This window comes from Gymnoscopelus microlampas (genome assembly GCF_963454915.1).
Source record: "Gymnoscopelus microlampas genome assembly, chromosome: 2".
Classification (NCBI taxonomy): Eukaryota; Metazoa; Chordata; class Actinopteri; order Myctophiformes; family Myctophidae; genus Gymnoscopelus; species Gymnoscopelus microlampas.
In genome coordinates this window covers 61321325-61465503 of record NC_139939.1, presented here as the reverse complement: position 1 = coordinate 61465503, position 144179 = coordinate 61321325, and the positions used below count along the sequence as shown (strand labels likewise).

At 40.0% G+C, this 144179-nt stretch overlaps 10 protein-coding genes and 4 long non-coding RNA genes across 14 annotated transcripts in view; 10 read left to right on the top strand and 4 right to left on the bottom strand.

Annotated features, from left to right (window-relative positions):
• Positions 1 to 1699, top strand: part of LOC311035598 (calpain-1 catalytic subunit-like) — a 67912-nt gene extending 66213 nt beyond the window's left edge. The window contains exon 23 of the mRNA XM_084043893.1: positions 776 to 1699. Within this exon, the coding sequence (XP_083900019.1) occupies positions 776 to 802 (27 nt within the window). The 3' untranslated portion in view covers positions 803 to 1699. The remainder of the gene's footprint in view (positions 1 to 775) is intronic.
• A 42411-nt stretch (positions 1700 to 44110) lies between these two features.
• LOC311035669 lies at positions 44111 to 45283 on the top strand. The gene is made up of 3 exons (XR_014599760.1): positions 44111 to 44149; positions 44295 to 44530; positions 45208 to 45283. It is a non-coding gene; the product is annotated as an uncharacterized lncRNA (long non-coding RNA).
• A 78-nt stretch (positions 45284 to 45361) lies between these two features.
• On the top strand, positions 45362 to 53008 carry LOC311056209 (uncharacterized protein; the record flags this gene model as incomplete). The annotated part of the gene is made up of 16 exons (XM_084072667.1): positions 45362 to 45388; positions 45459 to 45661; positions 46107 to 46216; positions 46381 to 46499; positions 46776 to 46957; positions 47184 to 47281; positions 47443 to 47465; positions 47568 to 47589; positions 47691 to 47718; positions 47831 to 47915; positions 48318 to 48464; positions 48783 to 48994; positions 49238 to 49338; positions 49518 to 49645; positions 49777 to 49941; positions 52993 to 53008. 15 exons carry the CDS (start codon positions 45362 to 45364, stop codon positions 49804 to 49806), a joined length of 1515 nt encoding a protein of 504 aa, XP_083928793.1. The 3' UTR covers positions 49807 to 49941; positions 52993 to 53008.
• LOC311056203 (uncharacterized protein) lies at positions 50143 to 64021 on the top strand (the record flags this gene model as incomplete). The annotated part of the gene is made up of 8 exons (XM_084072652.1): positions 50143 to 50234; positions 50369 to 50391; positions 50490 to 50511; positions 50609 to 50636; positions 50764 to 50848; positions 63006 to 63152; positions 63492 to 63701; positions 64007 to 64021. The coding sequence occupies exons 1-8, from the start codon at positions 50159 to 50161 to the stop codon at positions 64019 to 64021; spliced, it is 606 nt and encodes a 201-aa protein (XP_083928778.1). The 5' UTR covers positions 50143 to 50158.
• LOC311033777 (uncharacterized protein) lies at positions 51588 to 59512 on the top strand (the record flags this gene model as incomplete). The annotated part of the gene is made up of 8 exons (XM_084041427.1): positions 51588 to 51793; positions 52228 to 52328; positions 52479 to 52591; positions 52736 to 52906; positions 56730 to 56761; positions 56885 to 56982; positions 57113 to 57135; positions 59423 to 59512. The coding sequence occupies exons 1-8, from the start codon at positions 51591 to 51593 to the stop codon at positions 59510 to 59512; spliced, it is 831 nt and encodes a 276-aa protein (XP_083897553.1). The 5' UTR covers positions 51588 to 51590.
• Positions 53915 to 54267, top strand: LOC311035685. Its single transcript, XR_014599763.1, has 3 exons — positions 53915 to 53938; positions 54035 to 54062; positions 54181 to 54267. It is a non-coding gene; the product is annotated as an uncharacterized lncRNA (long non-coding RNA).
• On the top strand, positions 55890 to 56659 carry LOC311033785 (uncharacterized protein; the record flags this gene model as incomplete). The annotated part of the gene is made up of 3 exons (XM_084041439.1): positions 55890 to 55980; positions 56164 to 56276; positions 56477 to 56659. Exons 1-3 carry the CDS (start codon positions 55911 to 55913, stop codon positions 56657 to 56659), a joined length of 366 nt encoding a protein of 121 aa, XP_083897565.1. The 5' UTR covers positions 55890 to 55910.
• Positions 57192 to 60953, top strand: LOC311033759 (uncharacterized protein; the record flags this gene model as incomplete). The annotated part of the gene is made up of 4 exons (XM_084041404.1): positions 57192 to 57250; positions 57350 to 57377; positions 57499 to 57583; positions 60777 to 60953. Exons 1-4 carry the CDS (start codon positions 57202 to 57204, stop codon positions 60951 to 60953), a joined length of 339 nt encoding a protein of 112 aa, XP_083897530.1. The 5' UTR covers positions 57192 to 57201.
• LOC311033768 (uncharacterized protein) lies at positions 58214 to 59547 on the top strand (the record flags this gene model as incomplete). The annotated part of the gene is made up of 3 exons (XM_084041415.1): positions 58214 to 58416; positions 59177 to 59277; positions 59423 to 59547. 3 exons carry the CDS (start codon positions 58214 to 58216, stop codon positions 59545 to 59547), a joined length of 429 nt encoding a protein of 142 aa, XP_083897541.1.
• Positions 64022 to 64827: 806 nt separating the features above from the next.
• On the top strand, positions 64828 to 65724 carry LOC311035680. The gene is made up of 4 exons (XR_014599762.1): positions 64828 to 64925; positions 65068 to 65090; positions 65189 to 65210; positions 65697 to 65724. It is a non-coding gene; the product is annotated as an uncharacterized lncRNA (long non-coding RNA).
• A 10439-nt stretch (positions 65725 to 76163) lies between these two features.
• LOC311056194 (uncharacterized protein) lies at positions 76164 to 85163 on the bottom strand (the record flags this gene model as incomplete). Its single annotated transcript, XM_084072643.1, has 10 exons — positions 76164 to 76266; positions 81876 to 82003; positions 82521 to 82648; positions 82780 to 82868; positions 83072 to 83262; positions 83583 to 83708; positions 84192 to 84328; positions 84427 to 84512; positions 84793 to 85007; positions 85074 to 85163. The coding sequence occupies 10 exons, from the start codon at positions 85161 to 85163 to the stop codon at positions 76164 to 76166; spliced, it is 1293 nt and encodes a 430-aa protein (XP_083928769.1).
• On the bottom strand, positions 85078 to 94491 carry LOC311056187 (uncharacterized protein; the record flags this gene model as incomplete). Its single annotated transcript, XM_084072628.1, has 5 exons — positions 85078 to 85163; positions 85410 to 85524; positions 85671 to 85774; positions 86152 to 86363; positions 94351 to 94491. 4 exons carry the CDS (start codon positions 94489 to 94491, stop codon positions 85436 to 85438), a joined length of 546 nt encoding a protein of 181 aa, XP_083928754.1. The 3' UTR covers positions 85078 to 85163; positions 85410 to 85435.
• A 34266-nt stretch (positions 94492 to 128757) lies between these two features.
• On the bottom strand, positions 128758 to 129400 carry LOC311035675. The gene is made up of 3 exons (XR_014599761.1): positions 129263 to 129400; positions 129030 to 129163; positions 128758 to 128887 (listed from the first exon to the last, which is right to left on the bottom strand). It is a non-coding gene; the product is annotated as an uncharacterized lncRNA (long non-coding RNA).
• Positions 129401 to 140051: 10651 nt separating this feature from the next.
• LOC311035657 (H-2 class II histocompatibility antigen, E-S beta chain-like) overlaps positions 140052 to 144179 on the bottom strand; it is a 10088-nt gene continuing 5960 nt past the window's right edge. The window contains exons 6-7 of the mRNA XM_084043993.1: positions 141682 to 141760; positions 140052 to 140854 (exon numbers count right to left, since the gene is read on the bottom strand). Of these exons, the coding sequence (XP_083900119.1) occupies positions 141720 to 141760 (41 nt within the window). The 3' untranslated portion in view covers positions 140052 to 140854; positions 141682 to 141719. The remainder of the gene's footprint in view (positions 140855 to 141681; positions 141761 to 144179) is intronic.

Sequence of the window (144179 nt, the reverse complement as noted above, 5' to 3'; positions counted from 1 at the left end):
GTGTATTTGTGCATTATTGCTCAATATCAGCCCTATATAACTACTTTATTGCGCAATTCTTATTGCACAATACTTATTAGTGCTCCTACGCGATATGCCTTACATCATTGGTTCTCAAAGTGGGGTCCGGGGACCCCCAGGGGTACTTGAGGGAGTTCCAGGGGGTCCCCAGCTAAATGATGGATAGGAACCAAATGGACCCTTATGGGTCTGTAACTCTGAGAGTGTACAAATGGACCCTTATGGGTCTGTAACTCTGAGAGTGTACAAATGGAACCAAATGGACCCTAACGGGTCCATTTGGTTCCATTTGTACACTCTCAGAGTTATTAACATTGAATTTACAATAGAAATGGGGGTCCCAGAGATAGAAATGCCATTCAATGGGACTCCTTAGCCTAATGCATGTCAAACTGGGGGGTCCTTGAAATTAAAATGGTTGAGATTCATAATGCTAGAGCCGTAAAAATCTTCTTTTATGGGGTCATATCTGGCATATCTTTTCAAATGGGGGTCCGCGGGCTAATAAGTGTCAATTTGGGGGTCCTTGACATGAAAAAGTTTGAGAACCACTGCCTTACATAGACAGAAATGGAGCCATATTATAATGAGCATTTAATGAGGACCAATTATATGAAGATAAGATATAATATTCTAATGAGCATTAGTGAGGACCAATTATATGAAGATAACGTTGAAAATGTGTGAAGTGCTCCTTTAAATAAAGTACTTGAGTAAATGTTCTTACTTAGTTACTTTTTCTTTGTGTCTACAGTGGCTCTACATGACCATGTGTGGCTGACGGAGCTCAGTGATTGGCTGGACCTCTACGAGTCAACAGGAAACAGGAAGTAGATGACGACCACTGGGGGGCGCTCTTTCTCTCTCTCTGTGCCTCTGATGCAGCGCTGCATCACCACACCTGACCTCTAGATGGAGCTGCAGTACTACTAGCAACAGTTAGCATGAGGATCCACATAATCCATACCGTCTCCATAGAGAGATTAATTTACATGATTATAATTATTATACGGTTATGCTCCACTAATTAAACTATCAGTCCACTAATAATCAGCAATTTATCAATTATTTGATTGTTGTAAAAGAGTACCTTCACCGACAAAAATAATCGTTTTATTCTTTTTATTAAAATCACAGAAATTACTACATCAGTTACATATTCCTACCAAAGAAAACCACTAAGTAGCTACTTGAACATCATACAGGAAAAGGGTCTTCAACAGGGGGTCCGGGACCCCTAGGGGTCCTCACATTTACTACTATTGAATAAATTGTTAGTATATTTAGTCATATAGTTTTATTCATCATAGCTTAGTTTTTATTTAGTTTTCATCAGTGATTAAAAACTAGTCGACCAACGTTTATCGTCTTGGTTTTAGTCGACAAAATGAACACGGTGTCTTTGACCTTTGACCTGCTGCTATGACCCATGTTGCATGATGGGAGAATTATATGAAATGCCAACGACACTCTAAAAGGAGAGACATAAGAATATCATATAAGTATCTGAGTAAGAGTGAGAGTATATTTAACGGTTTGGACAGAAGTGGTATTTATTTATTTATGTATTTATTAATTGATTGAATGATTCAATAATGTATTTCATGTGAGTGAAGGGTTAACTAACATTCTGCCTCGATCACACTAATAATCCATAATATAACCCTTATTACACCAAACCTCCTTTTTATTTAACTTACAACATATCATACAACACACAGAACTGATTTAAAAGCTACAGACTGGAATCACATGATGATGATGATGATCATTATAAAAATGTGATCATTAAAATAAACTCATCCTGTGTACAACTGTTTGAAGATGAATTAAAGGATACAAAATAAAGGTTTACTGGCTGCTGTCTTGTCTGTCTGTCTGTCTGTCTGTCTGTCTGTCTGTCTGTCTGTCTGTCTGTGTCTATATGTGTCTGTCTGTCGGTCTGTCTGTGTCTATATGTGTCTGTCTGTCTGTCTGTCTGTGTCTATATGTGTCTGTCTGTCTGTCTGTCTGTCTGTCTGTCTGTGTCTATATGTGTCTGTCTGTCTGTCTGTCTGTCTGTCTGTCTGTCTGTCTGTGTCTATATGTGTGTGTCTGTCTGTCTGTCTGTCTGTCTGTCTGTGTCTATATGTGTCTGTCTGTCTTTCTGTCTGTCTGTCTTAAAGGAAAAAAAAAGATTAAAGGTAGAGTTTTATTGAATTGATTATTTAGTCATTACATGTTCATGTCATGCACTCTCCTGGCACAATCATAACCACAGTGCTCTGTGGATTTTTAGACAAATATAGATATAAGATATATAAGAATATAGATAGAGGGCCCTTTTGATCTGAAAACCCATGCGGAAAAAAGTGTGTCTATGCCACTGGTAAGTTGATATGATAGTTTAAGCTTTAATAAATAATGTAGTCACTTATCAAACATAATTTAATAACACATGTCTCTTTTGAAAATAGTATTATTTATTCTCTTAACGGTTATTTAAGCAATATAAATGTTGACCTCATGGCCTCAAAACACATTAATAGAGTTTTAAAACCTATTTATGTGATAATAGAGTTATTAAACACATTAATATAGTTATACAACACATTAATAGAGTTATAAAATATATTAAGAGTTATAAAACATTGATATACAAAACAAACTGACTTGTCATGGACAGACTGGAAAACTGCTGTCTAGACGCCATCTAGCGACCATTAGCAGACACTACATGTGTCTGTAGATTATGGATCTATAAATCAGTGTTTTTCTCAAACCATTTCATGTCAAGGACCCCCACATTAATGGATGCATTTGGCCACGGACCCCCATCTGAACATTCGTTGTGCCAGGGACCCCTTGGGACCCCCAGAAGAGAAGAGGTCTGTTAAGAAATTCAACATTATTCAAAATGTTCCAAACATTTTTTAAAACGTTTAAAAAATATCAGATCTACAAGCTCGCTGCACGCCACAAAGTGACGCTCTGTGAGCTTGTAGATCTGATATTTTTGAATAGCCATAGTATGAAATGTGGATAAAGTGGTTAAAATGATTGTGATGCTTTATTTTTTTAATTTATTTTTTAAACATACTGGTTTTAAATAGACAATTTATTCAAAAATGTAAATGATCTCATTAAATATACACGATTTTCATATGCAAAGTACAGAAGTATTCGCATTAAAATATACTTAAGCACTGAAAGTACTCATTTTGCAGAATGTTCCATTTCACAAGTTTCAAAATGTCAAAAAATGCTTAGAAAATAGCAGATCTACAAGCTCACAAGGCGTTGCTTTGCGATGCATTGTGAGCTTGTAGATTTCAAATAGAAAATATATCAAGTATGCATATAGGGCTGAAGTGGTTAATGTATGTTTTGTAATAATAATCCAAATCTACAAAGTAACTAATAACTAAAGTTTTCAAGATATTGTTGTGGAGAAAATAAAGTACATATTTGCCTCTGAGATGTAGAAGTAGAAGTAAAAGTATTGGAAATTGGAAATACTCAAGTAAAGTACAAATATCTCAAAAGTGTACTTAAGTACAGCACTTGAGTACATGTACTTAGTTACTTTACGCCGACGCTCCACACACAGGTGAAGATGATTTAGTGTTGATGAGTGAAAAGCTGTCTCTGAGGATCTATTCACTCTGTAGGATGAACATCCGGTCAGAAAACGGAAGTGGTAACGTCCGAGTGAACGTGTTCAACGCACCGGATCCAGTAGGCGGGGCTTTAGACCGGATGTGAAGACGGATTTAAGTTGGACACAGGCGCACGACGCCTGGTTTGAAACAGTTTGGCTTGAAAGGCGCCACGCTGCTCTGCTGAAGGTAATTACTGATGTTTGATTTATATCTGAAGTTTAGATCTAACCCCGCCATACATTACGTTCATGTGTTTATAAATATACTTTAGCCTTGGATCAAGACGGTCAGGATTTGTTATTATTTATGTTGATCCAGTCTGATGTGTGTTGGTAGGTTTAAACGGCTCATAAATCCCAATAAATGATCCCAATCCAACACATAAAGTGTTTAAACACAAAGACATGGATGTAACTCGTCCATACGGGTCTGTTGTGTTCCGTAATATTACGTAAAATTGAATAAAGTCGTGTTTTAATCCCGTTTGTCTGAACGGCGTTCTATGTCCACATTTACATGGGGTGTAGTACCGTTCTATGTCCACGTTTATATGGGGTGTAGTACCTGCGTTCTCCAAATAGTTTGTAGTTCTGTGTTTAAGGCTCGTGCGTCTATATTTATGTATGCATTGTAAATATAAAGTGATTATCTTAAAGCCTCAGATGTTATCCGTACATACGGGGTGTTAGTGTTCAGTTAATGTTCAGTATAGTTTAATAAAGATGTTACTGCTGGCATCAGGTCATTGTTTTATTTTTGTGTATTTGTCCTTCTAGTGGCATGTCTCTTGGGGGTGCTCTTGTGTTGTAAGTTTTCCAATTAGGTGTCACTTGTTACAGCTGTGTTTTTGGTAATCAAGTATGTTGGTGACACCTGTTATGCTGGAGAAGAGGGAGCAGCATTCATTCCACTGTGAGAGAGCAGGAGGAGAGAAGGAGAGTTTAACAGAAAGAAATAAATTAAAGTAAATTAGAAGAAAGTGAAATAAAAGAATGTAAAGAAGAGAAAAGCAAAGGTTTTGGAGAAAGACTGAAGTATCCAAGTCGACCCCACCCCCATTCGTGTGCAAGCAGGCAAAGTGGTCAGTAATTGTTGTGAGTCTGTGAAAGTCATGTATATTATTGTGAATGTCAGAATGCCCAAGTTGATGTTTTGTTTTTTGTCTTTCTGTATGTATTGTCAGTTCTACGTTGTTTTGAAGTGAATAAACACCAGTACAAGGAACCTGAGTCTTACATGCGTCGGATGGGAGTCATAGTAGAACACTACACTGCGTTGGTGAAGGCTCCAAGATGTGGACAGAACGGCTGGCAGAAGAAGATACCGCACGGTGCACGTTGTGAATGAGGAGGTACCGTTTGGACTGGTTGCGTGTAGTAGCTACAAGGAGCAAGTGGACAATGCTAAACAAGCAAGCACGTTGAAGAAAACGTATTGAAAGTAGCACAAAAGGTTCACTGCCATTTTACGTTTCTATCGCACCAAGTGATCTGTGTTTCTCCTTAAAGCAACAGTGGACATTTTCTTCTTGCCAATTAAGACAAAAAGGACAATGAATAGAGTTTGAATGAAGAGACTCAAGTGAAAAGACTATTCTGAAGTTGACTAAAGGTCGAAGATTTTTCAAGTTTATTTTTTATTATTTTCAAGTTCAAGCTGGGTTTTGCATATGTAGACTGTGTTAAGATAATTACAGTTTTATTATTTTACATTTCTATAATTCATTGATATTGTAAGTGATTGATACAACAGTGTTTTTTGATGTGCATTTTATGCAAGGTTTAAGTTTAAAATAATTCTAAAAGGTGTACATTTATATTTCATATTTACACTTGTATTTGAATACATTTTATTTACTACATAAGCACCTAACATGTCACACACAAAGGAAAGTGCTGTAATGCCAGCCGAAGAATTCAGTCTTGCAGAAGATGGTAAAGCAGAGCAGATTACTCTACTAAAGCAAACTGACACTGGTGAGCAAGATAAAGCGACAGCACAAGACACACCTCAGTCTGGTGCAGATGGCACGCAACAGCTATCAGACAGAAGGCAAAGCCAGCGTGCAAGAACCCTCACTGAAAAGGGAAAGGCTCTACTAAATGACAAATTGAATAATCTGGACTTGAATTTTGTGAAGTTGTATAGAAGATGGAAGTACCACGTCAGTGGCTTGAAACGTTCCATTAAGACAAATGAGCCTACTGAGCTGATTGAAGAAGTGATGAATACAATCAATGCCATTCAAGCTGATGTTGACAGTATTTATCTCGAGATGATGGCCATCTCAACTCCTGAACCTGAAATCCGGAGAATGAATGACACATGCCATGCACTCACTAAGACTGCAAATGAGAACGCTCAACACTACAGTGTAAATAATGATGAAGCCATACACTGGCCTGACCATGAGTCTATTTTTGATTCAACAGAGTCCAGTGTTACCTCAGCTAACCCCTGTAAGTCTAGAACCTCTTCTAAGAGGTCTAACCTATCTTCCCATCAACAACAAGCAGCAGCTGAAGTTGCAGCTTCACAAGAGGTACTCAAAATAATGAAGACACAACACCAACAAGAAATAGAAATCCAAAGACTCGAGGCAGAAGATGAAAAGTTGAAGGCTGAAATGGAAGCAGAGAACGCTAGAAAAAGAGTTCAGTTTGTTTCAGAAAGTGCTGCTATAAAAATGAAGCTGGAAGAGAAAAAGAAAGAAGTGGAACGGTTGGAGGAACTAAAAAAGCTCAATGCAGCACAAGCAAGACTGCAAGTTTATTCAGACAGCGACCACAGTGATGAAGAAGAGCACATGTCAGCTTTTCCCCCTCAACGAGGCCAAGGCCAACCAATAGCCCCAGTTCCCCATCTACCACCCACACTTAACCCTTTAAGTCAACCCCCTCATCCCCCTCAACAAGTACAGCGGTCCAAACACTCTGCTCAACAAGCATCAGCCACTCAAGTCCATCACCCACATCAAGCTGTAGTCACCACAATCTCTCCCCCAGGTCCTTCCATTTTCACCTCAGTTTCCACCCCACTAGTCACAGTTAGTCAAGTTCCTGTAAGTCTTCAAGCTAACCCCATTCAACCTTCTCCCATACCACAATCCCCCTTTAACCAAGTTCCTACCACTCAATCAGCCACAACCACTACCTCTCATGAAGCTTCCAATGACTTTGTGAGAACGCTTGCTGAAGCTATCGCAGCCAATCGGATTCCAATACCAGAACCGGCTGTTTTCACAGGAGATCCTCTCAAATATAATGATTGGAAGCTTTCTTTCTCAATATTGATTGATCGTAAGAATCTGCCAACTCAAGAAAAACTCTTCTTTCTGCACAAGTATGTTGGTGGCCCAGCCAAGAGAGCTATAGAAGGGCATTTCCTAGCAGGAACAGAAGCTGCTTACTGTGCTGCATGGAATACACTTGAAGACAGATTTGGAAATCCATTTATAATCGGCAAATCATACCGTGACAAGATCCATTCATGGCACAAAATTGACACCAAAGACAGTGAAGACCTTCGTGAGTTTGTGGACTTCCTGAGCAGCGTTGAATCAGCCATGCCCTATGTTCAAGGTTTACAAGCACTCAACGACTGCGTGGAGAACCAAAGGATAGCTGCCAAATTACCTGATTGGTTGAGCTCACGTTGGAATAGAACAGTCACAATGTTTCAAGATGAACACCAAATGTTCCCTGATTTCAGAAACTTCACACGGTTTCTCAACCTTGAGGCTCGAATTGCATGCAACCCGATTACGTCATTACAAGCAATAAGGCCAACAGAACAAGGAAGATCAAAGCCAACAGAGAGAGAATATAAGTCTCAACAGAATCGCAACCATAGTGCCAACACTTTTACCACTAACTCAAGTGAGAAGACAAGCATCATGTGTATGTTTTGTAAGAAGCAGGGCCACACTCTGGATAAATGTCGCAAGATAATGGAAAGGCCTATCGAAGAAAGAGTGAAGTTTGTACAACTGGAGAAGTTATGTTTTGGCTGCCTTAAGACTGGCCATTACTCCAAAGAATGTACATCCAGGAGTGTGTGCGCCTCATGTGAAAAATCACATCCAACATGCTTACATCAAGATCGTGAGTAAAGAAAGGTCCAAGAAGAGAGAGAGAGAGACGCGCACGCGCACACACGCACACACACCCAAACAGTTTGAGTAAAAGGAAAAATGTTGATGTAACTAAGTTTTGTTTACTGCAATGTGCCAAGTTTGAGAGTCACAAAGTATGACTGGTGGGAGTGTTACTGCTGGCATCAGGTCATTGTTTTATTTTTGTGTATTTGTCCTTCTAGTGGCATGTCTCTTGGGGGTGCTCTTGTGTTGTAAGTTTTCCAATTAGGTGTCACTTGTTACAGCTGTGTTTTTGGTAATCAAGTATGTTGGTGACACCTGTTATGCTGGAGAAGAGGGAGCAGCACTCATTCCACTGTGAGAGAGCAGGAGGAGAGAAGGAGAGTTTAACAGAAAGAAATAAATTAAAGTAAATTAGAAGAAAGTGAAATAAAAGAATGTAAAGAAGAGAAAAGCAAAGGTTTTGGAGAAAGACTGAAGTATCCAAGTCGACCCCACCCCCATTCGTGTGCAAGCAGGCAAAGTGGTCAGTAATTGTTGTGAGTCTGTGAAAGTCATGTATATTATTGTGAATGTCAGAATGCCCAAGTTGATGTTTTGTTTTTTGTCTTTCTGTATGTATTGTCAGTTCTACGTTGTTTTGAAGTGAATAAACACCAGTACAAGGAACCTGAGTCTTACATGCGTCGGATGGGAGTCACAAAAGAAGCGTTTTAATTCCGTTTGTGGATGAACGTCATTGTATTTCCTGGATTACTTGGGGTGTAATACCGGTGTTCACCTGCAGCGCCACTTACACCCATTGAATGATATTCAGAGTTCCGACACAGACCATATTGAAACATTTATTAATTGAATAATACGGAATATTACTGAACATAAAGGGTCTGTATGGTGAGATAACATCTGTAGCTTTGGGATAAACACGTTATATTTAGAATGTGTACATTTATGCACATGTTTGAGACTTTAACATGGGCAAACACATTTTTTGGAAAGGGTTCAAGAATGTCATAGATAGGATCATAATTATAATGACAATAATAATAATAATAATAATAATAATGAAACTATTTGTACAGCACTTTTCACATTTCATACTTTTCATAAAATATCTAAGTAAAGTAAATATCGATATCAAAATCGATAACAAGAAATCTGAGTCTTGATCCAATGCTAAGATGAAACTATATTGTCTCGTTCATGATTCAAAAATGGCAAAAGTAGCAGATCTACCAGCTCAAAACGTGTTGCTGATGAATCTAACATGTTATAAATGGAGTTTGAAGTTATAATGGGTTTGTATAGGAAGGGGATGTGTCTGATAAAATGAATATTAAATATCTAAATACTGAATCAAGCAACTTATAAACTGTGTGGGGGCGGGGCTCACAAAGGCCTGAGTAGACGATAAAAAGACCCAACGTTTTTTTGGAAGTGAAATAACCCAATAAAAAAATAGAAAAAAAATAATTCAGGATTCTGATTACAAAATAACAAAAATAGCAGATCTACAAGCTCAAAACGCGCCGCGATGCTACGGGTTTTGAGCTTGTAGATCTGCTATTCTTTTCTACTATTGTGTGACATACTAGGAATGGCGAATTTAATTTACAAAAAAAAGTAAAATTATGGATATAAGAGGTGTCTGCCCCAATGTGGCCCCCTGGAGTGAGTGTGGAAATACTCAAAATACTCAATGCATTTTTCCCATTGACTTTTCCAAAAATATTTATATCAATTAATTTAAGCCTAGAATCAAGCTATCCAGGATCCTGGTGAATCATGACCATAAAACCTTTGATTCTGTGAAGAAAACAAAGGGTATTTATTAAATATAGTATATAATATAATTAAATATAAAATAAAATAAATCACAGAATCAAACTTTTTATGGTCATGATTCACCAGGATCCTGGATAGCTTGATTCTAGGCTTAAATTAATTGATACAAATATTTTTGGAAAAGTCAATGGGAAAAATGCATTGACTATTTTGCAGTGGAACCCGGAAGTGGCCGCAACTGCGATGCCCCTATAGCCTAATTCAAAACTTGCTTTTCTATTATTATTCTACAATATATTAAATGTAATGTTGGTGTATATCTGTGTCTTGCAGGTTAATCATGTGGTGACCTTCTGCAGAGTGGACTAAATCTACTTCATACAGTGAGTTAAAAACGCTGAGTCATGGCTCCTAGCTATGACTCAGCGTTTGACTCGCTGTATGAGTTCTACAGTGAAGGTCCTGGATGGATGGATGGATGGATGGAGTCATCAGGAGATAGCTGGTAATAGAGTGTCTGTAACTCAGGACAAGGGGCTTGAAGATGGAACCTCGATGGAGTCGACGCAGCAACGAGCCCTGAGAGCTGAAACGTATAACGGTGCCAACGAACGCTCTCCGTCGAGATACAAGGCGTACGGTGCTCGGGACGTGGTGCCATACAACCTACGCGGCTCTATTAATACCAGCTATCTTCAACCACGCGGCGGGAGACCCCACACGGTACGTACCTGGATCACACCTGAACACTATAAACTATAGGGCTGTGTCACCATTAAGACCGGGAACGCATCTGTGTCAAATGGCAGATATACAAGCTCATAGTGCCGCGCTATGAGCTTGTAGATCTGCTATTTTTGGGGAAAATCTTGAATTTGTGCAAATCATTGAATTTATATATATTTTTAACTAACATTCTTAACTAAAATCTTTGCTTCTGGAACAAAATATTTTGAGATGGGGGTCTGCGGGGGTCTGAGGATTTCTACATTTGTAGAATCCCCCCAGAAGCAAAGATTTGAGTTACAAATGTTTGCTTAAAAAAATATGTATATATATTCAAAGATTTGCACACATTTTCACGATTTCTTTCGAAAAAAAATTGCAGATCTACAAGCTCATAGCGCGGCACTCGGTGCCGCGCTATGAGCTTGTAGATCTGCATTTTTTTTATAGCCTATTAAGAAATCTAAAAATGACACGGATACGTTCCCGGTCTTAAAGGGTTAAAGGAGAATTCCGGTCATTTTAGATGTTTGCTTTGATGCGTCGCTAATCACTCACCAACATACAAAGGGCCGTTGAATTTTTCCAGAGAAGCCCCTGTTGTCCATGGTTGAGACCCCTTCCCCCTGGCTTAATGGAGTAATGTGTATTAACGAAAATCGCCGATTTTAGCAGCTCCAAATTTCGTTTTTTTTCCACTAATCCATTTTGCAGTGTACTGACACTCAAACATGCACTGAATGTCCCTTATGAGCTGCCGTTCATGCAGAACGACGTGAAGCTTGTCCTCGGTGTTGCCAGATTCTGTGTGAGAAACAAGCAACCAGCTTGTTTGATAAGGGAGCTGTGTCAAGGGCGCGTGTCTGATAAAATGAATATCAAATGTCTAAATACTGAATCAAGCAACTTAAAAACGGTCTGGGGGCGGGGCTCACAAAAGCCTGAGTAGACGATAAAATGACCCAAAGTTTTTTTTGAAAATGAAATATCCCTTTAACTCCAAGTGTACAAATGGAAACAAATTACGGGTCCATTTGGTTCCATCTGTACACTCTTAATTAGTATCATTTGTAACACCTGTGAAGGAAAGTACGGAAGAGGCCCAATCCTTGGTCAAATGCATTTTCATTTGGGGTCCTTGATATGAAAACCTTTGAGAGCCACTGTTTAGTTGTTTCTAAAACTGGATTAAATGCTAAGCATTGTGTATTTACTTGAAAATGGTGTTTGATACAGGAATAGTGGGCTCGTCTTTGTTAAATTGGCTATTTTTGTTTCTCAAATGTTAAACAAATGAAGAATTTGCTAAATGGTCTTCAGTGATGTGAAGTATACATGATGTGAACATGTGTACTGTACATCATTATCAGACCTAAACGTACCCTTCAACGTATTGTTTTATGCCCACAGTGGCTGTATTAGGCCTTATTCACATCGGGTCACGTGACGTCTATTTACTTCCTGGTTTCCATTAGGAGGGGATCAGTCTATTTTCTCCATTGACTTACATGCATTCTGCTCATCAGACACAAGCCAATGTCAAGACAAATTATTTGAGGTAATTGCAATTATTTTGCATAAAATCGTCATAGTTTCCAGTTCATAAAATGGAGGAAATGGCCGATCTACAAGCTCACACCGTGCCGTGATCGCGACACGTTGTATCGCTTTTTTTTTTACATTAGAAAGTCAAGTCAGGTAATATGGCATTCATTTAAGTTATTTGTCATATCTGCCCTGTTTACGAAGTTTAAAAGCCAGCCAAAAATATATTATTTATGTTCAATGCCAAACAAACACAATGGAATCATTAATTGCAATTATTTGTGACAATTAATGAAGTAAAATGTCATAATGGTGACACAGCCTGTCAGTGACTAGGTTATGACATGTCACTATGGCTTCCAAAATGTCACCCTGTAGGGCCGGCACAACTCAACCTTTTGTTTTCTTTTTCTTGTGTCTTTACAGAACATGAAGTTGACAAGAAGAAGACGTCTGTAGATGGCAGGAAGGTAGGAACCTTTTGATTTCTGCTGCTGCTTGTTAAGGGGGCTACATGCTACATGCTACCATACCATGTATGTCGTCATTCGCGTCGTCTATCATATAGTTTCACGTCATTTGCGTTGCCACAAATGACAAATGTCTGTCCAAATCACATTTATGTGATTTATTTATCGTTTCACGTAATTGTTCGGCTAAAGCTTTGGTCACGTCGGTCCACATCACATACGACCATATGTGGTCGTAACTTCTCCTCTTTTCCTCTATTCTTTGCTTTAATAAAGCAATAACAAAATGATTTGTTTTTATTCACTCTTGTGTCTGAGTTATTTGATCGATTTTTTATTTTTGTCTTTCTTTCTTTTCACAAACACATTTCTTTCTTCTTGCCTGTCTATTGCACTAGTTCTTCACTAGTGGTTTGTGTGTACAAATGTATGTGATGTGGAGCTATGTGATTTATGTCTGGTATCATTATGGTAGCATGTAGCCCCATTAACACTGTGTTTACATCCATCTGTGCTGTAGGTCTGTGCAAACTAATAGAGAAAGCAAATGATGTGCGACGTGTCATTTGCTTCCTTTCTTAGTGTTTTTTTTTTCATTTGCTGCTGTTTGAGTCGTGGCTGCTGTTGAAGGTAAGTGCTAGTAGTGACACGATCTATCATTGGTTGTCGGGCAGAAACCTTGTATCTCCATATTTAAACATTATTTTTTGTAAATACATTTCTTTACTTGGTCATACTGCAGTGTCACACACTAAAGCAGTACAAACAGCTGATCTACAAGCTCACAAAGCAAAGATCATGATAATTACATTGGCTCCATTGGAACACAGTTTATTTTTTGTGCCCATTAAGACCTGGAACTGTGTCATTTTTAGATTTGAGCCAAAAAGCATTATTTTACACTTTGGGCTATTCAAAAATCGTTAAAATGTGTGAAAATCTTTGAATATATATATATATTTTTTAAAGCTAACATTTTTAACTCAAATCTTTGCTTCTGGGGGGTTCCTGGAACGAAATATTTTGATGGGGGGTCCGCGGCCAAATACATATAATTTTGGGGGTCCTTGACATGAAAAAGATTGAGCACCACTGATATAGAAACATACGTTTTTCAGAAAACTGTTGAGATTTAGGAGACATGTAGAATCGGCTTCAGGTCTCAATGGGTTAAAAAGTAACAGTTTTGGACACAAAAGGTTTCTACCTGACCTCCATACTTTAACTTTCCCTCTTTTCTCTTTATTATTTGCTTTAATAAAGTTATTACTTTTTTTCCCCCTAGTGTGTCTTTGTGTGGTTTTTGTGTGTACAAATGGAACCAAATGGACCAGTCATTGGTCCATTTGGTTCCATTTGTAGTACTGACAGCATACGTATACTAGGCTGTTTATGTAATGACAGGGTACAGTATATGTATACTAGGTTGTATAATATAGTGACAGGGTATAGTATATGTGGCTCTTGGTCACATAGCAAACTCACATAGTTAAACCTATTTGTGCTTTATCTATTTTTGATAAAGTTAAAAATATAGCTTTTTTTGCCCTGTCATAGTATCAACTAAACATTTTTTTAGCTTTAACCGTAAAATATGCACTATCAGTGTCGTTCGCGTAGCGCCGCTTGCGTTGCGTCATTTAACGGGTGGCGGGCCAGCGGTTTGCGTCGTTTGCGTTCAATGCCCGTCATTCGTGAAGAATAAGTAAGAAGGGACTGGACCAGTGTTTTTTATTATTGGGTCCCGGCCAGCGTTTGTGTGATTTATGTCTCGTAGCATTTTGCGTTTTGATTTGATTTGCGTCGCGTCTCAGGATTTCACGTCACCGTGCAGGTAAGTCTTCATCACGTCAGCCCACATCACATAAGTCCATGGTGTAGTGTAGTGTAGTATGTGATGTGGATTGATGTGATGTATGTGTTGTCATTTCACAACACATTCGGTAAAAATTACATTTGATTTCACGTCGCTTTCGTCATATGCAGGTAAGTCTTCATCACGTCAGCCCACATCACATATGACCGTACAGGGGGGCCGTATGTGATGTGCATTGATGTGATGTATGTGTTGTGTTGTGTCATTTCACAACATATGCGAGTAAAACATCATCACGTTAGTCCACGTCACATATGAACATATGTGGAGGTATGTGATGCATGTCGTCCTTTACGTCGTGTGTCGTTTCGCGTAATTTAATTGGCGTTGTACCGTTTCAGGCTATTTGCGAGTAAAGCTTCATCACGTCAATCCACATCACATAATAATAATAATAATAATAATAATAACAATAATAATAATAAGGGTAATAATAATAATCACATTACTGGTCGTATGTGAATTACTGGTCGTATGTGATGTGGATTTATGTGATTTGTGATTATTTCACAACATTTGCGGATAGCTCGTCATTCACATCGGTCGGCAATTTTTTCTTTTAGACGAGGTACACGCCGTTGTTTACAGTAGGTCAGAACAGGGAGAGATGTAGGGCCATCATTCATATCATATGCATTTAATAACTTTGGTTGTTCCTGTTGCTTGTGTTGTATGATACAACACAAGCAACAAGAATAACCAGTTGTATGTTGTGTATTAATGTTATTCATAGTGTTGTATGTTGTTTACTAATGTCATTCATAGTGTTGTATGTTGTGTACTAATGTCACTCATGCTGTTGCTGTATTGCTGACAAATATTGGCACAATTGATTTTGCGTTGCGTCATTTGCGTTAAAGCTTAATCACGCCAATCCACATCACATATGACCAGTATGTGATGTGAAGGTGTGTGTGACGGATGTCGGCATGTGCATCACGTATAGTTGCTCGTTATTTGTGCCGTCATTTGCGAGTAAAGCTTCATCACGTCAATCCACATCACATAATAATAATAATAATAATAATAATAATAATAATATAAACGATACATATGACCAGTATGTGATGTGGACTTCGTTTCACGTTGTTTGCGTACAATGCTCGTCATTTGGCAGGAGAATAATGAAGAAAATGGACTGATGCTGGACTGAGACTGATGCAGAGAACATGAAGCAAAGAATGCTGCTGCCATTGCGTCATATGCGCCTCGTATAATTTATGTCAATCGCCCACAAATGATGTAAATTATACGAGTCTCTCTATCTCTCTCTCTGTCTCTCTATCCCTCTCATCTCTCTATCTCTCCCCCTGCTAAGTATGTTGGTGAATGTAATGCACATTACAAAGTGCTTTGGTTAAAGGTACTATAGATAAATGCACCATTTAAATTGTAAACTTTGAATTGAACTCATAGGCATCAGCTAGCAGCCACTGTGACACTGTGTAAGAGGCAGTTCAGTCACTGTAGACTGTATTACTCCTGGAAAATAAAATAAACATTAGTCATAACTGATTGCATTCTAAACAGTACAGTAATAACTGATGTCATTCAAAATGTGTAAGCTCTATATTTAACAGCTACCAGGCATTGTGCCACTGCAGAGGTTCCCAAACCTTTTAGCTCAGGACACAAACTAGTGAAGATAATAGATTTGCAAGCTCACAACGAGCATGTAAATCTATTTTCACAACCTCTTTTTTTTCTTTATAATTTATTGCTTAGATTTGTTGTTTTCACAAAATAGCACATGTTCTATTTTGCTTGCTTCTTATATGTGCTTTTAATTCATTTCAGTTTTACTATTTGACCCCAGAAAAAATAGTCACTGTTTGAATCTGGATCTGAAATTATCAATAAACAAGCAATGGCAAAAACACACTGGGATGTAAACATTCCAGTGTAAAGATTTTCATAACGTTTTAGCTCGAGACCCAAAAGAGAAATATGATGTCTCCCTGGGACCTAGTGAGAATAGCAGATCTACAAGCTTGGCTTGTAGATCTGCTATTTTCATTACTCTTTTTTTTTTTTATATTTTAAATGGAATTTCTTTGATTTTTGATTTTAAATGTATCGGGTTCTTTTGAAACATAAGAACGTTTTACTACTCTAAATATTTTATTTTATTCATGTAAAACAAATGTAGGATACTAAAAGGAAAGAGGAATATTTACTGACTGATCTCAAAAACAAATGAAAACTGGCAGAAATAAAGACTCACTCCATAAAAACCTTAAGGAAAACTCCTTAGACAGAGACTAAGAACATATATTTTTATTTTATTTTTTCTATGTTCATCAAGTGCTCCAAGTGCTCTAAGTGTAAAGTGCAGCAACACACATTTAGGTCGTAGGACCATCGTCAGTGCTATATCATCAGATCTAATCATTTGTGGTTAAAGCTTCATCACGTCAGTCCACATCACATAAGACCATAGTGTGTAATGTAGTGTAGTATGTGATGTGGATTTATGTGTTGTCATTTGTGGGTAAAGCTTCATTATTCATGCCGGTCAATAGGCGAGGCACTGACGATGGTCCTTTGACCCAAACGTTTGCTGCTGCACTTTTCACTTTTAGCACTTGGAGCTATTTATGAGCATGAACAAATAAAACACTAATATATTTTTTTAGTCTCTGTCTAAGGTGTTTTTCTTGAGGTTTTTGTGGAGTGACTCTTTTCTTCAACCGGTTTAACTTTTGTATAAAGATGTTAACATGGCTTCACATTTATGGTCTGTAAATGATTAAATTATTACAAATTTCTAAATGTTTTTGTTTGGAAGAGTCAAGATTGTATTTCACACTTGTAAGTTCTGTGGATATTTTTGCTTTTTTTTTTTTTTTATAAAAATATGATGTATTGTTTACCCGATGATTAAATGCATTATCAGGTTGTCATTTAAAAAAAAAGTAAAACAAAAAATCCAGAGCTTTAAAAAGTGTTGAATAAACCAGGGTCCATTTGTTGCCTTAAATCTATGAGGTTCTTTTGAAATATGAGAACTTTTTATTTCTGTAAATGTTTTATTTTAAAAATTGTAGGAAACTAAAAGGAAAAAAGGAAGATTTATAGACAGAGATTAAGAAAATCTATTTTTGTTTTATTTGTTTCATGATCATAAAGTGATCCAAGTGCTCAAAGTGAAAAGTGCAGCAACACACATTTAGGTCATAGGACCATCATCAGTGCTATATCATCAGATCTAATCATTTGCGGTTAAAGCTTCATTACGTCAGTCCACATCACATATGACCATAGTGTATGTCTGGTGTAGTGTAGTGTAGTATGTGATGTGGATTTATGTCTTGTATAATTGTGCGTAATTTGATTTGCGTCTCGTCTTATCATTTCCCGTCACTTATAATTCATTTGCAGGTAAGTCTTCATCACGTCAGTCCACATCACATATGACCATAGACGCTGTATGTGATGTGGATTTATGTGTTGTCATTTGCGGGTAAAGCTTCATTATTCACAGCGGTCAGTAGGCGATGCACTGACGATGGTCCTTTGACCCAAACGTTTGCTGCTGCACTTTTCACTTTTAGCACTTGGAGCTCTTTATGAGCATGAAAAATTAAAACACTAATATATTTACTTAGTCTTTGTCTAAGGAGTCTTCCATAAGGTTTTTGTGGAGTGAGTCTTTTCTTCAACCGGTTTATATTTTTTATAAAGATGTTAACATGGCTACCCATTTATGGTCTGTAAATGATTACATTATTACAATTTTCAAAAATATAAAATTGGTTGGAGGAGTCAAGATTTTATTTCACACTTGTAAGTTTTGTGGACATTTTTTTTTATAACAAATATGATCTATATGTCGTTTACCCGATTAAAAGCATTATCAGGTTTTTATTAAAAGAATGTCCACAGAGCTTTAAAAAAGTGTTAAATAAAATAAAGTTCCTCTAAAAAATGTCAATCTTAATTGTGAAACTTAATTACATGTTGCTCATGTACTTAATCCATAGGGTTAGGTTTTCATCTGCCGTAGTTGTAGATCTTTAATTAAATGTTCATTTCTGCTGTAGTTGTAGATCTTTGAAATGTGTAAATCAGTGGTTTTCAACCTTATTCTGGATCTGACCACTTAACATGGCAGCCGTGTTAAGTGGACAGATGGGTGGGCCTTTTCAGAGCATGCTTTAAAGACCAATCAATCCATTGGCACTAACTTAGTATAAATTATTTATTTAGTATAACTTTTTGTATATTAAATCTTAATGTTTTTGCCAAATATTTAGGAGGAGAACCACTGGTTTAAATTTCAACTAAATGTAAGTTGTATGTTAAACAAATGATTCCCCTACTTTACGGAAATTGCTTTTCTTTTTTTTATTTACTTTATGAAATTAGTTTGAGCTTGTAGATCTTCACTCTTGTAGATTTCATTATTTTCTTTTCTTTATGGAATTTCTTATTTAGCATTTTATTAAATTACATTATTTTGAATGTTTTTCTTTATTTTGTGACATTGATCTTGTAGATCGGCTATTTTCACTTTTTATAATGTTTTTTGGACATCAACAATATTCCAATATGTCATATCTGCTCCATTCAGAACAAACCAATGTAATTTTCAAATGTATTTAATACATTACAATGTTCAATGAACCGTAATCCACAGGCCAATCACCTGCTGGAAGCTTTGATTGAATACTTAATTAACAGGTTGGGGGGGGTTATTTACTCATGACCCAAGAAAATGTGTCCACGACCCATTATTGAGTCCCGACCCATAACTTGGGAAACAGTGGACAAGGGTCCATTTGGTTCCATGTGTTTCCTTAAATATATGAGGTTCCTTTGAAAAAATAACGTTTTATTTCTGTACATTTCTTTCTTTTTTTTTATTGTAGGAAACTAAAAGGAAAAAGAGGAATATTTACTGACTGTAGCTGGTCTCAAAAACAAAGCAAAACTGGCAGACAAAAAGACTCCCTCCACAAACTCCTTAGACGGAGACAAAGAAAAGCTATTTTTATTTTATTCGTTTCATGATCATAAAGTGCTCCAAGAGATCAAAGTGAAAAGTGCAGCAACACACATTTAGGTCATAGGACCATCGTCAGTGCTATATCATCAGATCTAATCATTTGCGGTTAAAGCTTCATTACGTCAGTCCACATCACATATGACCATAGTGTATGTCTGGTGTAGTGTAGTGTAGTGTAGTGTAGTATGTGATGTGGACTTATGTCTTGTTTCATTGTGCGTAATTTGATTTGCGTCTCGTCTTATCATTTCACGTCACTTCAGTCATGTGCAGGTAAGTCTTCATCACGTCAGTCCACATCACATATGACCATAGGCGATGTATGTGATGTGGATTTATGTGTTGTCATTTGCGGGTAAAGCTTCATTATTCACGGCGGTCAGTAGGCGAGGCACTGACGATGGTCCTTTGACCCAAAAGTTTGCTGCTGCACTTTTCACTTAGCTCTTGGAGCACTTTATGAGCATGAACAAATAAAATGCAAATATATTTTCTTAATCTCTGTCTCTGTGACGGGATAGATGAGGGAGGTCAGCAAGAGTTTTTTTTTGTGCAAATATTAATTTGAATATCTGTTAGTTTATTGTATCTTATCTGTATTTTGTTTTAGTTTTTCTCCTTTTTTATTGTTGTAATGTTAATTATTGACATGTATTTTGGGTTATTGTTTTCCTGTTTTCTTCTTGGTCGTCATGACTTTATGGCTTGTCAAAATGACGTAATAGCATTAGTCTTTGATGGATAATATCATTGGAAATTATGTAATATTTGCACAAAAAATATTTCAGTTGTAATGTATGTTTTGTTTTAACTTCCATTTACTGTATTTGAATGTGATGTTTTTTTTAAAAATTGTATTTATTTGTTTGTTTATTTATTGCTTTCTTCTTTTTTTTATTTTATATAAAGGCGCTATATCACTAAACATTACCGTATCTGATCTCAATAGGCTCATTATCTGTAACTGTACAGCTGTGCTGCTTCAGGAATTCTGTGACCAACAGCTTAGCTCATCATTGTTGTAATGTGAAGAGACTCATCTTCAGACTCCACCTCATCCTGTAGCACTTAGATGCATTTTGAGCTTGTAGATCTGCTATTTTCAAATGGCCAAAGTTTAAATAGGGTTAATGTTTGTATGTTTTGTAGTAATAATCAAAATCTACAAAGTAACTAAAGGTTTCAAATAATTGTAGTAAAGTAAAAGTACAATATTTGCCTCTGAGGTGTGGTGGAGTATAAGTAAATGTACTGAAAATTGGAAATACTCCAGTAAAGTAAAAAAAATACCTCAGATGCTGGGTTCATTTGTTCATTTGTCTGGCATCTTATAGTTTCTATGTACAGATTATTAATTTATTATACCGTTTAGACTGATGCTAGGTTCTTGGTTTACCTGTGATCCTAGTTTACTGAGACACTGCACTGTCTCTGCATTCTATGTATGTGTTTACCTTGTTTATTGTGAGTCACTCTGGACAAAGAGTATAGATGAATATCTACATTGAAAATTGTGAAGTGACTTTACTGTTGAAATGTAAATGAGTGAATGTTACCATGTGATTTGTAAATAACAACATAAAAACAAAGGCTCTGGTGTGGTTCTCCTGGTTTACTGGGATGGGGTTCAATTCCCTGCAGTGCCCTACTCATAGTGTTGTATTTACCATTTTATATGGTCTGTTTTATTTATGTTCATAGTGTTGTATTTACCCTTTATCGTTTTTTTATTTTTATTTATGTTCATTGTGTTGTTACCCTTACATGGTTTGTTTAATTCTTTGTTCATAGTGTTGTATTTCCCCTTATGTTGTTTATTTTATCTTTATGTTCATAATGTTGTATTTACCCTTACATGGTTTGTTTTATTTCATTTCATGGATGAGGGCGTTGTGCAAAGACAGGCTGGGCACCTGCCTGTGCCTGGAGTGGGCCCATGCGCTGGACGACCCTGCCCTGGAAGATGACAGTGGGGGAGTAGTGAGTGAATCTGCGCTCATGTACTGCTAGGCTGGCGAGGCAGACAGCGTTAAGAAGACACGACTGTGTGTGCGAAAGAGTTTGGCCTCAGGGGTGTCTGCAAACCACAGATCATTGATGGGCTGTGGGGGCGTTGGGAAGGCTGGAAGGCGTACCTTGCCCTGTAAGCAGCAGAGACTGCTCGTCTCCTTCTTGAATTTATAGGCGCCACATTTGACGCACTTGATGCTGATTGTGCCAATAGTGTCAGCTGTGCGTGTGAGTTCAGGGATTTGTAGGTTGCCATTGAGAATGTGCAAAGTCTTAGTTGCAGGTTTGAGATGAGGCCGGGGTGGTTGTCTTTGTGGCTGTTTGCGGGTAGTTGAGTTGCGTGGTCGGTGTGGCCTTTGTTGGCTGTGTTGTGCTTCCATGTCAGTGGCCTGGGCCGGTGTCTGGCGTTTGTGTTCCTGGTGTGCAGCTCAGAAGGAAAGACAGTGGAGTTAGATTAATAAGTGGAATGTGAAATGAAGGCATGAAGGGGCCAGGTGTTGTATGGAGGAGAATGAGAGTGGTGTTTTTTTAGTGGTGAGGTTGTGAATTGGCATGTCAGTGTAGTGGATGCATACTGTTTGACGATGAATGTGAATGCATGCATAACTCACCAGTGGCCGCAGCTTGTCGCAATGAGCGTCTACGTCTCTGTGCCTGGCTTTGCTGTTCCCGCCTGTGTGTCTTCTTTGCGAGGAGTCGAGCTGAGAAGTACAGATAGTTGGATGTGAGGAGGGAAAAAAACGCAGTACGGCTATATGCATGTGAGGTGTGGTCATGAACGGTAATGCTGTCTTTGGGAGAGATGTGAGAAATAATGTGCAGTGTGTTTGGGAGGGATGGGAGAAATGATGTGCTGTGGTGTTGGTGGTATGTGCAGCTGGGCAGGCAAATGTAGATAGGGGTGTGGGTGGAGAGAGTAGTACATGCAGGCGTTGCATGTTGGTGTGTATGTAGTGTGGTGTGCTGTTTGTGGAGGGGGAAGCAGTGTATTAGTTATAGGGCATGTGTGAAATTACTCTGCCGTCATGTGGAATGTGAAGTGCATGGAAGTGCAGAGGAGGGGCAACTGAGGAGCAGAGATAAGGGCAAAGAGGGCTGTGTGTTGCAGACAGAACATGCACACACACACACACACACACACACACACACACACACACACACACACACACACACACACACACACACACACACACACACACGCAATGCACAGGGAGACACATACCCAGACTGTGTGCATGTATGTGGTGTGTGAGTATAGGGTGTATGACAGTGCAGTGGAGAGAATGTGTGCAAGAGTGGAGAAGAGCATAAGTCATTACCTTGTTTGGGAGACAGCTGCAAGGAAGGTGCTGTGGCTGCAGCCTGGCGCAAAAGTCTCAAGGAGCGTCTCGGTGTGTTGGGCTGCGGTTGGTGCTGCTGGCAGCGTGTGTTCTTTGCGAGGAGTTGAGCTGAGAAGTGAAGACAGTTGGCTATGAAGTATTGTGAGGAGCCATTATGCAGTGTGGATGAGAGGTGCGTGAATTGGCAGTAAGGCAGTCTGTGTGATGTCAGTGATAGATATTGGGGGCTGGTGTAGTAGGTAGCTAGTGTTCAGTGTGAAGATGTACGTAGGAATGTGGGGTGGAGACTGAAAGAATTGCACACACATGTATGTTGCGGTGTATATAGTGTGTGGTGCTGTTTGTGGAGGTGAAGCAATGTGAAGGTGAAAGGCAATGAGGGCAAAGAGTGTGGCGAGGGGTGTGATGTGAAGGCCAATGCAACAGCAGAGGACGTCCACCTGAGGACAACAGATGTGCGCAAGGACGTCTGTGTCGTGCAGACAATAGAGTGAAACACAGACACACTCTGTGTGACAGAGAGACACAGGCACACAGACACACACACACACACACACACACACACACACACACACACAGACACTGCCACACAGACAGACACACACACACACACACACACACACACACACACACACACAGACAGACACACACACACACGCGCACACACACAGACACACACACACACACACACACACACACACACACACACACACACACACACACACACACACACACACACACACACACACACAGGCTGTAGTTGTGTGTGCATGGTGGTGATGTGAAAGAGTAGGTAGTACATGGATGACAGTGGACTGCATGAGTGGAAGTAATGAGAATTGCATTAGGCAGTACGTTTCTTGTGAGGCAGCTGCAAGGAAGGGCCTGCTGTGTGTGCAGCGTGCTCCGGTGTGTGGTGACTGTGTTGATGGTGTTGTTGTTCTGTGCCAGTAGGCAGGTGTGTGCTGAGGCGATTGGGTTGGTGGTCTGCACCTAATAATGGAAGACAGTTGAGGTGGATATATTTGTTGCATTGGAAAGGCAAGTAAAGGCATCAATGAGCAATGTGTTTTTGACACGGTAGTACTGTGAGTAAGAGAAGTAGGTGAGGGTGATGTGGTGAGGATGTGAAATAAAGATGTCCTTGAAGTGAAGAGAATGTGTTGGAGGTCAATGTAATAGCATGAGTCATCACCTGTGGCATGGGGCTGGGTGAATGTGCGTGTCCGTGTGTCTGGCGGCTGTTGCTGGTCGTGCGTGTGTGTGTCCTTTGCGAGGAGTTGAGCTGGGAAGTGAAGATAGTTAGAGATGAGGTAGTGGAATGAGCAGTAATGGCATGTGGATGTGATTATTGCAAGGACGGCTGCGTGTTGCAGACGATAAAGGGCCACGCACATAGACAGACACACAGACTGGCAGTGTTCCTCTGTGTGCATGTTGGTGATGTGAGGGAAAAGGTTGACATATGCTTTTGCGAAGAGAATGGCTGGAAGTTTGGGAATGCAGTAAAGTCTACCTTGGCTGTCAGGCAGCTGCAATGAAGGGGTGTGAAGCTGGCGTCATCATGACCGGCATCTGAGAAGTGATGTGGCATGTACAGTATATGAGGTACACATTGGATGAAAAGGATTAAGTGCAGGTGGGAGACGTGGCGTGCTTTGGGTGGACATAGAATGTGCGAGAAGGTGCGTGTAGTCATGATGGGAAAGTGTGCGCCAGTAATGAGCAGTAATGCGATATATGTGAATCAGTGAGACAAAAGAAGTGGTGGTGTGTTGTTGTGCTGGGCAGAGCATATGTTGGTGATGAGAGATTATAGGTGGGAAATAGTGTAGAGTGGAAAGACTGCATGGAAGGGATGAGGACAACAGAAGTCATTACCTTGGCTGTCAGGCTGCTGCGGTGAAGGTGTGGGAGGTAGGGCTGGTGGAGTGATGTTGTGCTTGTCAGCTGAGAAGTGAGGTATGCATGTTAATAGGTGTTGAATAGGATAGACTGCATGTGTGGTGACACACACACATATGTATGCATAGTGGCTGTGGCATGATGTGTAATGCTATGCGCAAGGGAAGAGCTAAGGACATGCAATGGAGGGGACTGCATAGTGAAAGAGACGTACAGAGAATGTGGTGAAATGGAAGTACTGCATTACCTGATGTGACACAAGCGTGGCCGCTTGCGTCGTCTAGCCAATGCAGGCCTTTCCTTTTCATGACTGCCAGACAATGTGACGGTCCCAAGCAGGAGTGGGGTGGTTGTAGGTAAACTGTGAAGTAGGGAACATTGTGAGGCAGTGTAAGTGTGGTGTGACACCTTGTGAGGGCAAATGAAAATGTAATAACGGTGTGTACAATACAGCTGCGTTCCTCATAGACATGCTGTGCAAAGTGCTGTGGCCAGCGAGAAGCAGCAAAAGGCACAATAGGATTGACAACGTAAAAGAGGGCCGAAGAAAACAATGTCTTGAAAGTAATGGGTCCAAGACAACATAACAGGCAGTGAGGCAAAGAGTGAAGAGATGAATTAGAACATAGAGAGTGGGAAGAGAGGAATGGAACTGAGTGCTAGAGTGAAGGAAGAAGTGTCGGCGTGTGCTTAGAAACACACGTGCAGTAAGTGGGGCCACAGACAGCGTGTGAGGTGATGGGTGTTTTTGGCGTTGTTGTGATTCAGTTAGATGGAGACATGGTGGCAGTTGTGGTGCGCAACGGCTCCTTAGTATAGTTTTGTGTGTGAAGAAGTTGTATTGAATGATGTACTGCCTTGGCATGAGATGACATTACATTGTTGGTATGTGAAGGCATGTGAAACATTTGTAGTGGCAGTGTGTTAAAGAGCAGTGTGCTGAGGTGGTTTGTAAACATGTTATGGCATTAATGTTAGCAGTCATGAAATACAGGGGGGAAAAGCAGCGTCCGAAAACAATCATACATGTGCATAGAAAGAGTGTGAATTAGCATGGAGAAAATGCGAGGTTGTGAAAAGCATGGAGATAAGATGGGAAGATGAAAGAAAGAGGTGAAAACATGAGTGTTAAAAAGGCATTACACATTACATTGTTGATGAGTTTCAGATGGTTAATTTACAGTGGCCTGGAAGTGTACACATTTCAAAAAGAACAAATGAGCAAATCATTTGCATCAAAAAACATGAAAAGGAATTTCAAAAAATGTAAACAAGGACAAATTCACCCTATAAGTGGTAAAAATGACAAGTCTGCTATGTTGTCCAAAAAGTTATGAGATGTAATCAAAAAAATGAAGAATTAACAACTAATACTATATTACAGAGAGTGGGCTCAACTGGGGAGATCTTGAAAGAACCGCTAAGAACCGAGTGAAATGGAGGACACTTAAGTCAAGTAAGTCAAGACTATATTATGTTGTAAAAGAAAGTATATGCTGTCATACTACGTTGGATGTTTCCATAGTGTAAAAGCAACACCACATGAAGCCACAACCTCCCCAGTTTGATTACAGAAAGAGAACATCAGTCAAAACAGTCAAAATATCATCGCCGCCGCTAGCATCACTCAACGCCATTGTCGGGAGTTTACATCTAGAATTATTTAGCGGAGTGACGAATCTGCCGATCCACACAAACCATCTTTTGACCTCCCCCTTCAACCTCAAATATGGCCTTAAACATCTCATCGATGTGAAAGGCCTGGCTGCACAAGAGAAGGTGGAGATGCTTCACAAATCTGATGATTGGGGGTTTGAACACTTGTTCAGACCTACAGTCTGTTCTGTGTTCAGAATGTTCAGGTTTTTTTTACATGCAATGATGGGGTCCTTTCCACATGCAGTAATGTTATGCTAGTAACACTAGGTTAGAGGGGAGTGCCGACGCGACGCGTTGTGAGCTTTTAGATCTGCTATTTTCAAACATTTTAGTACTTTAACTTTTGGTACTTTAAGCACATTTTGATACCAATACTTTTGCATTTTTACTCAAGTAAACTTCTACATTGCAGTATTGACTTAAGTCAAACATTTGAGTACCTTTTCCACCAGTGAAATTCATTTTATTTAAATGGATTTATGCCTGATTCAAACTTACTTTATACATAGTAACTAAGTTAACTAAGGCTTCTAGGTGTAAACATTTACTTTCTACTACATCAATATGTTTGTGTTTTAATGTACTGTATAGTTCAAAACCATCTGCAACAGTGCATCTAAAGTCCCTTTGCCCACACCTTCTCAGAGGAAATGACACTCAGACATATTAATGGGGTGGGACTTGAACCTGTGACTTTCTGTTTACCGGATAGTCTCTCTACCCATTCAGCTATGGCTGTCTCTTTTGTCAGATTGGTTCTCTAACATGTTCATGACAAGGACCCACAAATTGATATGTATATGGCCGTGGACGCCCATGTCAAAAGATGTAGTGCGAGGACCCCCCATAAGAAAGATTTATGTTTTTTTTTATTTTTTATCCCGCGATTTTTGTAACCCATTTTATTTCACCCGGTGCCAATTTCCTAAGTGATCCTGGGCGCTACACCAGCCCTACACCAGTGCTACACTAGTCCCCCACAGCCAGGGAGGCCAGGGCCGAGCTCATGCTTCCTTCAATGCATGAGAGCCAACTGACCTTCTTGTCACCTGACAGGGGGGAGTTTCCCCGGTAGGACGTAGCGCGTGGAAGGAACACGTTATTCCAACCAGTTCAGAAAGATTTATGTTTATAACTTGGAGGGAAAAAAAAGAGTGTTCCAAATTTGGCAAGACTTTGTGTACAGCTTGGTACATTGTCAGAACATGGACTTGAACTTGCAACCTCCCGTACCATAGGCAGGCACCATTACTCAGTGAGCCACTGGCTCTATCTGAACAGATTGTGCTGGGGTGGCAATAATAACGATTTGTTTAAAACGTCAAGATTCTTCTGATATTTGTGGGACTTGAACCCAGGACCTTTTGGACATGCAGAAAGAGTCTTTTCACAGTGAGCTATTGTGGTGACTGCTAGAACAGCCAAATAGAATACATTGATCACAAAAAAGACAGAGGATTTTTTCCATAAACATTGAAACATCTAAGCTAAACTAAATCATTTTAGCTGCATATTTTGATGTGTCTTTATTTTCACACAATGTCAGGATTAAGAATCAAACTCGCAACCTTCTGTTTCTCAAGCAGGCTTTTAATCCAGTGGGCCACTGTGCCATGCCTAAATTCGAAGGCCAAATAAATAATGACAGAAAAGCCAAAGGCTTGTTTCCATTGGGGTTCATTAACATTGAAACATCTAGACAAGTAACAGCACAGCAAACCATAGACAAAGTAATATGCTGTAAAGTTCTTTTTTTAAAGTACTGTTGTGTGTTGTTCTACAAAAAGGAATGAAGACCTTTCATAGCAAGGCAGCTGGTAGCACAGTGGGTAAAGTCAATGCCAATGCTGCCAACATGTTCCAGAGATTGTGGGTTCAAACCCCACTCGCTCTTTTCCCCGAAAAACTTCCTTTAAACTTTTTTTTTGTCCCTAACATTCATCGAGCTCTGGACTTAGTAAATTTGTTTTTTCACCATTTACCGAAACGAAGGTTGGTCACTACCGAAACGAAAGTTAAATCCGAAAAAATCACTAAGTGTGGAGGCCAAAATCGTCCCCCCAAAAACCTGTTAGGAGTACGTTTCAGGCAATTTAGAGTTGATTGGTACTGTAGTACTTTGTAGTGACTTTTTTTGGTCACAAGCGCTCCTTTCTAGTTTCTAATGAGGCTATATATTTATTCACATGATTCAGACAGGTTCTTTCTTACTTCAAATCAAGACAAATGGTTCAATTATGAACATGGAATGTTATCCCTCATTTCCAGATCGCCAACATCCTCGACAGCCATGCTGATACTCTGAACAGGAAGTCAGAGAGAGAGAGAGAGAGGTCTTCTTCATGAACACTCAGAGCATTGTGCAGTTCAGAAGTGAGTATATCCTAGGATATACTAGCGCTCTTTCTGCCCGTCATCCTCCACCCTTCACATATCATCGTTTTGAAGCTTAGGCTACTTAGGCGACTAACCAAGGGGCAATTTGAAGACCTGTTGAGTGTTGTTCAAGTGTTCAAGTGTGTATTTGCACTTCGCGAAGAAAAAAAAGCTGACATGGCCAACGTGCTCAACTACATATTCTCCCACGCCCAAGTTCCCAAAGATAATCTCCTGGTCACTAGTTAGTGTACAAAATGAATGAACACTGGGGATTTGACTGTGTACGTTGTCCTCTTGCGTGTCTAGGACCAGCTGTGTGGGCGAGATCCCACCCTCGTCGATGACCATCCTGACCGAGCTCACCCAGCTCAGCAAGACGACCAACGCCATTCAGCTGAATGAAAATGGTATGTGGCTACAGCACACATACAAAGATGCCCCATGTGAAACCGTTAAGTAACCACTTAATTATTAAGGGGTGACTTAGCAGGATGCATTAAGGTTTAATGCATCCTGCAGCAGCTATATTAATTCATGACCAACTGAAAATAATTGATGCCCAAATTATTTTACACTCCCCCAGGTGCTGATAGCCTCCCACCTGCCCTCCTATGAGCTCAGGCACAACCAGGTGGCCTACACTTGACGGACAGCACTTCAAACTCATATAGGGTGATGAGTTAAACAAAGGGGCTTTGAGGAATGTTCAGGATGATCTTATACAAGACCATAGATGTAATATAGTTGGATGATTACATTATATGATAAGATGGCGGACAAGTTTCAAATAACTTGATCATTGAGAGACAAATCCTTTAAGGTGTGCATCTTTTTTGGAAGCATATATTCATTCTGTAGATTTATTATTCACTGTAACACCTAATACAAGGGCACAGAAATGTGGCAGTCATAGGGGTCTTAAACGTTTTCAGGCCAGGGACCCCCGTTGGGGGGTGGTACAGCATATATTGTATAATGCAGGGGTCTTCAACGTTTTCAGGCCAAGGACCCCCTAGCTGAGAGAGAGAGATGAAGCAGGGACCCCCTCTATATTGTATAGAATGGTGTTTCAGATATACTTTTGCTGCTCTTTTCTCCCTCTACACCTATAACTCTTTGCCAAAAATAGCTGATCTACAAGCTCACAACGCCTCGCACTGCGAGGCGTTGTGAGCTTGTAGATCTGCTATTTTTGGCTAAAGTTCTCCTCAGAAAAGGGATGCTAGGGTTCAAGTGGTTAATATAAAAAAAGAAAAATCATATCACACAAAGATTTGGCGGACCCCTGTAGTAACTCTGAGGACCCCCTAGGGGTCCCGGTCCCCCTGTTGAAGATCCCTGGTATAATGTATAACATTGTGTTTCATATGTATAGACATACGTACCATGTTGTGCATTCAAGCTATTCAAATAATAGATTAATATATTCATTCATATCCACTGCCATTAGTAAACATATTTACTAACTGAGAAGAATGTAATACTATCAACAATCTACCACACTTTAAGTATATTTTGATGCCGATACTTTTGTACTTTTACTCAAGTACATTTTCATTACCAGACTTGTACTTGTAACAGAGTGTTTCTACAATTGCAGTATTGATATAATTGATTCATTGATATTCATTGTTAAATAAATATTACAATGTATGTCTATTATTATTATTATTATTATTATTATTATTATTATTATTATTGCTGTTAAATATTTCGCTAACTTCTTCTCTTTAACTTTTAAATGAGTGAAATGACGTTTGCATTGAAAACAAATATCTATTTTTGGTTCGTGCGCATGTGCGTGCTTGTAATAGTGTGTGTGTGTGTGTGTGTGTGTGTGTGTGTGTGTGTGTGTGTGTGTGTGTGTGTGTGTGTGTGTGTGTGTGTGTGTGTGTGTGTGTGTGTGTGTGTGGGGGGGAAGGGGAAGGGGAAGGGGGCGGGGCTTGTGTCGTGTTCGTGTCGTGTTTGTGTGTGCACGTCATAGAGTTGTTTGTGTGCGTGCGCATGTGCGTGCGTGTAACAGCGTGTGTGTGTGTGTGTGTGTGTGTGTGTGTGTGTGTGTGTGTGTGTGTGTGGGCGGGGGGGGGGAGCTGTGCTTGCGTACACGCAAGAGGGCATTCCCGGGGATGCCCTCTTGCATGTACGCATGTCTGCTTGTCAGACCAATCACAGCCCTTGTTGTTTTGTCCCTCTCCTTAACTACGCCGCTCTTGCAGAGCTCGGCTCAGTTCTCAAGGTTTACAGCGGATGCTAGGTCGCTCGATACTAGGTCTCTACGGTCGATGATAGATTACTATTGGAAACTGTTCTACTTGATTTCGGTTCATATATCACTGATCTACTTTCATTTCGTCGTCTGTTGTCTGAGGTGAGTAATATTACTTGATATATACTTTTTTCCCGCCTTTATTACTTTATTTTTATTTTTCCCCGCCTTTTTTGGACTACATGAACGTTCAAATTTTAAATATAAAGTTTTTATACCATGGCCACGGATGTTATAATTATGTACGGGCCCTCAGAAATAGCCGTATCTTCCGTATTGTTCAATAAAAACGCATCTTAATCCGATCGGTGGCCATTTGCTCATAGCTGGCACACTCTATCAGAGTGCAGTACACCTACCAACCGATGGGTAATGCAGTTGAAAGCATACGGCGGACATGCTGAGAAAATGGCCACCGATCGGATTAAAATGCTTTTTATTGAACAATACTGAAGATACGGTTACTTCTGAGGGCTCGAACAGAATTGTCACATCCGTGGCCATGAGGTAAGAACTTTATATTTGAAATTTGAACGTTTATGTACATGTACGGGCCTTAAATGAATTAAGTGCAAACGCCAGGTTACGTTTGTTTCAGGCCCCAGGACTCTGTTGGTTTGTTTTCATGAACTCATGTCACAATCGACCTGTCCATAACAATTCATTATACAACGCAGAATGCAGCTTTTAATCAACATTGCATTTGTTATATCTTGTCTGTTAAAATTGAGCTTGTAGATCTGCTAAAACTAACTTTAAGCAGCCTCTGAAACTGGGTTAAAAACAACCTAGGCTAACCAGTGCTAACGGCTATAAACGTATGCCTACAACTTCCGCATGGCAGTGACGTTTTAAATGATTACATTATCAACAGTATTGCTATCATGTTTATGTATTTACCAGGGACACAGTGCACATTAATCAATATGTTGGTTTTCACATCCGTGTAATGAACCAGAGTTAGCCAGAAGCTAGCTTTCATCTGTAGTCCCTGAGCAGGCTGTTAAAAGTGCTGATATAACTCATTGGTTCTCAAAATGGGGTCCGGGGACCCCCATGGGCACTTGAGGGGGTTCCAGGGGGTCCCCAGCTAAATGATGGATAGGAACCAAATGGACCCTTATGGGTCTGTAACTCTGAGAGTGTCCAAATGGAACCCTCCATTTGGACACTCTCAGAGTTAAATTAACATTGATTTTACAATATAAATTGGGGTCCCAGAGATATAAATGCCATTAAATGGGGGTCAATAGCCTAATGGATGTCAAACTGGGGGTCCTTTGAAGTTAAAATGGCTGAGAATCACTGCTAGAGAGCCGTAAAAACCTTCTCTTATTGGGGTCCCTGGCTTATCTTTTCAAATGGGGGTCTGTGGGGTAATAAGCGTCTATTTGGGGGTCCTTGACATGAAAGCGTTTGAGAACCACTGGTATAGAGTAACATGAGTTTAACTCTAGAAGGAGATGCTGTTGTAATTTGACTGTTTTACTAGCAGTAAATAGACATTCATTTGACGCACTGTTTGGTTCAACAAGTGTTTATCTGCACCGAGCAGCATTGTAACTGGGTTGACTGATGTTAGAGGACGCCGCGGTTTTGCGGTTGTTTGCATTAACCTGGTTGCTTGTTTCTCTGAACCTGGCAACTGCCATGTCCGCTTATTGTAAGCGGATGGTCGCGCTTCTTTTGGGGCTTGTTTTGGGGTTGAAAAGGACCGTATGAGAGTAGACGGTACACGGTCGGTCGTACCGTGTCGGTCGCGCATGCGCGCCACTCTCAATTGTATATTAGGATCATCATATTTATGATTATGTCCACGTTTGCCTCTAAATTGTGGAGAAACTGTCGATGCGGAACCAAACTGTCAAGCAATTGTTTCCGCCCAGACACGTTTCACTGTCGCACATGTCGAAAATAGCAGATCTACAAGCTCACAACGCGTCGCGCTGCGCCGCGTTGTGAGCTTGTAGATCGGCTATTTTCAAATAGACTATGTATACAATAAGGCTAAAGTGGTTAAGGTATGTTTTATAGTGTAATAATTTATATCTTAAAAGTAACTAGTAACTAAAGTTTTCAAATAATTGTAGTGGAGTAAAAGTACAATATTTGCCTCTGAGATGTAGTGGAGTAGAAGTAAAAGTATTGGAAATTGGAAATACTCAAGTAAAGTAGAAATACCTCAAAATTGTAGGCAAATAGGTTCTATAAAATGTTCATGAATAGGAATTAATATTCACATTTGTATTCATGAATAACTTTGGTTAACTAGAACACTGACCTGACTTACTTGCAAATCTATGCCCACATCAAGACTTTATTTTTGTCTAAATATTTGTCCCTTCCTGCTCCAACTTAGAAGGACAGAATTGTGTAAAGTGGGCAGGGATCACGATGTAATCTATTGGTTGCTTCATGCCAGTGTTAGACTTGATTTAAGAAGTAGTGCTTTTCCAGTCAGAAGACAGATTGAAAGAAGCTGTCTGATTCAGTACACACTGTGCTTTTTATATCGTCACATATTGCCTTCTGGTGTCCAGATGCTTCAGTTATCACAAAGCAGCTGAATGCCGTAAATAAATCCCCTCTTCTTTATTCTTTGCTTTTTCATTTAGCAAGGATTTTAAGGATGCACGATTTTGGCCGATATCCAATTACCGATTATTTATTTCTTGGTCAAATGAATCAATACTGCTATTTCTCTTTTCGTCTATTACTATTATAGCCTACCCTGATTTGTTTTTCCCTGCATCAGGCTTATTACAGTTATTCATTTAATATTATGTCGCAGATTGAAGGGAAGATGGAAATATTCTTTCCTAAGGGCGATCTTAAACACTAAGTGTTTACACCAGTGGTTCTCAAACTTTTTCATGTCAAGGACCCCCAAAATTATATGTATTTGGCCGCGGACCCCCATCCAAAAACATTTTGTTACAGGGACCCCCAGAAGCAAAGATTTGAGTTACAAATGTTCGCTTAAAAAATATATATTCAAAGATTTGCACAAATTTTCAACATTTTTCAAAAATAGCAGATCTACAAGCTCATAGCGCGGCACTCGGTGCCGCGCTATGAGCTTGTAGATCTGCTATTTTTGAATAGCCAAAGTATAAAAGGTCATAATTATTCTGATGCTATATTTACACATTTTGCTGGGTACCCCCTGGAACACCCTCAAGTACCCCTGGGGGTCCCCGGACCCCACTTTGAGAACCAATGGTTTACACAACATGACCGGCACTTTGGCTACCATAGTCTGTTGGACACCTGTAAGGGGGAGGAGGAGAGTTTGCTTGTTTGGACAGCAGCATAATTCCCCATGTTCATCAGCGGTGACCATGTATCACACAGACTATGAAATCATGTCCGTTAGAGCAGTGGTTCCCAAACCTTTTAGCTCCAGACCCAAAATAAATCTTATGTCTCGCCGTGACCCAAACTAGTGAAAATAGCCGATCTACAAGCTCACAAGATGCGACATGTTGCGAGCTTGTAGATCTGCTATTTTCACAAATTCTTAAAAGTACTTTTCCCCCTCTAATTAATGCATTTTTAAATGTATTTGTATGCTTTCGAAAAAACGTTTTTTGTTGGGAATGTTTTGATAATCTTTTGAAATAATAAAAAAATGAGGAAGTTAGGAAACAAAATAAACATATTTACTCGCGTGACCCATACAAATTTGTATGTGTATATTTGGCACAGATGTATGCATATATGACCACTACGCAAGTTCTATGCTTGGTTCAGGTGTTTGGAAGGACAAAAAAAAACAGAACATATTTGCATATCTGGTTTAATAAAGACATAAGCCAATCCTTTTACAGCTTCATAAGTCATAAGGGGAACTTTAGCTTTGACGTGTTTTGGCAATTAAAGCAAAGATGTCAACATGTGTGTTCCCAAATATGAGATTTATGATATGAGAGCATTGGCCGTACTGACGCACGCTGGAATGATTACCAACGTTTGTCTGTGACTGTGTGGTGGTATTAAATCATGCTGCAGTGTTTTTAGATCTTACCACAATACTGATATTCAGCACGATGTACAATTTATTTTTTTAAATTTCAATTGAAAAGAAAAGGGGCAATCCTTCTTGAAGGTAAAGCCTTAATTGAATAGCTATAATTTCATTTTAGAAAAAAAAACATGTGTCCACCTACAGAACTCGGCCTTTATGAATTGAATACGCAGGACCACAATGGAAACAAGCCCTCAGGGATTTTTGTGTTATCCTTTTAGCATTATTGTGTAGGCCTTACTGTGCCTCTGTACTTTTTGCAAACCGCTGATAAAGAATTCAATCAATCAATGCCACACAGCAATTTGCATGATGCTCAAGCAATGGCTGAACATGGCTTTGCTATCATGCTGCCTAGGATGGCAAATAAACAGTGATATGTTGGATGGATGGATAGGCTTTTAGTTTAGTGGTGTTAGTTAACAAAATTCAGTGTCGTAAACATACATGTCGTTACAATACACAATGTCATTTAGAACATTGGTTCTCAAAGTGGGGTCCGGGGACCCCCAGGGGTCCTTGAGGGAGTTCCAGGGGGTCCCCAGCTAAATGATAGATTAGGCACCAAATGGACCCTTATGGGTCTGTAACTCTGAGAGTGTACAAATTGAACCAAATGGACCCTAACGGGTCCATTTGGTTCCATTTGTACACTCTCAGAGTTACATTGACATAGATTTTACAATATAAATTGCGGTCCAAGTGATAGAACTGCCATTAAATGGGGGTCCGTAGCCCTAATGCATGTCAAATTGGGGGTCCTTGAAATTAAAATGGTTGAGAATCACTGCTAGAGCCGTAAAAAATCTTCTCTTATGGGGGTCCCTGGTATATCTTTTGAAATGGGGGTCCGCGGGCTAATACATGTCAATTTGGGGGTCCTTGACATGAAAAAGTTTGAGAACCACTGATTTAGAAAAGGGTTTGAACAGCTGCTTTTTACAACAAACCCTCAAACGTGTTGCTCTGCTCCGTTCCCCAGGTGGTGAATCTTCACACCAAGCTGGGGAAACCCATCCCTTCACCCAGACCTCCTCCTCCACCACGGCCGCCCCCAGTAAGACCCCCTCCTCTGGCCTGGGCAGCTCCAGCACCACCTCTTCGTCCCTGTCCATGGGCACCTCCTCCTCCTCCAATGCTTCTGCCTCCCACCCACAACTCCTCCTACCTGAAGCCGGTCAACATAGTGAGCGATGGCGGGGGGGCGCTCGGCAACAGTCTGTCGTCTGCCAACTCCACCGCCCCCGTCAAGAAGGCCTCCGCCCCCAAGATGAACTCTGTCGGTCAGTATTGTCGGTATTTGACAATGACTTAATTCTTCACCTTGTTGCCATTATGCTCTGTACTGTGTTTTTGCTGTATTCCTGTTTGATTAGTATAGCTCTGCATTTAACCAGTTCAACCACATGAATCCTAGCGTCCCTATTCGGGGCTTGTCGTAATAGGCAAACATTCAGTGAAAACAAAAATCGTCTCACTACACGTCACGAGGCATTGTGTGAGCTTGTAGATCGGCAGAGATTGATGAGTGATAGAAAAGGGCGGGGCCAATTACAGACCCCTTGCACACCCATCTAAGTATATAGGGTTTAAGTCATTGAACCCCTATGTACTTATCACACAATGAATAAAGAAAACGACTTCCATTTTCACTTTAAAAATGATAAAACATTTTTTTTGACAATTTGCACCTATAATGACGTGCCCAAAATAGGGACACCAGGTTGAAAGTGGTTCAAACACTCATCACTAATAAAGAGTGAAGCTGGTTTCACAGAGCGTGCTTTGCACTCAAAGGCTACATGCCAATGTCTGGATAAGTCTCTGCCAACTTGTGTAGTGATGGACGGCGACCAGGCGTGCGTTTCCAAACCTAACATTTCTTGAAGTTCTGTGCCTTGTAGAATAACAAGTGTATAACCTAGTTTAACCATGCAGTCAAATGGCCAATAGTTCACTCCTGGCCCTTGCAAATGGAAACGGTCATTGTTTTCCTTTTTTTTTAAATTATTATTGTGATTTATTGCATTTGTATGCTGTCCATTAGTCAAAGCATCTGTGGACTAGTGACTCCTCAGTAAAATGTAAAATGGAATGTCACAGTTTTAAGAAAACCAATACTAAGAATCTTTGAATGGGATTGTGTGTTAACCCATTAAGACCTGGAACTGTGTCATTTTTAGATTTGAGCTAAAAAGCATTATTTTACACTTTGGGCTATTCAAAAATAGCAGATATACAAGCTCATAGCGCGGCACCGAGTGCCGCGCTACAAGCTTGTAGATCTGCTATTTTTGAAAAATCGTGAAAATGTGTGCAAATCTTTGAATATAAATATTTTTAAAGCGAACATTTTTAACTCAAATCTTTGCTTCTGGGGGTCCCTGGAACAAAATATTTTGATGGGGGTCTTTGGCCAAATACATATAATTTTGGGGGTCCTTGACATGAAAAAGATTGAGCACCACTGATATAGAAACATACGTTTTTCAGAATACTGTTGGGATTTAGGAGACATGTACTTTAGAATCGGCTTCAGGTCTCAATGGGTTAATAGTGATGTTTTGTTTGTTTTTGCATGATCAAAATTTTGATTTGCAAATTCTTATCGGTTAAACAATTCATTTTTTGTGTGTATTTACGATTAGAGGTTGGGTGTTAACTAATGTCTATGGTAAGTTTACTGTAACTTTGGATTGAAAAATAAGGCCCTGCTACAAATAATAATTTCTCTAGCTGTGGTCTTTTGGAGCAGTAAGGATGAAGTCATTAGTAGACACAATTTCGGGTTTTATCGTATTTGTTGGCTGTTCGCTTCATCCAATGCCATCTGCAAACTCACAACACCTTGCATCGCCTATTTTCCCCACTAAATAGGCAATTTATGAAATATTGGAAGAGGGTTTGTGCCCAATAGCAATGGTCTGAGACTAAAGAACCCTACCTCCCCCTTTGCCCCTTGCAGGAGGAAACAAACTGCAGACCACGGCGAAAGCGGATGAGATGAAGGCGGCGGAGATATCCAAGCCAACGCCACCCTCCATGGCTGCCCCAGAGACCAAGAATGATATCTCTGATTGGCTGTCTGCGGCGGCGCTAGCTGCACTGCAGAACGACGTGCAGCCTGTTGGACACGACTACGTTGAAGAGGTATTCTGACAGTTTACTTGGGTGTTGCTTGCCAAAAATAACTGATCTACATGCTAACAAGTCGCATCACGACACATTGTTAGAAACTCGTTGCAGAACTATGTCTTTGTCATTAAAAAGTAATTGGTTACAGCAGTGTAACCAGGAGTATAGGTGACCACAGGCCTGTGGTCATCCATGACTCGACCATCTCACAGGTCTCCTCATATAAATACTTGGGCATTAGCATTGACAACTCGCTAACGTGGAATACATATGTGGACAGTCTCTGTAGTAAAGTTCAGCAAAGACTGCATTTCCTCCGCCGTCTCAGGGTTCATGGTGTTGACCAAAAGTTTATGTTAGTGTTCTACCGAGCGGTCTTGGAAAGTCTGGTCAGATTTGGCATCACAGTTTGGTTTGGCAACCTCTCAGTGCAACTGAGGTCCAAATTGCTCCGATTGGTGCAGACTGCAGGGAAAATCATAGGAGTAAGACAACTCCCCTCTCTGCAGTCTATTTACGAGTAGGCCACGCTAAGACAGGCTCAGAAAATAGTCAGTGATGCCACCCATGTTCTACATGGACAGTTTGTAATGCTGCCCTCTGGGAGAAGGTATAGCGAACCTAAATAAATTATGTACGATTCAAAAAATCGTTTGTTCCTGTGGCAACTAAAATGCTAAATGAGGCCCTGCATTGACCATTAAGAGCAGACCGATCACTATCTGTGCACTTGTGTAATGTTGTCCCCCTCCCCCCCCCTGTTATGTATTTTGTATTTTGTATTTTGTATTGTCATTGTTTTACGCGTGGCTGCAGCTGGGGTTAAAGCCCAAAACAAATTTCCTTCGGGACGATAAAAGTTTACCTTACCTTACCTTACCTTAGTGGTTCTCAATCTTTTTCATGTCAAGGACCCCCAAATTGACACTTATTAGCCCGTGGACCCCCATTTGAAAAGATAAGCCAGGGACCCCCATAAGAGAAGATTTTTACGGCTCTAGCAGTGTTTCTCAACCATTTTAATTTTAAGGACCCCCAGTTTGACATGCATTAGGCTACGGACCCCCATTTAATGGCATCTCTATCTCTGGGACCTTAATTCATATTGTAAAATCAATGTTAATTTAACTCTGAGAGTGTACAAATGGAACCAAATGGACCCGTTAGGGTCCATTTGGTTCCATTTGTACACTCTCAGAGTTACAGACCCATAAGGGTCCATTTGGTTCCATTTGTACACTCTCAGAGTTACAGACCCATAAGGGTCCATTTGGTTCCTATCCATCATTTAGCTGGGGACCCCCTGGAACCCCCTCAAGTACCCCTGGGGGTCCCCGGACCCCACTTTGAGAACCAATGGGTTACAGAATTGCCTACTGAGAATAGTAACTCTTTGGAATACTCTTACATGAACTAAATTGAAACCTCATTGCGATTCCTTTCTTGTCCTGTGAATGAATAGTTTTCTTTCCACCATTTCTCTTTTAGCCGCCTCGTCGCCCCGACCCTTCAGACGATCGGTACGTAATGACCAAGCATGCAGCCATTTATCCCTCAGAGGATGAACTCCAAGCTATCCAGAAGATTGTGTCCATCACAGAACGTGCCCTCAGACTGGTGTCGGACATCATCACTGACCAGGACAAAGACAAGGGCAAGGAAGAGGACAAGGAGAAGGAGAAGAAAGAAATCGCTAAAGACAGGTGAGGCATCTGAGAGAGCTCAACATCTCTTTGTCTCCTCGTGTTTCTGTGTTTAAACTTCAATTATCTCTAGCAAAGAAGAGATTACCTATTTGGGTTGTATTCTCGACAAATACCTGTCAGGTGAAAGTATGGGGACAAAGGTGGTCAAAATAGTAAACCAGAGAACCAGATTTATGGGCAGAGTTTCCTCTTTTGTCAACTCACAGGCCCTCAGGACCCTCTCAGGGGCCCTGATTCAACCACATTTTGACTATGCTAGCACCTCCTGGTACTCCAACACCTCAGTGTCACTGAAGACTAAGCTTCAAACCTCCCAAAGCAAACTGATTCGGCTACTCCTCGGATTGGGGCCCATGACCCACCTTTCTCCCACCCATTTTGCCAGCCTAGGCTGGCTCAGGGTGGAAGACAGGGTTAAACAACAAAAAATGGGAATGGCCTTCAAAATTGTAAATGAAAATTTGCCCGATATGCCCCCTATTCCCGCATATCTGAGTAAATACCTCCAAAAGGTTAGTGACACCCACAGTCACAATACCAGAGGGAGCGTTAACAACAATTTGGTACCACCCACCCATAAAACAAACGGGGGCAAATTCTCCTTCTACAGCACAGCCACCCAGGATTGGAATGGTCTAACCCCATCCCTCAAAAAATGCAGTTCGCTAGGCTCATTTAAAAGAGCCTTAAAAAAACAGGGTCCCCACGGTCATGAAATTTCTGGAAATATTTTGAAATTAGAAAAAACTTTTTCCAGTCCTGGAAAAGGCTTGGAATTTATCTAGGGTCCTGGAATTTATCATGGGTCCTGGAAAATATTTGCTTATGCATTGTTTTTGGCTGTTGATTTTGTTGATAAAAAAATGGTATTAAAAAAATGTATATCATTGCACAAAATATGCAACATAAGTAGTTTTTCGCCGAACAGGCTGTGTAATTGCAGCGTAATGTATACCGCTAGAGCCCGACCAATACATCAGTCTCACCGATGTATCGGTCATTTTGGAACCCGATGCCAACATCGGACATCGGTCTTTATTTCACCGATGTCTCTGCTTTATTTTTTCTACACTGGTCTTTGGGAATTGTACATAGGAGTATTATTATTATTGCGCTGAATGATTGTTATATAGGCATGGGAATTGGGTTAAATATTCTGGAAAAGTTTTGGAAAAGTTTTGGAAATTCATTGGTAAAAATGTGTGGGGACCCTGAAAAAATCACCTTTCAGGAGGCCAAAAGAGGAGGTAGTACCATTTTCCTGTTAGACAGCCGACCCCCCCCCCCCCCCCCGTTCTTGTACATATCTTTCCCCCCTTTTTTATTTCTTTTGTTGTACGTAGTGTTTTATTATTTTTAATTATTTTTTGCTGTTTTATTTTTATTTTCTTTGTGTAATGATATTGAACTGTGGTGCCACTATATATGTCTATGAATTGAATACCAAGGCCCTCATTGGAAACAAGTCCGCAAGGACTTTTATGAACGGACCTTTTAGACAAAGTATTTTAAATGTAAATGTGGCGTTTTACATTTTTTGCCTAATAAAATATTCAATCAAATATTCAAAAGCATCAATAATATATCTGTCAATAATAAACTGTTTACAGGCATTGTAATAGTTACCATAATATATAATTGTATAATTATCACTAATAACTATAATTAACCTATATATAGAATCATAAAATATAACCATACTGTTATTACATATATAATCATAATAACAACAACTATAATAACAATAATTGATAGGACATTATACCAAATATATTGATGGTGTTGCTTACAGTAAAGGTACCAATAATACAATTGTGTTAATAAATACTTTAAACTATATCTGCTCTGCTTTGTCTCTACTTATTATTCTTTTTACCATGTGTTTGAAAAGTGAATCTATATGTTTGGTAATGTATTTACATTTAGTCACATGTATTTAACATTTACAATGAATACAGATGTGTGTTTTGTTTTTTGGAATTACTATTCACGATCAGAAGGGTTCTTCACTACTAAAGCTGAACAAAAAGTGAAACTTTGGAATGTAACCTCTCATTAATGCCTAAGCCCATACACATATGAACATAATACACAAAAGTTGTTTGTTTAACTGACAATCATTTTTGCCTTCTACAATCTGGTGTTTTAATTTATTTGACCAACTTATACACTTAACGGTTTGATCCATGCAAGAGTCAAAGCTTGTAATTGAAATTGTTGTCAGACTATAATCTCTGCCTGCTGGACAAAATGGACTTCAATCCCTCTACTGTGTGTAAAATTGTGAAGCAATCTACATAGACATTAGAGCTTAACCAAAACTCCTGCCTGGTGATGACAAGTCTGTCACAATGTAGGCTAAACAATAGTTTTTCATTGTGGTATTGACGTCATTCAGTAACATTGATGTGCCTGATATGCTGGGGTATCTATTTTACAATATACAAAATGGTATGGCTTCAACCCAGCTACTAGCCAGGTCAACAAGTATCGTAATGGTTCCACATGTATTATATGGTGAGACATTCCCAAGTACATTACAAGGTATTTAATATCTATTATCAGGCTGGGGGAAAATAGGTGCTGAATCTTATACTCACAAAACATGACATCATAATATAAGGAAAACGTGAAATGTCTTCTGAGTATTTACAACTTGTTTGCAAATGGCAGATATGCCATTTACTCTATATACACAGGGTATTGTCTCCTCTCAATATCTCAGATCAGAACAATAAGGTAAAAAAAAGGCAAGTTTGCTTTAACAATAATTTATTTTGAAATCTTCAACACCACCGGGGACTGGACTGTGAACTATATGTGACGATGGATTCCTTGGACCCCCATGGCCGCAACCCAGAACTCTGCGTCGGCGCAACCACACTTTGCAATTGCCCTGAATTGTGAAAATTCTAGTTCAGTCTTATGCTAGATGTGCTCCTGTTTCTGCTCAACATTGTAACAGGGCCTTTTATTTATATGGTATATATTTTTAGCCTGGGTGCCAGCCTGCTTCGCTACGTTCGGCAGATTTTTTTTTCTCTCTGCGCTTATCAGTCTGGAATGCCCCCGATTGACTCGTCTTGTAGAACTACACTGGAACTACATATGTTACGTTAGGCAACGTCGTTGCTGATTGGATGTTGTTCAAACGAATGACGAATCAAAACGATCACACCGTTTTTTTTGTCCCGCCCCGCACCACAGACCAATCAGAAGCCACGGTAGGTTTCGAACCTTGGCTGCTGTGTCCCGCCTCCTGGAGATAGGAAGCATTCCAGACTGAGAAGCGCAGAGAGAAAAAAAAATCCGCCGAACGTAGCGAAGCAGACTGGCACCCAGGCTAATATATTTGACCACGAATGTTTAGCAAAATGTCATGATTCCCAAATCATACCCCATCAACCAAGACAGTTAATAATGGAAAATTATATTATTGAGCATTGGAACACACGTTTAATTTAATGTTTAATATGTCCATAATGATTGATGAAGAGCATAGAGTTAAAAAAAAATAAGGGACAGCACCCTCTATGTCTTGTCCGTCAGACTGCAGATGGACCCTTCAGATATCTTCCCAAATCTCGCGAGAGTGTGTTGCTGGGATAGAGAAAAGTCAATAACAAAGTTGATTTCCTCCTCATTTGTGTCTCTAAAAAAAGCCATTTTCCTATGAAAATCTTGTACATATTGTGTGTCTTGTGACGATTGGGTCCAATATTTAGTTCAGTAACCATGGAGCTAAGGAATGGTTCAGAAGCTGTGTTCACGTTCACAAAATAAATATTGGAATTGGTCTATTTGTTCTATTTGATGCCTCTTTGTTATGCATCCTTTGGGAGGCCAAATACAGGCTTATATTTTTGTAACTGTCATTATTCGACTGTTCTCTTGGGATAAAAAAACTAAAACAAAACAAAACAATTAAACGTCAACGGTATAGTTTGAATTACCGGCTTGCTCCTCCGGACGCGAAACGTAACGTCTGGGGGGTGACAGATACATTTTTACACCCACCCTTTGTTATTGTGGTCCAAGTGAAGACGATGATTACTTTTAATTGAAAGCCATGTGTAATAATTAAAAGTAACTTCTCCTACACTGTCTATGAATTGACCTTCCTTCACTCTGTGTCTTCTGGGTTGCAGTTGAAGGTTCTTCACCTGCTGTCTCCAGAACAGAAGGCCGAGCTGCTACTGAGGCCTGAGGTTGCAGGCCTGGACAACGGGACCCTCAGCCTGGTCTTCCACAGCTTGATGACCGGTGGTCCTGGGCCCACCCCCACCTCCACCCCCGGATACACATACACCTCACATAGCCCCTACTCACCACCATCACCACCACAGAATAGCTTCAGAGAGGTTGCATAGCTTTAAATATTATACATTTCTTTCATCCAATTAAACTTTTACCAGATTGTTGATGGTAATCTTCATAACCTTAAACAATATTATTTTGTTCTTTTTGAAACACTTGCAGGTGGTGAATGGGTTGATGGGAGCTTTCAGACCTGATGGGAGCCTCGTCAGTGAGTTTGTGTCTCTCACACGTGAGGTACATACAGCGTACATACATATACTATATGCATATATGAGAAGCCAATTACTTGTTTTTATATGACAAGTTTATTATGATTATGCATATTACATCTGCTAACCTGACATGACCCTGACATTCCTATCTATCTGTTGCTCTCCAGAGAAATGTATCCGAGATCGGAAGCATGACTCTGACCCAGACCCTGCTGAACTGGACCCTAGCTGAGCTGGCTGGCATGTACACGCCACATAATACGTCCATAGCCCAACCAATGGAAGAGTTTGATGTGACAAATGTGGAGGATTGGTTCAACCATGTTGTAACGCCACTATTACAGAGATTCTTACCCCATGGGCAACTCCCTGACCAAATCAAGTATGCCTTCCACCAAGTGTTGTAAGTACAATTAATATTCTTTCATACAGTGAGTAGATGCATGTACAGTCCAGCGTCCATGTCTTTCCAATTATGTTGTGCAGGCTAGTCTTGACCAAAGTCACAGATTTTCCTGGATGAGCCGAACTAGTTTAATTAAGAGTGCCGGTGGTGTTAGTGGACTTCTGTTTCCTTTCACATTCAACACAACACAACACAACACAAAATAATGGAAATCAACAAAAGGGCAACGTTTATTTATGGATTAACTCAAAACGTTTCTTTGAATATTACATGAGAGATAGCAAATATTGAGTGAGTAATAACTGGAATTGTTGATTGTAACCTTAAACAAGTGACCCAAGCAAGGCAGGACACAACGATTACAAAAGGAAAGACAAACACAAGCCCTTTACTAAGATGTGAACACAGGGTAGGGGGCTGAACAAAGTACAAATTATTAAAGGGAACTTAAATACAAACCGACACAAGGAATTTGTCACTTTGTGATAGTGAACCTAACAAGACAAAGGTCAACCATGTCCTGCTTTTGCAGTGATAACAAAGGTCAGCCTCTGGGCACCCTCTGGTGGCCATCCAGAAATATTGCAGGTTATGTCCTTTGTAAGTCCCTTGTTTAGTCCACTGTCCATTATCTATGAATATGATGCTGATTATTGTGCTTGCTTGTTGAACAGCTATTTGGACATGGGCAATGACACCACTGAGGTCCAGGACACTTGCAGCATCACCCTTGAAGAAAGATCATGTGGCGTGAGAAGGCTTTATTAATTGTTTCTGAATTTCTTTAATTTAAATGTATTACACAAAGGATTCCAGATTCTATTCTAGATGTCGTCAGATAGGAAAGTCATGCCTGTACATCCATTATCCTTCTCCCCATCTCTTATCTATAATATTTTACAACTCCTTTCCCCCCTCGTTTTAGAACTTCAGTGAGCTTGCGTCCCACTTCAGAGAAGTGTTTGCTCAGGTGGGGTCTCCATCCCTGACCCAGGAGAACCTGGAGGACCCAGACTTCATCAGGATGTGGTTCCAGATCAAACTGCTGCCTCTGCTGCCTACAGTTCCCATAAGCCTCCTCGACTGCCTCAGCTTTAAGAACTTCACCTGTCCTGTTTACCAAGCCCTGTGAGTTGTCCCGTTTATAAAGGGAATGCTATATTCTCTAGAACATAACTGTTTCCCAAACATTTTCAGCTTGAGACCTGAAAGATACATTTGGTGACTTCCTGGGACCTAAACTTTTAAGAAAAGTCATTATGAATTATAAAGTATGCATATTTAAAAAATGTATTTCTTAAAATCTTCTGAAAATCTTTTGTATTCCTTTTCCTTTTCTTTAATTTCTGAAAATCTGTTGATTTAAAAAAAAAAAGATTGTGGGACTTTGTTTATTTTTGAAAAAACAAAAAACAAGCAGGATATTTACTTTACCTTACTTTAATTCATAAAACCTGGTCTGTGACCCAAAAATGGGTCAAGAGTAAGACCCTACGTTTGGAAAACACTTATAGTCGAAATACACAAAATAGTCCCGGAATAATGATACATTTCTTTGCATTGCTGGGTCCAGAGTAAAAGACCTGAGTCATCAAATGCGTCTCATGGATCCTGATCACAACCACAGCCCAGTGATGTACGAACACTTCATCCATTCCTTCTTGCTACATCACGACACGTCCGGTAAGTGAACCAAGTAGCCATAGCTAGAGACAAGCTCAGAGGACCATTTGTCTGCAGATGTACAGGAATTTCTGTTGCTTTCAGAGTACATTTTTGAGTAAAACATTACTCTATTCTAATGCTATACTATTATAGCCTACACTGACTTGTGTATTTATCTTCAGATCCTCAGTGTGTCTCCTCATCCAGCCATAGTGCAGAATGGCTGGAGGAGAACTTTGGATTCTTCTCCATGTTCGCCCCCATCACAGACTTCTATGACCTAAACCGTGACTTCTCTGGAGTGAGTGTGGATAATCTGAACATTTTTACTGAAAACATTGATTTGATTGTTTGTACTTGACACTACAATTTCAGTAACTTAATAACCTTTCAACCTGGCGTATATTTTGGGCATGTCATCACAGGATTGCAAGATTTTCAAAAACGTAATAGCTGATTTGCGAGTGTGACATTATAATTCGATTACGTATAAAATAGGGCTTCAGTGGTTAAATCTCCTATCCTGCCCTCTCCTATTATGTCCTGTCTGTCTCTCTCTTGTCTTAAACGTGTCCAGATGGAGGTTCTACACCTCCTGACTCCGAAGCAGACTGCAGAGATGCTGCTGGTGCCTACTCCTCCAGAGAAAGACGTCATCATCCATGCAGTGTTTGACCATCTGACACAGTCTCAAGGAGACTTTCCTGAGTTCCTGCACCACCTGGTTCTGCTCGCCAGAGAGGTAACCTCATCTGTAGAGCAAAATAATAATAATAATACTAATTATAATTATCATTATTTTAATGGATATTTTATTTCTTAGGTTAAGCCACCCTGTGATGATAAATTAAATCCATAGTTTTAAATGTGGATTTTAAATCCACATTTTAAACCCATAGTTTTTGGAACAGTTTCCAATGTTGATGTGTATTCTGTGGTAATAGTTGTTGTTTTTAAATATTACTTAATATGTTTATTGTGCCAGTGTGGAAAGTCTGTACGAGGCCATACCATATGTACTACCAGAGATAGAACCAGCCGTCTGGGCCAGCATAGATGACCTGAGACATTCTGCACCAGAGGGTTAGCTATACTCATACACTCGCACGCACGCATATGCACAAATGCCTCCCATCATGTACACAAGAGCCAGGACATTTAACTTTGTTTACTCTAGTCTACTACTCAAGAGAAGACTTAATTCATTGCCGTTTTCTAAACTTTTTCTGTGTTGATTTGGACAGGTTGTTTGACAGCCAATTTCACGGTGAGATTTCATTTATACTCCTACTGCTATTGCTAATATAGCTCTCATTTTAAATCCTTTGATTTGATGATCTTTATAAATTGTCCAACCTGTCATCCACAGTGCCCAGTGACTCACTTCAATGGTAAGAGCACTTACATAAATAATATAACTCATAAATGAGCTACTTTTCCCTTAATTCATAATGGAGCCTTATTTGCTTTCATCTTGCCTTTAATTTAACAGGTAGTATGATCTGCAGTGGAGTTGACATGTAAGTCATTCTCCTGTATTGAGCATTTTCTATAATATATCAGTGTTGACCCTGTTGAAATATTTACTGGTTTATTAATTAATTTGTATTTATTTTCTACATCTATTTACAGCAATGAGTTGCAGAATTACTTGGACACATCTGGTCCCATGGATTTACCCTGCAATTTTACCCTTGAGCAATATGCATGTGCAGAGGTAATTATTTTGTTATTTATTTATTCAGATCAAAATCGGATTCAATTAGCAAGGACATATGGACATATTCCTCAATCAGAGTAGATTTAAGCACTACCTTTCTTATCTGGCTGAATAACCATTATGTCTCACAATACAAAATCAGGAGGTAAGACATGCATATGAAGTGTTACATGTGCTTGCTTTATTAATTTACTTTTCCTCCTTTCTCTCTCTCTCTCTCTCTCTCTCTCTCTCTCTCTCTCTCTCTCTCTCTCTCTCTCTCTCTCTCACACACACACACACACACACACACACACACACACACACACACACACACACACACACACACACACACACACACACACACACACACACACACACACACTCACTCACTCACTCACTCACTCACACATACTGTAGTTAAAGAACTTTACAGCGAATCAGCTGGTGTCTCTTCTGCAATGTCATCTGCCTGGTATGAGCGGAGCGTCTAAAGTCACATGGAAGATGCTGCTCAGCAAGCTGTCCTTTGTCTTGGACCCAGCTTTGGATATAATTGCTAATAAGGTTTGTGGATAGACGTGTTTCAAAGTGCATCAACGGTGCAACATCTGAACACTTTTTTTCAGTTGAAAATCATCATCTTTTCAAGTTCCAAGTCTCATGTTTTTATGTGGTGAATGTGGATAGAAACAACTCAATGTCAAATGATCAATTCATCAATTAATGAATAATAAATATCCTTTTGGACAGAGCCTGTTGTGTTTCTGAGTGGCCACCAGAGGGCACCCAGAGGATGAACTTTGTTATCTCTTCATCAGTTTTAGGGAGAAACGTTAAGAATAACTCTCAATAATCAGCTGTTCAATTGCATCTTTCTCTTAGTCCCTGACCTTTACTGGTCCATCAGCCTCTGTGGTTCTGGATGTGATTGGAGAGATGAGAGTGTCAAAAATGACTGATGAACAGTTGAGGGACAGTGAGGTCATCAAGACGTGGTTCTCTGGACGTTTGAGAGGGTTCCTGTCATCTTCATCAGGAATGTTTCTATACTGCCTCAGCAACAGGAACCTCAGCTGTCACACATACCAGCAAATGTAAGCACAGAGCTGGATAATCCTTTAACATTATATTACCCTGTCACAAATTCGTCACATCTGCTGTAACTCTATCACATCTATGTATTTTGTGTGTGTATTTTGGTCACTGTAACATAAAGTTACTCTCACAATCTTTATATTAAACATTTGTTTCTCTAGTCTAGACGGATAAATCATCCATTGTGAAGTTGAATATAAAGCAAGTATTTCTCATTCTGTGTGCTGTTGTTTGACCCACAGATTGCAGGAGTTTTGCCATCAGTTTGACAACATGACCTCAAAGCAGCAGCATTTGGTCCTGAATGAACTAATCCTCCCTTTCCTGTCCAAGCCACAGTCAGGTACTGACTACAATATCTCAATAACAGACTGTTTGGCTCTCATTTCCAAATTTGTTTGAGTGGAATCGGTCTAATGTAAAACCCATTAACCCTTGAAATAGTATCCTAAAGTATTTAGTGTTTCCAGACCTCTTCATATTTGAATGCCTTAATGTTTCGTTCTGATCTGTCCCCTCCAGACCAAGCCTGTGTGTCCAACACACAGCGTGCGTCCAGCAGTGTTTACTGGTTGCAGAAAAACTTTGGCCGATTCTCAGTCCTTGTGTCTGTCAGAGAAATCCTGAATCTCAACCCGAGCTTCTCCCCTGTAAGACTTTAGAGCTGCTACTTTACAAAACATTGATTCATTATTAGAGATATAAGAGATAATTACCTTGTTACTATCAAATAAAATCCAGTTGTGGTGATAATGCTTTCCTTTGTGTTATTTCTGTCCAGCTGGAGGCTGTAAAGCTCCTGTCTCCATAGCAGAGAGCAGAAATTGTGGTGTTGCCTCTTCTTGCTGAGAAAGAAGTTGTCATCAACTCAGTGTTTGACTCCCTGACTGCATCTCCAACTGAGTTGGCTGAGTTTGTGTCCCACCTTGTTATGTTCTCTGTAAAGGTAAAAACTATAAAGTAATAATAATAGAAACAGTAACTATGCACATTTGGTTTTTAATGACAACCTCTTTTTCGTAATTTCTCAGGGACTCGTCATTCCAAATAATGTGAGTTCAAAGTTATCTATATCCTGGATATTGAAGACGTGGTTAATATTTCATTAAAGTGGTATTAACTTCAACTTGTTGGGTTTCAGTTTCACCAGACTGGACCAGGCCATGCCTACTGTTCCTTCAAGTGTAGCATCATTGATCTCATACAACAAGCTGGCTTTACTTCAGCAAGTTCCACCAGGTGAGATTGTCTATCTACATAACTTACAGTGATGTTTCACTTTGCTGTTGTTCATATTTACGTGTAATTAGCAGTGGATGTTTTCTAATCGTGTTTGTTATTAACAAAGACTATGTGCAATTGTATTCTCCTAGGCTGCATCACATACAGTGGAGCCGTAAGTACCTGGAATTGTATTCAGAGTTTAAAGTCTAACCAGAATATTGACTGAATGTCTGCAAATTCACAACCATTTCACTCTTTTTCTTTCCCAAGTGCAACATTACTCAAGCAAATGGTAAGTGTATTGTGTTCTTGATTTCTTTTTTTTATCAAACATTTATTCATTCTTTTGATTAATTATCATTATTTCATTTTATCTCATGTTTTCACAGAAACTGACATTTGTGTTGGAGTTAACACGTGAGTTTCCTGAATCAAAAACCCATTATCATAATCTCACCTTTCTTTTTTTCCCTTTTCTTTATAAAGTAGTATTGTGTTGCAATGTAAGAAATGTTTGATCTTCTTTTCCATTCCTCTACCCTAGCACTGCACTACAGCTCCTCCTCAACAGTGGACAGATGAATGGACGTTTTTGCGACTATGGCATTGAAGAATACGCTTGTGCTTCAGTAAGCCACTAAAGTCTTTCAGATTTAACTCAACAGCACCTTTTCTAATCTTGACTTCTTTAAACGTTTCCTGAATTTCGTTCTGTTCTGCTCTGTCCATGATCTCCACCCAGGTGTCCATGTTGACAGCACAGGATCTGGCAGCAGTGATGAAGTGTAACCAGTCCCCCAGCTCCACTGGTTCCAGACCAGTCTGGAAGCTGTTCCTAGGTCCAAGGCCTCTGGGGTGTTGGATGCAGCTCTGGATCTTCTTGCCAACACGGTACATAAAATGAGTTTTAACCAGACACTTAAATAAACTCAAATTTAACTTCTAAGTATTATGGTGAAGATACAGTACAGTATGACCAATCACAGAAAGGAATGAAAATGGCAGATGAAGTTAGATAACAAAAATACTTCATAAAGCATACCGTGCAGATTTACAAACAGTTACATGTACAGTTTATTGGTCTAATTAATCTTTATTTAAATGCACCAATACAAACAAAATATATATATTTTTAAATCAAGCAATTCGGTGAAAGATTTTCAAGATTTCTGTAAACTATGTGGCTGACTATGTTGACAATGGACAATGACGTAGTAACATTGGCATGGTCCTTCAAGATTTGAAATAAATCGCTCTAATATTATAGAGCGAGAATGCTTATTATTCCATTCTCCAAATGACCTCTCATATAGTAATTCATATTTAAATGGAATATTGATCCATTCCTTGTCTTTCCCCTAGTCCATGACCATGACTGGTCCATCAGCGTCTGTTGTTCTGGATGTGATTGGAGAGATGAGAGTGTCGATGCTGACTGATAAACAGTTGAGGGACAGTGATGTCATCAGGACGTGGTTCTCTGGACGTTTGAGAGGGTTCCTGTCATCTGCATCAGGAGGGTTTCTACAATGCCTCAGCAGCAGGAACCTCAGCTGTCACACATACCAGCAAATGTAAGTGTTGAGCTGGAGACTCTCTACATACTTATTACCCTTTCACAGAATTATCACACCTTCTGTAATTTTATCAAATCTATATGTGTTTCACATTTAATAATTCATATTGGGGCGCGTCGCTGACTCACCTGGTAAAGAGGCATACCAAGCTGGCCCGGGTTTCAATCCGGCCGAGGTCCTTTTCTGCATGTTCCTCCCCATGTCTCGCTCCTGCCAGTTTCACTACACTATAGCTATCAAATAAATAATATTTCTTATTGGTGTGTTTGTTTCAAGAGGTTAAGTCCCCAAACCTTTAAGTCACTTCCAGAATGATTTAAATGTTTTTTTCTCTCTCTAGAAGAGTGGGGTAATAAGTCATCTACTGTATAGTAAAGTTGAATTTAAAATAATTATTTCTCACTGTGTTTGTTTTTGTATTTGATTCACAGATTGCAGGAGTTTAGCCATCAGTTTGACAACATGACCTCACAGCAGCAGCATTTGGTCCTGAAGGAACTAATCCTTCCTATCCTGTCCCGACCACAGTCAGGTACTGACTAACTACACTGTTTAGTTCTCATTTCCAAATCTATTTTACATTCAATTAGAATGGAATCTTTTTTATTCGAAAATGTATTGACTTTCCAGACATCTTTCTTTTTGAAAGCCTTATTGTTTCATTCTAATCTGTCCCCTCCAGACCAAGGCTGTGTGTCCAACAACAGTGTTTACTGGTTGCAGAACAACTTTGGGCCATTTTCAGTCCTTGTATCTGTCAGAGATTTCCTGCATCTCAACCCGGGCTTCTCCCCTGTAAGCTACAACATATCAATCACTGATGAATTATTAGATCTTAGACCCTTTTACTTTCTTTTCTTTTGCTTTTCATATTTTTTTACCATCAAATAAACATCAGATGGTGGTGATAATGTTTTTCTTCATGTAATTTCTGTCCAGCTGGAGGCTGTAAGGCTCCTGTCTCCAAAGCAGAGTGCAGAACTTGTGGTGTTGCCTCTTCCTGAGAAAGACGTTGTCATCAACGCAGTGTTTGACTCCCTGACTTTTGAGTCTCCAAAGGAGGGGGGATTGGCTGAGTTTGTGTCACACCTTGTTATTTTCGCCAGGGAGGTAAACACTATGAATTAATATAAATAGAAACAGTAACTGTAAATCTTTGGTTTGAAATGACAACTTCTTCTTTTTATTTTTTTAAGGGAAACATTTCCTGCTCATCGTTCAACATAATGTAAGTTTATATTCATCTATATTATGGTTTGACCCATTTAATAATAAACTGTATTTGTATAGCACCTTTCATGACATGAAATGCAGCTCAAAGTGCTTTACAGAGCAAGAATACAATTACAGAAAAGGTACAACTAAATCAGGCAAAACAGTGAGGACATCACTAAAAACAACTAAAAGCAAGAGTGAAGAAATAGGTCTTGAGCTGTGCTTTAAAGCTATCCACAGAGGCTGTGTGTAGCATTTAGACCGGGAAAGCATCTGTGTCATTTTAGATTGCTTTGTAAAAAAAATAGCATATATGCAAGCTCATAGCACGGCACCGAGTGCCGTGCTATGAGCTTGTAGATCTGCTATTCTTTTTTAAATCGTGTTTTTTTTGTGCAAATCATTGAATGTATTTTTCATTTAAAAAATAAATAAATATATTATTTTTAAAAATTGAAGACATTTGTAGAATCGGCCTCAGGTCGTTAAAATCAGGTAGAAATAATTTCATTCATTATTATTGGCTGATGCTAACCCTGACTTGTTGGGTTTCAGTTTCACCAGACTGGACCAGGCCTTGCCTACTCTTCCTCAGAGTGTAGCATCATCCATCACGAACAACAAGCTGGCTTTACAGCAACAAGTTCCACCAGGTGAGACTTTCTATCTACATGACTTAAAGTGATGTTTCACTGTTATTGTTGATGTTTTTTACAGGTTATTATTAGCAATGGTTGTTTTGTTTTCCCATTGTGTGTTTAAATACATATAAAACTTGTCTTTTCTTAGGCTGCACCATATACAGTGGAAAAGTAAGTACTTGACATTATATTTAGGCTTTAAACTCTAACCAGAGTATTGACTGTCAGCTAATTCACAACCATTTTCCTCTTTTCTTTCCCTAGTGCAACGTTACTCAAGCAAATGGTAAGTTTAAAGTGTTTTTAATGTATTTTTTAATCAAACCTTTATTGTGTTTTTTTTATCATCCTCATTAATTCATTTACTCTCATGTTTTCACAGAAAAAGACATTTGTATTGGAGTTAACAGGTGAATTTCCTGAATCAAAGATTCCGATATCTCACCATTATTATTATGCTTTTCATAAAGAATACTTTTGTTGTAATGTAAGAAATGTTTCATCTTCTTTTCCATTCCTCTACCCTAGCACTGCACTACAGCTCCTCCTCAATAATGGGCAGATGAGTGGACGTTTTTGTGACTTTGCCATCGAAGAATACGCTTGTGCTTCAGTAAGCCACTAAAGTCTTTCATATTTAAAACAGCAAAAACTTTTCTCATTTTGACTTCTTTAAACATTTCCTGTATTTCTTTCTGTTCTGCTCTGTCCATTTGTCTCCACCTAGGTGTCCATGTTGACAGCACAGGATCTGGCAGCAATGATGAAGTGTAACCAGTCCCCCAGCTCCACTGGTTCCAGACCAGTCTGGAAGCTGTTCCTTTCCAAGGCCTCTGGGGTGTTGGATGTAGCTCTGGATCTTCTTGCCAACACGGTACCAAAACTTCTAACCAGACACTTTAATAAACTGAAATTTAACTGCTAAGTCTTATCCAAGTTCAAGTGTATTATGTTCCAAACTGGGCAATTTATGTTTCAGCAGATAATAATAAGAAACTCCAAAACACAGTAAACATACATACATAAGACATAAATATAGACATAGACATGATCACAAGCTCCAGATAATAATGGCTATCTCCTCCTGCTTCCATTATTGATGGCACAAATGGAAGGATTGTTGTTTTTAGTTGCAGGGGTCTTTAACCCCTGGCCGGAAGGCAAGAATTCAAATTCAGGATTTAGGCGATGAGATCTGTCCGCTCTAATAGATGACACTTTCTTAAGCACCTGCTGGTCATATATATGACTCAGACAGCTGAATTGTACCCCCACAATCTCGCTAGCCCCCCTCACAACCCCGTTAAGGGCATTTTTCTGTCTAACGCCAAGGTCTCCATACCAACAAATGGCAGCAAAGGAAATAACAGACTCTATGAAAGCTCTGTAGAACAAAATAATCAGTGACTTATCCACCTGAAATGGCGAAGATAGAATGACCAATCACTGAAACTAAGTAAAGTAAAAGGCAGATAAAGATAGATAACAGAAATGCCTCAATTAGCACACCTCAGACCTACAAATAATTTGTTTATGGTTCTAGTTAGTAATTAGAAAATTCACCAATGCAAAAAATAAATAATAATAATAATAATAATTGTAATTACTCAGTAACTAGAAGCTATGTCCACATAAAGTGAAACAGTCCATCACGATTTCAAATAAAAGTTCTCTATAATAGAGCCAGAACATGTGCTCACATGTAATGCATGTTTAAATGAAATATTTACCTGTGTAATCTTTCTCCAAGTCCATGACCGGTCCATCAGCGTCTGCTGTTCTGGATGTGATTGGAGAGATGAGAGTGTCAATTCTGACCGATGAACAGTTGAGGGACCCTAATGTCATCAGGAAGTGGTTCTCTGGACGTTTGAGAGGGTTCCTGTCATCTTCATCAGGAGGGTTTCTATACTGCCTCAGCAGTAGGAACCTCAGCTGTCACACATACCAGCAAATGTAAGTACTGACCTGGAGAGTTTTTACATCCTTATTTCACCCTTTCACTGAACTTTTACAACTATTGTAATTCTATCAACACTACAGTATATGCATGTATTTCACATTTAATATCCCTTAACGGCGTTGTTGAAAAGCTTAGGTACCCATAAAGTTAGGTCAAACTCACAATTATTTGAAAGGCTGTTTTTTCTCGACAGTAATAAGTCATCTATAGTGAAGTTGAATTGAAAGCAAGTATTTCTCATCCTGTTTTGTATTTGATTCACCGATTGCAGGAGTTTAGCCATCAGTTTGACAACATGACCTCACAGCAGCAGCATTTGGTCCTGATGGAACTAATCCTCCCTTTCCTGTCCCGACCACAGTCAGGTACTGACTACAATATCTCAATAACAATTGTGGATCCATTTTACAGTCTGTTTCAGATTATATTTGAATGTAGTACTTTTACTGGAAATTCCATTGACACCTAGAATTTACAGTAGTATTTGATATTTCCAGACATCTTACTTTTGAATGCCTTAATGTTTCATCCTAACCTGTCCCCTCCAGACCGAGGCTGTGTGTCCAACAGCAGTGCTTACTGGTTGCAGAACAACTTTGGGCCATTCTCAGTTCTTGTGTCTGTCAGAGAATTCCTGAACCTCAACCCAGGCTTCTCCCCTGTAAGCTACCACTGATTGATTATTATTGGCAAGAAAAATACACTATGTAGTATACTGTATACACATGCACGCAAGCATGCATACACGCACAGACAGATATAATGTAGATAGATATACATATAGATATATGTATACATATACCATAAAATAAATTCCAGGTGGTGATAATAATGATAATTCTTTATGTTATTTCTGTCCAGGTGGAAGCTGTAAGGCTCCTGTCTCCAAAGCAGAGTGCAGAACTTGTGGTGTTGCCTCTTGCTGAGAAAGACGTTGTCATCAACGCAGTGTTTGACTATCTGACTACTGAGTCTCCAAAGGAGTTGGCGGAGTTTGTGTCTCACCTTGTCATGTTCTCTGGAATGGTAAAAACTATAAAGTAAAGATAATTGACACTGTAACTGCACATATGGTTTGAAATTACAACCTCTGTTTTTCTTTTCTTTTTTCCAGGGAAACATTTCCTGTTCATCATTCAACATAATGTAAGTTTGTATTTAATTATACTGTATTATTGTTTTTGAAGACAATGTACAGTAGAAAGAATTTCATTTATTGTTATTCACTGATTTATTCACTGATGTTAACCCCAACTTGTTGGGTTTCAGTTTCACCAGACTGGACCAGGCCATGCCTACTCTTCCTCTGAGTGTAGCATCATCCATCACATACAACAAGCTGGCTTTATTTCATCACGTTCCACCAGGTGAGATCTTCTATAAACATGACCTAAAGTGATGCTTCACTATGCTATTATTGATGTTTACATGCAATTAGCAATGGTCTTTATGTTGTTTGGTGTTTTTAATTACGTAAAAAAATGTGTCTTTTCTTAGGCTGCATCATATACAGTGGAAAGGTAAGTACTTGGAATTATATTTAGGCTTTAAACTCTAACCAGAGTATTGACTGTCAGCAAATTAACATGCATTTTACCCTTTTCTTTCCCAAGTGCCCTGTTACTCGAGCAAATGGTAAGCATATATAAAATTAAATAAATGTTTATCAGATATTTATTTAAAAAATAATAATCATCATCGTTAATTAATTGATCTACTCTCATGTTTTTACAGAAACAGACATTTGTATTGGAGTTAACAGGTGAGTTTCCTGAATCAAAGATTCCAACAACTGAACTTTATTATTATTATTATTTTTTGAATAGAATAATATTTTTGTAATATAAGAAATATTTGATTTCTTTTCCTTTCCTTTACCAAAGCACTGCACTACAGCTCCTCCTCAACAGTGGACAGATGAGTGGAAATTTCTGCGACTACGGCATTAAAGAATACGCTTGTGCTTCAGTAAGCCACTAGTCTTTCAGATTGAACTCAACAGCACCTTTTATAATCTTTACTTCTTTTAGAAATATCCTATATTTCTTTCTCTTCCAATACCTGTAATACCTGTCCATTATCTCCACACAGGTGTCCATGTTGACAGCACAGGATCTGGCAGCAGTGATGAAGTGTAACCAGTCCCCCAATTCCACTAGTTCCATACCAGTCTCCAAGGCCTCTGGGGTGTTGGATGCAGCTCTGGACCTTCTTGCCAACACGGTACAAAAACTAGATCTAACCAGACAGACAAATAAACTGAAACTAAACTGCTAAGTGTTATGGCAAAGATAGAATGACCAATCACTGAAACTAATTAAAATGAACAATGATGACTCAGTTAGTACATCTCAGACCTACACATAAGTACAGTCTATGTTTATAATTAGTAATTATAAAATGCACCAATGCAAAATAAAAATAAAAAATCAATTATTTCTGCCCAGAAGCTGTTATTTGTCCACATACAGTCCACCCAGGTTTGGAATGAAAGTTCTCTATTGTAGAGCGAAAAGCCCTGTCCACTATTCTTTACACCAAATGAGCTCACACGTAATGAAATATTGACCCATGTAATCCTTCCCCTAGTCCATGACGATGACTGGTCCATCGGCGTCTGCGGTTCTGGATGTGATTGGAGAGCTGAGAGTGTCGATTCTGACTGATGAACAGTTGAGGGACAGTGATGTCATTGGGAAGTGGTTCTCTGGACGTTTGAGAGGGTTCCTGTCATCTGCATCAGGAGAGTTTCTATACTGCCTCAGCAGCAGGAACCTCAGCTGTAACACATACCAGCAAGTGTAAGTATTGAGCTGGAGACTTCTTATATCTGTATACCCTTTGACTGAATTTTCCCACCTACTGTAATTCTATCATCTTTATATATGGATGTATTTCACATTTAATCTCCCATAATGGGGTGTTTGGATGAAAAGCATAGTGAAGTCATACTCACAATGTTTTGAATTTCTTTTCTTTTTTCTCGTGAGTAAGAAGTCATATAGTGAAGTTGAATTGAGTCCAAAGTAATGGGTAGTGTGGGAGAGAGGTGAAGAAGAGATAGGTAGGGTGGAACTGATGGAGTCAGGGGTGATTTGTGAGAGAAGGGTTCCAGCTAGAGTGAGAGGGAAGATGTGTACGGCTTGGAAATGGTGGCACTGATGAAAAGACAGGAGGCGGAACTAGAGGTGGCAAAATTGAGGATGCCAATGATTACATTGGAGGATTACCCCAGGTTAGAAGGTTTGGGGATAAAGCAAGAGAGGCGAGATTTGGATGTTTGTTTGGATATATACGGAGGAGGGATGAGAGGTATAGTGGGAGAAGGATGCTGAAGATGGAGCTGCCAGGTTAGAGGAGAAGAGGAAGGCCAAAGAGGAGGTTTATGGATGCGGAGAGAGACGGCATGCAGGTGGCTAGAGTGACCAAGGAAGATGCCGAAAACAGAAGCAGATGGAAACAGATGATGTGGCGCACCCTGATGGGAATTGGCCGAAAAACAAACAACTGAAGTTGATTTGAAAACAAGTATTTTTCATTGTATTTTGATTTGATTCACAGATTGCTGGAGTTTAGCCATCAGTTCGACAACATGACCTCACATCAGCAGCAAGTGGTCCTGACGGAACTAATCATCCCTTTCCTGTCCCGACCACAGTCAGGTACTGACAAACTGCAATATCTCAATAACAGACGGTTTAATTTACAATCAATTAAAATATTATTTTTTTTACTGGAGAATGTATTGACTGTATTTCCAGACACCTTTCAATGCCTTAATGTTTCATTCTGATCTGTCTCCTTCAGACCAAGGCTGTGTGTCCAACAGCAGTGTTTACTGGTTGGAGAACAACTTTGGTCCATTCTCAGGCCTTGTGCCTGTCAGTGAATTCCTGAATCTTAACCCAGGCTTCTCCCCTGTAAGACTTTAAAGTTGTTACATTACATAACAATTATGAATTATTAGCTCCAAGAGATAATTACTTTCTAAATATAAAATAAAGTCCAGTGGTGGTGATCAAGTTTTTCTTGACTTTCTTTCCATCTAGCTGGAGGCTGTAAGGCTCCTATCTCCAAAGCAGAGTGCAGAACTTGTGGTGTTGCCTCTTCTTCCTGAGAAAGACGTTGTCATCCACGCAGTGTTTGACTATCTGACCGAATCTCCAAAGGAGAGAGGATTGGCTGAGTTTGTGTCCCACCTTGTTATGTTCTCTGGAAAGGTAAAAACTATGAAGTAATAATAGTAATATAAACTGTAACTATGCACATTTGGTTTAAAATCACAAACTCTTTTTGTAAATTTTCAGGGTGAAATTTCCTGCTCGTCGTACAAAATAATGCAAGTTATCTATCAGTATATTTAGTTTTTTGAAGACCAAGTAGAAATAATTTAAATCATTATTTTTGGCCTATGTTAATCCCAACTTGTTGGGTCTCAGTTTCACCAGACTGGACCTGGCCATGTTTACTCTTCCACCGAGTGTAGCATCATCCATCACATACAACAAGCTGACTTTGCTTCATCAAATTCCACCAGGTGAGATCTTCTACTGTATCTACCTGAGTTAAAAGTGATGTATCACTATGCTGTTATGTTCACATGTTATTAGCAGTGGATGTTTTTCACATTGTATTTCTGAAATCATTTTTTTTTTCTGTGCTTGTTTATTCTTAGGCTGCATCATATACAGTGGAGAGGTAGGTACCTGAAACACTCTTTCTTTCTTTCCCAAGTTGTTACTTCAGCAAATGGTAAGTGTATTATTATAGTGGTTTTGATTCATTTTTATGAATTTTATTGTGATTTATTTTCATCATTAATGTTTTCACAGAAACAGACATTTGTGTTGGAATTAACAGGTGAGTGTTCTGAGGCAAAGCCTCCAACATCTCAAATATATTTAATGAACACACTTTTTGTTTTGCAACTCAAGAAACATTTGATCTTTTTTTCCACCCAAAGCACTGCACTACAGCTCCTCCTCAACAACGGACAGATGAATGGACGTTTTTGTGACTATGGCATTGAAGAATACGCGTGTGCATCAGTAAGCCACCTAAGTCTCTTACATCGAACTCAACAGTATATTATTTTCCAATTTTGACTTCATTAAAGGTTTCCTGTTTTTTCTGTTCTGCTTTGTCCATTATCTCCACCCAGGTGTCCATGTTGACAGCACAGGATCTGGCAGCAGTGATGAAGTGTAACCAGTCCCCCAGCTCCACTGGTTCCAGACCAGTCTGGAAGCTGTTCCTCTCTAAGACCTCTGGGGTGTTGGATGCAGCTCTGGATCTTCTTACCAACACGGTACAAAAAGTAGCTCTAACCAGACACTGAAAACAACTTTTATGGTTAAGATAGAATGAAAAATCTCTAAAACGAATTAAAAGCAACACATATGAAATTATTTAAATTTAAAGCTCATGTTTTTAATCATCTTAAAAAGATTTGCTAATGAAAAAAAAAGCTAAATTCCCTATTCACTGTCAGGCAAACAGTCTATCAAGATTTGAAAGACGATCTCTATTATAGAGCCAGAATCTTTATCCACTATTCCATACACCAAATATCCTCACGTAATTGTAATGCAAATGTAATAATATTATATTGACCTAGTCCATGACCATGACTGGTCCATCAGCGCCTGTGGTTCTGGATGTGATTGGAGAGATGAGAGTGGCAATTCTCACTGATAAACAGTTGAGGGACAGTGATGTCATCAGGACGTGGTTCTCTGGACGTTTGAGAGGGTTCCTGTCATCTGCATGGTTTTTACGCTGCCTTAGCAGCAGGAATCTCAGCTGTAACTCATACCAGCAAGTGTAAGTATTGACCTGCATGTAATTTAGCCCCACTAGCAGCAGGGCTCTAAGGATGGCTACTGTATGTTGGTTATTTGGTCTATACGTTCATCTGTCACTTTGGTCCCAAAGAAGATGTCTTGAAAACTACTGGCTGGATTTCCATAGACTTTGCTGTGGGATGACTCATTTTGATTTTGATGACTCCGTTGCCTTTTCTCTAGCTTCACCAATAAGCTGAGAAATAAGTATTTCTCATTCTGTGTTTGATTCACAGATTGCAGGAGTTTAGCCATCAGTTTGACAACATGACCTCACAGCAGCAGCATTTGGTCCTGAAGGAACTAATCCTCCCTTCCCTCTCCCGACCACAGCCAGGTACTGACTAACTGCAATATCTCAATAACAGTTTGGCTCTCATTTTCAAATGTATTTGCTAAATAAATATATTCCTATTCTATTTTCAATTGGAATGGGACATTTTCTTTACTGGAAAATGTTTTGACTGGTATTTACAGCCATTTTTCTGTTTGGATGCCTTCATATTTTGTTCTTATCCCTCCAGACCAAGGCTGTGTGTCCAACAGCAGTGCTTACTGGTTGCAGAACAACTTTGGGTCATTCTCAGCCCTTGTGTCTGTCAGAGAATTCCTGAATCTCAACCCAGCCTTCTCCCCTGTAAGACTTCATCGCTGCCACATAAAAAATACGCTAAAGAATGATTAGACCAAATAGTTACCTTATTATTATCAAATAAAATCCAGTTGTGGTGATGAATCTTTTCTTGACTGTGTAGCATCATCCATCGCATACAACAAGCTAACTTTACTTCATCACGTTCCACCAGGTGAGATCTTCTATCTACATGATGTAAACATTGCTGTTACATTTACCTTTGATTTGTATCGGTTATTTTGTTTTGCCATGGTGTTGTAGAAATGAACAAAAGCCTAATATCTGCACTTTTCTTTTCTTAGGCTGCACCATATACAGTGGAGAGGTATTGACCTTAATTTGTAATCAAGCTTTAAATGTTAAGCAGAGTATTATGTTAATTTCAGTCAATTCACAACCATTTCACCCTTTTCCCTTAAGTGCAACATTATTCCAGCAAATGGTAAGTGTTTATACTTTTCTATACCTACAGTACAGTAATTTAAAAAACATTATAATATGGCAAGGCAAGTTTATTTGTACAGCAGATTTCACACGTACATAAATATGGATAAATTAATACATTAATTAATTTACTCTCATGTTTTCACAGAAACAGACATTTGTCTTGGAGTTAACGGGTGAGTTTTTTTAAAGCAGCACATCTCAGCTTTATTTTATTAAGAATAATTTTGTTGTAATGCAAGAAATGTTTGATCCTATTTTCCATTTCTATACCAAAGCGCTGCACTACAGCTCCTCCTCAACAATGGACAGATGATGAGTGGAAGTTTTTGTGACTATGGCATTGAAGAATACGCTTGTGCTTCAGTAAGCCACTAAAGTCTCTCAATTCTACTCAACAGTAGCTTTTCTCATCTTGACTTGACTTAAACATTTTCTGTATTTTCTTTCTGCTCTTCTTTCCACCCAGGTGTCCATGTTGACAGCACAGGATCTGGCAGCGGTGATGAAGTGTAACCAGTCCCCCAACTCTACTGGTTCCAGACCAGTCTGGACACTGTTGCTCTCCAAGTCCTTTGGGGTGTTGGATGCAGCTCTGGATATTCTTGCCAACATGGTACAAAACGTAGCTCTAACCAGACACTGAAATAAACTAAAATTAAACTGCTAAATTGTATACTGAATATACAATGACCAATCAACAAAATGTATTAAAAGGGCAGATGCAATTTATAATTTACAATGTAGGTATTTAGCATACGCATATAATGTTAACATAAATAGAGTGCAGAAGAAATAATTTTATTGGTACATATAGAAACAGTCTATCAAGATTTGAAAAAATATCTCTATTATAGAGACAGAATCTTTATCCACTATTCCATATACCAAATATCCTCACGTTATAGTGATACAAATTTAAAATAAATATTGACCCATGTAATCCTTACCCTAGTCTACTTCCATGACTGGTCCATCATCGTCTGTGCTTCTGGATGTGATTGGAGACGTGAGACTATCGATGCTGACTGATGAACAGTTGAGGGACAGTGGTGTCATCAAGACGTGGTTCTCTGGACGTTTGAGAGGGTTCCTGTCATCTGCATTGGGAAGGTTTCTTCAATGCCTCAGCAGCAGAAACCTCAGCTGTCACACATCAGCAAATGTAAGTGTTGAGCTGGATGTTTTTTAGCCCTGTTTGCGGCAGGGCTCTAAGGCACTTTAAGGCAGTACCACTTGTACTAGAAGTGGTAACCAGTAGTTGACCTACCAGACCACATGATCTCTAAATTTCTCAATAGAGCAGGGACATCAAAATAACCTTTTACAGTATGCACTTCAAAGTTACAATGTAGCTTTAAGTCAAAATTATTTTAAACGTTTTTTGTTCCCCTATCTATACTAATCAATCATTCAGAGAGACTCATTGAAGGCAAGTATTTCTCATTCTGTCTTATGTTTTCTTTACAGATTGCAGGAGTTTAGCCATCAGTTTGACAACATGACCTCACAGCAGCAGCATTTGGTCCTGATGAAACTAATCCTCCCTTTCCTGTCCCAGTCAGGTAACTATAATATCTCAATAACAGATCGTATGGAAAACTTATTATTTCTAGATACCTTTCAGTTTGAATATGTTTCATTCTGATCTGTCCCCTCCAGGCCAAGGCTGTGTGTCCAACAGCAGTGTTCACTGGTTGCAGAACAACTTTGGGCCTTTCTCAAGTCTTGTTTCTGTCAGAGAATTCCTGAAGCTCAACCCAGGCTTCTCCCCTGTAAGACCTCATCACCTATAAAACACCAAAGAATGATTAGACCTATATTAATTACTAGATTGTTTTAAATAAAATACAATCCAGCAATTAATTGTTCTTGTTTTTCTTGTGCAGCTGGAGGCTGTAAAGCTCCTGTCTCCAAAGCAGAGTGCAGAACTTGTGGTGTTGCCTCTTGCTCAGAAAGACGTTGTCATCAATGCAATACAATGCAGTGTTTGACTACCTGACTGCATCTCCAAATGAGAAAGGATTGGCTGAGTTTGTGTCCCACCTTGTCTCTGGGAAGGTAAAAACAATAAAGTAGAGATAATAGAAACAGTAACTGTGCACATTTGGTTTGAAATTATAATGTCTTTTTGTAACTTTTCAAGAAAACATTTCGTGCTCATCATACAAAATAATGTAAGTGTATATATCCGTCAATCCATCAATATATTGTGGATTTTGAAGACTTGGTAGATGGGATTCCATTCATTATTATTAGCTGAAGTTAACCCCCGACTTGTTGATCTTCAGTTTCACCAGACTGGACCAGGCCTTGCCTACTCTTCCTCTGGGTGTAGCATCATCCATCACATACAACAAGCTGGCTTTATTCCAGCAAGTTCCACCAGGTGAGATCTTCTATCAAAAGGACGTAAAGTGATATTTAACTTAGTTGTTACATTTACTTTTGATTTGCAATGGTCATTTTGTTATGCCATGGTGTTTTAAGAGTGAACCAAGGCCTTACAGTATCTGCACTTTTTTTCTTAGGCTGCATCATATACAGTGGAGAGGTATTTGCCTTAATTTTGTTTTCAAATTTTAAACGTTAAGTAGAGTATTATTTAAATGTCATCAAATTCACAACTATTTTCCCCCTTTTTCCCCCAAGTGCAACTTTATTCCAGCAAGTGGTAAGTGTTGTATACTTTTCTTGACCTAGTAGTTTGTGAAACATTGTCAAGTATGGCAATCCAAATGTATTTGTAAATGCAAATTTCATACACAAAGGCAATATCAATATTCTTTACATAAGGCATTTAAAGAGAGAAAAATATGTCAAGAAACAAATAGAAGATAGAGTATGGAGAAAATGTATAAAACATTATGGTCAAAGTGCAGTTATAGTTTAACTTTTTCAGTCAAGTTGAACAATATCAGCAATAAATGTGCCTTCATCAAGAGTGTTGTATGTATATAGGAGCATCTGTCCTTATGTTCAGGCATCAACACATGGAACTTATGTCATTACTAGTTTTGTGTTTCAAAAACACGCGTCAGAGACGCCATGCCTTCCTAAATCCCTTTGAACAGAAATTGTTTCCAAACCACTTACATTCCCAGAACATATTCTCTAGTTATTTTTTTCAATCCTTAATTCGTTTGCACTGTTTTCACAGAAGCAGACATTTGTCTTGGAGTTAACAGGTGAATTTTATTTCTCAGATTTATTTAATAAATAATCATGTTGTTGTAATGTAGGAAATGATTGAACCTTTTTTTCCTTTCCTTTACCAAAGCACTGCACTACAGCTCCTCCTCAACAGCGGGCAGATGAGTGGAAGTTTTTGTGACTATGGCATTGAAGATTATGCTTGTGCTTCAGTAAGTCACTTAAGTCCCTCATTGTAGAATGCCTGTCAGTGACGCCTAGTGGCCTGACATGGTACTTACCACTGACAGTCTATTTAGTCAGTAGAGTGTTTGACATAAGCAGGACCAGTCAGACACGAAGATCTCTGTATGTTTCTTTCTGTTCCCTTGTTCCTTGATCCCCTATCCTTTGTGCGTCCATGAAAAGATACCACACATTCACCCTCACACATTCATACTGTTGTAAGACCAATAACCCAATGCCCTTTGGAGAGAAATAAATGATTGGAAAGAAATCCCTTCTCCAGACTCCCCTGATTCTCTGACCGGAATCTAGTCCATATTCGCCGCCTCAACCAGTATATTCTATATAAAAGTAAACAGAGGTGTCCCCCTTCGTACACTCATATTTTAAACAACAGAACCTTTTCTCATCTTGACTTCTTTAAACATTTCCTGTATTTATTTCTGTTCTGCTCTCTCCATTTTCTCCACCCAGGTGTCCATGTTGACAGCACAGGATCTGGCAGCAGTGATGAAGTGTAACCAGTCCCCCAACTCCACTGGTTCCAGACCAGTCTGGAAGCTGTTCTTGTCCAAGTCCTTTGGGGTGTTGGATGCAGCTCTGGATCTTCTTGCCAACACGGTATTAAAAAATGCTTTAACCAGACACTGAAATAAACTCAAATTAAACTTCTAAATTGTGTAATGAATTGGTATACAACAATGACCAAACACTGAAAGTAATTTAGTCAAACATCATATTGACACATGTAATCCTTTGTTTAGTCTGAGACCATGACTGGTCCATTGGCGTCTGTGGCTCTGGATGTGATTGGAGACATGAGACTATCGATGCTGACTAATGAACAGTTGAGGGACAGTGTTGTGATCAGGAAGTGGTTCTCTGGACGTTTGAGAGGGTTCCTGTCATCTGCATCGGGATGGTTTCTACAATGCTTCAGTGACAGGAACCTCAGCTGTCACACATACCAGCAAGTGTAAGTAATAAGTATTGACCTGGAAGCTATTATTCATCATTATAACCCAATCACATTAATGTGCTAATGTAATTCACTTTGAATATTGGTTTGATCTGACATGTTGTTTGATTTAAGAGTTTAGGTCCCCATAAGGTTAAGTCATACTCACAATGATAACTTTCCTCTAGATTCTAGAATAATAAGTCCGTCATAGAGAAGATTATTTCTCATTGTGTTTTTGTTTAATTCACAGTTTGAAGGAGTTTAGCCATCAGTTTGACAACATGACCTCACAGCAGCAGCACTTGGTCCTGAAGGATCTAATCCTCCCTTTCCTGTCCCGCCCACTGTCAGGTACTGACTAACTACATTATCTCAATAATAAATAATGAGTCTATGGGCTCTTTTTAATGGATAATTTACTATTGACTGACATTTTCATACACCCTTTTGTTTGAAAGGGATAGTTCACCCCATGGAGACTTCATGGATATTTTGTTGTTTTTGTCGCATTCCTAAGCCAATAATTTGATGACCAGTGGACCGGTAGGCAGCGGTTCCGGTAGCAGACATAAAGGAGACCCTGTGTGTCCTATCGGAACTGCTGCCGGTCATCAAATTATTGGCTTAGGAATGCGACAAAAACAAAAAAACGTCCACGAATTCAAGTCTCCGTGGAGTGACTAATCGATAGAAAAAAAGTCATTTTGGGGGTGAACTATCCCTTCAATGTTTCATTCTGATCTGTCCCCTCCAGACCGAGGCTGTGTGTCCAACAGCAGTGTTGACTGGTTGCAGAACAACTTTGGGCCGTTCTCAGTCCTTGTGTCTGTCAGAGAATTCCTGAATCTCAACCCGGGCTTCTCCCCTGTAAGATTTATAACTTATAGACTTAAGCTTATACACACATAACATGGAAAAATTATTAAACATACACGTAATAGGTAATTACTTACTTAATATAATATAATATATAATATATATATGTTACTGTAATATACTGGAGGCTGTAAAGCTCCTGTCTCCAAAGCAGAGTGCAGAACTGGTGGTGTTGCCTCTTCCTGAAAAAGATGATGTCATCAACTCAGTGTTTGACTACCTGACTGCGTCTCCAGAGGAGAGGGGATTGGCTGAGTTTCTGTCCCACCTTGTTAAGTTTTCTGGAACGGTAAAAACTATAGCATGATAATGAGAGAAACAGTAACTGTGGATGTTTGTTTTGAAATGACAACCTCTTTTTTTTGTCATTTGACAGGGAAACATTTCCTGCTCATCATACAAAATAGTGTAAGTTTATATCAATATTTTTGTTTTTTGAAGACCAGGTCAAAGTTATTTAATTCATTATTATTGGCGTATGTTAACCGCAACTTTTTGGGTCTCAGTTTCACCAGACTGGACCAGGCCTTGCTTACTCTTCCTCAGAGTGTAGCATCATCCGTCACAAACAACAAGCTGGCTTTACTTCAGCAAGTTCCACCAGGTGAGATCTTCTAGATCTGCTGTATATGTTTACACTTCATTTGCAATTGGTAGTGACTATACCATTGTGTCAATACCGAAACGGAAAAAAAATGACTAAGTCCAGAGCTCGATGAATGTTAGGGACCAAAAAAAAAGTCACTACCAATCAACTTTAAATTGCCTGAAACGTACTCCTAACAGGTTTTTGGGGGAACAATTTTTTTTTCGTTTCGGTAGTGACACAATGGTGTCACTACCGAAATGAAAAAAAAATTACTAAGTCCAGAGCTCGATGAATGTTAGGGACCAAAAAAAAAGTCACTACCAATCAACTTTAAATTGCCTGAAACGTGCTCCTAACAGGTTTTTGGTGGAACAATGTTTTTTTTTCGTTTCGGTAGTGACACCATTGCGTTTATTGATCTGTGGTTCAAGCAAAGGCTCAGCCCATTCCTGCCAGCTGTGTCCAAAGATTTCCTGTCCTGTCTCACCACTAAAAACCTAAATTGCCTCTCCTACCAAGCCCTGTAAGTGTCATAGCCCCCAACACTGTAACTGTTGTACATAACCTGGCTGTGAGCTTCACTGTTGTGTTGTACCAGAGTGCTCCACTCATACACACAGTATATGCTGTACCTTAGACCTGTTCTTTGCCACAAGAGCCAACGATCAGTAAACTCAAACAATATGAATGTAACTATACAAGGGCCCCTATGCTAGGGATGTTCATAGTTGAGCTGCGTGGTTCATTGGCAGATGACCACCATGGGTAGTGTAGAAGTTATGTATATGTTTTACATTATGTAAGTTATGTATATGTGTCTGTATACATTCATTCAATACAACATTTTACCAATCACTTTGCTTTCATCATGGCCTTCCTCACCAGGAACACAACCACAGGTTAGGACTTCCATTCATCCTATCTGCAAATCAATGGCACAAGCTTGATGAACACCTTATATCCTACAGCAGTGATTATCTATATTTCAAAGACCCCCAATTATGCATTGATTAGGCCACAGACCCCCATTTGATACATTTTCTATTTCAAAGTCCTCAATATAACTCTATGGGTGTACACATTTCTACACTCTTGAGTTACGGACCATTAAGTCTACCAGTTGTATTCATTAAAATAAGAACCAGAATGTAGCTTTTCAGATTCAGATTCAGATTCAGATTCAGATGACTTTATTTATCCCCGGGGGGCAATTCAGTTTCTACAGATCTCACCATGACATGACATACGTAGAGCAACAGTAAAAACACGAAACAGAGAACGCTCATATTGATCGACCTAGTACATTGTACATTGTTCCTTGTGTTAAGAGTAGAGCAGCAATGCATAGAAAAAGACATAGATATATGTATTCAAAAACACTCAGTAGAAAAAAGTACATAAGGTGCGTATACATAGTGCAGGTTTTTAAATAGTTGCATACTGTCGTTGAGGTATACACACATAAATAAATAAAAAAAGCACTTCAGTTATTTATCAGCATTTAGCAGCCGAATGGAATGTAGCTTTTAAAATAATAATGATCTTAAAATAAAAAATGAAATATCCACATTGATGTATTATGTACTTCCTGGTCCAGATCCTAGCTGTAGTTCACAATATCCAGCCAGTGGAGAATGGTTGCAGAAGAACTTTGGAGCCTTTGCTGCTGTTGTCTCATTCCGTGACCTAGGGACGCTCTACTCCAACTTTTCAGCGGTATTGTTTACAGTTTTTTTTATAGAATAGAATTTGTTTCCTGTCTTAAAATCTCTATGGTACGCTGTTCATTTTAAATCTCTCTACACGGTTTGTGATATTGTGTATCCACTCACTGTTCGTGTGTGTGTGTGTGTGTGTGTGTGTGTGCGTGCGTGCGTGCGTGCGTGCGTGCGTGCGTGTGTGTTGTATGCTTGCATGGTTGCAGATGGACGCCCTGACCCAGCTTACAGTGACACAGTTAGCAGAGGTCTCGTCCACACCTGGTCAGCTCACCTCATCTTCTCAGGTCGCCATGGTGATGAACCACGTTCCCAACAAACACCTCACAGCGTTCTTCGATGACTTCTCGCCTGCCATCCTGGTGAGAGGGGACACATTTCAACATTAAACTGCCTTTTCCAGTGATGGAAAGTAATTAAGTATATTTAGACGGTAGAGGTATATTTAGATGTAGAGGTACTTTGACTTTACTTGAGTATGTCCATTTTTCAATACTATACTATACTTCTACTACACTGCATCTCAGAGGCAAATCTAGTACATTTACTCCACTACAATCATTTGAAAACTTTAGTTACTAGTTACTTTGCAGATTTGGATTATCAATACAAAACATATGTATAATATTAACCAATTACTTACTTAATCTCCATTTCATTACTTTCTTTTTTCTGCAGGCTCATGAGAGTTCGTTCCCCGCTACAGTGAGGTCTGCCATGTTGCAAGTCGTGTTTGACCGCGCCAACCTCTCTGAGCCCTCTATGGAAGACAGCAGTGTGCAAGCGTGGCTCCACATGCGCCTACGCCCCCTACTGGTTGACCTCTCACCGAGCCATGTCGGCCCTTACTTCAGCATTGTGGCAGGGAGGAGCTGTGCCACAAAGCAGCAAGCGTAAGTGGAGCACCTTTACCTGTTCTTTTCCTTGGGGATTGGGGGATTGCCCTTGGCCTTTAGCTGAAAGTTTTTTTGTGGGAAACATTGGGTGTATTCCCAGTGGGTGAGAGATCATGGGGTAAAAAGTATCATATTATCTTGTAATATAATACTATAATATAATATATCCTGGTTGACACACTTACTTTTTTATTGTTGTTGACCTACAAACTAGTGGCACAGTAACAATATCTTTAGAATTTGACCTTTTAGTATGCCTTCTCTTTTTGTGACGCAGAGTTACTGTCCTGAATGTGATTCTATCAACGCTTGGGGACGTCACACAGACGGAGATACACAATCACATCATTCAGTCTCTCAAAGGTAAAGGACGACCACAAAGTAAACACTGTAGCTCATGAATGAATGAATGAATGACAGGCAGCATTCTTACTGTACATCTATCTACCCTGTTCTTATAGGATCAACTCCTCTCCGCTGCTATGGTGACAACTACAACCACAGTTTCTATGGTTTCCTGGAGAGCTCATTCATGGGATTCCAGTTCCCCAACCTGTCCACGTTCATGTCGCTCATGCCCAGCGACAGGATGCCTCAGGTGTGTGTGTGTGTGTGTGTGTGTGTGTGTGTGTGTGTGTGTGTGTGTGTGGAGGGGGGGGGGGGGGATAACCAGTGGTCTAAAGTGACTAAGTTAAATTTTGAGGAATTTTTCCTCTTTTTTTTCCCCTTTTGCTTCTACTTCACTACATCTCAGAGACAATTTTTGTAAAAAAAAATCCAAGATAAAATACGCTAAAGACCTGAAAGTGCAGCACAAAATAGACGCTCAGGGTATCATCACGTTGCTGTGGTTTCCAGCATAGCGGTAACGCAGCGCTCCTATTGAAAACAATTCAAAACATACGGTGCACTCAGGGGAAAAAAACGCCTTGGTGGACACACAGCCCCTATGAGAGAAATGGCTGCTGTGTGAATAATGTTCACGTTTCCGTTATGCTACTGTAACTGTGTCTTCAGCTGCTGAACTCCATGCCACCTTCAGACCTTGGCAGTTTCCTCCGTCGCCCTGGTATTGTTGACGATGAGGGACAACTCTGCCAGATCTACCAGAACTACATTCAGACTACTGTGTTCCTGGAGAACGTAGGCACTACACAACCACAGAGCAGACACTCATGTGTATATGTATAGTGTATACATGATACTGTACAGTATAGAGCAGTTGTTCTAACATTTTCATGTCAAGGACCCCCAAATTGCTTGTATTTGGACGTAGACCCCCATTTGGCTGCAGTCCAGAGACCCCATAAGAGAAGATTTGTTAAAAACTAAAATATTTAAAAAAAAATGTGAAAAGTCAAAAGTTATGCTAACATAAAAATCTTGTTTCTATGGTGGTCCGTTGTACTGTGAACTCCCTCAAGGACCCCACTTTACGTATTGTATTGTATGCTGACTGCAGGAGAGACTCCCTGCGGTTGTGCGGCGTCCCACGCTGCCTCGCGTCTGGCCCCTGGCTCTCAACAGCAGTGATAGGTCACAGGTCAACTTCTGGTTCGATCGCAGTCTCACCGATGACTTGGTCTTCCTCAACAAGAACCTGCTCACCTCCACCACCACACAGGGTGCCACCTGTCTGTCCTTCCAAAAACTGTAAGTGGACTTAAAGAAATGCTTTTCAGTTAAATGTGATAAGCTTGATATTTAGTACTCCAGTTCTGCACAGCTATTGTGTCTGTGATGAGCGGTTCTACATTACATTGTACGGTATTTTATGTAAAATAATTTTTCATAGTCATACATCATGATTTCACGCTTTGTCTGTTTTGACTGAATTATTTTTTGTTCAATTCTAGTGTTTCAGTTCTGGGCACACACAAGTACAGCATCGCAGACTTTGCAGAGAGCGACGTGTACGGCGTCATCAAGGCCTACCTTGTCTCAGGTCACTTTTTCATCTTTGTTATTTGTTTTTGTTGTTATTTTTTAAAGTGTTTTTTTACAAGTTTGGATTCAAGATTTGATTCCAAAAATGTGTTACCTTACATAATTTTTTATATTTTATTGTGTTTACAGGAACGACGCCCAAGTGTTACGATGCCAACGATCCGGAACTGAACTCTACCGCCTGGTTCGCTCAGTACATAGGCCCCTTCATGCCTTTCCTCACACTACAGGACCTCAATACTTTTGGTTCTATACAGGTATTGCTCAGTAGGAAGGAAACTTTATATTTGTATGAATGTACAATATACATATCATCGCTGGTGCGTGGAAACCTTGTATGTCCAAAACTGTTACTTTTCAGGAAATGGAAAAAAGAACCAGTGTTCAAATGGATCCAATGTAGTTATTTTTTTTAAATCACTTAAAGGAGAAATCCGGTCATTTTAAGTGTTATGTTTGATGTGTGTCAAATCACTTACCAACGTATAAATGAAAATCGCGTAAATCCACAGAGCCCCCTATCGACCCCCACCGTTGTCATTGTAGGAGGATATAGAATAGCCCAAATTCGCCTATTTTAACCAATGCAAAGTCTGTTTTTTTGCTTCTAGTACTCATTGTTGAGTCCCATGATAATGTAACAGGCGCTAAAACTCCCGACAAGCTAACGGCTAATAACAAACGAGCTAACGCTGGGGCTGCTTATCTCTCTGAATGGCAGCCCCAGGTTGCCAGGTCGGGAGAGAAACCAGCAACCAGCATTAGCTCGTTCTGTTATTAGCCGTTAGCTTGTCGGGAGTTTTAGCGCCTGTTACATTATCATGGGACTCAACAATGAGTACTAGAAGCAAAAAAACAGACTTTGCATTGGTTAAAATAGGCGAATTTGGGCTATTCTATATCCTCCTACAATGACAACGGTGGGGGTCGATAGGGGGCTCTGTGGATTTACGCGATTTTCATTTATACGTTGGTAAGTGATTTGACACACATCAAACATAACACTTAAAATGACCGGATTTCTCCTTTAATCACTGTCAGCCTTGCCTCCCTATTTTTGGCATGGCAGAGGCGAATTTGCTAATAATCTACGGATCTACAAGGTCACAACGCATCGTGATGCAACATTTTGTGAGCTTACCGATCTGCTATTTATGCTACTTTTGCGTGACACTGTCATACGGCAAAGTATAAAATACGGCATTTATCTATGAACACACTTAAAAAGATGAAATGTGGAGATACAAGGTTTCTGCTTGACAGTGACGATATGCATGTATGTACTTTATGCATGTAGAAGATGAATGGACGGATGAGAAATGCATATAATTGTGAGGGATAGTGGACATCCTAACTCCTCTGTGTTTATATCCTGTCTAGGTCATCCAGGTGTTCACTGTAAACCCGCTGAACTGCTCTGCTCAACCATTCAGTTCTGGACGCCAACTTCACCGCCTACTACACTGAACTGATCTACCTACAGGACCCCAACTTCAATCCCCTGCTGTAAGTCTGAACTGTGAAACGATGAGCTTAACCCATTCAATCCGGGAACACGTCTGTGTCATTTTCGATTTATTTGGCTATTCAAAAATAGCAGATCTACAAGTTTATATTGCGACCAAGTGCCACGCTATGAACTTGTAGATCTGCTATTTTTGAAAAATAGTGAAAATGTGTGCAAATCTTTGAATATATATATTTCTAAAGAGAACATTTTTAACTCAAATCTTTGCTTCTGGGGTCCCTGGAACTAAATATTTTGAGATGGGGATCCGCGGCCAAATACATATCATTTTGGGGGTCCTTGACATGAAAGTGTTCACTGATATAGCAACATAAGTTTTTTTTAGGATTTAGTAGACATTTGTAGAATATATATTCAAAGATTTGAAAAAAACAATGCCAAAGAAATCTAAAAATGACACAGATTCTTTCCCGGTCTAAATGGGTTAACCCTGGCATCCCTATTTTAGTGTTTTTTATTTTAATTTTTACAAATCAAACCCAGTGCCTAAATGTGTCAGCTCACTGACGATCTCCACTCACTGCTTCCAGGCTTCCTCTGCTGTGTCGATGCCTTGCCCCTGGTGCATCTTTCAGTCAGCTGACCTCCTCACAGAGCATGATCATTCTGTACAACCTGACAACACACTGCACAGACCTCGACCCAGAGGTAACACATTCACACACATGCGCCGCACACATTCATGCTTTTGACACTGACAGGTTGTGTTTAACCCTTAATCTCCCATTTGCTGCAGATTGCTGCTGCTTTGGCATGCAACAGTGGTGGCAACCTTAATGCAAACTACGTCACTGCCCTCGGCAGTCAGAGCGTGGGCTTATCCTCCGGCCAACTCACCGGCGCAACGCCGGGAGACATCCATGCCTCGCTTGGCAAATTATTCCCATCTTTCAAGATTTTTTTAAAATAGCAGATCGACAAGCTCACACTGTGTTGCATCGCAATGCGTTATGAGCTTGTAGATGTATATTGGGTTAAAGTGGTTTTGGTGATGCTGGGCCCCCCTGGAACCTCCTCAAGGATGGGGGACCATACTTTGAGAACCACTGTGTGTGTGTGAGAGAGAGAGAGAGAGAGAGAGAGAGAGAGAGAGAGAGAGAGAGAGAGAGAGAGAGAGAGAGAGAGAGAGAGAGAGAGAGAGAGAGAGAGAGAGAATCATAATATGAAGGTGGGAGATAGACAATGTTTGCTGCTTGCCTCACCAACAGCTGACCTGCATGTACAACTACATCAAAGGAGAAGCAGATGTCACCACCTTCAGCGACTACCCTCCAGATGTTCTCCTCTATTATGAGTAAGTACAGTATGAATGATACTCACAGCTGCCCTTAATGATATGGACTTAACCCATTAAGACCTGAGGCCGATTCTGCAAATGCCTTCAAAACCGTGACTTCTCTGGAGTGAGTGTGGACAATCTGAACATTTTTACTGAAAACATTGATTTGATTGTTTGTACTTGACACTACAATTTCAGTAACTTAATAACCTTTCAACCTGGCGTATATTTTGGGCATGTCATCACAGGATTGCAAGATTTTCAAAAACGTAATAGCTGATTTGCGAGTGTGACATTATAATTCGATTACGTATAAAATAGGGCTTCAGTGGTTAAATCTCATATCCTGCCCTCTCCTATTATGTCCTGTCTGTCTCTCTCTTGTCTTAAACGTGTCCAGATGGAGGTTCTACACCTCCTGACTCCGAAGCAGACTGCAGAGATGCTGCTGGTGCCTACTCCTCCAGAGAAAGACGTACATCATCCATGCAGTGTTTGACCATCTGACACAGTCTCAAGGAGACTTTCCTGAGTTCCTGCACCACCTGGTTCTGCTCGCTAGAGAGGTAACCTCATCTGTAGAGCGTCTTATGACAGCTTAAAAAACGTACAGCAAAATATAATAGTAATTATAATAATAATTATTATTATTATAATGCATGGACTTTTATTTTATTTCTTAGGTTAAGCCACCCTGTGATGTCTACCAAGTCATGTGAGTGTGTTGTGATGATGTTAAGTGGCTTACATTTTAAAGGGGTTACACCATGAACGTAAAAAAAATATATTATATATAAATATTGCCCCCTAATACGTATTAAACAGGTTGTAAGCCTAAAAAAACAATATTGACCCATGTAATCCTTCCCCTAGTCCATGACGATGACTGGTCCATCGGCGTCTGCGGTTCTGGATGTGATTGGAGAGCTGAGAGTGTCGATTCTGACTGATGAACAGTTGAGGGACAGTGATGTCATTGGGAAGTGGTTCTCCGGACGTTTGAGAGGGTTCCTGTCATCTGCATCAGGAGAGTTTCTATACTGCCTCAGCAGCAGGAACCTCAGCTGTAACACATACCAGCAAGTGTAAGTATTGAGCTGGAGACTTCTTCCATCTGTATACCCTTTGACTGAATTTTCCCACCTGGGGCTATCATCTTTATGTGGATGTATTTCACATTTAATCTCCCATAATGGGGTGTTTGGATGAAAAGCATAGTTAAGTCACAATGTTTTGAATTTCTTTTCTTTTTTCTTGTGAGTAAAAAGTCGGGTAGCACTTTACAATAATGACCCGTTATAAAGCATTTATAAACGTTTATAAGTAGTTTGTAGACTATTAACAAATCATTAACAACCTGTTTGTTGACATTCGTAAATGATTACTAAAACCTTCATAACTACAGTTACAAATCATCTATAAAGGTATTAGTAACTATTCATGAATAAGCCCTGTATAATACATCTGTAAATGATTATTAAATCATTTGTAACTGATGTTACATAATACATACAAGCTATTGGTAGCTTGTTCATGTTTAACATATGCTTTGTTAAACATTCCTAAAGTATCTATAAATCCTTAGTACATGTTATTATGTGCCCTATAGTAAAGTGAAGACAGTTCATCATTTACAACTGTCTGTTAATGTGTTTGTTCATGTTTAACATGCTTTGTAAAACATTCCTAAAATATCTATAAATCCTTTGTACATGTTATTATGTGCCCTACAGTAAAGTGAAGACAGTTCATCATTTATGACTGTCTGTTAATGTGGACTTTCTCCTTACCTGTTGCAAACTACCTGGCTTTCATGAATGCAGACACCAAACAATTACTAGAATTATCATTCATGTTAAGCAAATGATGCGTAAGACATTCGTAAAGAGTATGTAAACCATTTGTGGTGTTAGGGACCAAAAAAGTCACTACAAAGTACTACCAATCAACTCTAAATTGCCTGAAACGTACTCCTAACAGGTTTTTGGGGGGACGATTTTGGCCTCCACACTTAGTGATTATTTCGGATTTAACTTTCGTTTCGGTGGTGACCAACTTTCGTTTCGGTAGTTTGATTACAAAATGTAAGTTGTGTAAAAAATTATCTGACTATACTAAGTTGTTATTTGTTTGTTTAAGTCAGGCTATACTCTACTCAGAGTCATAAGTTTACAAAATGTACTAAAGTACAGTGAACGTCTGTGCGGTTTGTCTTCATCACTGAAAATAACGTACATGTAAACTGATGTCATGTGCAGTTGGGGTGAAGAAACACAACCATTTCACTCCTAATAATACCTATTTGATTTGACATCCTGACTTGCTGCTGTAGCTGAGGCTTGAACCTGTTACCTGCGGCTCACTAGTCAGTGACTCTATCCATTCACCTACAGCTGTTTCCTTAAATCTGTGGTTCTGAAACGTTTTGTTGTCAACCCCCCAAATTGACATGTATTTGGGCAGTGGACCCCAATGTGAAAAGATGTAGTGTCAGGGCCCCCCATGAAAAAGATTTATATTTATGCTGTAACACATTTTTTTTAAAGTTATTTGTCTTGTTTGTTGTTCAAGTCAAAGCACCAAGAAGGCTGTACTTGTCAGCCATCTGTTAGCTCAATGGGTTGAGACGCAGTATTCATGATCCAGAGGCCATGAGTTCAAATCCCATTGATGTCTTTCCTATGATTCTTTCCTTTGCAGACTGGCTTCCAGAAGATCAACTGAAAACTACCAGGAAGGCTATATTTGTCATCCAACTGTTAGCTCAATGGGTTGAGACGCAGTATACATGATCCAGACGCCATGAGTTCAAATCCCATTGATGTCTTTCCTATGATTCTTTCCTTTGCAGACTGGCTTCCAGAAGATCAACTGAAAACTACCAGGAAGGCTGTACTTGTCAGCCATCTGTTAGCTCAATGGGTTGAGACGCAGTATTCATGATCCAGAGGCCATGAGTTCAAATCCCATTGATGTCTTTCCTATGATTCTTTCCTTTGCAGACTGGCTTCCAGAAGATCAACTGAAAACTACCAGGAAGGCTGTATTTGTCAGCCATCTGTTAGCTCAATGGGTTGAGACGCAGTATTCATGATCCAGAGGCCATGAGTTCAAATCCCATTGATGTCTTTCCTATGATTCTTTCCTTTGCAGACTGGCTTCCAGAAGATCAACTGAAAACTACCAGGAAGGCTATATTTGTCATCCAACTGTTAGCTCAATGGGTTGAGACGCAGTATACATGATCCAGACGCCATGAGTTCAAATCCCATTGATGTCTTTCCTATGATTCTTTCCTTTGCAGACTGGCTTCCAGAAGATCAACTGAAAACTACCAGGAAGGCTGTACTTGTCAGCCATCTGTTAGCTCAATGGGTTGAGACGCAGTATTCATGATCCAGAGGCCATGAGTTCAAATCCCATTGATGTCTTTCCTATGATTCTTTCCTTTGCAGACTGGCTTCCAGAAGATCAACTGAAAACTACCAGGAAGGCTGTATTTGTCAGCCATCTGTTAGCTCAATGGGTTGAGACGCAGTATTCATGATCCAGAGGCCATGAGTTCAAATCCCATTGATGTCTTTCCTATGATTCTTTCCTTTGCAGACTGGCTTCCAGAAGATCAACTGAAAACTACCAGGAAGGCTGTACTTGTCAGCCATCTGTTAGCTCAATGGGTTGAGACACAGTATACATGATCCAGAGGCCATGAGTTCAAATCCCACTGGTGTCTTTACTGTGATGCTTTCCTTTGCAGACTAACTTCTAGAAAAACAAGTTAAAACCACCAGGAAACCTGTAACTCTCAGCCAACAGCTTAGCTCAACTGGTAGAGCGTCTGTCCAATAACATGACTTGACTTGACTTGAGTGGGTTCGATTCCCACTCGAGTCAAGTGTCCCCGGTATCTTGGGGCAACGGATAAATTGACTGATATCCTTAGTGATGCTTCCCTTTGCAGACTAACTTCTAGAAAACAAGTTAAAACCACCAGGAAACCTGTAACTCTCAGCCAACAGCATAGCTCGACTGGTAGAGCGTCTGTCCAATAACATGACTTGACTTGACTTGAGTGGGTTCGATTCCCACTTGAGTCAAGTCCCCGGTAACTTGGGGCAGCGGATAAATTGACTGATATTTACCGGGGACACTTGCCTCGAGTGGGAATCGAACCCACTCAAGTCAAGTCATGTTATTGGACAGACGCTCTACCAGTTGAGCTATGCTGTTGGCTGAGAGTTACAGGTTTCCTGGTGGTTTTAACTTGTTTTTCTAGAAGTTATTCTGCAAAGGGAAGCATCACGAAGAATATCAGTCAATTTATCCGTTGCCCCAAGTTACCGGGGACACATGACTCGGAGTGGGAATCGAACCCACTCAAGTCAGGTCAAGTCATGTTATTGGACAGACGCTCTACCAGTTGAGCTAAGCTGTTGGCTGAGAGTTACAGGTTTCCTGGTGGTTTTAACTTGTTTTTCTAGAAGTTAGTCTGCAAAGGAAAGCATCACAGTAAAGACACCAGTGGGATTTGAACTCATGGCCTCTGGATCATGTATACTGCGTCTCAACCCATTGAGCTAACAGATGGCTGACAAGTACAGCCTTCCTGGTAGTTTTCAGTTGATCTTCTGGAAGCCAGTCTGCAAAGGAAAGAATCATAGGAAAGACATCAATGGGATTTGAACTCATGGCCTCTGGATCATGAATACTGCGTCTCAACCCATTGAGCTAACAGATGGCTGACAAGTACAGCCTTCCTGGTGCTTTGACTTGAACAACAAACAAGACAAATAACTTTAAAAAAATGTGTTACAGCATAAATATAAATCTTTTTCATGGGGGGCCCTGACACTACATCTTTTCACATTGGGGTCCACTGCCCAAATACATGTCAATTTGGGGGCTTGACAACAAAACGTTTCAGAACCACAGATTCCAAGGAAACAGCTGTAGGTGAATGGATAGAGTCACTGACTAGTGAGCCGCAGGTAACAGGTTCAAGCCTCAGCTACAGCAGCAAGTCAGGATGTCAAATCAAATAGGTATTATTAGGAGTGAAATGGTTGTGTTTCTTCACCCCAACTGCACATGACATCAGTTTACATGTACGTTATTTTCAGTGATGAAGACAAACCGCACAGACGTTCACTGTACTTTAGTACATTTTGTAAACTTATGACTCTGAGTAGAGTATAGCCTGACTTAAACAAACAAATAACAACTTAGTATAGTCAGATTATTTTTTACACAACTTACATTTTGTAATCAAACTACCGAAACGAAAGTTGGTCACCACCGAAACGAAAGTTAAATCCGAAATAATCACTAAGTGTGGAGGCCAAAATCGTCCCCCCAAAAACCTGTTAGGAGTACGTTTCAGGCAATTTAGAGTTGATTGGTAGTACTTTGTAGTGACATTTTTTTTGGTCCCTAACATTCATCGAGCTCTGGACTTAGTAAATTCACCATTGGGTCACTACCGAAACGAAAGTTGGTCCCTACCGAAACGAAAGTTAAAACCGAAAAAATCACAAAGTGTGGAGGCCAAAAACGTCCCCCCGAAAACCTGTTAGGAGTACGTTTCAGGCAATTTAGAGTTGATTGGTAGTACTTTGTAGTGACATTTCTTTTGGTCCCTAACATTCATCGAGCTCTGGACTTAGTAAATTCACCATTGGGTCACTACCGAAACGAAAGTTGGTCCCTACCGAAACGAAAGTTAAATCCGAAAAAATTACTAAGTGTGGAGGCCAAAATCGCCCCCCCCCCCGAAAACCTGTTAGGAGTACGTTTCAGGCAATTTAGAGTTGATTGGTAGTTATAAATCCTTTAAAATGCATCGTGTTTATGAGTGCATGATTTCAAAAGTGGGTTCAGGTTCTATGAAATAAGTATTTATAATTATTGTAACATTAATTTTTAATACTTTTTTTATAACACTTTTCAGTAAATCATTCATACTGTATCTTTCTGTATTTGGATATAATAGATATCGGTCTGATACTGTATAAAAATAAAATCCCTCCCCCCCAAAAAAAAATCTTTTTTTTTTTTTTTTCAAAATTATCTCACGGGCCAGATATTATTTCTGGGGGGCCAATTTCGGCCCGCAGGCCGCCTGTTGCCGACCCCTGGGTTAAGCTCATCGTTTCACAGTTCAGACTTACAGCAGGGGATTGAAGTTGGGGTCCTGTAGGTAGATCAGTTCAGTGTAGTAGGCGGTGAAGTTGGCGTCCAGAACTGAATGGTTGAGCAGAGCAATGTTCAGCGGGTTTACAGTGAACACCTGGATGACCTAGACAGGATATAAACACAGAGGAGTTAGGATGTCCACTATCCCTCACAATTATATGCATTTCTCATCCGTCCATTCATCTTCTACATGCATAAAGTACATACATGCATATCGTCACTGTCAAGCAGAAACCTTGTATCTCCACATTTCATCTTTTTAAGTGTGTTCATAGATAAATGCCGTATTTTATACTTTGCCGTATGACAGTGTCACGCAAAAGTAGCATAAATAGCAGATCGGTAAGCTCACAAAATGTTGCATCACGATGCGTTGTGACCTTGTAGATCTGTAGATTATTAGCAAATTCGCCTCTGCCATGCCAAAAATAGGGAGGCAAGGCTGACAGTGATTAAGTGATTTAAAAAAAATAACTACATTGGATCCATTTGAACACTGGTTCTTTTTTCCATTTCCTGAAAAGTAACAGTTTTGGACATACAAGGTTTCCACGCACCAGCGATGATATGTATATTGTACATTCATACAAATATAAAGTTTCCTTCCTACTGAGCAATACCTGTATAGAACCAAAAGTATTGAGGTCCTGTAGTGTGAGGAAAGGCATGAAGGGGCCTATGTACTGAGCGAACCAGGCGGTAGAGTTCAGTTCCGGATCGTTGGCATCGTAACACTTGGGCGTCGTTCCTGTAAACACAATAAAATATGAAAAATGATGTACGGTAACACATTTTTGGAATCAAATCTTGAATCCAAACTTGTAAAAAAACACTTTAAAAAATAACAACAAAAACAAATAACAACGATGAAAAAGTGACCTGAGACAAGGTAGGCCTTGATGACGCCGTACACGTCGCTCTCTGCAAAGTCTGCGATGCTGTAGTTGTGTATGCCCAGAACTGAAACACTAGAATTGAACAAAAAATAATTCAGTCAAAACAGACAAAGTGTGAAATCATGATGTATGACTATGAAAAATTATTTTACATAAAATACCGTACAATGTAATGTAGAACCGCTCATCACAGACACAATAGCTGTGCAGAACTGGAGTACTAAATATCAAGCTTATCACATTTAACTGAAAAGCATTTCTTTAAGTCCACTTACAGTTTTTGGAAGGACAGACAGGTGGCACCCTGTGTGGTGGTGGAGGTGAGCAGGTTCTTGTGGAGGAAGACCAAGTCATCGGTGAGACTGCGATCGAACCAGAAGTTGACCTGTGACCTATCACTGCTGTTGAGAGCCAGGGGCCAGACGCGAGGCAGCGTGGGACGCCGCACAACCGCAGGGAGTCTCTCCTGCAGTCAGCATACAATACAATACGTAAAGTGGGGTCCTTGAGGGAGTTCACAGTACAACGGACCACCATAGAAACAAGATTTTTATGTTAGCATAACTTTTGACTTTTCACATTTTTTTTTAAATATTTTAGTTTTTAACAAATCTTCTCTTATGGGGTCTCTGGACTGCAGCCAAATGGGGGTCTGCGTCCAAATACATAGCAATTTGGGGGTCCTTGACATGAAAATGTTAGAACAACTGCTCTATACTGTATACAGTATCATGTATACACTATATATACACATGAGTGTCTGCTCTGTGGTTGTGTAGTGCCTACGTTCTCCAGGAACACAGTAGTCTGAATGTAGTTCTGGTAGATCTGGCAGAGTTGTCCCTCATCGTCAACAATACCAGGGCGACGGAGGAAACTGCCAAGGTCTGAAGGTGGCATGGAGTTCAGCAGCTGAAGACACAGTTACAGTAGCATAACGGAAACGTGAGCATTATTCACACAGCAGCCATTTCTCTCATAGGGGCTGTGTGTCCACCCAAGGCGTTTTTTTCCCCTGAGTGCAGCGTATGTTTTGAATTGTTTTCAATAGGAGCGCTGCGTTACCGCTATGCTGGAAACCACAGCAACGTGATGATACCCTGAGCGTCTATTTTGTGCTGCACTTTCAGGTCTTTAGCGTATTTTATCTTGGATTTTTTTTTACAAAAATTGTCTCTGAGATGTAGTGAAGTAGAAGCAAAAGGGGAAAAAAAAGAGGAAAAATTCCTCAAAATTGTACTCAAGTACAGTACTTGTACTTAGTCACTTTAGACCACTGGTTATCCCCCCCCCCTCCACACACACACACACACACACACACACACACACACACACACACACACACACACACACACACACACACACACACACACACACACACACACACACACACACCTGAGGCATCCTGTCGCTGGGCATGAGCGACATGAACGTGGTCAGGTTGGGGAACTGGAATCCCATGAATGAGCTCTCCAAGAAACCATAGAAACGGTGGTTGTAGTTGTCACCATAGCAGCGGAGAGGAGTTGATCCTATAAGAACAGGGTAGATAGATGTACAGTAAGAATGCTGCCTGTCATTCATTCATTCATTCATGAGCTACAGTGTTTACTTTGTGGTCGTCCTTTACCTTTGAGAGACTGAATGATGTGATTGTGTATCTCCGTCTGTGTGACGTCCCCAAGTGTTGATAGAATCACATTCAGGACAGTAACTCTGCGTCACAAAAAGAGAAGGCATACTAAAAGGTCAAATTCTAAAGATATTGTTACTGTGCCACTAGTTTGTAGGTCAACAACAATAAAAAAGTAAGTGTGTCAACCAGGATATATTATATTATAGTATTATATTACAAGATAATATAATACTTTTTACCCCATGATCTCTCACCCACTGGGAATACACCCAATGTTTCCCACAAAAAAACGTTCAGCTAAAGGCCAAGGGCAATCCCCCAATCCCCAAGGAAAAGAACAGGTAAAGGTGCTCCACTTACGCTTGCTGCTTTGTGACACAGCTCCTCTCTGCCACAATGCTGAAGTAAGGGCCGACATGGCTCGGTGAGAGGTCAACCAGTAGGGGGCGTAGGCGCATGTGGAGCCACGCTTGCACACTGCTGTCTTCCACAGAGGGCTCAGAGAGGTTGGCGCGGTCAAACACGACTTGCAACATGGCAGACCTCACTGTAGCGGGGAACGAACTCTCATGAGCCTGCAGAAAAAGAGAGTAATGAAATGGAGATTAAGTAAGTAATTTGTTGGGAACGTGGTTCATCACCATGGCGACCTGAGAAGATGAGGTGAGCTGACCAGGTGTGGACGAGACCTCTGCTAACTGCGTCACTGTAAGCTGGGTCAGGGCGTCCATCTGCAACCATGCAAGCATACAACACACACACACACACACACACACACACACACACGCGCACGCACGCACGCACGCACGCACGCACGCACGCACGCACGCACGCACGCACGCACGCACACACACACATACAGTGAGTGGATACACAATATCACAAACCGTGTAGAGAGATTTAAAATGAACAGCGTACCATAGAGATTTTAAGACAGGAAACAAATTCTATTCTATAAATAAATCTGTAAACAATACCGCTGAAAAGTTGGAGTAGAGCGTCCCTAGGTCACGGAATGAGACAACAGCAGCAAAGGCTCCAAAGTTCTTCTGCAACCATTCTCCACTGGCTGGATATAACTACAGCTAGGATCTGGACCAGGAAGTACATAATACATCAATGAGGATATTTCATTTTTTATTTAGATTTTGAAATATAGATAATCACTGCTGTAGGCTATAAGGTATTCATCAAGCTTGTGCCATTGATTTGCAGTTAGGATGAATGGAAGTCCTAACCTGTGGTTGTGTTCCTGGTGAGGAAGGCCTTGATGAAGTACAGGTAAACAGTGACCGGTCTGGAAGGCTCCATCTGTGACTGGTGCTCACCCAAGACCTCAACACTGTGGTTGACAGGTAGCAGTTGAAAGGTCATTCATTATAATGTATTTAGTTTAGCAGTAAAGTGATTGGTAAAATGTTGTATTGAATGAATGTATACAGATGTATGTAACACATATGCATAACTTCTACACTACCCATGGTGGTCATCTGCCAATGAACCACGCAGCTCAACTATGAACATCTCTAGCATAGGGGCCCTTGAATAGTTACATTCATATTGTTTGAGTTTACTGATCGTTGGCTCTTGTGGCAAAGAACAGGTCTAAGGTACAGCATATACTGTGTGTATGAGTGGAGCACTCTGGTACAACACAACAGTGAAGCTCACAGCCAGGTTATGTACAACAGTTACAGTGTTGGGGGCTATGACACTTACAGGGCTTGGTAGGAGAGGCAATTTAGGTTTTTAGTGGTGAGACAGGACAGGAACTCTTTGGACACAGCTGGCAGGAATGGGCTGAGCCTTTGCTTGAACCACAGATCAATGAACGCAGGTTTCTCAAAGTTGTCTGAGCTGAAGGTGTCCAGTCGGATCTCTCCAATGGAATCCAGAATCAGCGATGTTGCAGGGTTGCTAGGGTTAAATGTCTACAAGGAACGGGGAGATGCAAGCAGAATTCTTCACAAATGTTTATCACAATTTTTTTTCTGTTACTTTTTTGTACTATTTGATTTTATGTATTGTCTGATAAAACTTCTGAAAATAAAGAGTTTAAAAAAAAATGTTTATCACAAGATTTATATTAGTAAATGAGAAAGTCAAGATGAGAAAGGGTAGCCTACTGTTGAGTTAAATATGAGAGACATAATTAGTGGCTTACTGAAGCACAAGCGTATTCTTCAATGCCGTAGTCGCAAAAACGTCCACTCATCTGTCCATTGTTGAGGAGGAGCTGTGGTGCAGTGCTTTAGAAGATTGGAAAATAAAATAAAACATTTCTTACAAAATGATTCTTCATAAAGTAATACCACACTGTGAATTAGCAGACAATGAGCCACTACTCTGCTTAAAATGTAATGCTTAAATTCAAATGAAGGTACTTACCTCTCCGGTGTATATTGTGCAGCCTAAGAAAAGAAAATTGGATATAATAAGGATCTGGTTCAATTTTAAGAACACCATGGCTAAGCAAAATGACCATTGCAAATGAAGTCAAGTGTAAACATATACAGCAGATCTAGAAGATCTCACCTGGTGGAACTTGCTGAAGTAAAGCCAGCTTGTTGTTTGTGACGGATGATGCTACACTCTGAGGAAGAGTAAGCAAGGCCTGGTCCAGTCTGGTGAAACTGAGACCCAAAAAGTTGCGGTTAACATAGGCCAATAATAATGAATTAAATAACTTTGACCTGGTCTTCAAAAAACAAAACAAAACACAAATATTTATATAAACTTACTCTATTTTGTATGATGAGCAGGAAATGTTTCCCTGTCAAATGACAAAAAAGAGGTTGTCATTTCAAAACAAACATACAAAGTTACTGTTTCTCTCATTATCATGCTATAGTTTTTACCGTTCCAGAAAACATAACAAGGTGGGACAGAAACTCAGCCAATCCCCTCTCCTCTGGAGACGCAGTCAGGTAGTCAAACACTGAGTTGATGACAACATCTTTTTCAGCAAGAGGCAACACCACCAGTTCTGCACTCTGCTTTGGAGACAGGAGCTTTACAGCCTCCAGCTGGACCGGGAAAAAACATACAGAAAAATATTATTATTATTTTATATTACAGTAACATATATATATTATATATTATATTAAGTAAGTAATTACCTATTACGTGTATGTTTGATAATTTTTCCATGTTATGTGTGTATAAGCTTAAGTGTTAAGTCTATAAGTTATAAGTCTTACAGGGGAGAAGCCCGGGTTGAGACTCAGGAATTCTCTGACAGACACAAGGACTGAGAACGGCCCAAAGTTGTTCTGCAACCAGTCAACACTGCTGTTGGACACACAGCCTCGGTCTGGAGGGGACAGATCAGAATGAAACATTGAAGGGATAGTTCACCCCCAAAATGACTTTTTTTCTATCGATTAGTCACTCCACGGAGACTTGAATTCATGGATGTTTTTTTGTTTTTGTCGCATCCTAAGCCAATAATTTGATGACCGGCAGCAGTTCCGGTAGGACACACAGGGTCTCCTTTATGTCTGCTACCGGAACCGCTGCCTACCGGTCCACTGGTCATCAAATTATTGGCTTAGGAATGCGACAAAAACAACAAAATATCCATGAAGTCTCCATAGGGTGAACTATCCCTTTCAAACAAAAGGGTGTATGAAAATGTCAGTCAATAGTAAATTATCCAGTAAAAAGAGCCCATTCAGAGCCAAGTATAGACTCATTATTTATTATTGAGATAATGTAGTTAGTCAGTACCTGACAGTGGGCGGGACAGGAAAGGGAGGATTAGATCCTTCAGGACCAAATGCTGCTGCTGTGAGGTCATGATGTCAAACTGATGGCTAAACTCCTTCAAACTGTGAATTAAACAAACACACAATGAGAAATAATCTTCTCTATGACGGACTTATTATTCTAGAATCTAGAGGAAAGTTATCATTGTGAGTATGACTTAACCTTATGGGGACCTAAACTCTTAAATCAAACAACATGTCAGATCAAACCAATATTCAAAGTGAATTACATTTGCATATTAATGTGATTGGGTTATAATGATGAATAATAGCCTCCAGGTCAATACTTACACTTGCTGGTATGTGTGACAGCTGAGGTTTCTGCCACTGAGGCATCCCGATGCAGATGACAGGAACCCTCTCAAACATCCAGAGAACCATTTCCTGATGACATCACTGTCCCTCAACTGTTCATTAGTCAGCATCGATAATCTCATCTCTCCAATCACATCCAGAGCCACAGACGCCGATGGACCAGTCATGGTCTCAGACTAAACAAAGGATTACATGTGTCAATATGATGTTTGACTAAATTACTTTCAGTGTTTGGTCATTGTTGTATACCAATTAATTACACAATTTAGCAGTTTAATTTGAGTTTATTTCAGTGTCTGGTTAAAGCAATTTTTATACTGTGTTGGCAAGAAGATCCAGAGCTGCATCCAACACCCCAAAGGACTTGGACAAGAACAGCTTCCAGACTGGTCTGGAACCAGTGGAGTTGGGGGACTGGTTACACTTCATCACCGCTGCCAGATCCTGTGCTGTCAACATGGACACCTGGGTGGAGAGAATGGAGAGAGCAGAACAGAAAGAAATGCAGGAAATGTTTAAAGAAGTCAAGATGAGAAAAGGTTCTGTTGTTTAAAATATGAATGTAACGAAGGGGGACACCTCTGTTTACTTTTATATAGAATATACTGGTTGAGGCGGCGAATATGGACTAGATTCCGGTCAGAGAATCAGGGGAGTCTGGAGAAGGGATTTCTTTCCAATCATTTATTTCTCTCCAAAGGGCATTGGGTTATTGGTCTTACAACAGTATGAATGTGTGAGGGTGAATGTGTGGTATCGTTTCATGGACGCACAAAGGATAGGGGATCAAGGAACAAGGGAACAGGAAGAAACATACAGAGATCTTCGTGTCTGACTGGTCCTGCTTATGTCAAACACTCTAACTAAATAGACTGTCAGTGGTAAGTACCATGTCAGGCCACTAGGCGTCACTGACAGGCTTTCTACAATTAGGGACTTAAGTGACTTACTGAAGCACAAGCGTATTCTTCAATGCCATAGTCACAAAAACTTCCACTCATCTGCCCGCTGTTGAGGAGGAGCTGTAGTGCAGTGCTTTGGTAAAGGAAAGGAAAAAAGGTTCTATCATTTCCTACATTACAACAACATGATTATTTATTAAATAAATCTGAGAAATAAAATTCACCTGTTAACTCCAAGACAAATGTCTGCTTCTGTGAAAACAGTGCAAACGAATTAAGGATTGAAAAAAATAACTAGAGAATATGTTCTGGGAATGTAAGTGGTTTGGAAACAATTTCTGTTCAAAGGGATTTAGGAAGGCGTGGCGTCTCTGACGCGTGTTTTTGAAACACAAAACTAGTAATGACATAAGTTCCATGTGTTGATGCCTGAACATAAGGACAGATGCTCCTATATACATACAACACTCTTGATGAAGGCACAGTTATTGCTGATATTGTTCAATTTGACTGAAAAAGTTAAACTATAACTGCACTTTGACCATAATGTTTTATGCATTTTCTCCATACTCTATCTTCTATTTGTTTCTTGATATATTTTTCTCTCTTTAAATGCCTTATGTAAAGAATATTGATATTGCCTTTGTGTATGAAATTTTCATTTACAAATACATTTGGCCATACTTGACAATGTTTCACAAACTACTAGGTCAAGAAAAGCATACAACACTTACCACTTGCTGGAATAAAGTTGCACTTGGGGGAAAAAGGGGGGGAAATAGTTGTGAATTCGATGACATTTAAATAATACTCTACTTAACGTTTAAAATTTGAAAACAAAATTAAGGCAAATACCTCTCCACTGTATATGATGCAGCCTAAGAAAAAAAGTGCAGATACTGTAAGGCCTTGGTTCACTCTTAAAACACCATGGCATAACAAAATGACCATTGCAAATCAAAAGTAAATGTAACAGCTTAATTAACCTAAGTTAAATATCACTTTACGTCCTTTCGATAGAAGATCTCACCTGGTGGAACTTGCTGGAATAAAGCCAGCTTGTTATGGATGATGCTACACCCAGAGGAAGAGTAGGCAAGGCCTGGTCCAGTCTGGTGAAACTGAAGATCAACAAGTCGGGGGTTAACTTCAGCTAATAATAATGAATGGAATCCCATCTACCAAGTCTTCAAAATCCACAATATATTGATGGATTGACGGATATACACTTACATTATTTTGTATGATGAGCAGGAAATGTTTTCCTGAAAAGTTACAAAAAGACGTTATAATTTCAAACCAAATGTGCACAGTTACTGTTTCTATTATCTTTACTTTATTGTTTTTACCTTCCCAGAGACAAGGTGGGACACAAACTCAGCCAATCCTTTCTCATTTGGAGATGCAGTCAGGTAGTCAAACATTGCATTGATGACAACGTCTTTCTGAGCAAGAGGCAACACCACAAGTTCTGCACTCTGCTTTGGAGACAGGAGCTTTACAGCCTCCAGCTGCACATCAAGAAAAACAAGAAAAACCCATTGCTGGATTGTATTTTATTTAAAACAATCTAGTAATTAATAAAGGTCTAATCATTCTTTGGTGTTTTATAGGTGATGAGGTCTTACAGGGGAGAAGCCTGGGTTGAGCTTCAGGAATTCTCTGACAGAAACAAGACTTGAGAAAGGCCCAAAGTTGTTCTGCAACCAGTGAACACTGCTGTTGGACACACAGCCTTGGCCTGGAGGGGACAGATCAGAATGAAACATATTCAAACTGAAAGGTATCTAGAAATAATACGTTTTCCATAAGATCTGTTATTGAGATATTATAGCTACCTGACTGGGACAGGAAAGGGAGGATTAGTTTCATCAGGAACAAATGCTGCTGATGTGAGGTCATGTTGTCAAGTCTGGTTAGAGCTACGTTTTGTACCATGTTGGCAAGAATATCCAGAGCTGCATCCAACACCCCAAAGGACTTGGAGAGCAACAGTGTCCAGACTGGTCTGGAACCAGTGGAGCTGGGGGACTTGTTACACTTCATCACCGCTGCCAGATCCTGTGCTGTCAACATGGACACCTGGGTGGAAAGAAGAGCAGAAAGAAAATACAGAAAATGTTTAAAGAAGTCAAGATGAGAAAAGCTACTGTTGAGTAGAATTGAGAGACTTTAGTGGCTTACTGAAGCACAAGCGTATTCTTCAATGCCATAGTCACACAAACTTCCACTCATCATCTGTCCATTGTTGAGGAGGAGCTGTAGTGCAGTGCTTTGGTAGAGAAATGGAAAATAGGATCAAACATTTCTTGCATTACAACAAAATTATTCTTAAAGCTGAGATGTGCTGCTTAAAAAAAACTCACCCGTTAACTCCAAGACAAATGTCTGTTTCTGTGAAAACATGAGAGTAAATTAATTAATGTATTAATTTATCGATATTTATGTACGTGTGAAATCTGCGGTACAAATAAACTTGCCTTGCCATAATTATAATGTATTTTTAAATTACTGTACTGTAGGTATAGAAAAGTATAAACACTTACCATTTGCTGGAATAATGTTGCACTTAAGGGTAAAGGGTGAAATGGTTGTAAATTTACTGACATTAACATAATACTCTGCTTAACATTTAAAGCTTGATTACAAATTAAGGTCAATACCTCTCCACTGTATATGGTGCAGCCTAAGAAAAGAAAAGTGCAGATATTAGGCTTTTGTTCATTTCTAAAACACCATGGCAAAACAAAATAACCGATACAAATCAAAGGTAAATGTAACGGCAATGTTTACATCATGTAGATAGAAGATCTCACCTGGTGGAACGTGATGAAGTAAAGTTAGCTTGTTGTATGCGATGGATGATGCTACACTCGGAGGAAGACTAGGCAAGGCCTGGTCCAGTCTGGTGAAACTGAGACCCAACAAGTCGGGTTTAATATCAGCCAATAATGAATGAAATCACATCTACCTGTCTTCAAAAAACATAATACTATATATTGATGGATCTACTTACATTATTTGGTATGATGAGCAGGAAATGTTTCCCTGAAAAGTGGCAAAAATATGTTGTCATTTCAAACCTTAATGTGCATGGTTACATTTTCTATTATCTTTACTTTATGTTTTTTACCGTTTCCAGAGAACATAACAAGGTGGGACACAAACTCAGCCAATCCCCCCGTTGGAGATGCAGTCAGGGAGTCAAACACTGCGTTGATGACGGGAGGCATGCGTTAATCCGACAGACCTTTTCTCCGACTATGTGGCATCCGCGTGCGGTTAGGGTTAGGGTGCGGGTTTGGTTCGGGTTTACTGTTTAATGTCGGAGCTGACAACGTCTTTCTCAGCAGGAAGAGGCAACACCACAAGTTCTGCACTCTGCTTTGGAGACAGGAGCCTTACAGCCTCCAGCTGGACAGAAACAGACAGTCAAGAAAAGATTCATCACCACCACTGGATTTTATTTGATAATAATAATAAGGTAACTATTTGGTCTAATCAGTCTTTAGCGGGCTTTTTTATGTGACAGCTATGAAGTCTTACAGGGGAGAAGCCTGGGTTGAGATTCAGGAATTCTCTGACAGACACAAGGACTGAGAATGACCCAAAGTTGTTCTGCAGCCAGTAAGCACTGCTGTTGGACACACAGCCTTGGTCTGGAGGGATCAGAACAAAATATTAAGGCATCCAAACAGAAAAATGTCTGTAAATACCAGTCAAAACATTTTCCAGTAAAGAAAATGTCCCATTCTAATTGAAAATAGAATAGGAATATATTTATTTAGCAAATACATTTGAAAATGAAAGCCAAACTGTTATTGAGATATTGCAGTTAGTCAGTACCTGGCTGTGGTCGGGAGAGGAAAGGGAGGGTTAGTTCCTTCAGGACCAAAAGCTGCTGCTGTGAGGTCATGTTGTCAAACTGATGGCTAAAAACTGGTAAATCAAACACAGAATGAGAAATACTTATTTCTTAGCTTATTGGTGAAGCTAGAGAAAAGGCAACGGAGTCATCAAAATCAAAATGAGTCATCCCACAGCAAAGTCTATGGAAATCCAGCCAGTATAGTTTTCAAGACATCTTCTTTGGGACCAAAGTGACAGATGGACGTATAGACCAAACAACCAACATACAGTAGCCATCCTTAGAGCCCTGCTGCTAGTGGGGCTAAAATACATGCAGGTCAATACTAAAGGTTGTTACACACCGGCGAATATAGCGAATATACGCAAAATTCGGACTCGTTCCGAATAATTAAAAGACACTTTTTCGCTTCGCTTTTTCGCTTTTTCGCTCCATGTACGGAGCCATTGACTTTATAAGGTTTTAAAAAAAAAACGCATTATTCGCACGAAAAGATTGCCCCGGTGTGTAAGGACCTTTACACTTGCTGGTATGAGTTACAGCTGAGATTCCTGCTGCTAAGGCAGCGTAGAAACCATGCAGATGACAGGAACCCTCTCAAACGTCCAGAGAACCACGTCCTGATGACATCACTGTCCCTCAACTGTTTATCAGTCAGAATTGCCACTCTCATCTCTCCAATCACATCCAGAACCACAGACGCTGATGGACCAGTCATGGTCATGGACTAGGGGAAGGATTACATGGGTCAATATTTAATATTATTAAATTTGCATTAATATTACGTGAGGATATTTAATGTATGGAATAGTAGATAAAGATTCTGGCTCTATAATAGAGATATTCTTTCAAATCTTGATAGACTGTTTGCCTGACAGTGAATAGGGAATTTTTATTAGCATTTTTTTTCATTAGCAAATCTTTTTAAGATTATTAAAAACATGAGCTTTAAATTTAAATAATTTCAGAATTCAGATGTGTTACTTTTAATTCGTTTTAGAGATTGTTCATTCTGTCTTCACCATAAAAGTTGTTTTCAGTGTCTGGTTAGAGCTACTTTTTGTACCGTGTTGGCAAGAAGATCCAGAGCTGCATCCAACACCCCAGAGGTCTTAGAGAGGAACAGCTTCCAGACTGGTCTGGAACCAGTGGAGCTGGGGGACTGGTTACACTTCATCACTGCTGCCAGATCCTGTGCTGTCAACATGGACACCTGGGTGTAGATAATGGACAAAGCAGAACAGAAAAAACAGGAAACCTTTAATGAAGTCAAAATTGGAAAATGATAACTGTTGCGTTCAATGTGAGAGACTTAAGTGGCTGAAGCACACGTGTATTCTTCAATGCCAAAGTCACAAAAACGTCCATTCATCTGTCCGTTGTTGAGGAGGAGCTGTAGTGCAGTGCTTTGGTAGCCGAAAAGGAAAACATATCAAATGTTTCTTGAGTTGCAAAACGAAAAGTTTGTTCATTAAATATATTTGAGATATTGTAAGCATTGTCTCAGAACACTCACCTGTTAATTCCAACACAAATGTCTGTTTCTGTGAAAACATGAATTAATTGATTCATTATGAAAATAAATCACATTAAAATTCATAACAATGAATCAAAACTACTATACACTTACCATTTGCTGAAGTAACATTGCACTTGGGAAAGAAAGAAAGAGTGAAATGTTTTTAATTTGGTGACATTTAGTCAATTAGACCTTAAAATGTGAATATCATTTCAGGTACCTACCTCTCCACTGTAGATAATGCAGCCTAAGTATAGACAGAAAAAGTTTTGTTGATTTTAAAAATGCAATGGGAAAAACATAACCACTGCTAATAACATGTGAACATAACAGCACAGTGATACATCACTTTTAACTCAGGTACAGTCGAAGATCTCACCTGGTGGAATTTGATGAAGCAAAGTCAGCTTGTTGTACTGTATGTGATGGATGATGCTACACTCGGTGGAAGAGTAAACATGGCCAGGTCCAGTCTGGTGAAACTGAGACCCAACAAGTTGGGGTTAACATAGGCCAAAAATAATGATTTAAATTATTTCTACTTGGTCTTCAAAAAACAAAATATACTGATAGATAACTTACATTATGTTGCACGACAAGCAGGAAATTTCACCCTGAAAAATGACAAAAAGAGTTTGTGATTTTAAACCAAATGTGCATAGTTACAGTTTATATTACTATCATTACTTCACAGTTTTTACCTTTCCAGAGAACATAACAAGGTGGGACACAAACTCAGCCAATCCTCTCTCCTTTGGAGATTCGGTCAGATAGTCAAACACTGCGTGGATGACAACGTCTTTCTCAGGAAGAAGAGGCAACACCACAAATTCTGCACTCTGCTTTGGAGACAGGAGCCTTACAGCCTCCAGCTAGATGGAAAGAAAGTCAAGAAAAACGTGATCACCACCACTGGACTTTATTTTATATTTAAAAAGTAATTATCTCTTGGAGTTAATAATTCATCATTGTTATGTAATGTAACAACTTTAAAGTCTTACAGGGGAGAAGCCTGGGTTTAGATTCAGGAATTCACTGACAGACAAAAGGCCTGAGAATGCACCAAAGTTGTTCTCCAACCAGTAAACACTGCTGTTGGACACACGGCCTCGGTCGGAAGGGGACAGATCAGAATGAAACATTAAGGCATTGAAAGGTGTCTGGAAATACAGTCAATATATTTCCTGTAAAAAATATAACATTTTAATAGATTGTAAAAATAGATAGACAGATTGCAGTTAGTCCTGACTGTGGTCGGGACAGGAAAGGGATTATTAGTTCCGTCAGGACCACTTGCTGCTGATGTGAGGTCATGTTGTCGAACTGATGGCTAAACTCCTGCAATCTGTGGATCAAATCAAAATACAATGAAAAACATTTGTTTTCACTTCTTTCTTTTTTTTCGGCCAATTCCCATCAGGGTGCGCCACATCATCTGTTTCCATCTGCTTCTGTTTTCGGCATCTTCCTTGGTCACTCTAGCCACCTGCATGTCGTCTCCCTCCGCATTCATAAACTTCATCTTTGGTCTACCTCTTCTCCTCTTGCCTGGCAGCTCCATCTTCAGCATCCTTCTCCCAATATACCTCTCATCCCTCCTCCGTATATATCCAAACAAACATCGAAACCTCGCCTCTCTTGCTTTATCCCAAAACCTTCTAACCTGGGCTAATCCTCCAATGTAATCATTGGCATCCTCAATTTTGCCACCTCTAGTTCCGCCTCCTGTCTTTTCATCAGTGCCACCATTTCCAAGCCGTACACATCTTCCCTCTCACTCTAGCTGGAACCCTTCTCTCACAAATCACCCCTGACTCCATCAGCTCCACCCTACCTATCGCTTCTTCAGCTCTCTTCCACACTACCCATTACTTTGGACTCAATTCAACTTCACTATATGACTTTTTACTCACGAGAAAAAAGAAAAGAAATTCAAAACATTGTGACTTAACTATGCTTTTCACCCAAACACCCCATTATGGGAGATGAAATGTGAAATATATCCACATAAAGATGATAGCCACAGGTGGGAAAATTCAGTCAAAGGGTATACAGATGGAAGAAGTCTCCAGCTCAATACTTACACTTGCTGGTATGTGTTACAGCTGAGGTTCCTGCTGCTGAGACAGTATAGAAACTCTCCTGATGCAGATGACAGGAACCCTCTCAAACGTCCAGAGAACCACTTCCCAATGACATCACTGTCCCTCAACTGTTCATCAGTCAGAATTGACACTCTCAGCTCTCCAATCACATCCAGAACCGCAGACGCCGATGGACCAGTCATCGTCATGGACTAGGGGAAGGATTACATGGGTCAATATTTCATTTAAATGTGCATTACGTGTGAGCTCATTTGGTGTAAAGAATAGTGGACAGGCCTTTTCGCTCTACAATAGAGAACTTTCATTCCAAACCTGGGTGGACTTTATGTGGACAAATAACAGCTTCTGGGCAGAAATAATTGATTTTTTATTTTTATTTTGCATTGGTGCATTTTATAATTACTAATTATGAACATAGACTGTAATTATGTGTAGGTCTGAGATGTACTAACTCAGTCATCATTGTTAATTTTAATTAGTTTCAGTGATTGGTCATTCCATCTTTGCCATAACACTTAGCAGTTTAGTTTCAGTTTATTTCAGTGTCTGGTTAGATCTAGTTTTTGTACCGTGTTGGCTAGAAGATCAAGAGCTGCATCCAACACCCCAGAGGCCTTGGAGAGGAACAGCTTCCAGACTGGTCTGGAACCAGTGGAGCTGGGGCACCAGTAGTTCGGTAGGCTTGCGTGCCGCACGTCCGGGGGCCAACATCCTCCGAGACTAGGCAGTGGTACTATTTAACCCATAGTTGGGGGCTGGTTCGTGGGCACCAGTAGTTCGGTAGGCTTGCGTGCCGCACGTCTGGGGGCCAACCTCCTCCGAGACTAGGCAGTGGTACTATTTAACCCATAGTTGGGGGCTGGTTCGTGGGCACCAGTAGTTCGGTAGGCTTGCGTGCCGCACGTCCGGGGGCCAACCTCCTCCGAGACTAGGCAGTGGTACTATTTGTCCCATAGTTGGGGGCTGGTTCGTGGGCACCAGTAGTTCGGTAGGCTTGCGTGCCGCACGTCCGGGGGCCAACCTCCTCCGAGACTAGGCAGTGGTACTATTTAACCCATAGTTGGGGGCTGGTTCGTGGGCACCAGTAGTTCGGTAGGCTTGCGTGCCGCACGTCTCGGGGCCAACCTCCTCCGAGACTAGGCAGTGGTACTATTTAACCCATAGTTGGGGGCTGGTTCGTGGGCACCAGTAGTTCGGTAGGCTTGCGTGCCGCACGTCTGGGGGCCAACCTCCTCCGAGACTAGGCAGTGGTACTATTTAACCCATAGTTGGGGGCTGGTTCGTGGGCACCAGTAGTTCGGTAGGCTTGCGTGCCGCACGTCTGGGGGCCAACCTCCTCCGAGCATTATAATTGCACAAATTTAATGACCAGAAGTCTAGCGTCACATTTGCGCTTTTTATAGAATTGTCACATCAGAAGACAGACCCTTGCAGCGTAGAGAATAGAGAATAGTTATACCCTTCCAGACAAGAGCCATATCCCGGCGGACACGGACCGTCTTCAAGGCAAGAGTACAGTCAGTGATGCCACATAAACCTTATAGACGCCGGTAGGGAGGGGAAGGCTTATTCGCTTATAGATTCCAAGGAACTTGGAATCAACACTCGATTAATGATAGAACCAATCAACAGATTAATCCTATTGACACACTGTCCCTAAAGGCAAGGCTCCTTTCAGTCAGAGGTGGATTTGAGCTTCAGAGCTTGCGCTATCCGGGACAGACATTGCTCCTTCAAGACAGAGCTCTGAATGGAAGGGTAGAACTATTCTTTACACTGCGATGCTCGGTCTTCTGATATGACATTCTATAAAAAGTACACATGTGAAGCTAGAAGTATGGGTATTGAATTCATTGTTATATGGGTATTGAATTCATTGTTATATGGGTATTGAATTCATTGTTATATGGGTATTGAATTCATTGTTATATGGGTATTGAATTCCCATTATATGGGAGCGCCAATGGAGGGGGAAGGCTGCTTCTGTACACGCTCCTCAGCGTCGCAACGTTTTTCCTTCTTTTTAGTGTTTTTAAGCCTTTTATTTTTTTACATGTACTTAAAAGACGTATGAAAAAATTGCCTTTCCCTGTTCTCAAGTAAAATATTGATATGCGATTAAAATGTGATTAATTGTGATTAATTCATTACAAAGCCTCTAATTAATTTGATAAATGTTTTTAATCGAGTCCCAGCCCTAGTTCTTATTATATATATTTATAATGTTCTTACCCTTCATCACAGACACCTGTAGCAGAGTCTCCAAACTGATCCGGTGTACACAAACTGACCGTTGGAGATTTCCCCAGCAGAGCCACATGACTTCCCTGTGGAAGAGAAAGAAATATCCTTCAATACACTGGTATGAAATATCCAGTGGTGTAAAGTAACTAAGTACATTTACTAAAGTACTGTACTTAAGTACAATTAGAAGGTACTTTTACTTTACTGGAGTATTTCCAATTGTCTATACTTTTACTTACATCTCAGAGGCAAATATTGTACTGTTACTCCACTACAATTATTTGAAAACTACCTCTCCACTGTATATGATGCAGCCTAAGAAAAGAAAAGTGCAGATATTAGGATTTTGTTAATTTCTAAAACACCATGGAAAAGAAAAATAACCAATACAAATAAAATGTAAATGTAACGGCAATGTTTACATCATGTAGATAGAAGATCTCACCTGGTGGAACGTGATGAGCAAAAGTTAGCTTCACGTATGCGATGGATGATGCCACACTCTGAGGAAGAGTAGGCATGGCCTGGTCCAGTCTGGTGAAACTGAGACCCAACAAGTCAGGGGTTAACATCAGCCAATAATAACAAATGAAATCACATCTACCTGTCTTCAAAAACCTTAATACTATATATTGATGGATCTTACTTACATTATTTGGTATGATGAGCAGGAAATGTTTCCCTGAAAAGTGGCAAAAATATGTTGTCATTTCAAATCTTAATGTGCATGGTTACATTTTCTATTATCTTTACTTTATGTTTTTTACCGTTCCAGAGAACATAACAAGGTGGGACACAAACTCAGCCAATCCAGTTGCAGATGCAGTCAGGGAGTCAAACACTGCGTTGATGACAACGTCTTTCTCAGCAGGAAGAGGCAACACCACAAGTTCTGCACTCTGCTTTGGAGACTTTATTTAGTAAGACATGAGAACAACAGTACATGGAAGTACAAATTCACAATACGAGGTCTACTAAACTGGAAGACTCATAAAAGCACAGAGCTTGTTTCAAATGAGTTCCCCACGCACACAAATCATGGTGACATATAAGAGACAGACAGTTATACACAACTACTATAGAATGTCATACAATCAGTTTACAGGTTACTGGTATAAGAGTGAGAAATATGTACAAAAGAAGAAGGAGAGGGGGGGGGCAGGTTAGGTTAGGACTTAGACAGGGGCCATTTTCCAATTGCAGCCTCCTGAAGGTGTATCTTTAGGGCAGTTTTGAAGGAGAGTAGGGTTTTACACTCCTTTACTCCTTTTGGTAGGGCGTTCCACATTTTTGAGGAATAGCATGAGAACGAGTTACTTCCCTTTGTTGAGCCAAAAAAGGTTGGACAAGGTTTGTGGAGCTGCCTCTGGTATTGTGATCATGGACATCATTAACATTTTGGAAGTATTTTGACAAATACAGGGGGATCCCAATGTTGTGGTATATCTTGAAGACCAGGCCCATAGCAAGTTGCTGTACTCTGTCCTCAACCCTAAGCCATCCAATCCTATCAAAATGATCAGGGGTTAGATGGGTTTTGTAATTGAGGCCGAGAAGTAGCCTTACAAGTTTGTTTTGGGATGTTTGTAGCCTTGTTTTTAAGGCCTTGGAGGTGCTGTGATACCACGAAGTACATGCATAATCGTAATGACCTTGTATGAGGGCCACTGCAAGAGTCTTCAGAGTATTCTTACTGACTTTACGATCAATACTCCGCAAATAGCGTGTTTTTTTGTGGACCGTTTTGATCGTTTTTTCAGCATTTTTGTCACCAGAGAGGTCAGCCTCCAAGATAGAGCCCAGGTAGGTAATTTCGTTTTTTCTTTTGATGATATCATCACCTGCTTTGATCGTGAAACTCTCTGCCTTTCTGAGGTTAGGAGTGGACCCAAAGAGGATGCATTCCGTTTTGCCCAGGTGTAATGAGAGCTTGTTGTCGGAGAGCCAGATGCAGATCTTGTTGAGTTCAGAGCTGAGAGTTTTCTCAACCTGCAGCCTGTCCCTGTCCGAGACTAGCAGGGCCGAGTCATCTGCGAACAGGAACAGGTTGCAGTCGCAGGCTGAAGACATGTCATTCACATATATCAGGAACAGTAAGGGTCCTAGTATACTTCCTTGGGGAACACCACAAGTCACTGGGAGGGGGGGGGGCTGGGTGCCGTTTACTTCCACCACTTGCTCCCTCCCTTCCAGGTAGGATCTCATCCAGTTCACTGACGTGTCCAGAGATGCTCATAGGCCTGCGTCCTGCGTCTCTGACGCACCATATTGAAAAAGGACGCATTCACGGCACCCTCGTTGCGTCCATGGGACGCACTACAATTTAGCGGAAATTACCGCGGATTTGAAGGCCATCCGTGGATTTCAAAGCCGTCCGCGGATTACAAGGCATAGTGCAGGAAACAAGAAAAATCTCGGTAAAACACCGCCGTATGGAGAAGTATTCTCACTCTGTCTCAGGGCAGTGTGAGCTGCTGCTAGAGGGAGAGAGTGAAAGTGCTGCGCAACTTACAGCCCAACTTCAAAGCAAGTTAACGATGGCTCGTTGACCCCAATTTGACCACTAGGCAATCAACACTGAACAGCACTAATTAATGGCAGCTGTGATTCTTGTGTCTGTCCGTGCAGCCAGATATCAAATAATTCCCTGTAGAGCAGGGGTCTTCAACGTTTTCAGGCCAAGGACCCCCTAGTTGAGAGAGAGATGAAGCAGGGACCCCCTCTATATTGTATAAAATTGTGTTTCAGATAAACTTTTGCTGCTCTTTTTTCCCTTTACACACCTATAACTCCAAAAATAGCCGATCTACAAGCTCACAAGTGTGAGCTTGTAGATCTGCTATTTTTGGCTAAAGTTCTCCTCAGAAAAGGGATACTAGGATTCAAGTGGTTAATGTAAAAAAAAAAATCAAGTACTACAAGTACTAGTGGCAGCGGTGGCCTAGTGGTTAGAGGGGCGGCCTTGATACCGGAAGGTCCCTAGTTCGATTCCCCAATTCATCACATCAATCATGAATCACCGCTGAATAGCCCTTGAGCAAGGCTTCCATGCAGGGTCCGGCTGGAAACAAGCTTCGTGCTTAGTCCGACACCCTGGGTAAACAACAAACTTTGCTTTTACAAGTACTACAAGTACTAGTTGTCAGATTTGGAATTGTGTACTTTTCTTTCAGATACATGTTCTACATGAATATAACCATATAAGATGAAACACGAGTTAAACGCTGTGCATTTTTGTGGGACCCATAAAATGTCCCTGGGACCCATCTAAAAGACCACCCTTGCATCCCAGGACCCATTGCATTGAAAACCTAGCAACATCACTGGTGTCATCAAAACCTATTGCTTTGAGCTTATTGATCATAATTGGGTGATTAACGGTGTCAAAGGCCTCCAGCTGTACAGAAAGACAGTCAAGAAAAGATTATCACCACCACTGGATTTTATTTGATAATAATAAGGTAACTATTTGGTCTAATCATTCTTTAGAGTTTTTTTTATGTGGCAGCGATGAAGTCTTACAGGGGAGAAGCCTGGGTTGAGATTCAGGAATTCTCTGACAGACACAAGGGCTGAGAATGGCCCAAAGTTGTTCTGCAGCCAGTAAGCACTGCTGTTGTATGGGACAGATCAGAACAAAGTATTAAGGCATCCAAACAGAAAAATGGCTGCAAATACCAGTCAAAACATTTTCCAGTAAAGATATCCCATTCTAATTGAGAATAGAATGGGAATATATTTATTTAGCAAATACATTTGAAAATGAGAGCCAAACTGTTATTGAGATATTGCAGTTAGTCAGTACCTGGCTGTGGTCGGGAGAGGAAAGGAAGGATTAGTTCCTTCAGGCCCAAATGCTGCTGCTGTGAGGTCATGTTGTCAAACTGATGGCTAAACTCCTTGAAACTGGTGAATCAAACACAGAATGAGAAATACTTATTTCTTAGCTTATTGGTGAAGCTAGAGAAAAGGCAACGGAGTCATCAAAATCAAAATCATCCCCCAGGAAGAATGAAGGTGCACAGAAAAGTCTATGGAAATCCAGCAGTCAGAATTGCCACTCTCATCTCTCCAATCACATCCAGAACCACAGACGCTGATGGACCAGTCATGGTCATGGACTAGGGAAGGATTACATGGGTCAATATTTAATATTATTAAATTTGCATTAATATTACGTGAGGATATTTAATGTATGGAATAGTAGATAAAGATTCTAGCTCTATAATAGAGATACTCTTTCAAATCTTGATAGACTGTTTGCCTGACAGTGAATAGGGAATTTTTATTAGCATTTTTTTTCATTAGCAAATCTTTTTAAGATTATTAAAAACATGAGCTTTAAATTTAAATAATTTCAGAATTCAGATGTGTTACTTTTAATTTGTTTTAGAGATTGTTCATTCTGTCTTCACCATAAAAGTTGTTTTCAGTGTCTGGTTAGAGCTACTTTTTGTACCGTGTTGGCAAGAAGATCCAGAGCTGCATCCAACACCCCAGAGGTCTTAGAGAGGAACAGCTTCCAGACTGGTCTGGAACCAGTGGAGCTGGGGGACTGGTTACACTTCATCACTGCTGCCAGATCCTGTGCTGTCAACATGGACACCTGGGTGTAGATAATGGACAAAGCAGAACAGAAAAAACAGGAAACCTTTAATGAAGTCAAAATTGGAAAATGATAACTGTTGCGTTCAATGTGAGAGACTTAAGTGGCTGAAGCACACGTGTATTCTTCAATGCCAAAGTCACAAAAACGTCCATTCATCTGTCCGTTGTTGAGGAGGAGCTGTAGTGCAGTGCTTTGGTAGCCGAAAAGGAAAACATATCAAATGTTTCTTGAGTTGCAAAACGAAAAGTTTGTTCATTAAATATATTTGAGATATTGTAAGCATTGCCTCAGAACACTCACCTGTTAATTCCAACACAAATGTCTGTTTCTGTGAAAACATTAATTAATTAATTCCTTATGAAAATAAATCACATTAAAATTCGTAACAATGAATCAAAACTACTATACACTTACCATTTGCTGAAGTAACATTGCACTTGGGAAAGAAAGAAAGAGTGAAATGTTTTTAATTTGGTGACATTTAGTCAATTAGACTTTAAAATGTGAATATCATTTCAGGTACCTACCTCTCCACTGTAGATAATGCAGCCTAAGTATAGACAGAAAAAGTTTTGTTGATTTTAAAAATGCAATGGGAAAAACATAACCACTGCTAATAACATGTGAACATAACAGCACAGTAATACATCACTTTTAACTCAGGTACATACAGTCGAAGATCTCACCTGGTGGAATTTGATGAAGCAAAGTCAGCTTGTTGTATGTGATGGATGATGCTACACTCGGTGGAAGAGTAAACATGGCCAGGTCCAGTCTGGTGAAACTGCTTCACAATTTTACACACAGTAGAGGGATTGAAGTCCATTTTGTCCAGCAGGCAGAGATTATAGTCTGACAGCAATTTCAATTACAAGCTTTGACTCTTGCATGGATCAAACCGTTAAGTGTATAAGTTGGTCAAGTAAATTAAAACACCAGATTGTAGAAGGCAAAAATGATTGTCAGTTAAACAAACAACTTTTGTGTATTATGTTCATATGTGTATGGGCTTAGGCATTAATGAGAGGTTACATTCCAAAGTTTCACTTTTTGTTCAGCTTTAGTAGTGAAGAACCCTTCTGATCGTGAATAGTAATAAAAAAAAAAAAACACACATCTGTATTCATTGTAAATGTTAAATACATGTGACTAAATACATTACCAAACATATAGATTCACTTTTCAAACACATGGTAAAAAGAATAATAAGTAGAGACAAAGCAGAGCAGATATAGTTTAAAGCATTTATTAACACAATTGTATTATTGGTACCTTTACTGTAAGCAACACCATCAATATATTTGGTATAATGTCCTATCAATTATTGTTATTATAGTTGTTGTTATTGTGATTATATATGTAATAATAGTATGGTTATATTTTATGATTCTATATATAGGTTAATTATAGTTATTAGTGATAATTATACAATTATATATTATGGTAACTATTACAATGCCTGTAAACAGTTTATTATTGACAGATATATTATTGATGCTATAATAATTATTATTACTATTATTACTGTTATTATCCAAAATTATATTCTAACTTTTAAGTAAATTCAGCCAATTTAGGAGTGCACGGGGAAATAATTCTTGCACGGAAAATAAATAGAGGATGACTTTTGAAAAGCTCACCATCACAAAAGTCATTAAGATCTTCTCTTGAACTGGAATCACTCTGCAGCATCTCTTTTATATTAGGGTGTTTGTAAATACAATCTAATGTTTTCAAAATTGGGATATAAACAAATCTATCAGTAACAACAGCCGGATCATAGGTTCCAGTAGTCCGATTGTGCAGGGTATCAAATCTTGTACCAAGAACATATTCAACTGGGTCTACCCTTCCCCACTTCTCTTTAAAATATTTCCTTCTCTTAGTTTCAGAATTTAAGACACCAAAAGGATTTTCAATTTTCTTAAAACACTGATCAATTTTACCCTCAACCTCACTTTTAGTCTGGAGGGAGAGCGTTTTGGTTTTGAAAGTATAAGAGGAAGGGGCCCCAGATGGAGTAAAACATTTGAGCTGAACCTCTGATCGAGTACTTTATTTTTTCCAATTTTAAAAAGAACATGAGGTCCTGTAACCAAAGTGATATTTTAGGTGGGATGGCTGATTTCCATTCTAGTAAAATTCTCCTACGGGCTAACAAGGACGCAAAGGAAATAGCATTACATTTTTTCCAAGGTGGAGATTGGACGCCGCCCACCCCAAAAATAGCAACTTCAAAGCTAGGTTGAATATTCACCTCAAAGGCATCTGAGAGAATTTTAAATACATCTGTCCAAAAAACTAATAAACTGGGGCAGGACCAGAACATGTGAGTCAAGTTGGCTGGGTCATGTTGACATCTCTCACAGCTCCCATCCAGGTCGGGATATATTCTGCTTAGTCTGGCTTTGCTAAAATGGGCACGGTGGAGAACTTTAAACTGTATCAGATTAAGACGGGCACAGGAAGTAATCCCATTCACTGCGCTCATAGCCCGGTCCCATGTGTCTTCCGGTATCACTACACCAAGTTCCCCCTCCCAGTCCCCCTTAATCTTGTAAAGTGAGGCGTCATTAAAAGAGAATATAGAGCTGTAGATGTTTATGAGACCTTGAAGTTGAGCAGGGGTCTGAAACAATTAATATCAAATTTCAGGTCTGGATCTAAATTAGGAAAGGTTGGGCTTTGGGCTTGAACAAATTTTGTCTAATTTGGAAGTACCGGAATAGATGTGAGCGGGGGAGTTTGAATTTTAGAGAAGAGGTCATTGAAAGTGGCAAAAGTCCCGTCTATGTAGAGGTCAGTAAATTTATACAGCCCGGATCTTTTCCAGTGTAAAAAGCTGGCATCCAATTTAGCAGGGAGAAATAAATGGTTGTTGCATATGGGGCCTTCTAAAGAGAAGCCACAAAAATTAAAATGCTGACGGAATTGGGCTAGGTTTAAAGGGCAGCCACTTCTCTCTTCTACAAAGCTAAAACATAAACCTTAAGTGCAATGTGGTATTCTGTCCACTGCGTGGCACTGTCTATCCAAATTAAAGCTGTAAACCCCAGTATGGAGTAATTTGAATGAGCCTTAGTTCCCATTGCTGGGAGTGCCCATGGTGACGTGATTGGACAAGATTGTCGTCATAGAAACCCTGAAAACCCATAGAGGTATAAAACCCCATGAAACCCCCAATATGGAGCTATAGGAATGAGCCTTAGTTCCCATGGTTGGGAGTGCCCATGGTGACGTGATTGGACAGATTGTCGTCATAGAAACCCTGAAAACCACGGTAAATGGAAGACGTTTCCCTCAGCCAGCTACGTGATGGATAGATATTTAGTTGTCCCTGTGGCCGTTAGCTGCGGGGATAGTGAACTGCGGAATGGGCGAAATGACTGGTATTCTGTAAGAAAACTAGCCTGCTACTGCTGATAATAATAATATTGGTAATAATACTGGTAGTAGTAGGCTAGTAGGGCTATTAATGAACAGCAGCAGTAGCTGCGTCCAGTTCAAACACCCGTGGTTACTTAAAATAAGTGATAATGTTAATAATAATAATAATAATATAAACCATAGCTTTGTATTAGAGTGACTTTAGGGTTGGACAATAAAGGCGGACATATAGTGCAATGAGAAACATAACGTCTACTGATGCTCTTGTGTTTATTGAAGGGAAAGCTAATAATGATAATAATATTAAATAAAACAATAGTGACATGATGAACAGCAGCGCATCCAGCTTGAACACCCCAGTTAAGCCTGCTGCCTCTATCTTTAGTAATGAAACTAAACGCAGTAATATCCAGACAATCTGGAGTCTGCGTGGGTTGACAGTTTAGTGGGGAGGCTAGTCTTAAATTAAGAAGGCAATATGTCGAATATGTAGCGGCTCTAATAATGAGCGCCTCGCCATATATAGGCTTCTGGAAATTGAAGCCTCACAGGCATATTTTGTTTTAATAGAGATACGATGTCAAATACTATATTCCACTGTCAGAAGTACACAGCAGGGGGTTATTTAAAAAAAAAAGGCCTAATTTATAGATTGATAAACGCAGAGAAGAAGTGATAAAAGTAATACTAGACCTGGTAATAATCATAGTGACAGTAGTCTAATAATAATGAAGAAAAAATGATTTAAATTAAAACAGCAAAGACGATCAGAGACGGCGAGTTAAAGCGCCAGTCCAGTATTTCACCAATCATTTTCTGATGTGTTTGTGGTTAGATATCAGTCACTCAGTCAGTCAGTCGGCAAAGAACTATTCAAGCCAATTGTCCAAAATACACAAATAATTAATAATGGCAGAATGTATGTGTAGATTAATAAACACAGAAAAAAGTGATGATAATAATAATGATAGTAAAAGAAAAGGAAATTTAATTTAAAGCAGCGGCTCCCAGCAAGGAGCATTTTAAATTAAAGCAATTTCAATTAAAGCAACGAGGCTGACCCGAAACAACAAGTTAGCAGCAGTACCAGTCCACTATGTCAGTGGTTCTCAAACTTTTTCATGTCAAGGACCCCCAAATTGACATTTATTAGCCCGCGGACCCCCATTTGAAAAGATAAGCCAGGGACCCCCATAAGAGATGATTTTTATAGCTCTAGCAGTGATTCTCAACCATTTTAATTTCAAGGACCCCCCAGTTTGACATGCATTAGGCTACGGACCCCCATTTAATGGCATTTCTATCTCTGGGACCCGAATTTATATTGTAAAATCAATGTTAATTTAACTCTGAGAGTGTACAAATGGAACCAAATGGACCCGTTAGGGTCCATTTGGTTCCATTTGTACACTCAGAGTTACAGACCCATAAGGGTCCATTTGGTTCCTAACTATTCATCATTTAGCTGGGGACCCCCTGGAACACCCTCAAGTACCACTGGGGGTCCCCGGACCCCATATTGAGAACCAATGCACTATGTTACAAAATGTTTCTGGTGTAAGTGGATACATATTAGGCCCACACACTCAGCCATCCGACAAACAAAGAGAAAAAAAGAAAAAATAAGTTCTTCTGTAAAAAAAAAAAAAACTCCACAGATACTAAATGTTGGCACACTTTATATATAAATAAAAAAACCCAGTAGAAAGTGATAATAATGATAATAAAGGAAAATATATTTAATTAAAGCAACGGAGCCGACCGATACAACAAGTTAGCACCATTCCACTATGTTGCAAAAAGTTTCTGGTGTAAGTGGCTACATATTATTCACTCAATCTTACCGCAAAAAGGAAAAGAAACAAAAAGATATTCTACTGTCAAACCTACACAGGTAGTTAAATGATGGTACCATTTTATGTAGATTAATAAGACACAGAAGAAAATGAAGATAATAATAATGATAAAAGATAATTTAAATTAAATTAAGTGAGTTATTATTATAATAAAAGAAAGGTGATTTAAAATAAATTAAGTGAATTATTATACACTCAGTCATTCGGCAAAAAAAGATGTATAAATATTCTACTGTCAAACCTACACAGATAATAGATGATTGTACAATTTTAGGTTAATAAGACACAGAAGAAAATGGAAATAATAATGATAATAAAGGAAAGGTGATTTAAATTAAGGCAACGGAGCCAACCAGAAATGTGATTTAAATTAAAGCAGCAGAGAGAAAAGTGATTTAAATAAAAGCTGCGGAGCCGACCAGAAACCTCAAATTAGCAGCACCAGTCCACTGTGTTGCAAAAAGTATTACTCACTCAGTCCAAGAAAAAAAAAAGAAGAAAAAAAACACATATACTGCTGCAATACTTTCCAGTGATATGCATTTACTATAAGGATCCATCTTCACAGTTGCTAGACAGTGGACTGGGGGAAACATGACATGTTGCACTGGTTCAGATCCTCCTCTCCACCCTCGAGGGGATGGGTGTCTCAGGCTCTGCACTCTCCCTGTTTGCATCCTACCTGACGGGTCGCTCCTACCAGGTGATGCTGAGAGGGTCTGTGTCAGAACCACACAGGCTCTGGGTCCTCTTCTTTTCTCTCTCTACACTACATCTCTTGGTGCTGTCATCCACTCCCATGGCTTTTCCTACCACTGCTATGCCGATGACACCCAGCTGATCCTCTCATTCCCCCCCTCTGACACACAAGTGGAGGCACGCATTGCTGCTTGTCTGGCTGACATCTCGGAGTGGATGTCGACGAACCACCTGAAGTTCAACCTGGACAAGACCGAGCTGATGTTCATCCCGGGGAAGGGCTGTCCTCACCGAGACATGGCCATCACCATTGAGAATGCTGTGGTGACGTCAACTTGGACTGCGAAGAATCTGGGTGTGACCCTGGACGATCAACTGTCGTTCTCGGCTAACATCGCATCAGTGACACGGTCCTGCAGATTCCTCCTCTACAACATCAGGAGGATTCGCCCCTTCCTCACGGAGAAAACAGCCCAGGTGCTCATCCAGGCTCTTGTCATCTCCCGCCTGGACTACTGCAACTCCCTCCTTGCTGGTGCTCCGGCATCAGCCATCAGACCTCTGGAGCTTGTTCAGAAAGCTGCGGCTCGTCTGGTGTTCAACCGCCCCAAGTTCTCCCACACAACTATCCTTCTCCGTTCTCTGCACTGGCTCCCCGTAGCAGCTCGCATTCAGTTTAAAACCCTGGTGCTAGCCTATAGAGCAGTGAAAGGAACAGCTCCTTCTTACCTCCGGGTTTTGGTCAATGCCCACACCCCTGCCCGACCACTCCGGTCTGCCACCTCGGGGCGACTGACTCCCTCGCCACTCAACGGTCCTTCTGGTCGATCGACACGGTCACGACTTTTTTCTGTTCTGGCCCCACAGTGGTGGAATGAACTTCCCACTGAAGTCAGGACAGCAGAGTCACTGCCCATCTTTCGCCGCAGGCTGAAAACCCACCTCTTCAGGAAACACTATCCTTCCTCTTTGCCTGGCCTACTTGTTGTTAACTAGTTGTACGAACTCTTGTTTTATTTTTGTATTGTTTTATTGGATCTTGTTTAGTCGATACACTTATTTGTTTTAGCTCGTGCTCATTTGATTTTGCCATTTTTGTCTCATCTGTTTAAGAAAGTAGGTAGCTGATATATTGCACTTTTACCTTAGCGCTAGGTATACTCTTGGTTGCTTGTTTTTGCAGGAAATGTACTTAAAACTTCTGGTGATTAGTAGTTTTCGTTCCCTACCTATGTTGAATACACTTATTGTAAGTCGCTTTGGATAAAAGCGTCTGCTAAATGACTGTAATGTAATGTAATGTAATGTTCTTCCTGTGTGCGCGTGTGTGTGTGTGTGTGTGTGTGTGTGTGTGTGTGTGTGTGTGTGTGTGTGTGTGTGTGTGTGTGTGTGTGTGTGTGTGTGAACATGTGACTTCCCCCTTGAATTCTAACTACAATCAAAATCAAACACCCGTCAGTGGCTGAACTCTTTTTTTTGTCCCTCTGATGCTTCTTTTTGAAGTGATTTCACTCGCCATGCCAGAAACCCACTCCCATCTACTGGATTGTAATACTGTTCCTAAAACACAAGAAGAAAAGAGGGGGGAAAAGTGTCATTTGGTTTTAATGAGCATGTGCAAATGTGCGTTAGACTGGTGTTTTATGTACTTACATAGCCCAAATTTCCCTGGGGATCGGCCAGGTATGGGAATAAGGCAGTGATGCCCTGTGCATAGTCCTCTTTAACACGCCTTGAAGGACTCGTCCTACAGTACACACACACACACACACACACACACACACACACACACACACACGTATGAGATCCAAACAAAAGTATTGCTGTGCCGCTGCCTTCTGCAAAAAGGAGGATTTTGGCCTGCACCAAGTACAACCAAAATTGTGTATTGGGTGCATAATTTTTAGATGACAACATACCCATGTTCACTTGCCATGTGTGCAACCAATATCTTCACCATGTCGCGTCTTCTGGTATCCGTTAGGCTTTTTGTCCGAGCATACTCGGTAATGATCCTCTCTCCGCCAGGTCTGTCCTTCAGAATTTTTTCAACCATCTAAGTGGAAGTAAAAAAATCACACCCTGTGTGAAGGTAGCGGCGCCTTTGATACATTTTGTCATCGATATGTGTTTATAATGTGTTTATAGCCACGTGAAGCTTGACCAATCACTTTGTTGACGTACGCACCTGACCAATCACAACGTTGACGTACGCACACGGACAAAGTCAGGTATAGAGTGGCTAGCGCCGCTAAAAAAGGGAGGGGAAACACAGGGATAGACAGTAATATTTTAAAGCACTGGTCCTACAGGCCACTACATTTGGTGGCCAAGTATATTTAAGGTGACAAAAATGTAAACCATGACCGCCCCCCCCTAAAAAGCAACGCTTACCTGAGCGAGACGAGTCAGGTTAGCTCTGTTTCTTGGAGCAGGACTGATGGTGTCATCCGAGTCCCCGTCATTGTCTGCACCAGAGCTGAGAAAGGAGCTGCTGCTGCTGGCAATGGAATTGCTTCCAGAGGGGCTCACTGAATCTAGCAATAATGTTGACATAACAAGTGTGATTAGCAAGAGAGGAATGTTTGTGGCAAATGTAATGTAAAAAGCTCACATTAGATACGGAAGGATCCACACACCAACAAAGTTCTTCCTCAGATACTTTCTCTCTTTTACTTACATTGGGCGTATAGAAACAAAGATCATTTCAAAGTACAAAAATATACCTGTGTGACATTTTAGGTTAGCCAGGACTGTATGGATGAGGCTATAAGGCTCCATGTTGATAAGCAACAGAACTCACCTTCAGGATTTGGGTCTTGGGGTGAACAAATCTCCAACACACCAAGGTCTGGTTTCTTTATAAAAAACTGAAACGCCTCCTCGTCAACTTCAGTGTTCAAGTCATCATAGACTTTTAAGTCTGAGGTACTAGTTATTTCAAATTTCTTGGCAACTGAAGACAAAACAAGATTGCACAAGCTTATTGATAAATCGGTTGTGCAATTGATTTAATTTGTATTAATGTGTCATAAAAATGGATTAAAATAGCCACAGAAAATTCAATCATATGAGGAAGATTGACAGCCCTACTGAAGACATTGAATCACTCTATCCTAAATAAAATGGATTGTGCCTTGTACTGTACACCCAGCATGTCAGGGTTCACCTTTTTCTCAAAGACCAGGTGAAGAGGAAATGTCAGGACAGATGACGGCATGATCAACTTATTGTTTAATCATTCAAAATAGTTCAGTCTAGTGTCCTGGGTCGTGTAGATTACTCGCTTCGGTCTAAAAACCTGTCATGCTAAAAATAACGTTGTCCCAGCTAAAACATGACTTGAAGATCAGTTCTTATCAGCAAGCGACATCAGCCAAAGATAATACATTAGGCATAATAACACTTGTGCCTGCACATATGAAAATGTACCAACCTTGTACTGCAGTCGATGCCTCCTTCCCTTCAGATGCATCTCCTTCTCCTTCGCTGCATTCACACAGCTTGCAGTGGAAGCGGATGACTTTGCCTTCATCGTTGCGGACCTAAGGAGATGGGTAACACAAAATGTTCAATTCCCTCTATAGCAGTGGTTTTTAACTTGAACTCTTATAGGATCCAACAGCATGGCTCCAATGTGGAGTTAATTCTGTGTAGCGTGCATGCAAAGTTTAGCACTGATCGGTCCTGTGGTTTGTGACACACAGACCCTCTCATAGACAGGTAGGGTATGGCCGAGCAACGCCGTAAAAATACAATTGTACGGCAGACTCAGAGCCAGTCTTGATTTTAACTCTTTTATACTTGTGTTTGATGGAGTGCAATATAATAATAATAATAAACTTTATTTGTATAGCACCTTTCATGACATGAAATGCAGCGCAACGTGCTTTACAGAGCAAGAATACAAATACAGTTACAACCAATTTAACAATAAAGCAAAAATAATAAAATAAAATAAGATAAAAGCAAAAGCATAAAACAACATTAAAATAGGCAATTTTTTTTTTGTTTTTTTTTTTTGTTCTTTATTTACCCAGGGTAGTAGCTGAGCACAAGTGCTCATTTTCAGCAACGCCCTGCACATAGAAACACACAGACAGACAGACACATTAAAACCTGGGAGCTGACTAGTACAACCACAGTCTTATACTGTTGGCCACTACGCAGCTCCACTGGAGCAGTTGGGGTTCAGTGCCTTGCTCAAGGGCACTTCAGTGGTGTTGGGGAAGTGGTGAACATTCACTTCCCCACCCAGATTTTTCCTGCCGGTCCGGGGATTTGAACCGGCAACCTTACGGCAACGAGGGCGCTCCTCTAACCTTTAGGCCACCACTGCCCCACCACTGCCCCACCACTGCCCCACTGCAATACTGTGAGGACTTAAAAATCAACCAATGAATCAGCTAAAAGCAAGAGTGAAGAAATAGGTCTTGAGCTGTGCTTTAAAGCTATCGACAGAGGCTGCCTGTCTTAGGTAAATATAGATATAGAAAATATAGGTAAATATAGAACGATTACATCCCCACATCCACAGCACTGGCCTTCCCCTCTGGTTCATGGCCAGTGGGGTTTGTTAAACAAAAAACAGCTGTCTCCCTATTTGGGCTGCTGCAGTTGTGCACACTTTTTTGCCTTACTAAAAAAAGGACAATTTAACAATATAATTTATACTCACAAAAATAACTGATCTACAAGCTAACAATGTGTCGTGATGCGACGTGTTAGCATGTAGATCAGTTATTTTTGGCAAGCAACACCCAAGTGAACTGTCAGAATACCTCTTCAACGTAGTCGTGTCCAACAGGCTGCACGTCGTTCTGCAGTGCAGCTAGCGCCGCCGCAGACAGCCAATCAGAGATATCATTCTTGGTCTCTGGGGCAGCCATGGAGGGTGGCGTTGGCTTGGATATCTCCGCCGCCTTCATCTCATCCGCTTTCGCCGTGGTCTGCAGTTTGTTTCCTCCTGCAAGGGGCGAAGGGGGAGGTAGGGTTCTTTAGTCTCAGACCATTGCTATTGGGCACAAACCCTCTTCCAATATTTCATAAATTGCCTATTTAGTGGCGAAAATAGGCGATGCAAGGTGTTGTGAGTTTGCAGATGGCATTGGATGAAGTGAACAGCCAACAAATACGATAAAACACGAAATTGTGTCTACTAATGACTTCATCCTTACTGCTCCAAAAGACCACAGCTAGAGAAGTTATTATTTGTAGCAGGGCCTTATTTTTCAAATCAAAAGTTACCGTAAACTTACCATAGACATTAGTGAACACCCAACCTCTAATCGTAAATACACACAAAAAATGAATTGATTAACCGATAAGAATTTGCAAATCAAAATTTTGATCATGCAAAAACAAACAAAACATCACTATTAACACACAATCCCATTCAAAGATTCTTAGTATTGGTTTACTTAAAACTGTGACATTCCATTTTACATTTTACTGAGGAGTCACTAGTCCACAGATGCTTTGACTAATGGACAGCATACAAATGCAATAAATCACAATAATTTAAAAAAAAAGGAAAACAATGACTGTTTCCATTTGCAAGGGCCAGGAGTGAACTATTGGCCATTTGACTGCATGGTTAAACTAGGTTATACACTTGTTATTCTACAAGGCACAGAACTTCAAGAAATGTTAGGTTTGGAAACGCACGCCTGGTCGCCGTCCATCACACAAGTTGGCAGAGACTTATCCAGACATTGGCATGTAGCCTTTGAGTGCAAAGCACGCTCTGTGAAACCAGCTTCACTCTTTATTAGTGATGAGTGTTTGAACCACTTTCAACCTGGTGTCCCTATTTTGGGCACGTCATTATAGGTGCAAATTGTAAAAAAAAAATGTTATATCATTTTTAAAGTGAAAATGGAAGTCGTTTTCTTTATTCATTGTGTGATAAGTACATATAGGGGTTTAATGACTTAAACCCTATATACTTAGATGGGTGTGCAAGGGGTCTGTAATTGGCCCCGTCCTGTTCTATCACTCATCAATCTCTGCCGATCTACAAGCTCACACAATGCCGCGTGACGTGTAGTGAGACGATTTTTGTTTTCACTGAATGTTTGCCTATTACGACAAGCCCCGAATAGGGACGCTAGGATTCATGTGGTTGAACTGGTTAAATGCAGAGCTATACTAATCAAACAGGAATACAGCAAAAACACAGTACAGAGCATAATGGCAACAAGGTGAAGAATGAAGTCATTGTCAAGTACCGCCAGGAGACGTCAAAATTCAAAGGGGACCTACTGACCTACTGACCGACAAAGTTGATCTTGGGGGCGGAGGCCTTCTTGACGGGGGGGGGGGGGGGGGGGGGGGGGGGTGGAGTTGGCAGACGACAGACTGTTGCCGAGCGCCCCCCCCCGCCACCGCTCTCTATGTTGACCGGCTTCAGGTAGGAGGAGTTGTGGGTGGAGGCAGAAGCATTGGAGGAGGAGGAGGTGCCCATGGACAGGGACGAAGAGGTGGTGCTGGAGCTGCCCAGGCCAGAGGAGGGGGTCTTACTGGGGGCGGCCGTGGTGGAGGAGGAGGTCTGGGTGACCACGCTGGGCTCCGTGGAAGGGATGGGTTTCCCCAGCTTAGTGTGAAGCTTCACCACCTGGGGAACGGAGCAGAGCAACACGTTTGAGGGTTTGTTGTCCAAACCGTTTTCTAAATGACATTGTGTATTGTAACGACATGTATGTTTACGACACTGAATTTTGTTAACTAACACCACTAAACTAAAAGCCTATCCATCCATCCAACATATCACTGTTTATTTGCCATCCTGGGCAGCATGATAGCAAAGCCATGTTCAGCCATTGCTTGAGCATCATGCAAATTGCTGTGTGGCTTTGATTGATTGAATTCTTTATCAGCAGTTTGCAAAAAGTACAGAGGCACAGTAAGGCCTACACAATAATGCTAAAAGGATAACACAAAAATCCCTGAGGGCTTGTTTCCATTGTGGTCCTGCGTATTCAATTCATAAAGGCCGAGTTCTGTAGGTGGACACATGTTTTTTTTTCTAAAATGAAATTATAGCTATTCAATTAAGGCTTTACCTTCAAGAAGGATTGCCCCTTTTCTTTTCAATTGAAATTTGAAAAAATAAATTGTACATCATGCTGAATATCAGTATTGTGGTAAGATTTAAAAACACTGCAGCATGATTAAATACCACAACACAGTCACAGAAAAACGTTGGTAATCATTCCAGCGTGCGTCAGTACGGCCAATGCTCTCATATCATAAATCTCATATTTGGGAACACGCATGTTGACATCTTTGCTTTAATTGCCAAAACACGTCAAAGCTAAAGTTCTCCTTATGACTTATGAAGCTGTAAAAGGATTGGCTTATGTCTTTATTAAACCAGATACGCAAATATGTTCTGTTTTTTTTTGTCCTTCCACACCTGAACCAAGCATAGAACTTGCGTAGCGTACAAATTGCGTGTACGCTGGTTTGGGGGCTATGTGGGGAAATAGAGAATAGTAGAAAACGATTACTTCTTTTTTAAAGGTTTTAAGGTTGCACAAAACACAAAACATATCCATTATCCAAAAACCATGTGGGATATAAACAACACATGTTTTTGTTGTTCTCTTGTCCTTAATAAACTGGTTTGGCATCAGCAGCCATGAGTGTGCCGTGACTCTTTGATGTTTTAAGAAATAAATGTTTGTTGTGGTCGGGTCATTGTGAAACATTTTCAAAAGTAGCCGAGTATACAAGCGTTGTGAGAACCACACTTATAGATTGACCTTTTTTTGTACAAATGGAAGCAAATGGACCCTAATTAGTCCTTGGGCCAGACGAGATATCGCTACCACAAAGTTGGCAAAACCTTACCTATACTAAATTGTTTTTTGGGCCAATATAAGTAAATAAAAATATGATAGACTTTCCATAGGAGCAGCTTTTTATATTTTTTGACATGTTGTTATTTTTCTCTATAGGCGGATTTTCATTCATAGCCAACAACATATTAAAAGTTATATAACACACTTTTTGGACATCACACTGCTCCTTTTTTTTATAAATTAAACAAACCTGTGTCCAATTAAAGTAGTTGATGAAGTGGGTGTGGCCTATTTGGTGGTGGAGCAGTTTTTTCAGGAATCAAAGCTGAAGTAGTAGAGGCCCTAGGAGGGGTCCACGCGCGACTGCTTTTTTTTTTTCTAGTTTTGATTTTTGGCATCCATAGGACCTCTAATATTGGGATTTTGATGATCCCAAGAAAAAAAGTGGTCCCAAGTGTGTTTTTTTCAATGTTTTATTAACCCTATGAGACCTGCGGGATGTCTGGCTGGAACGCCGGCGAGACTGTCTTTCGGAGACTGTGGAACACTCAAATTTAGACGTAGCCCAAAGATAGAGATACCATTTGATTCCAGACAACCTCAGGTTTCCAATGGGACCAACCTTGTCATGCTACCTTGTCGGGAAGGGGGCTAAATACCTAATGATTCAAAGTTAAGACAACATTTTGGCGAGGGAAAAACGACCATCACCATTTTCCAAATGGTCCCTTGAGCTGTCACCTCAATATATGTGAATGAAAATGGGTTACATGGATACCTACAAGCCTCTCCTGTACAGACATGCCAAATGTATGCCTATCTCATGCAGTTCTGGGCAAGAACCATGCAGTGTTTTGCATGCAGTACAAATATGTAATTTCTGCCTATTGTAAAAAGGAGACCACTTCTAGGAGAGGAGACTGCATCTATAGCTGTATGAGACCACTGTACTGTATCTAGAAACCACTGTACTGTATCTAGACCACCACACTGTATCTATTGCTATATGAGACCACTTTAATGTATCTAGAGACCACTGTATTGTATATATACCACCGCACTGTATCTATTGCTATATGAGACCACTTTACTGTATCTAGAGACCACTGTATTGTATATATACCACTGTACTGCATCTATTGCTACATGAGACCACTGTACTGCATATATGAGACCACTGTATTGCATCTAGACCACTGTGCTGCATCTATATCCCACTGTACTGAATCTATAAACCACTGTGCTGCATCCAATCCCACTGTACTGAATCTATAAACTACTGTACTGCATGTATAGACCATTGTACTGCATTTATAGACCACATACATTGACCACTGTACTGTATCTATAGACCACTATACTGCATCTAAACTCAACACAGCTTTAAACATGTATATATAAAGCACATTTAACATGACTATGTCGCTAACAAAGGCTCGGTAGATGCAGTACAGTGATCTACAGATGCACTAGAGTGATCTACAGATGCAGTAGAGTGATCTACAGATGCAGTAGAGTGGTCTACAGATGCACTACAGTGGTCTACAGATGCAGTAGAGTGGTCTACAGATGCAGTAGAGGGGTCTACAGATGCACTAGAGTGGTCTACAGGTGCAGTAGAGGGGTCTACAGGTGCAGTAGAGGGGTCTACAGATGCAGTAGAGTGGTCTACAGATGCAGTAGAGGGGTCTACAGATGCAGTAGAGGGGTCTACAGATGCAGTAGAGTGGTCTACAGATGCAGTAGAGGGGTCTACAGATGCAGTAGAGTGGTCTACAGATGCACTACAGTGGTCTACAGATGCAGTATAGGGGTCTACAGATGCAGTATAGGGGTCTACAGATGCAGTATAGGGGTCTACAGATGCAGTAGAGGGGTCTACAGATGCAGTATAGGGGTCTACAGATGCAGTAGAGGGGTCTACAGATGCACTACAGTGGTCTACAGATGCACTAGAGTGGTCTACAGATGCAGTAGAGTGGTCTACATATGCACTACAGTGGTCTACAGATGCAGTAGAGTGGTCTACAGACCACTTCCAATATATTCAGTACAGTACAGTGGTTTCTAGATACAGTACAGTGGTCTCATACAGCTATAGATGCAGTCTCCTCTCCTAGAAGTGGTCTCCTTTTTACAATAGGCAGAAATTACATATTTGTACTGAATGCAAAACACTGCATGGTTCTTGCCCAGAACTGCATGACCATCTTGGATGGCATCTTGAAAATTATGCCTTTCTGCTAAGTATATTTTCCTGGATATTTGGGATGTTCTCAAGCATGCCTAAAGGTACCAGAATCAATTGAAAACCCTTTTGTATCAATGTTTAGGGAGGTTTAGTGGTACTCTTTCTTATATGCCTATTGACCGGTCTATTTCTCATAAAAAGTGCTTGTTTAAGATAAGGCTGAAAATTACCACCCCAGAATGAAATACTATGGGTAAATTATACATTTCCTGAATCATTAGGGTCATGTCAGTATTCCAGTTGTTGTGTTTTGTGTCTCTGATGTTTCTTGATGCCACAGAACTAAAAGAAAATATATGGTTTAGGCGGAAATTGTGAGAAAAAAAAGGTTTTTAAAGGTTTGAAGAGCTCCAGTGACCACTGTACTTATCATACATAGTCACCAAAGGGCTCGAATGAAAGCTCAAAGTGTCCCCTTAAAAATGATACCAAACATAAAATATAAAACATTGTAATATGCCCTGAACGTGAGCCAATACCAAGATATGCACATGTGTCTAAAATGCCATTTTTCAATGGGGGGTGGTAACTTTAGCAGCTGATAACCCCAATTTAGCTGGGCCTCAGGAAGGTCTATCATACAAAAATAATATCTAGGGATGTATAGGAATAAAAAAATCCCAACTAGAATTTGCCATCCCAGGTGGTAGCGATATGTGAGATTTTGGGGTTTGGCCCAAGGACTAAATGCAGTGGTGGGGTCCAGGGACCCTCAGGGTTCCTTGAGGTGGTTCCAAATGGACACGTACAGGTCTGGAACTTTTGAGAGTGTACAAATGGAACCAAATGGACCCGTACGGGTCCATTTGGTTCCATTTGTACACTCTCAGAGTTATGAGGGGTCATTGAAATTAAAAAGTTTGAGCACCGCTGGCCTAATGCACACCAAACTGGAGGTCATCAAAGTTTTTAAAAAGCTTTGAGAATGACAGCTCTAGGAGGACGTTTCTTCACCATGACGAGTCCAGTCAGTGGCGAGTTGAACGTACCTGTCTGATAGTAGGACCACTGTGGGCTGGGGCTGTGCTGCGGCCACAGCTGCAATGTTTATAGTATAGGCCATTTGAAAACCATACTGTAGAGGTATTTCTACTTTACTTGAGTATTTCCAATTTCCAATACTTTTACTTCTACTCCACTACATCTCAGAGGCAAATATTGTACTTTTACTCCACTACAATTATTTGAAAACTTTAGTTACTAGTTACTTTTAAGATATAAATTATTACATTATAAAACATACCTTAACCACTTTAGCCTTATTTTATACATAGTCTATTTGAAAATAGCCGATCTACAAGCTCACAACGCATCGCAGCGCGACGCGTTGTGAGCTTGTAGATCTGCTATTGACATGGCAGTTGCCAGGTTCAGCGAGAGAAACAAGCAACCAGGTTAATGAAAACAACCCCAAAGCCACGGCGTCCTCTAACATTAGTCAACCCAGTACAATGCTCGGTGCAGATAAACACTTGTTGAACCAAACAGTGCGTCAAATGAATGTCAATTTACTGCTAGTAAAACAGTCAAATTACAACAGCATCTCCTTCTAGAGTTAAACTCATGTTACTCTATACTGAGTCAAAGCCACGTTGTTTGCCATTGTCTCAGTAAAGTCCACCAACACATATAATATAATTGTTCTGTCTCCTGTACTATGTCTACTGGTCTTGTATGGTATTAATACAACCGTTTTTGTATGAATAGTTATATCAGCACTTTTAACAGCCTGCTCAGGGACTACAGATGAAAGCTAGCTTCTGGCTAACTCTGGTTCATTACACGGATGTGAAAACCAACATGTTGATTAATGTGCACTGTGTCCCTGGTAAATACATAAACATGATAGCAATACTGTTGATAATGTAATCATTTAAAACGTCACTGCCATGCGGAAGTTGTAGGCATACGTTTATAGCCGTTAGCACTGGTTAGCCTAGGTTGTTTTTAACCCAGTTTCAGAGGCTGCTTAAAGTTAGTTTTAGCAGATCTACAAGCTCAATTTTAACAGACAAGATATAACAAATGCAATGTTGATTAAAAGCTGCATTCTGTGTTGTATAATGAATTGTTATGGACAGGTCGATTGTGACATGAGTTCATGAAAACAAACCAACAGAGTCCTGGGGCCTGAAACAAACGTAACCTGGCGTTTGTACTTAATTCATTTAAGGCCCGTACATGTACATAAACGTTCACATTTCAAATATAAAGTTCTTACCTCATGGCCACGGATGTGACAATTCTGTTCGAGCCCTCAGAAGTAACCGTATCTTCAGTATTGTTCAATAAAAAGCATTTTAATCCGATCGGTGGCCATTTTCTCAGCATGTCCGCCTGCTTTCAACTGCATTACCCATCGGTTGGTAGGTGTACTGCACTCTGATAGAGTGGAGCCAGCTATGAGCAAATGGCCACCGATCGGATTAAGATGCGTTTTTATTGAACAATACGGAAGATACGGCTACTTCTGAGGGCCCGTACATAATTATAACATCCGTGGCCATGGGGTAAAAACTTTATATTTGAAATTTGAACGTTTATGTACATGTACGGGTCCAAAAAAGGCGGGAAAAAAGTAATAAAGGCGGGAAAAAAAGTATATATCAAGTAATATTACTCACCTCAGACAAAAGACAACGAAATGAAAGTAGATCAGTGATATATGAACCAAAATCAAGTAGAACAGTTTCCAATAGTAATCTATCATCGACCGGAGAGACCTAGTATCGAGCGACCTAGCATCCGCTGTAAAACTTGAGAAGTGAAAGAGTCAAGGCGAGCAGCGGCCAGGAGCGTTGAATTTAAGGGGCGGGACAAAACAGCAAGGGCTGTGATTGGTCTGACAAGCAGACATGCGTACATGCGAGAGGGAATCCCCGGGCATGCCCTCTCGAGTGTACGCAAGCACAGCCCCCCCCCCCCCCCCCCCCCCCCCCCCCCCCCCCCCGCCCACACACACACGCTGTTACACGCACGCACATGCGCACGCACCCAAACAACTCTATGACGTGCACACACAAACACGACACGAACACGACACAAGCCCCGCCCCCCTTCCCCACACACACATACACACGCACACGCGCACACACACACACACACACACACACACACACACACACACACACACACACACACACACACACACACACACACACACACACACACACACACACACACACTATTACAAGCACGCACATGCGCACGAACCAAAAATAGATACATTTGTTTTCAATGCAAACGTCATTTCACTAATTTAAAAGTTAAAGAGAAGAAGTTAGCAAAATATATAACAGCAATAATAATAATAATAATAATAATAGACATACATTGTAATATTTATTTAACAATGAATATCAATGAATCAAGTATATCAATACTGCAATTGTAGAAACACTCTGTTACAAGTACAAGTCTGGTAATGAAAATGTACTTGAGTAAAAGTACAAAAGTATCGGCATCAAAATATACTTAAAGTGTGGTAGATTGTTGATAGTATTACATTCTTCTCAGTTAGTAAAGTATGTTTACTAATGGCAGTGGATATGAATGAATATATTAATCTATTATTTGAATAGCTTGAATGCACAACATGGTACGTATCTATACATATGAAACACAATGTTATACATTATACCAGGGATCTTCAACAGGGGGTCCGGGACCCCTAGGGGGTCCTCAGAGGTACTACAGGGGTCCTCCAAATCTTTGTGTGATATGATTTTTCTTTTTTTATATTAACCACTTGAACCCTAGCATCCCTTTTCTGAGGAGAACTTTAGCCAAAAATAGCAGATCTACAAGCTGACAACACCTCGCAGTGCGAGGCGTTGTGAGCTTGTAGATCGCCTATTTTTGGCAAAGAGTTATAGGTGTAGAGGGAGAAAAGAGCAGCAAAAGTATATCTGAGACACCATTCTATACAATATAGAGGGGGTCCCTGCTTCATATCTCTCTCTCAGCTAGGGGGTCCTTGGCCTGAAAACGTTGAAGACCCCTGCATTATACAATATATGCTGTACCACCCCCTAAAGGGGGTCCCAGGCCTGAAAACGTGAAAGACCCCTATGACTGCCACATTTCTGTGCCCTTGTATTAGGTGTTACAGTGAATAATAAATCTACAGAATGAATATATGCTTCCAAAAAAGATGCACGTACACCTTAAAGGATTTGTCTCTCAATGATCAAGTTATTTGAAACTTGTCCGCCATCTTATCATATAATGTAATCATCCAACTATATTACATCTATGGTCTTGTATAAGATCATCCTGAACATTCCTCAAAGCCCCTTTGTTTAACTCATCACCCTATATCGGTTACATTCATCAAACAGGTGGTATACCTACTTTGTGTAATCTGAATCAGAACAGAAAGTCAAGACTAGTGTATAAATTATGTTAACACACATTGTTAGCACACAATCACACACAAACCTGAAAATAAGTATATTTAATCTGTCAGGCTCTAATCACATATGAGCTGAGAAGGGGAGTGACAGGTGTCTAGCCAAGACCAGGTCAGCATAGACACTAGGACAAATAATCATTAGTGAACACATAAGCATAGAAAGACTGTAGACTGAGGTGTTAATATTTGGAATTAACATATGCTTTATCGAGAGTGAGAGCTACTGTGATACTTCTTTGCTGTTGAATTTGAATCACTCTGCTGGGACGTGCATGACAGATTTCAGTGAAGGCCTCACCCAAGTAATGCCATTTTTTTTAACTTTAGTAACTTTAACCTGGTTACTGTACTTAGGAACTATAATGTATAACAGAGAACAGGAAAACAGTTACTTTAATGCGTTAGTTTAATCCCACGTTTCTCACAGCAGCATAAAGTCTGTCAAGTGCATAAGTCTCACTTTGGTCTGTCGCTAGACAACATGATTCACTGCAGTGTAGACTACACGTTGTCTTAGCTTGGCTTACTTAACTATTGTTTGTTTTACAGGTCAATCCTCATGTCATTTGTGCTCATACATGCATTGCTGAATGTTGTAATTAAAATGATCTGAAATTAGTGTCATTAGTAAATGAGCACCTTCTTAAATGTGCTAGCTTGACTCTGCATTATTCTCAATGTAGGGTCCAGCTACTGGAAGCAAAAATGCCAGGAAGGTGCTGGCTGTGGATGAAACGGCCTTCAGTTAGTGGTGCGAAAGACAGATTTGGGTATTGTAAAACAAAATATCTTTCTTTTTTTTTAATTAACAGTTGCTTTATCGAGAGTGAGAGCTACTGTTGATCTGCTAATGATTTGTGAAATGTCTCAGTTCCAGAACTGAGCCGTCCGAACTGCAGTCCCTGAGGCAGCATGTGGGCGACCTTCTAGATGGAGCTCAAGGCCTGCAAGAGGTCACATAGAAAATTCAAGGTGTAGTGTCTGCTACCCAGGAGCTGGTGGAACCACAGGCACCGGTTGCCAAACAGGCATTTGCCTGCCTACTCTGCAGAGGTATTGTTTCCATTTTGCATCGGTAACACAGTAATAATCCAATATAGTATTGGAATTAGTGTTGTGACAACTGGCTTGAACGGTTAAAATATATTGACTGTATATAAAATTTTGACGTAAAAGAAAAAAATATGGATTGAGAGACAAGTAAATAAAATGTTAAGACTTTGCTTTTCAGGAAATAAAACAAAGAGAATCAAAAATCATTCAACAAATATGAATGGAGTCAGCTATCCATACTAGCATAGATAAACGTCTGATTTTCAAACCCATCTTTTTATCAAACCAAAATTGTATCTATTGATGACATCATGTCACAAGACGGACATTTGTCCACCTAGACTAGTCCACACCAGTTATGGCTGGTGTGGACACTGAAAAATGTGTGTATAATATCAATGATAAATGATAAAATGTGTGTTTTTCTTGCGTGTATTTTTTCTTTCTTTTTCTAAATAGAACCAATGACACAGCCCATGCTGTCCTCCTGCTCCAAACGCCTGGTCGGGTGTCGTGTCTGTATTGCAGAGCGGGAGAACGGGCCTTGCCCAAATGCAGAATGTCAGAATGTCTGGAAATATCTGTACATCTGTAGAGTCAAGTGAAGAGACCATAGATCATAGTTATACTGCCACTACTTTCAGCTCATTTGCATTACAACATACCATTTGTTTATCGCAAATGAAATTGAAAAAGTTAAAAAGATGGCATTACTTGGGTGAGGCCTTCACTTAAATTTGTCAAATCTGTCCCAGCAGAGTGATTGAGGTCGCCCACATGCTGCCTCAGTGCCTGCAGTTCTGGAACTGAAACATTTCACAAATCATTAGCAGATCAAGTTTAAACTTTGAGAACAAGCTTTCGGGAGTGAAAAACAGGTGAAGCAGTGAAGCAGGATTATAGTGCATACTTACTCAAACGTGCAGCCAGTTATGTTAAAATACTATATATGAAATAAGCAAGTGAATATCAAACTGTGGTTTTCATACAAGTGGCAGAGATGGGCTCCAACCATGGCCACAGCCTGACAATAGAAAATTAAAACTCTTTGATGGCCACAGTGGCGTCTTCTAGGCCATTGGACGCTTCTGGCAGGTCTACAATACGGACCCTCAGTGCCTGCACCTGGTACATGTCAGTTCTTGAACTGACACATTTTGCAAATGGTTAGATAGAAGAAGCATTCATGCATGCGTCTTTCAAATTCACCGGCTAAACTGTCATATTTGCTCTCAGTCTGAAAAAGAGCATCTGCTAAATGCCTACATTTTACAATCTGTTTTGTCATCCAACACCTTTTTCTGGCCCTCCTCTGGTGCCACTGCCTGTTTGACATAGTCCTCATTGCGTCCTGTGGCAAACTTCACCTTCTCGAGTATAATGGGCAGTAGAGCTTCTGCCTCGAAAAAGCGCACTGTAACAACCATTAAGGTTTGAAGCCTTTCATTGACCACTTCAGAGACTTGAACAGTCCTGTAAAAAACATACAAAAGACAAGGTAAGACATAAGATGAAGTCTACACAGCTGATGGAGCATGCATGCATTGCGTGTGTGTGTGTGTGTGTGTGTGTGTGTGTGTGTGTGTGTGTGTGTGTGTGGGGGGGGGGGGGGGGGGGGGGGGGGGGGGTATTGAGCTCATACCATACCTATGACATGGACTGTCAGGTGCTGTCGCTCCACCCTGAGTTTGAAGTGCTGTCCGTCAAGTGTAGGCCACCTGGTTGTGCCTGAGCTCATAGGAGGGCAGGTGGGAGGCTATCAGCACCTGGGGGAGTGTAAAATAATTTGGGCATCAATTATTTTCAGTTGGTCATGAATTAATATAGCTGCTGCAGGATGCATTAAACCTTAATGCATCCTGCTAAGTCACCCCTTAAAGGGTAAGACCACTTTGGTAGAGGTTTGGGTTGTGTAGTTACCTTGCCATGATGTAACTCCAAAGGTGGGCAAGAAATAAAAAAATAATTGCTCCATTGATTAGAAATTGATAATTCAAAATATGCTCCTCATTGACTTACATTGTACGGTAAAACAGCTCTCAAAGTCACTCTTTTAGCACAGAAATGAACCCAAACATAGCTGATTCAGACAATATGGAGCATCACCAAACCCAGTACTGTTTGTTTTTTTTAATAAAAATGTCAACTTCCTGTTGATTTTACTATTTGAAGATCTGGATCCGGATCCGCCGATCCAGTCCGGGTTTTCTACTTATTAAAAATGGCAAAATCAACAGGAAGTTGACATTTTTATTTAAAAAAAGAAAACAGTACTGGGTTCGGTGATGTTCTATATTGTCTGAATCAACCTTTTTTGCGTTCGTTTTTGTCCTAAAAGAGTGACTTTGAGAGCAGTTTTACCGTACAATGTAAGTCAATGAGGAGCATATTTTGAATTATCAATTTCTAATCAATGGAGCAATTATTTGTTATTTCTTGCCCACCTTTGGAGTTACATCATGGCAAGGTAACTACACAACCCAAACCTCTACCAAAGTGGTCTTGCCCTTTAATGATTAAGTGGTGACTTAACGGTTTCACATGGGGCATCTTTGTATGTGTGCTGTAGCCACATACCATTTTCATTCAGCTGAATGGCGTTGGTCGTCTTGCTGAGCTGGGTGAGCTCGGTCAGGATGGTCATCAACGAGGGTGGGATCTCGCCCACACAGCTGGTCCTAGACACGCAAGAGGACAACGTACACAGTCAAATCCCCAGTGTTCATTCAATTTGTACACTAACTAGTGACCAGGAGATTATTTTTGGGAACTTGGGCGTGGGAGAATATGTAGTTGAGCAGGTTGGCCATGTCAGCTTTTTTTTCTTCACGAAGTGCAAATACACACTTGAACACTTGAACAACACTCAACAGGTCTTCAAATTGCCCCTTGGTTAGTCGCCTAAGTAGCCTAAGCTTCAAAACGATGATATGTGAAGGGTGGAGGATGACGGGCAGAAAGAGCGCTAGTATATCCTAGGATATACTCACTTCTGAACTGCACAATGCTCTGAGTGTTCATGAAGAAGACCTCTCTCTCTCTCTCTCTGACTTCCTGTTCAGAGTAGCAGCATGGCTGTCGAGGATGTTGGCGATCTGGAAATGAGGGATAACATTCCATGTTCATAATTAAACCATTTGTCTTGATTTGAAGTAAGAAAGAACCTGTCTGAATCATGTGAATAAATATATAGCCTCATTTAGAAACGAGCGCTCGTGCATTACCTGCTGGGTGGCTTGGGAACTGGCACAGCACTGAGGTTATGTTGCTGACATACTGTGTCATGTCTTTCTTGACAGCCTTCTCAACAGCAGGGAGAATGCGACCAGACACACTGGTCATGATGTCCTGCAGCTCCAACACTGGCAAGGAGGGATCTCGCATGGTCTTCATCAGCCTCTCCACCCGCTCCCTAAGCTGGGGAGATAGAAAGAACAGCATGTTTATCAACCACTATACTGTGTTGCTATTAGCTAGGTAGGTGTTTGTTTCTTGTGCACGCGTGAACTCGGACCGTGATGCAGAAGAAGGGTTCGGGCAGGCAGTAGCCATTCATGATGTGGATCAGGTGGTCCAGTGTACTGTGGAACACTCTGTGTAGCTTCTCCCCTCTCAATGCTACAGCCTGGATAGTGGGCAGGGCCCCTGTGTGCAGCTCCGCCTTAGGGACAAAAACACATAGTTAGAGGAGCATATGAACCCTAGCGTCCCTATTCTGGGGATGCCGAAATTGGTGAACATACAAGCTCACAGGCTTGTAGATCGGCAATGACACAAGAACAGGCGTAGTCCACATAATATACCTGCTGCACTCTGCTGGGGTCGTCCAGTTGGAGCTTGGCAATGACGCAGCCAGGCTCTAGTGCAGCCCCGGCCCTGTCACATAATGAATACAACCAGACTCTGAAGCGGTCAGAGTCATCACCATCTTCATCACCTGGAAAACACACATGTTAATGCAGTTTACATCTATAAATTCATGTCCATGAAATTAGGGCGAATTTGCCGTTAATGCTCTTTCATTTGGATATCACACCTCCATCTCAGTATAGCACTGGCCAGAGAACACGTGCCCACCGTCCTCTACAGTGTACTGGATGAGTTTTCCTGCCGAGGGCGAGCGCAGCAGCGACGGGTCATTCTCCTTCTCAAAAACACAAGTCGTGTTCCCGATAGTGATGGGATACCTGCAAAATACAAAACAAACAGTACTAACCAAGTTGAACCATTGAATATTGAATATACAAATCAGAATGGCACGGAGGATTGTGCACAAAATGCCCCAAAAAGTCAACAGGAATTGGTCACCCCCCAAAAATAGGCAATCTGCAAGCTCCCAACGCGCCGGGGTGCGAGTCGACGTGTTGTGAGCTTGCAGATCGGCTATTTTCAGCATGCCACAGCGTCATAAGATGAAGGTTAATTGAGGTTCTATCTAGTCACTACTTAACAAGGAGAATGTATGCTGGAACAATGACTGATACAAAACAAGGAGTAGGACCATTCTGCCCCCCCCCCCCTTATACAGTATATGAAAGCACCAAACACCTTAACTATAATGGGTCGAGCACTAGGCTGAGCATTAGCCCATTGAGACCTGAAGCCGATTCTACATGTCTCCTAAATCCCAACAGTTTTCTGAAAGACCTATGTTTCTATATCAGTGGTGCTCAATCTTTCAGCGTCCGATTTCAGGAGACATTTACGTGCATAATATTTGAGATATTCAATGAGTGCGCTGTACTCCTCTCACTCACTCACATTTTGCTGCTTGAAAGACTCAATGGGCCCTGATTCACTTTTTCATATTGTAGGTTGACTATGCTTGTTGTTATTTTTATTTCTTATTATAATGTGTTTCATTGATGTCTCTATGAGAGCTTCTGTAAACACCTTAATTTCTCCTCTGGGATGACTAAAGTATCGACCTACCTACTGTACCTATACCGTAAATGCTCTAATAGTGACCCGGACTTTTATTTGTTCAACTGTAGCGCCTGTAGCGGGTACCAGGTTTTTATTGAAAGGAGGCATGTATAAGAGAGAAGCCTATATTTTTATCTAAAATATATATATATATATATATATATTAATAATATATATATATACATATACATATACATATACATACACATATACATACATACATACATACATACATACATACATACATACATACATACATACATACATACATACATACATACATACATACATACATATATATATACATATACATATACATATACATATACATATATATACATACATACATACATACATACATACATACATACATATATATATATATGGTATATGGACCATTCTACCGAATTGGTTGAAATTGCAGTCCCACAATGAAAACATTATTTTAAAAAACAATTAAGTAGTCAGACCTTACATGTGTACTAATATCATCTTATGATCTATTTAATCACAATACATTAATTGAGATAGAACAAAATGTAATATATAAAAAAATATACTTTATGTTACTTCATAATGGGAGGTGGCTGTCCCAACCCCTAACTCCTAAATTTCAATTCATGAAAACAACATGATAATGATTTTTCAATTTATTACATTTTATTTTTAAATACATCCTTTATATTTATCTTAAAGGGAAGTTGAAATATTAAGATTGATTTTGTGGATTTTCTTTAAATTAAAAAACATTATATAAAAAAAGCTGTCCCATGTTCTCATGTCACTACCGAAACACAACAAGTTTTAGTCCATAGGTGGAGCCTGGTTTTAGCCACATGTACGTTTTTTATCCATGTACAACTGCTAAAACCTGTGTTTGCAAGCCATGTCTTGCCTAGCATTCTTGAGTTAAGCTAAAAACTAGCTAAAATTGTCACTACCAAAACAGTCACTACTGAAACATTATGCTCAAGTTTCGGTAGTGACATCATTGTTTCGGTAGTGACAAAATTGGATGTTCATGCTTTTGAGACATTATTAAAGTAAGTTTTTCAAACATGTACATAATTGTAATATGTACATTCTATTTCATCATGTGGTTTTGCAGGGAGAGATAAAACACCTAAATACCAAAACAAAATGTAAAAAGTGGGGCAGAGGGAGACAGGCAAAGGAGACGGAGAAGTTTTGTTGGGCTTCCACACGACCTAGCACCGAAGGTGATCAGACAGTAGTTATCAACTTGAAGAGCTTGAGCAAAGTTGCAGAAGACCTACGCTGTGACACACAGGCTAACGTCTCACGTATAGGAAGTCACTCCAACACACCACAAGTACATCAGGGGGGACTGGAGTCACATGGTGGTACCTGTGGCTCATGAAGACAGAAGACTATGAAAAAAGGAATGCATGAGCATTCGATCTTCTCTACTATGAGAAGTAGAGGAGATCAGTGTCACAAAAGCTGTGATACAGAGATGTGGGCTAGAATTGTTGTCTGTGTACACCACATATGTGTGTCTGTGTACACGACATATGGTACACTCACTATGTCTTATCGCCTTCCATGAAACATGACCATCCTGACATTTGTGTTCAACTTCAAACAATTATTTAGTTCCTGAAGGACAACAATCCAAACACCCAAAAACCTCTTCATCAGTGATGGGCCGACTGTTCAATATCAAGGAAAGAACCTTCCAGATGGGATTCACTGCTGTAAATTGGAGTTAGGTACCTGGAAGCCGGTCACAGAAAAGGGCCTGCTTATGGAGTTGGAGCCACCATGAAGCTAACTGCAGAATCACGAGTAGCTAGGGGTACGAGTCCGACAAGCCCACAGCTAAAGCCCTTTATAACACACTCCTACCTCTTAAAGTCAAGCTCATCTACGTGGAAGAGGAACAGATATGCAGAATAAGCGCAATCCTTCCAAAAGAGCTGCCCACTAACAAAGGTACACTGAGCATTCATCAACTTATTTGTACTATCCACAATCCATCCACGCTTCTTTTACAGCTGCGATTGGAGGACAATATATGGTACTGTGCACCATGGACACGGTCATCATCTTAATCCATCCACCTGAGAAAGCCACTCAGAGGCATGTCCAAAGAAGCCCAGCAGTGTCTAAAGCATTGTTCGAAAAGCCAAATCTGTGAAAATATTGATGCATGCTCAAGTGACTTGTAAATGTTTTAGTCAAGTGTTTCAGTTACAAAATACTTACTTTCAATATTAATTGCAAATATTGTTAAGTCCTTCCAAATACATTTATATGGAAGATGAGACCTATTGTTATTGCTTCAATAATGAATTACTATATTTTATTGATCATTTTTCATTATGTTTCTAACATAAAGCAAACATATTCACTCATAACATTGTTATGAGTGAATAGGGCATCGCAGTTGCGGCCACTTCCGGGTTCCACTGTAAAATACTCAATGCATTTTTCCCATTGACTTTTCCAAAAATATTTATATCAATTCATTTAAGCCTAGAATCAAGCTATCCAGGCTCCTGGTGAATCATGACCATTAAACATTTTTTTCTGTGATTTTTTTAATTTTATATTTAATTATATGATATACTAGATATTTAATAAATACCCTTTGTTTTGCCGTTTTCAAAAAAGTTTTTTCACAGAATCAAACGTTTTATGGTCATGATTCACCAGGAGCCTGGATAGCTTGATTCTAGGCTTAAATGAATTGATATAAATATTTTTGGAAAAGTCAATGGGAAAAATGCATTGAGTATTTTGCAGTGGAACCAGGAAGTGGGCGGGAACTGCGATGCCCTATATTTAGCTAAAAGAGTTAAGTGACTATGGCACCGCCTTGTAAACAAAATACTATGGTCACTACCGTAACAATACAGTCACAACCGAAACACCAGTTATGTTGTCAAAAATCAAAGATAGTGACTTATCAACCAATATTTTATGATAATGATTGGTTAGGTGTATGAGTTATGTCAACTATGAATGTTTAGCAAAAAGAGTTAAGTGACTATGGCACAGCCTTGTAAACAAAATACTATGGTCACTACCGTAACAATACAGTCACTACCGAAATAGTGCAGTCACAACCGAAACACCAGTTATTTTGTCAAAAATCAAAGATAGTAAGTTATCAACCAATATTTTATGATAATGATTGGTTAGGTGTATGTGTTCAACTATCATTAATTCTGAAATCAATATAATCAACTTTATACATTTTACAAAGAAATATAGCATTTAATTTTGATAAATCTTAAGAATTCAATATTAAAAAATCTGTTAAAATATTCATTTTAATCTATTTAATTGTAGAAACCACCTACATTCTTTTTTAGAAATAGTCTGTACAGGGGAGGATGAAAAAATAAATTAATACATTCATATAAGTATCTTTATTCTAAGGTAATTCTACATGTTTCGGTAGTGACAAATTTTGGGAGAGGAAAGATATTCCAAAAGATTATGAAAATACAATATGATAATTGACTGTACTTTTACTAAATATGTGTCCCTTAGATCTGGTGCAACATGAATATGGTCAAAGTTTTTCCAAAATAGAATTAAAATTTCACACAATTCCCAACTCTGAATTTGAACCAATTGGGTAGAATGGCTCATATATAGTAAATGCATGCTTCCTGGTGTGAGGGTATATTCACAGGAAGAGACACACTTGTGAGATTCTCCTTCAAGTGCCTTCATCCATTTAATCCGGGAACGCATGTCTGTCATTTTTAGATTAATTTGGCTATTCAAAAATATCAGATCTACAAGCTCATAGCGTGGCACTCGGTACCGCGCTATGAGCTTGTAAATCTGCTATTTTTTTTTTTCTTGAAAATGTGTGCACATCTTTGAATACATTTTTAACTCAAATCTTTGCTTCTTGGGTTTTTTTATTTCATTTTGGGTGGTCCTTGACATGAAAAAGTTTGAGAACCACTGATATATAGCAACATAAGTAAAAGGAAAGAAAGAAAACTCACGATTTAGAAGACATTTGTAGAAGCAATAAGATTTGAGTTAAAAAAAATATCAGATCTACAAGCTCATAGCGTGGCACTTGGTGCCGTGCTATGAGCTTGTAGATCTGCTATTTTTGAATAGCCAAAGGAATCTAAAAATCAAAAAAAGTATCATGTCGGCATCATATCAGTATCATGGTCAATATCTTGGTCAGTATCATGGTCAATATCTTGGTCAGTATCATGGTCAATATCACAACACAAATTAAGGACAGGTACTAATTCTACATAAGTGATTGCTTCTGTGAGGACACCATGACCCATCAGACCTGTGAAGCACAAGGCCAGTAGAGGGCACATTTTGTTGCTTGCAAATTTGAGATGTTCTGCTGTGATGTGATCCATGCCACATGCCTTATTATCTAACAACCTAATGGCATCAACCACATCATCAGACCTGATCACTACACTTTCAGATCAACATAATCTACTGCCACAGTGCCACTTTTTACACAGTTAAATAAGTTGTGATAGTGTTTTCTCCATACCTCAGCTATTTCAACCGGGCCACATGCACCCTCTATGTTAGAGGGTAGGGATGTTTTACTGTTGTTCATTACTTTGACCGCTTTCCAAAAATCATACAGGTCTTTACTAGCAAGAGAGTCTGCTCTCAGAGTGTTCTCCTGTCTTTATACAGATCGAACAGCACATTTACATTTTGCATTGGTGAGTTTCTTCTCCTCAAACACTGAACCTTGTCTGGGCCTGCCGGAGTCATTCTCCTCAAACACTGAACCTTGTCTAGGCCTACTGGAGTCATTCTCCTCAAACACTGAACCTTGTCTGAGCCTACCAGAGTCATTCTCCTCAAACACTGAACCTTGTCTGGGCCTACCAGAGTCATTCTCCTCAAACACTGAACCTTGTCTAGGCCTACCAGAGTCATTCTCCTCAAACACTGAACCTTGTCTAGGCCTACCAGAGTCATTCTCCTCAAACACTGAACCTTGTCTGGGCCTACCAGAGTCATTCTCCTCAAACACTGAACCTTATCTAGGCCTACCAGAGTCATTCTCCTCAAACACTGAACCTTGTCTGAGCCTACCAGAGTCATTCCAGCGTTTGAATGCTGCCCTGGCCGCCACATGATGCTCAGCCACAAAAGTATGCCAACCAGGCTTAATGTTGTGCACCTTTTTTCCCCCTTTTTTTTACAGAGCTGCCTACCAGAGGCAACGAGAGCCTCCACAATGTTATCATACATGACACAGAGTTGGATGCCATGCTGCAGGTTTTTACAGTTCAGGTTATTACAGTACAGTGCCTCCTTAGGCAGGTCAATGTTATCAAGCAGGTTATCAGTAGTAGCAGTGTAACAGTCAATAGCCTCACTGGTTAATTTAGACCAGTCTATCCTCCCTGAGTTAATGCCAGGATCAATGTTGATAGAGGTGGGGAGACTGACAATATTAATATTCATTACCATAGGCATATGATCTGAAATGGTGATAGAGTGTAATCATAAAACTATCATTTGGCACATCACCTCAGGGCTTCAGCACACATTGGAATAAGATAGACACAGACACAGTCGGAGATCTCCGTCATATTTTACTTGGTCCAAGGAGCCAATGTCCAGCTTTACCTGAATCATTTTCTGAAGTACAAATACTTTACATTGGTTTATATACAGCAACATGAGACAGGAGATACAGAGACAGCAAGCAGAGGGAAGGCGTGACTTAAAAGTATCAGAACCACGGAGGTACTTAGAAAGTACCTAAAGTAATAAGTACAAAAAGTAATCACAACTGATTGGCTCTCAGCTACAGCAGAGAGGAGAGATAAGCCTGGAATGCCAAACACATAACTCATAGGTGCCTTGTAACAATAACAGAGCAGCTAGTATTGGCCCCTCTCTCCTCCTCTCAGTACCAAGCACATTAATTATATGAACACATTCAAATATGAACAGACTTATAGTCACACATTATATAAAACTGAGAATCGGACCTTTCAAATGGCCAGCCCATAACACACCACTATGTTGTCTATACAGACATGAGCATCAGCTGTGCTTGAACAATGGTCAAGCCATGACGTTGTGTGACACGCATCGCTAATAAAAGTAAAAGTATTGTCAGGTAACATAGATTTACTCGAAAGGGTTAAATTTGAATCTTTACAAAACTGGGACAGGTGATTAGAAAACATAGTATTGTTATCTGATATATCAGCATTAAAATCACCACCTGAATGAAGGACTGTATAAATGTTAGTTTATACAGGGGGGGGGGGGGGGGGGGGACTGAGACACTGTCTATGCATTCTGTGTGTTTACCTAGATCACTCTGGATAAATAGAGTATGATAAATGACTACATTGTAAATTGTGAAGTGACTTTACTGTTGAAATGTAAATGAGTGAATGTTATAATGTGACTGTTTAGGATCTGTAAATAACAACAAAACAATGTGATTGGTTAGGATCTGTACATAACAACAAAACAATATGATTGGTTAGGATCTGTACATAACAACAAAACAATATGATTGGTTAGGATCTGTACTTAACAACAAACCAATGTGATTGTTTATATATCATTACAAAGTGACACAATGTTTCCCATTGCTTTATTTTTATTGAGACTGTCTATTCAAACAAATCAATTTAAAATAGTAATCTAACCAGTAACTGATTACATATGAATGATGAATTCATATAAATGATTACATAATGATTAAAACACACACACATATCATCACCGTGGAAACCTAATTTGTCCAGAACTGTTACTTTTCAGGAAATTAGCAAAAACAATTATTACCAATATAATTATTATTTAGGGTTAGGGTTAGTTAATGTAATTATTATTTAGTCACCAGATCTTCTTAATGCTTTGCATTGGTTCAATATTTCATCAAACATCAAACTCACAATTAAACAATTTCACTTTACCGTTCAATTATGTATATCTTTTTAAATTATATTGAAAATAGCAGATCTACAAGCTCACAACGTGTCACAGTGTGACACGCTGTGAGCTTATAGATCAGCTATTTTCGCTGCTTTTGCAGGACACTTAACCCGATCTCACACGACTTAGTATACATTGCACGGATGTGTCATTCCGTGCATAGACAACTGGAAAACCCCAAAATCCCTGCATACCCGCCTCACATCTCCCCCATTGACTCTAAACCATTTCGGGGGCGCCCAGTCTCAAGGGAACTGGAGCCACGTGAGGGACCACCTGTCACGGTCCGCTCCTCGGACCTCGGATTTTGACTGTATTTTGACTGTATTTTGCCATTATTTTGCCCTTATAAGGAATTATTAGGACTGTATCGTTCCTAGTGTATTTCTGTTGCTGCCCTTTGCCCGCATCTTATTTTGTAGTACAGTACGAACTAACCTACTGTTACGGTGAGATGAGGAATAGGACCCAAATGCAGACGAACCGTGGAACTCAAAAGTTTATTAAACAAACAAAAGACTAGCCCAACTTCAGGGCAGGCAAAACTCCAGATACAGGAACCAGAACAAGGCTAACAGACTGAAGGCCTAAAGCCACACAGACTCACAGTGACATTGAATGACGAACTAACAAAGACCTAGACACACAGGGGAGTATATATAGACACAGGGATAACAGGACACAGGTGAATGCAACTGACAATCAACACTGGGATAGGCTGGGAGACTAAGAGGACACAGGTGGAAACACAGACAATCACAAGACTGGTAAGACAAGGCAGGTACATAACTACAGAGGCAGACAGGAAGGCACAGAACATACTACAAAATAAGATGCGGGCAAAGGGCAGCAACAGAAATACACTAGGAACGATACAGTCCTAATAATTCCTTATAAGGGCAAAATAAGGGCAAAATACAGTCAAAATACAGTCAAAATCCGAGGTCCGAGGAGCGGACCGTGACACCACCGAGTGAGCTAAAACGTTGCAACGTTCCCTTGAGCCTACTCAGCACCGTTTGAGTTATGTACCGATAGACACAGAATGGTAAACAATGTTGTTGTGGGGACTGCTCTGCTTCTGGGTTTTTTCCGGGTTGCAACTGGTTACGCCCACCGTGGGACTCGCCGTACATATGCACAGATTTTCGGGGTTTCTAGGCGACTATGCACAGAATGACCAGCACTGAGTCCGTGCAATGATGAAGTAAAAATAAAAAAGTTGCACTATAGAGACATGAGGTTTCTGTCTGAATGATAATAATGAAAACTCACACATTATAAATGAACTAATAATGAAAACTCACACATTATAAATGATTACTGAACCACTTAAACTATATACTTAGTTGAACAAATTCCCAAGGGCTCTCGCTATACTAAGCCCCTCCTGTTTTCACTCCACATTAAATATCATTGTGTGAAATAGCAGATCTACAAAGCTCACAATGCATCGCAATATGTTGTGAGCTTGTAGATCTGCTATCTGTGCTGAATGTTATCCTCAGAATAGTAAACAAATCTCATCCAATCAGGAGAGAGAACCCATGTATCAGCTTCAATTCCAATTCAGTTGTTTTTTGTGTTTTTGTTTTCTTTTCCATTTCAATTCTCAATAAGTTCTCTCTCCTGATTGGATAAAACTGGTATCCCGACCTGAACATGTATTCTGACTTTATTAAAGAGTCAGAATGACAGGGAGACTCCTATTACTGAACAAACACTCTATACTGTATCAATTATTACAATATAGAGATAACACTCATTTTAACACTTGTTTTGATCCTTTACACCACATCTAATTTAAATGATCACACATTATAAATGATTACATGATTTATGAGTATATTAAGATAAGATCTGTTTAAACATGGCCAATTAACTTCCTCTTCCATTTAGATATTACCAATAATGTTCAGAAGAACATTTTCTGTCGCCTTAGATTTTGTCTCTGATCATTTATTTTATTCCTAATTAACGTATGACTCCTAGCACTCACCTCTTCAGACTCCACCCCCTAGCACTCACCTCTTCATACTCCACCCCCTAGCACTCACCTCTTCAGACTCCACCCCCTAGCACTCACCTCTTCAGACTCCACCCCCTAGCACTCACCTCTTCAGACTCCACCCCCTAGCACTCACCTCTTCATACTCCACCCCCTAGCACTCACCTCTTCAGACTCCACCCCCTAGCACTCACCTCTTCATACTCCACCCCCTAGCACTCACCTCTTCATACTCCACCCCCTAGCACTCACCTCTTCATACTCCCCCCCATCACTCACCTCTTCAGACTCCACCCCCTAGCACTCACCTCTTCAGACTCCACCCCCTAGCACTCACCTCTTCATACTCCACCCCCTAGCACTCACCTCTTCATACTCCCCCCCTATCACTCACCTCTTCAGACTCCACCCCCTAGCACTCACCTCTTCAGACTCCACCCCCTAGCACTCACCTCTTCCGACTCCTCCCCCTAGCACTCACCTCTTCCGGCTCCTCCCCCACTTATATTTGGTGACTAAGTATCATACGATTTTTGTTCGACTAAATCTACAGTTGATTTAGTCGACTAACTTATGATTCATACAAACATAGCGGATTTACAAGCTCACAACACATCTGCAACGTGTTGTGAGCTTATAGATCAGCTATTTTCTCCGCTAGTCTTAGTTCTACTGGATCTCTTCTCCTCTAGTCTTAGTTCTACTGGATCTCTTCTCCTCTAGTCTTAGTTCTACTGGATCTCTTCTCCTCTAGTCTTAGTTCTACTGGATCTCTTCTCCTCTAGTCTTAGTTCTACTGGATCTCTTCTCCTCTAGTCTTAGTTCTACTGGATCTCTTCTCCTCTAGTCTTAGTTCTACTGGATCTCTTCTCCTCTAGTCTTAGTTCTACTGGATCTCTTCTCCACTAGTCTTAGTTCTACTGGATCTCTTCTCCTCTAGTCCCTCCCTAACATTTTAGTCTAGTTTTTATTTGTTGAGGAAATTGTCAATATATTTAGTCATAGCTTAGTTTGTATTTAGTTTTTTTTTTATTATTAAATAGTTTTAGTTGCCAAAATTGACATCTGTGACAATGTACAGATTGTTTTTTCATTAGTTAAACCAGGGGTCTTCAACGTTTTCAGGCCAAGGACCCCCTAGCTGAGAGAGAGATGAAGCAGGGACCCCCTCCATATATTGTATAAAATTGTGTTTTTTTTTTTACTTAGTCTGCTCTTTTTTCCCCTCTACACCTATAGCCTCTTTGCCAAAAATAGCCGATCAACAAGCTCTCAAGCTCTCAAATCCTTACACACAAAGATTTGGCGGACCCCCTATAGTAGCTCTGAGGACCCCCTAGGGGTCCCGGACCCTCTGTTGAAGACCCCTGAGTTAAACTGTTGCTCTTGGATTACCTGGGATCGGGGATAGCTTCATTGTATTCTATGGGATTATCTTGCTTATTGTCGCTCTGCTAAATGTCTATAAATTGTTTCCACGGACGGAAACAAAACTACAAAAGGTGATTTGATGAATGATTGCAAAATACAAATCACCAACAGGAATTATTACTGTTTTGTTTTTGTTGTTTTTCTTCCCAATTTAGTCGTTATGCCAATTAATTCCTCCCCACACACAGGAATTACTACCTTGGATAGCCAGTTATCATTCTGATTAAAATACACAGGAGGATTAAGTAACATAATTTAAAAGCTGGTTGGACAGACGTGTATTTCCTCCTCTCTCCAGCAGGGGCAGTGATGCTGAAAACACAAAAATCAAATAGAACCAAACATTGTTCTGTGTAAACACAATGAACCAATAAGAATGAGTTGTATTAACTGTGTTAACACAATGAACCAATAGGAATGAGTTTGATTAACTGTGTTAACACAATGAACCAATAAGAATGAGTTTTATTAACTGTGTTAACACAATGAACCAATAAGAATGAGTTTTATTAACTGTGTTAACATGTTAATGAACCAATAAGAATGAGTTTTATTAACTGTGTTAACATGTTAATGAACCAATAAGAATGAGTTGTATTAACTGTGTAGAATTAAACCAGTTAAATTTTAAATTAAAGAGTTTGTTTTTCATCAATTCAAAGTCATACGCATCTCAACCTTCAGTATTCTGAATGTTAACTTACAACATTAATGTAATTATCTTAATCTAAAGCAGAGAAAACACAACCTGATTTCTGATTGTTTTTCAGATTAATTTTGCCTTTTAAACATTATAATCTACAACTGAAGTAGCTCAAGACCTACTTCTTCACTTTGGCATTTAGCTGATTTTTTTGGTTGATTTTTAAGTCTCTGTGTTGTTACCCGTGTCCTCACTCTATTACCTGATTCACTGCCTCTTGCTATTCTTATAATGTTGTTTTATGCTTTTGCTTTTGTTTGTTTTTTGCTTTATTGTTAAATGAGTTGTAACTGTAATTGTATTCTTGCTCTGTAAAGCACTTTGAGCTGCATTTCATGTCATGAAAGGTGCTGTACAAATAAAGTTTTTTAATGTGTGTATAGTAATGAGTGTCTATTTGTGGTGGGTTTGTGTGGAACAGGAAGAGGAAGAGAACCTGGATGTGTGGGCGGAGTCTAAAGATGTGGGTGGAGTTTACAGATTGTCATCCTGATCTGTTGCCACCGGAGCATGACCTGATAGAACACACACACACACACACACACACACACACATACACACACACACGCACGCACGCGCACACGCACACGCACACGCACACGCACACGCACACGCACACGCACAGGAACCGATAAGAGAAAATGTGTCAAGATTTGTTCAACATTTTTCAAAACATCAGCAGATCTACAAGCTCACAATGCGTCACATTGTGATGCATTGTGAGCTTGTATATCTGCTCTTTTTGACTAGTAAAAATAAATAAAACAAAGTCCCCCTCAAGGACCCCTGGGGGTCCCCGGACCACACTTTGAGAACCAGTGGTATAAAACACACTTTTGATTTGTTAAATGATTTGTTCTGTTTCTGAGTTACAATGTTTAGTAGAGGATTAAAGTGAATATATTAAAACATTTTATTAAAGCGTTATTTATTTTAGCAACTTTTGAAACAAAGCTACAAACTGCTGCATTCACTAGAATGGGGAATCTCACTTCCAGCTGAAACAGTGCGACTTGTAGTAGTTTATAATGGCATATGGTTTTATAACATGTTTCACAAGACATTGTAGGCTACTTGTAGATCCTTGTAGATCATAGAAATCAATTGGCTGAAAATGCTCTCTAATAAGTCTTAACTTTATATTCAAGTCGCACTGTTTCAGCTGGAAGTGAGATTCCCCAGTCTAGTGAATGCAGCAGCCTAGAGGGGAGTACCTTTTTCTTATTTCCACACAAACAGCTCTAAGGTGTATAAATTACATAGTTGAATGTTGAAAATGAGTGGTATTCCCCTTTAAGTAGGTAGACACCTCATTGGCAAATATTGTACTTTTACTCCACTACAATTATTTGAAAACTTTAGTTACTAGTTACTTTGCAAATATAAATTATTTCATTATAAAACATACATTAATAGCCGATCTACAAGCTCACAACGCGTCACATTGTGACGTGTTGTGAACTTGTAGATCTGCTATTTTCAAATATTTTTGTACTTTTACTTTGGTACTTTAAGTACATTTTGATGCCAATACCTTTGCACTTTTACTCAAGTAAATTTTGAATTCTGGACTTTTACTGTAACAGAGTATTGCAGTATTGGTACTTTTACTTAAGTAAAGAATTTGAGTACTTTTTCCACCACTTGTAATGGGTCTGAGTGCTGTGGGTGATTGGAACATTGGAGCCACCCGACTTTACAAATAGAGGTGTGGCACGGGGGGAGGGGGGGGAATCGAACAAACAATCCATGTACCAGAGGGAACGGGTGGGAAAGCGGAGATCTCCGAGGCGCCAGTTTATGCCGTTTACCGAACAAAGTCTAAACGTGATAGTAACTGCAGCCATATGACTAAGAACCATCGAGCCCAGGGGAAGAGGAACGTGCCGTTTGCTGCCGTGGGTTTTCGAGCGCTGCGGTGTTGTGGACGAGACGCCATGGCCCATGACCCACCTCTCTCCCACTCACTTTGCCAGCCTAGGCTGGCTCAGGGTGGAAGACAGGGTTAAACAACTAACAATGGGACTGGTCTTCAAAATTGTAAATGCAGATTTGCCCAAAATGCCCCCCATACCCGCATACGTAGTATCTGTATAAATACCTCCAAAACATTAGTGACACCCACAGTCACAATACTAGAGGGAGCGTAAACAACAATCTGGTAACACCCACCCATAAAACAAACATGGGCAGTTCGCTAGACTCATTCAAAACAGCCCTAAAATCTCATCTTTCTGGAGGCCAAAAGAGGAGCTAGTACCAGTTTCCCTGTAGACAGACGACCCCCCCCTTTTTTTGTATATATATAGCCTATATATATATTTTTTTTTTGTACAGTGGTATTTTTTCTCCGTATTTTTATGTTGATTTTTGAACTGTTTGGTTGCAACTATATATGTCTATGAAATTAATTCAAGGACCCCAACGGAAACAAGTCCGCAAGGACTTTTTTGGCCGGACCTTTTAGACAAAAGTATTATAAATGTAACTGTGTTGTTTTACATTATTTTACCTAATAAAAAATTCAATCAATCAATCAATCAAAAACACGCCGGTCGGTGTTGGGAGTCGGGAGAAGCCAAAGCCGGTGAGACAATACCAAGCGGCCAGTTCTTTGTGGATTACAAATTATAGGGGTACCCCGAACCTTAGTTATTATTTGGGCCGTGAAGAGACTTTTCGTTTGATTTGGATTAAGGAACTGTGCGTTCGTGGAAGCGTGACAAGAAGTGGACGATCGTGGGGACTATTTATTATTTGAATAGCCGGCTTCTAACCACCGTGCGCGTGCGTGTCTGTTTACTGTGTATATTTGAATTGTGACAAAGGACAGTGGGGTTTGTTTGGGTTGGGTGGGAGCGTGTGAAATAATAGGCTCTATGCACAGCAGCCATATTGGAAAGAAATTGGGCCTCTTCTTACTTCCTTCACAGG